General features: G+C 43.2%; 3 protein-coding genes across 3 annotated transcripts; 1 reads left to right on the top strand and 2 right to left on the bottom strand.

Moving 5' to 3' along the window:
* Positions 1-27,103: 27,103 nt before the first annotated feature.
* POU2AF1 (POU class 2 homeobox associating factor 1) lies at positions 27,104-49,131 on the top strand. The gene is made up of 5 exons (XM_030836584.2): positions 27,104-27,231; positions 44,543-44,673; positions 45,157-45,199; positions 45,284-45,549; positions 48,231-49,131. Exons 1-5 carry the CDS (start codon positions 27,216-27,218, stop codon positions 48,543-48,545), a joined length of 771 nt encoding a protein of 256 aa, XP_030692444.1. The 5' UTR covers positions 27,104-27,215; the 3' UTR covers positions 48,546-49,131.
* A 33,998-nt stretch (positions 49,132-83,129) lies between these two features.
* POU2AF3 (POU class 2 homeobox associating factor 3) lies at positions 83,130-94,888 on the bottom strand. The gene is made up of 8 exons (XM_060304355.2): positions 94,825-94,888; positions 93,183-93,328; positions 92,756-92,901; positions 91,674-92,032; positions 90,803-90,897; positions 86,815-86,869; positions 85,180-85,409; positions 83,130-83,788 (listed from the first exon to the last, which is right to left on the bottom strand). The coding sequence occupies exons 1-8, from the start codon at positions 94,886-94,888 to the stop codon at positions 83,417-83,419; spliced, it is 1,467 nt and encodes a 488-aa protein (XP_060160338.1). The 3' UTR covers positions 83,130-83,416.
* A 7,062-nt stretch (positions 94,889-101,950) lies between these two features.
* On the bottom strand, positions 101,951-137,828 carry POU2AF2 (POU class 2 homeobox associating factor 2). Its single transcript, XM_060304354.1, has 6 exons — positions 137,734-137,828; positions 132,579-132,682; positions 130,916-131,025; positions 106,372-106,414; positions 103,550-103,848; positions 101,951-102,352 (listed from the first exon to the last, which is right to left on the bottom strand). The coding sequence occupies exons 1-6, from the start codon at positions 137,826-137,828 to the stop codon at positions 101,951-101,953; spliced, it is 1,053 nt and encodes a 350-aa protein (XP_060160337.1).
* Between the last annotated feature and the right edge of the window lie 6,351 nt (positions 137,829-144,179).

Below are 144,179 nucleotides of genomic sequence, written 5' to 3'. Positions count from 1 at the left end.
ACCACCATGTAAAGATGAATGTGAGCATTTATAAAGTATGCCTTTATCCATCATCTCAGGTAATCCTCCCTGCTTCCCATACAGGACAACTCATTGGCACAGGGGAACTTGGGCAATTCCTGGCACTGAGATGAATCTGCCTCTTGGAGAAAGGTCTTGAGTCTGCTACAGATCCCAAACCTTGGGAAAGCTTGCCTGATGCTTGCAGAAAAATACTGAGGGTCATCTTTGTTCTTATAGGTAGGACAGGTAATCTCTGCAAACTCTCTGGGTTCCCATTGTTCTGGCATCTCAGTGTCCATCAGACAGGAGCTGACCCTGGCTGAGTGGAGGTTCCTCAAAAAATCAGAACTCAGATATTCACTGAGCACCTACACCATGCCCAGCACAGGCATGTATATATCCTGTATAAAGAAGCAGGATATGGTCTCCAATTACAAAGAGTTAGCAGTCTAGTAAGAGAGATCAAACAGATGAAACAATAGATTAATTAATAAACAAGGTAATACCATTAAGTAATAATGGGATAACATGAAATCGTTTGGTATTGAAAACAAGGCTGTGGGAGATGAATGGAACATGTTGCTAACTGTGTCCCATTCATCTCTTGGTCTTTTTCTCAAAGGTTTCTGTAGGGACACTGTATGCAGCATGGGTAACCTGTCCTCCCTTCCCAGGGAAGAAAAGAAAATTCCATGTAGAAGAACATTCTTTTCCCAGCAGCTCATGCCATATTCACCAAGATGTGTCTTTGCCTTTTCCTGTGTATTTTTCCATCAGAGATGGTAGAGAAGTTGATTTGAGGTCTGTTACCTCTGTAATAACTGTCATAGTGACATCAGCAGAGGGGACTTGATGTCAAAGGGTAAGTCAGAAATGGCCTTCCCTCTCCTCCTTTCAAGGTGTGCTCTTACTTCCCCAGGAAACTTGAAGCTCCTTCCTAACCCTGGAAATGTAGGGTGCTTAAGCCAGGGCACCATCTGAAAACTTTGGTGGGCTTCAGTCCTTTCTCTCCTAGCTGGGTGACATTGGGCAAGTTGTTTAATCTCTTTCAGCTTTAATTTTTCTCATCTGTACAAAGGATATATAAACGTGAATGTGCACATTGATTCAAGATGGTGGAGAAGAAGGACGTGTGCTCACTCCCTCTTGTGAGAACACTGGAATCACAACTAACTGCTGAACAATCATCAAAAGGAAGACACTGGAATTCACCAAAAAAGATGCCCCACATCGAAAGGCAAAGGGGAAGCTGCAGTGAGATGGTATGAGGGGTGCAATCACAATAAAATCAAATCTCATAACTGCTGGGCGGGTGACTCACAAACTGGAGAACAATTATACCACAGAAGTCCACCCACAGGAGTGAAGGTTGTGAGCCCCACGTCAGGTTTCCCAACCTGAGGGACCAGCAATGGGAGGAGGAATTCCCAGAGAATCAGACTTTGAAGGCTAGTGGGATTTGATTGCAGGACTTTGACAGGATTGGGGGAAACAGAGACTCTGCTCTTGGAGGACACACACAAAGTAGTGTGTGTATCGGGATGCAGGGGAAGGAGCGGTGACCCCATAGGAGACTGAACCAGACCTACCTGCTAGTGTTGGAGGGTCTCCTGCAGAGGTGGGGGGTGGCTGTGGCTCACTGCGGGGACAAGGATGCTGGCAGCAGAAGTTCTGGGAAGTACTCCATGGCATGAGACCTCTTGGAGTTGGCCATTAGCCCCACCAAAGAGCCTGTAGCCTCCAGTGCTGGGTTGCCTCAGGCCAAACCACCAACAGGGAGGGAACTCAGCCCCACCCATCAGCAGAAGCAGATTAAAGTTTTACTGAGCTCTGCTCACCAGAGCAACACCCAGCTCTACCCACCACCAGTCCCACCCATCAGGAAGCTTGCACAAGCCTCTTAGATAGCCTCATCCACCAGAGTGCAGACAGCAGAAGCAAGAAGAAGTATAGTCCTGCAGCATGTGGAACAAAAACCACATTCACAGAATGATGGACAAAATGAAAATGCAGAGGACTATGTACCAGGTGAAAGAACAAGATAAAATCTCAGAAAAACAAGTAAATGAAGTGGAGATAGGCAACATTCCAGAAAAAGAATTCAGAATAATAATAGTGAAGATGATCCAGGACCTTGAAAAAAGAATGTAGGCAAAGATCAAGAAGATGCAAGAAACGTATAAAAAAGACCTAGAAGAATTAAAGAAAAAACACCTAGAAGAATTAAAAAACAAAAATCCGGTGATGAACAATATAATAACTGAAAAGAAAAATACACTAGAAGGAATCAATAGCAGAATAACTGAGGCAGAAGAACGGATAAATGAACTGGAAGACAGAATGTTCAAATTCACTGCCATAGAACAGAATAAAGAAAAAAGAATGAAAAGAAATGAAGACAGCCTAAAAGACCTCTGGGACAACATTAAATGCACCAACATTTACATTATATGGGTCCCAGAAGGAGAAGAGAGAGAGAAAGGACCTGAGAGAATATTTGAAGAGGTTATAGTCAAAAACTTTCCTAACATGGGAAAGGATATAGCCACCCAAGTCCAGGAAATGCAGAGAGTCCCAGGCAGGATAAACCCAAGGAGAAACACACCGAGACATACAGTAATCAAATTGGCAAAAATTAAAGACAAAGAAAAATTATTAAAAACAACAAGGGAAAAACAACAAATAACATACAAGGGAACTCCTATAAGGTTAACAGCAGATTTCTCAGGAGACATTCTACAAGCCAGAAGGGAGTGGCATGATATATTTAAAGTGATGAAAGGGAAGAACCTACAACCAAGATTACTCTACACAGCAAGAATCTCATTCAGATTCGATGGAGAAATCAAAAGCTTTACAGACAAGCAAAAGCTAAGAAAATTCAGCACCACAAAACCAGCTCTACAATGAATGCTAAAGGAACTTTTCTAAGTGGGAAACACAAGAGAAGAAAAGGACCTATAAAAACAAACTCAAAACAATTAAGAAAATGGTAACAGAAATATACATATTGATAATTACCTGAAATTTGAATGGATTAAATGCTCTAACCAAAAGATACAGGCTCACTGAATGGATACAAAAACAAGACCCATATGTATGCTGTGTACAAGAGACCCACTTCAGACCTAGGACACATACAGACTGAAAGGGAGGGGATGGAAAAAGATATTCCATACAAATGAAAATCAAAAGAAAGCTGGAGTAGCCATACTCATATCAGACAAAATAGACTTTAAAATAAAGACTATTACAAGAGACAAGGAAGGACACTACATAATGATCAAGGGATCATTCCAGGAAGAAGATATAACAATTATAAATATATATGCACCCAACATAGGACCACGTCAATACGTAAGGCAACTGCTATCAGCTCTAAAAGAGGAAATCAACAGTAACACAATAATAGTGGGGGACTTTAACAACACACTTACATCAATAGACAGATCATCCAGACAGAAAATTAATAAGGAAACACAAGCTTTAAATGACAAAATAGATCAGATGGACTTAAATAGTATTTATAGGACATTCCATCTGAAAACAGCAGATTACACTTCCTTCTCAAGTGCACACAGAACATTCTGCAGGATAGATCACATCTTGGGTCACAAAGCAAGCCTTGATAAATTTAAGAAAATTGAAATTATATCAAGCATTTTTTTCTGACCACAATGCTATAAGATTAGAAATAAATTACAGGGACAAAACCTGTAAAAAACACAACCACATGGAGGCTAAATAATACATTACTAAATAGCCAAGAGATCACTGAAGAAATCAAAGAGGGAATCAAAAAATACCTAGAGACAAATGAAAATGAAAACACAACAATCCAAAACCTATGGGATGCAGCAAAAGCAGTTCTAAGAGGGAAGTCGATAGCAATAAAGTCCTACCTCAAGAAATAAATCTCAATTAACAATCTAACCTTACACCTAAAGGAACTAGAGAAAGAAGAACAAACAAAACCCAACTTTAGTAGAAGGAAAGAAATCATAAAGATCAGAGCATAAATAAATAAAATACAAACAAAGAAAACAACATCAAAGATCAATAAAACTAAAAGCTTGTTCTTTGAGAAGATAAACAAAACTGATAAACCTTTAACCAGACACATCAAGAAAAAGAGGGAGAGGACTCAAATCAATAAAATTAGAAATGAAAAAGGAGAAGTTACAAAAGATGTTGCAGAAATACAAAGTATCATAAGAGACTATTACAAGCAAGTCTATTCCAATAAAATGGACAACCTGGAAGAAGTGGACAAATTCTTAGAAAAGTATAACCTGCCGAGACTGAACCAGGAAGAAATAGAAAATATGAACAGACCAATCACAAGCACTGAAATTGAAACTGTGATTAAAAATCTTCCAACAAACAAAAGTCAAGGACCAGAAGGCTTCACAGGTGAATTGTATCAAACATTTAGAGAAGAGCTAACACCCATCCTTCTCAGACTCTTCCAAAAAATTGCAGAGGAAGGAACACTCCCAAACTCATTCTACGAGGCCACCATGACTCTGATACCAAAACCAGACAAAGATACTACAAAAAAAGAAAATTACAGATCAATATCACTGATGAAAATAGATGCAAAATCCTCAACATAATACTAGCAAACAAAATCCAATAACACATTAAAAGGGTCATACACCATGATTAAGTGAGATTTATCCCAGAGATGCAAGGATTCTTCAGTATATGCAAATCAATCAATGTGATACACCATATTAACAAATTGAAGACTAAAAACTGTATGATTATCTCAATGGATGCAGAAAAAGCTTTTGACAAAATTCAACACCGATTTATGATAAAAACTCTCCAGAATGTGGGCATAGAGGGAACATACCTCCACACGATAAAAGCCATATATGACAAACCCACAGCAAACGTCATTCTCAATGGTGAAAAAGTGAAAGCATTTCCCCTAAGATCAGGAACAAAACAAGGATGTCCACTCTCGCCACTGTTATTCAACACAGCATTGGAAGTCCTAGCTACAGCAATCAGAGAAGAAAAATAAATAAAAGGAATCCAAATTGGAAAAGAAGTAAAACTGTCACTGTTCACCAATTGACATGATACTATACATAGAAAATCCTACAGATGCTACCAGATAAATATTAGAACTAATCAATGAATTTGGTAAGGTTGCAGGATAAAAAATTAATGCACAGAAGTATCTTGCATTCCTATACAGTAAAATGAAAGATGAGAAAGAGAAATTAAGGAAATTATCCCATTTACCATCTCAACAAAAAGAATAAAATACCTAGGAATAAACCTACCTAAGGAGGCAAAAGACCTTTACTCAGAAAACTATAAAACACTGATGAAAGAAGTCAAATGTAACTTAAACAGATGGAGTGATATACCATGCTCTTGGATTGGAAGAATCAATGTTGTGAAAATGAGTATACTACCCAAAACAATTTAAAGGTTTAATGCAATCCCTATCAATTTTCACAGAATTAGAACAAGAAATTTTACAATTTGTATGGAAACACAAAAGACCCCAAATAGCCAAAGCAATCTTAAGAAAGAAAAACAGAGCTGGAGGAATCAGGCTCCCTGACTTCAGACTATACTACAAAGCTACAATAATCAAGACAATATGGTACTGGCACAAAAACAGAAATATAGATCAATGGAACAGGATAGAAAGCCCAGAGATAAACCCATGCACCTATGATCAACTAATCTATGACAATGGAGAAAAGACAGTCTCTTCAATAAGTGGTGCTGGGAAAACTGGACAGCTACATGTAAAAAATGAAATTAGAACTCTCTAACACCATACACAAAAATAAACTCAAAATAGATTAAAGACCTAAATGTAAGACTGGACACTATAAAACTCTTAGAGGAAAGCATAGGAAGAACACCCTTTGATATAAACCACAGCAAGATCTTTTTTGACCCACCTCCTAGAGTAATGGAAATAAAAACAAAAATAAACAAATGGGACCTAATGAAACTTAAAGATTTTGCACAGCAATGGAAACTATAAACAAGACCAAAAGACAACCCTCAGAATGGGAGAAAATATTTGCAAATGAATCAATGGACAAAGGAGTAATCTCCAAAATATATAAACAGCTCATGTAGCTCAATATTAAAAAAACAAACAACCCAATCCAAAAATGGGCAGAAGACCTAAATAGACATTTCACCAAAGAAGACATACAGATTGCCAAGATGCACATGAAAAGCTGCTCAACATCACTAATTATTAGAGAAATGCTAATCAAAACTACAATGAGGTATCACCTCACATGGGTTAGAATGGGCATCATCAGAAAATCTACAAACAACAAATGCTAGAGAGGGTGTGGTGAAAAGGGAACCCTCTTGCAATGTTGGTGGGAATGTAAATTGATACAGCCACTATGGAGAACAGTATGGAGGTTCCTTAAAAAACTAAAAATAGAATTAGCATATGACCCAGCAATCACATTACTGTGCATATACCCAGAGAAAACCATAATTCCAAAAGACACATGCACCCCAATATTCATTTTAGCACTATTTACAATTACCAGGTCATGGAAGCAATGTAAATGCCCATTGAGAGATAAATGGATAAAGAAGATATGGTACATATATACATACAATGGAGTATTACTCAGCCATAAAAAGGAATGAAATTCGGTCATTTGTAGAGACTGTCATACAGAGTGAAGTAAGTCAGAAAAAGAAAAACAAATATCGTCTATTAACGCATATATGTGGAACCTAGAAATATGGTGCAGATGAACTGGTTTGCAAGGCAGAAATAGAGACACACATGTAGAGAACAAACGTATGGACACCAAGATGGGAGAGCGGGGTGGGGGGTGATGGTGGTGGTGTGATGAACTGGGAGATTGGGACTGACATATATACACTAATATGTAGAAAATAGATAACTAATGAGAACCTGTTGTATAAAAAAATAAAATTAAAAAAAGTGAATGTGAGGACGAAGTGAAATAATTAATACAGAGTGCTTATTATAGTGAGTGGTACATTGCACGTTGTTCAAAAATGGTTTTTTTTTTTTTGTTAACACCTCTACTACCAATAAGCTCAATCACTATCACCACTGTCATCATCCCCACCGTCATTAGCCATATCATCACTATCTTCATCAACATCCTCTTCCTCACAATTACCGTCAATTCTATCATCATCATCATCATCAGCAGCAGCAGCATCCCCTTCATCATTTAGCCAGTACATTCCCATGTACCTTTTCTTAAGAACTTTTAAAAATGACTGGCTGGCTAATCTGATAAATATCAACCTCTCCTTGCATGACAATGGCTTAATTTGTCACCCCACTCAGATAATATCTTTATTCAAATTTTCAGAGACGAGGGAGGAGGGAGTGACTTGCTGAAAATGAATACTGGCAAATTTAGTCCCTGTGGTGGGAGAGAAAGGAAGTTAGTTTTGGTTGGACTTTTGGATGCTCCTCAAATCGCCTCGTTTGCAGCTAAGTCTGTCCCCGAGATAAATTCTTTCAAGGAGTTCTCTCTGTTTTCCCATGAATAACAGTGGAAACAATGCAGGTAAAGGAGACCTTAGCCCACTAAAATCATTTCCCTTTTCTCCATTAATTATAGAGTCCTGGTGAAGAGAAGACACTTCATTTCAATTTTAGTCCCTAATAGTGGGAGTGCCTGGAGGAGAACAACAAAAATGTTCGAGGTTGAGATTCTGAAGCAAAAAGAGCACAGAGTTAATTACCTTTGGCTTCCCAGGCAGATTTCTATGTACACAGTTGTGTTGCATGTTTGGAACCATGGCTATACTTTGAGAGTTCCTGAAGTAGAGGAATTACCTGTGCTGTATCCAGAGTTAAGAGCTCACATGAGTATGGGCGTAAATACCACTTAAGGACCCCACAAGAGAAGCTCTTCCCTGGAGAGATGTTTATCTGGTAATTCAGGAGGGTAAAGGGACTCATTCTGCAATTTTTGCTTGGGGGCTCTCATGTAAATTTCCATTCTGCAAAGAGCTGTTCAGTTCCGTTGAATTTCTTCACCAAGTTAACATGAATTGCAATGTGGAAATGAGTGCAGAGATATTTCCGATGTGGTATTTCTTTTCTTGCCTTTGGATAAAAACACAGTCAGACCTTTGTGTACAATGAGGATTCTGAAAAGCCATGGAAGGCAGAGTGGGAGAACCTCTAAGGCATCCCAGGGGAACACTGAGCACAAACACAGCACATGCCAACTTGCCTCAAGGCTGGGAGACAGAGGGTTTCTCTGCAGCAACCCCACTCTTCCTACACACTCAACTGAAAGGAACTGGAAGACATCCCCTTGGCAGGTACATGAGGTTTGATCCATTCATCCATTGAACAAATATATATTGAGTGTCAGCTCATGCCAAAGCTATTCCAAAACTGCTGAGGATACATCAGTGAGCAAAATAAGGCAAAAATCCCACCTGACATAAATTCACTTTTTCTCAAATTGGCTTAATATTGTTATAGTGCTCTCTTTGATTATATATATACACACACATATGTATATATTTTTTATATATGTATATTCTTAGATTTAACATATAAATCTTAGACTTCTCAGATTTATAAACAAATAACACATAAAAATATAAATAAAATAATTTAAAATATATCTTCTTAGATTGTATGTTCCAAGAATTCAGGAGTTGAGTTTATCTAATTATCTGTGTACAAAGCCCAGAATCACATCATTCATTCACTCTACACATTCTTTCTGAATGTCTACTCTGAGTTAGGTGATAGGGATACAGTGATGAACAAGACAGAACATCTCTTATACAGATTATAGTGTAACTTAGTGAATATGGAGACAAAGATAGTGATGCCATGGTTTTTTGACATTTCATTCAGGTTTAATGATGTACAAATTTAAAATCTTATGTTTAAAAAGATATGTCTTACATCCAAAGAGTAATGCCATATTCATTGTTAGTTGACACATTTTCAGCATTAATAACTTTGTCTATCCCTTGTAGTCTTTTTTTTAAGCTTTTTATTTTGAGATAATTTTAGCTTTACAGAAGAGTTGCTAAAATAAAGTACAGAGAATTCCTGGATACTCTTTACCCAGCTTCTCCTAATGTTAAGATCTTATATAACTATGGTACATTTATCAAAACTAAGAAATGAACATCGGTATAATACTGTTAACTAGATTATAGACTTTATTTGCATTTCACCAGTTTTTCCATTAATGTCTTTTTGTTCTGTACCTGGATCCAATCCAGGATATCCTGTGGCATTTAGTTGTCATGTTCCCTTAATCTCCTCTGAGCTGTAAAAATTTCTCAGGCTTACCTTGCTTTTATGACTTGGACAGTTTTGAAAAGCACCGTTCAGGCATTTTGTAGAATGTGCCTGAATTTGGGTTGCCTGATATTTCCTCATGATTAGACCAGAGTTATGGATTTTGGGGGAAGAACGTCACAGAGGGGTAGTGTATTTCTTGTGGCATCAGGGGTGCACGACTTATCACTGGTTGTGTTGACCTTGGTTACTTGGTTAAAGTGGTGTCTGCCAGGTTTCTCCACCGTAGTTACTCCCCTCCTTTATATACTCTGCATGTTAGAAGCTAGTTAGTTTGTACTCAAAGGGAGAGGTATTCAGTCTACCTCCTGGAGGAAGGCTTCCTTTCTTCTTGAGTTTTCCTCACTTACATGTCCTGTCTTTCAGATTAAAGGCTTTAGGGATCATAGTATTATTTCTCCTTTAAGTGATGTTAAAGTTCATAAACTGAACCTCTTTGCACAGGACCTTGTTTAGAAAGTCCTTCATCATTTTACACAATCTTTCAGGGAGAGAGAGTGAATGTTTTCATTGGAACTTCTGAAGTTCTTGTTATTTGTAAATTCACTCTAGTACTACAGATGAAATACTTTGTATTCAGTTTAATGCAATTTTAGCAATCACTTATTGTATTTTAGGGTAAGTGGCTCAATATGAGTTCAATTGTGGAATCATAGAACGTCGGGCCTGTGTGATATAAGAATGATTTAATTCAGCCTCCTCAAATTACAGATGAGGAAATTGAGGCCTTGCAAGGAGGCATGGCTTTTCTGTTTCTTTTTTTAAAATTGAAGTATAGTTGATTTACACTATTATATTAGTTTAGGTGTACAACATCGTGATTCAATATTTTTATAGATTATACTCCATTTAAACTTATTACAAAATAATGGCTATATTTTCCTGTGCTGTACAATATATCCTAATTGCTTATCTATTTAATACATAGTAGTTTGTGTCTCTTAATCCCCTACCCCTATCTCACCCCTCCCTCTTTCTTTCCCCCCTGGTAAACAGTAGTTCGTTCTCTATATCTTTGTCTGTTTCTGTTTGTTATATACATTTGTATGTTTTATTTTTTTAGATTCCACATATAAGTGATAACATAGAGTATTTGTCTTTCTCCGTTTACTTATTTCACTAAGCATAATACCCTCTAGGTCATCCACATTGTTGCAAATGGCATAATTTCATTCTTCTTTATGGCTGAGTAACAAAAACCACAATGAGATATCACCTCACACCCGTCAGAATGGCTATCATCAAAAATAACACAAATAACAGATGTTGGCGAAAATGTAGAGAAAAGGGAACCCTAGTACAGTGCTGATGGGAACATAAATTGCTGCAGTCACTAGGGAAAATAGTGTGGAAGTTCCTCACAAAACTAAAAATACAACTACCATATGACTCAGCAATTCCACTGTTGGGTATATATCGAAGAAAAAATACTAATTTGAAAAGGTACAAGCACCCTAATGTTAATGGCAGCACTATTTGCAATAGCCAACACATGGACGCAACCTAAGTGCTCATCAACAGATGAGTGGGTAAAGAAGATGTGGTGTATATATATACAGAGGCATGGCTTTTCTGAGGTTGTTCACCTGGTCAGAGGGAGCCTCGGCCTCCTGTTTCTCAGGGATCTTTTCCTGTAAACCCTCTGTCTGACCTCCTCAGCAACTGAGGGAATCTGTACCTTCTTCCCCTGACCCATTCCAGCTCTTTCCACAGTGCAAGGCCTTCCATTCTTTCGGCAAATCAGGAATGAGGCCTGCATTCAGGCCATCCTTAGCACAACACAGGATAGAGAGAAACACATTTTGCAAACACCCTCAGGCCCCACTCCCATACGGTGCACCTCTACCCCTCTGGGAGCACGGGGACTTCCTATCCTGCAGCCACTTTCTGGCACCTCCAGTCACACCAGCCTCAGTCCCAGGTTAGCCAGGCCCTGCCCCTGGCTGGAGATGCTGCAGTTTGAAAGTGGAAACTCTCTCTTAAATTTGGAGTTTCTTGTTAGAGACTGGTGTTGCAGGAGCAGTGAGAGTGGTTCCCTTAGAAGACTGAGCTGGCTTAAAGCCATGAAGGAACTAAGCTAATAGTTGAGGGGCAGTGAGAACACAAAGCTTGCATTTGGGAGAGGAAACTGGATAAAAGTTGTTCCCTTTCCCCCTATCAGTCACTCCAACTGGCGTTGAAAGGCAGTGAGATAAACATCTGAGTATGCTCAGCTAAAGAGAGCTGTCATTTCTCCTAATGAAAAAATAAAGCTGGGCTTCCCTGGAGGCACAGTTGTTGAGAGTCCGCCTACCGATGCAGGGGTCGTGGGTTCATGCCCCGGTACGGGAGGATCCCACATGCCGCGGAGCGGCTAGGCCCATGAGCCATGGCCGCTGAGCCTGTGCGTCCGGAGCCTGTACTCCGCAATGGGAGAGGCCACAGCAGTGAGAGGCCCACATACCGTAAAAAAAAAAAATAATAATAAAAAAAAATAAAGCTTAAAGTCCACTCCCCTCCCATGCAGGAGGGGAGCACCAATGATCAAATCCATAAGGCAGGGTTCTCCAGGGGCTCCCTGGACAAGGAAGGGCACAAGAGGTCAGGGGCAGGGCCGGCCCATGGCCCGAGACTAAGTGGTATCCAGGGTTTCAGTCAGAATATCTGACCAGCTGGGCTTTGCACGTTGCCATTTTGATGGTCTTGGCCACAGTCAGTGAGCCTGAGAAGCAAAGTCAAGTTAGTGAGAGTGTCCAAGGAGGTGGCTGCAACTGTCTGGTCTAGGGCTGCTGCAAAGGGCTTTCACAGGCTGGACGACCCCCTTGGTGAGGTGAGTAAAGATAGTTTTGGCTGCCTCGGTTTCCCTCCCCTGGGCGTGCCTTATCCACACGTGTCCCTCAGTCTAGGGTCTTCAGTACTCCCTTCCCTCCACTAAAATCTCTCAGGAACTCATTCATACTAACATGTAAATCACTGACTCCACTGCAGTGTGTTAGCCCTTTAAAGGGACGATTGCCTTTAAACAGGGATAAACACTTACTTGTGGTTTTTGGTCTGGGCTGTGCATCAGCATCACTGGTGGTTCATTGAGAAATGAGGAAGCCCGGGCTCCACTCGAACTCTGGAATATTACAAAGCTCCACAGGTGATTCTCATGCACAACCAGGCCTGGAAACAAGTCCTAGTTAAGTGAGAGGTTCTGTGTGTGGTCCCTGGACCAGCAGCATCAGCATTGCCTGGAACTTAGGAATATTGCTCTGTGGGCCTGAGCCTGGCCTCCTGAACTGGAATCTCTGGGCGTGGGGCCCAGCCATCTGTCCTTTATTAAATCTTCCAGGTGATTTCAACGCATGTTAAGTTTGAGAACCACTGATTTCAGCAAAAGAACCAAGGTCTAACTGGTAGACCTTGGATCAGGAGTAGGGGAAATGTGGATGGAGGCCAGGGGTGCCCTCTGAAACCACATTCCATAAATGGTGGGCTAGTCTGTGTACACATAAAGCCATCTGTGGTTACTAGTTGCTCAATCAACTGAAGCTGTTTGAGATTTGCCGACCATCAGCTGTGTTAGAACCTTTTCTTCCAGTAGGAAAGACAGCTTTATTTGAAGTGGCAACAACATGCTGGGTAGTAGTATTGATTGGTGGTGGTTATGTTGGTGGCCATGACTGGCTCCCTTCCTTCCTCTTGTGCTCCACAAGCCACAGACCACAAGTGAGTCTGGTGGACAGGGCAGAGGCAGAGGATAAGATTGTGGTAGGGGAAGTAAATGATTTGATTTGTTAAGCTAAAGTGGACTGAATTAGTGGCCATGGAACTCTTCTGCACAGTAATTATTTCTTTAATTGTAAACTATCTCAAAAACAGTGATCCTAAAGGGCTCACCTGAAGGATGTCTTCATGGCCTGAAGCATATATGGGAAAGATGTCCTGAACATTGTCCTGAACAATCTTACTCAACCAGCACTATTCTTGGTACTGGGCATACATGGAGGGACACGTTCCCTAGCCTCAGGGACTAGAAGGAAAAACAAACGGGTGGGAAGACCGCTAATGAAGAAGAGACACAGGAAGGATGCTGTGTGAGCAACTGGCAGTTTCTCTGGTCTTAGTTATGGGGCCCAGGTAAATTCTCTCTGGGTAAGTGATGCTTAATCAGAAAACTGAAGATTTACCAGGAATCGACCAGGTGAAGTCATGCAGGGGAGGGAAGGAAAGAGTGAGGAGAAGAACAATTTACAGACAGCGGAAGAGCTCATGTGAAGGCCTGGAGTCGAGAGAGGGCATAGTATGGAAGTTTTAAGAACTGCAAGCTGAATATGCAAATCCTAGAAAGCACAGCGGATGCGATAGAAGGTGAGGTTAGAAAGGCAGCAAGTCTGGATCACCCAGGGCCTAGGAAGTTAGGTGAAGGATTTGGACTAGGGCCTAAGGGCGATTGGAAGCCTCTGGGAGGTTTAAAGCAGTGGAAGAAGATGACAGATTTGCATGATAAATAAATCTCTTGGCTGCATTTTGGAAAGTGGATTGGAGGGGGGTAGAGAGGGTATTGGGAGACAGGAGACATGTATTATACAGACCAAACTTATGAATGTTTGCTTAGGAAAAATCAGAAATGAACTAAGAAATTATGAGATTAAAATTGTGTTTGCTCTTACATTCTTCTTTCAGCCTTTTTTTCTTTGGATGAAGCAGGTTTATGGCAACCATCTTCAAAGAGTGTGTAAGTATATAACATGTGGTGGACCTAGACAGTGCATGGGTAACACAACCAACATTAGTTAAGTACTAGTTGTTTTCAAATCACAGTATAAAACATGGTGCTGGACACCATGGGGGATTCCAGGAAGGCTTGGTCCTTGACTACAAGAAACCAACAAATGAGTTATGTAAATAAACAAAAGCACTTCAATGTCCATTGAAAATTCAGGCAGTATGTGATTAATTATCACAATTGAGGATGGAATCATAAGTAGTTTCATGGAAGATGTAGGTCTTGGGCAAGGCTTTGAGGATCCTGGGAAGTGAGTAGACGGACAAGCATGGAGAGGACGTTCGAGGTGGGGGAGTAGGATGGGCAGTGGGCCTTGCGGTTGGATCCACATTTGTGGCTTCAAGTTGTCATGGTTTTCAGGGAAAGTCAGCCAAACCTCAGACATGACAGCAAAGCACACTAGCTTTTGGCAAAGAAGAAGGGAGTGGTGAATGTTGCCATCTTAATTAGTGGCCATTTTTCTGCTGTACCTGTTGGAACTGCAGCAGAACAGGGGCCTGTGGGTAGACTTGCTGGAAAGGGATTTGGGGTTGACTTGGAGGAGGCCTGGCAAGGGTGGGTGAGGGGCCTAGGCTCTGCTGCAGAGGAGCGCAGTGGGCCTTCACTAGCTGACCTGTCAACCCAGAAGTCAGAGTGCTCTGGTTTTTCGAGCATTACCTAATACCAAGGCAGTTTAGAAGTTACATGTAACAGGAAGGCTCATTTCTGAAGCCCCACCCCTCACTCCCCCAGAAGCCCTAATGCTTTGCCCCTTAGCACTGAGGCAGTCTGCCTTGTGCAGGAAGCTCAACTGTTCTGAAGGGTAGATTGGGCTCTGTATTGCCCTCAAGTTTCAGGTGCAAAATGCCACTGGATGGCCACCTGCCATCATCCTGGGCAGGGCGTAGGGAGGTGGTGGAAGGGCAGAGGGATGGAAATGGGACCCTGTAACAGCAGAGTCAGGTCTGGACCAGGCTGGGAGAAGACAGGCGTGTCTCTGAGGTGCCTCCTGGGAGCCGTCTGTCATGGCCAGTGGGCCAGGATGAGAGGCTGAGCCAGGTGACGGGGGTGATGCAGGGAGTGTGTCTCAAAGTCTGTGAGGTGAGCTCGAAGGGGATGTTCTGAGGCAGAGCATTTCCAGCTGTGTGTGTTCTGTGCAGGTGCTTGTGGGGCTGTCTGGAGTGAGGGCCAGGGAAGCTGAAATGTGGGGAGACCCAGAGACAGCCTACGGACCCACCCTGTTTTCACTGGAGTTGGTCCTCCTTTATCTGTTTTATACTTTGGGGATCTGCTTAATAACTCATTTGGGGGGGGAAAAAAGGATTCTGATGACAGAAATCAGTTAAAAATCTTTGTCAATTAAATGACTTTCCCACAATACGCTGCTTTGGTTCCTGCTTGAAAGAATGTCCCCCAAATAAGAAAGTGCTTGTTGAGCACCCCGACTCTGTGGTGCACACCAGGGTGGCAGTGCTGAGCCCCAAGGCCGGCTCAGCGTGTCCAGAGTGTTGAGGCTCTGCTGGGGTCGTGGGGGCAGCAACCGGGAGGAAGAAGTAGAGAGCTGCCGGCAGGAAGAAGAACAACGGGCCAGTGTGAGTGTGCCCGAGGGTCCGCGGAGGTGACAGTCCACCAAGACTGTGGAGGCGTGTTTGTCCAGGCAGGAAGCCACAGGGGATCCTGAGCCAGCCTCCCTTGGCACGTCTCCTGACCTCAACTGCAGTGGAGCCCCGGGCACCTTGAGGATGGCGGGAGCTGTTGCTGGGAAGCCCGCCCCGGTCCACCTGGCAGGACCAACTCTTTCCTGATTTCGTGGTTGTGCTTGAGGGCTCCTTCCCGTCCCCACTCCAGGCAGGATTCTCCACTGCACTCAGGTTGCTCAGCCTTCTCCCTTAGTCACCTCATGGCCTCACCGTCCGGGGAACATGTACTGAGCCAGGTGGGGCACTAAGATCTAATGAAACAGCGGCCAAGGGGGAAGGGTCCGACGGGGACAGGGCACGGCGTAGGCTCTCCTTGACACATGTGGAATAGATGGTTCTATGAGCATGCTGGGGCTCTCCCACTGTGTGAAGACTCTTGGGCCAACGCAGGTCTAACCATATCTTGGTGGGTGGGAGTAACTGTATGACAAGACGACACCATTCCTGGCATCGATGACTCAGGGAGGAGGCCTGCCTCTCAGACCAGGTATCGGGTTGGGCACAAGTGTCTGTGAAGGAGTAGGAGTGGGCCCACGAGGAGATAAATAGTAAAAATGAAGGGGCAGTAGAGGTGGGACATGGATCTGGCATTAATCTGAACATCGTGTATGGAAAAGGCAGGGCCTGTGAGTCAACAGAAAGAGCTGGTCATTCACCACGGATGGTGTCTTACATGTATGTTTTCCATATAGCTAATCTAACCCTCATAGCAATGTTATAACATATGTACTCAGAGACGATAAGTAACCTGCCCAAAGTTGGTGGAGGCAGGATCAAACCTAGGTATTTGGCTTGTGAGTCTGGACTCTCCACCACCAAGTTATATATACACCATTGCACAGCCTGGAATGCCTATTCTCCCCAAAGCTCAGAGCCAAGCAATGAGGGGTGACAGAGCCAGGCCAGGCCCCCCCGCCTTTTTTTTTTGTTTAGAAAAGACAGCTACGTATTGTAGAGGGCAACTGGGTAAGGCAAGGCGTTCTCAAATGTGATCCCTGGACCAGCAGCTGCAGCATCACCCTTTGGAGCTTGGTAGAAATGCAAATTCTCTGACCCTATCTCGGACCTATCAAATCACAAACTCTGAGAATCATGATTTTGACACATGACAAAGTGTGAAAATCACTAACCCATCTCTGCCCTTGTCTATCTAAATGACAATGGACAGGTAATTTCTGATCCTGGTTTCCTCATCTTTAAAATGAATGGCTTACTCCAGATTCATTTACTGTTTATTAATCCAGCAAATACCTACCACGTGACAGATTCTGAGACTACAAAAACACTGTGCCTTCAGAATGGAAAAAAATGACAACCAGGTGGCTTGGGCTCATCTATGGTCACCACTCTAGGTTCAACCCTAGCTGATTCTTGCTGGAACAATTGTGAGAAACACTCTCTGTACCTGCCCTTTCTCCTAACTCCAATATATCTCAGCACTGTTGCCAAAACCACATTTAAAGGGAGCATAACTCTGACCCTATTTCTCCTCGGTTAAAAACCTCCAATAACTCCCTAACATCTATGCTTTCCAAGTGGATCACAATGAAGGACCAGGCTGCTTGTGATACTTGGAAATGTCAGAGGCCTCAGACACAACTCTGCTCAGGACACATAGGCCTGCAGAATGGTTAGGAGTAAGGACTCCTGGCCAGTGAAGGTCCTAGGTTCTACGGAACATGCGTCCCGTGGATGAAAGAAGGAAAGGGTAAGAATCTTATGCAACATTTGGCAAAACTTTGCTCTTTCTTGGGGATCACATGACATTTCCCCAGGTAAACCTGGTTAAATTTCCTGCCTGCATTTCAAAACCTACAAAATGTTCAGAGCAGAAGAAAATGGATTTGTTGGCTCAGTACTCTCACCAGCGTGTTTGGCCTGCTGTGGCAACTGGAGCTGTTGTGCTCATCAGTCGGCAGCCTGAATCAAGCCCCTGGGACTTAAGGACTGCAGTTAACCTCAATAGGCTGGGAACTTGCTCTTCAGGTTCAGGTGCAGCCGCTGCTGTCTACATGGTTTTCTCACCCTCTGAAAAAGAACGAAGAACTGGTGATCAATGAATCCGTGAGAGTTTAGTGAGCACATACTTTACAACTGGCATTGTGTCAATTTTTCTGGATAAAAAAGAAACCTGAGATGATTCCCCAAGGAACTCAACACTTCTTGCACCAGAAGAGACAGTCTTCCAAGGTTTCTGCAATCCACAGCTTGGTGGCATCTACACACCGGGCAATCTACGCTCTGGGACTGCTTAGCAATCTGTCTGGATGTTTGCTCTGAGTCTGTGCATCTTCCTGTGAAGGCCACCTCACTGGTACAAAATGGTCCCACTGTTTCAGAAAGACACGTGTTCTGAGTTGCATCTTTGGCTGTGCATGTAGGACTGGAAACCTTTGGAGAAAGAAGGAAGGCAAGGATGTTCAGGTTGTATTACACTGTTAGATTTTGGGCTTAGCATCCCCTGGTAAAATCCTTCTAGGCATCTGTGGCAGAGTGGGAAGCTCACCAGAGCACTGGCCCCGCTTCCTGCTTATCTGACTGAGCTTGGGCCTCCCTGAGCTCAGTTTCTACTTTGCCGCTGTGAGGGCAGTGGCTGGTGCTTAGTTGGTGTTTACGGAATTTGTTGAATGTAGAATATCTGGGTTTAATGCCATTGATGGTTTTATCTGTATCCCTTAGCTGAGTGTTTAGAAATGTTTTTCTAAATGTGCCCTGTGGAAATATAAGGCTGGAGGCCTCAAGACGTTTATTTGAAGAGATTCTTTCTGATCTACTGCTTTCCTTGTTCTGGTGAGAAGAAATTTGTGCTGTCTCTCTTCCACCTCCCCCCAACTCCCACGAAAGTGGAAGCTCTTTGAAGTCAGGGACCTTACTTTACTTGTTCACTGCTGTATCCTCAGTGCCAAATACAGACTGGATGATAGTAGGGTGACAGTCAACAAATATTTTCTGAATGAATAGATGGATGGACGAATAGATTGAGGGATGGAGGCATGAATCATTGGTTACGTGGGACTTAACTCTCTTGGGAGGTAGTGACATATGGTGATTAAGAGGTGTGGAATCAGATTGCCCAGGTTGGAACCCTGGCTCTTTTGATGAGTTGTATGTTTTAGCCAAGTTTCTTAACCTCATTCTATTTCTTCATCTGTAAAATGAGGCTAATACTTCAAAGCATTTCTATGAGGATTAAATGAAGTAGTATGTGCAAAGTATCTAGAACAGTTCCTGGCGTATAGAAAAGTCCAGAAATCTTGGCTATCATTGGCTTTGTGAACAGGAAGGTACATGTGGGGTTCCTGGAGCTGTTGGATCTCTGTCTTCTGCCCCACTGCCAACACTTTTTTTTCATGGTGTGACTTTGTGGAACACCCTAACTAACTAAAATTTGTTTTGTTTTGTTTTTTTAAAGTTCTCATGACATTCAGTTTATATTACTGTGATCCTGTTACATTTCTTGCCCTGTTTTTGTTTTTTGCTTTGTATTTTCTCCCATAGACAGCGGTAGAAATGCTGGGCTCAAGTCAAAAACTTCCTTATTCATTGTTAATAAAAGTAATAATAACAACAATAATGGCTACCTTTTATAGAGTTTGTGTGCTGGGCATTGTATACTTTTCTGGCTAAGTAATCTGATCCCTGACCTCGATCAGGGGTCATGGATACCCAGGTACCGACTGACTGTCGTATCTGACTTTGTCTCTGGGTTTGCTGAGGCCAAGCTTAGCTTCGTTCACTAGTTTCTCTCTGGTGTTAGTTTGACCACACATGCCTCACTTAGAGTTACTGCTTGATTGAATTAACTGCTTTGTCTTTGGAGGCAGATCTTTTTTTCCTTTGGACCCTTGAGATGGCTAAAATTCTGAGTTGCCTTTGTCTCTTTCTTGCCTTTTCTTTTCTTCCATTTCCATTTCTATTTCTATCTCCTTTTCATCTTCTCCATGTCTTCATTCATTCATTCAAGTTGCTCTCCTACCAAATTAGAGAAGTGGCAGTTCAAAAAAAGCAGCACAGCTGCCCGCCCCACAGCTCCACCTGTGACCAAAAGTAGCCCAGGAGCATGGCACACATGCAAATAGACTTGTCCTGATGTGCTGGAACCTTTTCCTTTCTGTAGTAAACTAAACCTTTGATTCACAAGGGAATGGACTTTAGCTTTATTGTAATTCCTATTTCGATAGTGTTTGGGCACAAATCATGAACTACACTTAGTGAAAATACTGAGTCACTGGAGGGCTTGGTGTTTCAGAAAGAGGAAGAGGAGGAGGTTCTTTGTTGCATTTTCAGAAGGAAGGGTGGTTGACAAGCATCATCTCAATCATTGGACAAACTCCCTTCACTTTACTCCTTTGAGCCTTTAGCTCAAGGGGAACAGGGTCCAAAAGCATCTCTGATGTCTGTTGTTTTGGAGGCTCTGGTCACTTGGGGGACATTTTAACGCTACACAGAGAAGCAGTGAGACTGGGCAGTCTGAGTCACGGGCATGCAGAGTGGGTGCCGGGTCACAGGGTCACCTGATCACTATTCCCTGTAGGGGGGGAACTACAGGAAAGGGATTGTCTCTGGGTGCAGAGCATTCATGGTGCCAAGCTCCCTCCTGTGTGTGGGAAATGATGGTTGTGTGCTTAAGTAGACAAGAGATCTTCCATGCTACACTTCAGCTGGAGCTTTTTGTTTTTCTTCTTAATTAGGACTTTCTAGGGGCATTCCAATGAATAAGAGTTGAAAGAAGAGAGACAGAAAAAGAAATCTTGAGAAGGAAGGATCAGCTTTTGACTGCCTAAGTTAGTGCTTCCTAAATCCCAAAGTAATGTCACCTGAATTTTTTTTTTTTTTCCCACAAAAACCAACCAACCAACCGAGTCATGGACCAACCACTCCAGACCTACTGAGTCAGGGTTTTAGAGGGTGGGGCCCGGAAATGTCTCTTATAATTATTCCGTGTAATTGGAACTACTTACTAGGAGCTCTTGTGGGACTTTCCATTATTAAAAAAAGCAGGTTTCTCACACCAGTGATAATTGCTTGAGCACAGGGCCTATGTCTTCCTCACCTCGATATCACTGACATCTAGCATAATTCCTAGCACAGAGTTAGTGCTCAGTAAGCCCTTGTAGAAGTATCATGGAAGATATTTCTTGAAGGTGGCCATCAACTGTGCAAGACTGGTGGGGGAAAGTATTGTTTGTGATGTGGAGGTGAAATTAATTAAACCTATCATTTGGCGTGTACTGCCAAGTATTGGAAGGACAACACGGTGGAAAGAATAACCTGGAGACTTTTTCTTTTGCGAGGGCTGTTTTCCAAAGCTCATGGTAACAAGGGCATCAAAGGTAATAACCACTAGGTTTTTATGACTATCTTCCAGGATTATTTATGACAGTCTTGGGACATAGATCATAGTTATACCAACCTGACCCTTGGTTTTCTCATCGGCAAAAAGGGGGCATGAACACTTGCCAGCTACCTGTGTTGGAGAGAGTTTGTCAGTATGACTAGAGGCCATCTGTCTAGCGTCAGAGGGCATTCAAGTATAGCCATAAAGAGTTGGGCATCCTGCAGCCTGCCATGGAGGCCAGGCTGTTACATACAATAAAGCACTAGCTTCTGAACATTGGCATCCATTCAAGTCACTCTGACATAGGTCTCTGCAATCTTTATTTGATCAGAATGAGAGTGATTTCCTTTTATAATTGTTCTTAGTCATAACATCTAATTGTTTAAAGCAATATAAAGCTGGAAATCTCAACCATTAAGGACATTCTTTGATAAGGACCTGCCAAGTAGCTGTTGGCCATATTTGTAGATGGTGCCTGGGGACTGGGGATGCTGAGATGTGGTGTGAATCCCACTACTTCTTTGGCAGGGGTTGTGGGAACTGCTCTTCTCTTGGAAAAGTACAAATTGGCGAAACTTGAAGGGGTCCCTAGTGTGCATGAATTTGAGAACAAAAACATGAAAGGGAATTCAATTATGTAGTCTCTTGATCAAAGTGAAACAATGAAAACTAGTGTACAGAGATGACTCTATACTAGGCTGTTACATTTAATTGTTGTAACTATTCTTCTTCTTATTTTGATTTGGAAGAGGAGGAAACTAAAGCTAGGAGAGTTCAAACAATTACCCAAGGCCACACTGCTAGCAGTGCAGCCATATTTCAAACCAAGCTCTCTTAAATAATCTCTCTGTGATGCCCAGATGCCTTGACCAGAGGCAAATTCTGTGGAAGAATGAAATGATATTCATTTGCAGGAGAAATGAGAAATGGATTTAGTTGACTCAGTGTATAAAGGAAACACAGGAGATTGAGTATAGGCAGCAATGGAACTTGATATTATACACAGGGATTACTCATATCACTTGGGGTCTCATTCTTGTTCTAGCTGAACTTAGTTAATTTATCCTTCATATATTAAAATTTTTGATCTCATAATATTTATCTAAAATAAACAGTGGTTCTTAACCTTGGAATTCTTGTAAACTCTATGGATTGTGTCCCAAGGAAAATATATACACATACGACCCTTCCTTTAAAATCACCCAGGTCCTTCCCTCCTGTTCCACCACACCTCTAATGTCAAGAAATCTTTCTCCAGATATGTAACTTTACAAATTGCTCTGACTTTCTGGGCCACAGACAATCTCTATAGTCTAGGGGCTGTTCAACCCGCAGGCATCAGATTTTCTATGCTCTAGTCTGTTCTGGGTTCTTTCTTTTCTTTTCTTTTTATTTTTTTTTGCGTACGCGGGCCTCTCACTGTTGTGGCCTCTCCCGTTGCGGAGCACAGGTTCCGGATGCACAGGCTCAGCGGCCATGGCTCACGGACCCAGCCACTCCACGGCATGTGGGTTCTTCCCGGACCGGGGCATGAACCCGTGTCCCCTGTATCGGCAGGTGGACTCTCAACCACTGCGCCACCAGGGAAGCCCCTGTTCTGGGTTCTTATGGATGTATTTTCTCTTTTTTTTTTTTCTCTAGCCTTAAGAAAATTCCTACAATAAACTTTATCCAGGTGTTTGACCACCTTTTACTCCTGTATTTTTTGTGTCATCCTCCTGGGTTGCCCTTTTTATCTGATTGCTTCCTCCAAGAGCAATTTTAATGTCAGGTCAGGTATGCTTAAGGATACTTTTGTTATGCTACAATATTTGAATGACAGTTTGGTTGGATTTAAAGATATAGGTTCAATGGTCTTTTCTTCTATACTTTAAAAATATTTTTCATTGTCTATTTGCATCCAGTTTTGCTATTGAAAATTGTACTATCAGTATGATTCTTGTTCCTCAGCTGTTAATATGATCTTCTTATCAGAAGATCACCAAGAATAAAGTTAAATGGCAGATTAGGAGAAGAAATTTGTATTGAGTAAAACTTATTATATCTAGAATTATACATATAAAATATATGAATAACTCCTGGTAATCAACAAGAAAAAGACAGCAACCCCAGTAGAGAAATTGGCAAAGAAATGAAAAAACATTTTAGAGAAGAGAAAATCCAGGAGGTTAGGAAGCGTATGAAGAGATGCCCAGATTTATTAGCATTACTAATGTAAAATAAAACCACAATGAAATATCACTACATCTATTAGTTTGGCAAAAATTAGAAAGCTGGATGATACCAAGTTTGGTGGTGAAATGGAAATACATAAAGCCTCATGGAACTGCTGGTGGGAGTCCTGGTTGTATTTAGTCAACGTAAATACATGCATATCCTTTGACCTAGTAATTCTACATCTGGGCGTATAATTCCAAGGAAATGTTCACATGCCTCTGTAAAAGGATGCATATCAGAATGTTGATGCATTGTTTGTGGAGGGAGAGGTTGGAAACAATCTTGTTAAGCATGATGCAGTGCTGCATTCCACTGAATACTTTCAAGCCATTAGGAGTGACAGATGGAATGTATACATAGCAATGGGGATGGATCTTACAACATAGTTCTGAGTTAAAAAGTAAGAAACAGTATGAGCTCTATAATACAGCACCACTTACGTGAATTAAAAATCTATGTGAGCAAAACAATACACATTGTGTAAGAACAGATACAAATGTCTACAGATAAAAGGATTGACATCAACCAGATGAAAATAGTTGCTTTGATTGGAATGGTGGGTATCTGGTGGAGGTGAAGGGAGTCAGAAAAAAGAATAAGCATGGTAGATAGGGAGGACAGTGAATTAATGAATAAATTAATGAACAAATGAATGAATGAACAAACAAACAAATAAATAAATAAATGAGTCCATCATGGACCAATGATGCTAAAGTGCCATGGATGAAGAGGATGATTAAAGCCCAAATTAAAAGGGAAAAATAACCTAATATAGACAAGGGCACATAATGAGCACTTAGTAAATATTTGTTGAATGAAGAAATGCAGTCTGTGGTGAATCATTTTTGCAAAGCTAAGAGTTCTTTACTGAATTATTTTAGGAGCTTTCATTTTGGCATATCAATTTTTAAAAATATGTGAACACACTGGTATTTCAAGACATCTGGTTGGCATTAACAGAATTTTTTTCTTCAACTTCTTGAGGTATTGCACAAACATGGACACCTTGTCCTCTTTCAAACTATGCCATGTAGTTTGACTTTTGATTCTGACTTATGGAAAATGTCTTCCCAGCAAATATTTGCCTTTTTGATCAAATCTTGGTTCCCAAATACCTGCCTATATGTGGTCATTGATATCTACTTCGATATCCACTTTCTTTGCTGGAGGCACTGAGTTGGAGTCTGCTTCCTGAGCTTTGAGGTTGTCAGCAGTGGCAGGGTTTAAAGCTGGCCATGACGGTGGATGTGCTGACGTTTTTTTCTCTGCCACTGTACAAGATTTGATTTCTTACAGCTCCTCCGGGTTTGTCCTCGTCCTCCCCTCGTTCCAGAGGATTTATCCCTGGGGATATAAACTTCTAATGATCTGCTTCAGGTTTTAATATTAGCGATCCTATATTTCTGCTAATAAACATAGTTCACATTTGGCTTTCACTGATTTCAACTTAACGAATATATATTTGTGTTAATTATTTAAAATTTCAGCTCTAGTCAGATGAACTTGTGTCTTACACCAAGCTTATCACCTAGTAGCCCTGTGATACTGGGCAAATTAAATTTCCTAAGCATCTGTTTGTTCTTCTGAACAATATGGGTAGAAGTTTTCTCATAGAGTTGTGGTGACGAGATAATGTAGTTAAGGCTCCACATGGAGCTTGGTACATAATAAGTTGTTATTATTACTTCATGGAAATCATTATGCTAGGCCTGTGAGGAGACACAAAGATGAATAAGAAAAAAGTTCTTAATTTCATGGAACTTGGAGAGAATAAGACAGATGCCCAGACTACAGAGCAATGTGAGAGAGGACCATTGAGGTCACATATCCTCCTAAGAAGCCTGTGAGACATTCAGAGAACTGCTTCTTCACTTTATAAACAAGGAAAGTGAGACTCAGAAGAGATTTGTGACTTGGTTAAGGGGACATAGCTAGTGAGTGCCAGAGCCTTGTTGGGAACCCATGTCTCCTCCGATGGAGCCAGGCCTGATGGATGTGTCCCTGTTTCTGTGGATACACTTCAGTGTGGCCCAAGGCCTTGTAGCACTGCTACCTGCCAGGCCACTGACTGGAGCCTCCATGTCCTAAAGCCCAGAGGCTTTGTGCTGAGGGCTCATAACTCAGCCAGGAGATAGACTTTGTTTTTTGAGTGAGTTTGGTTGGTTTATGTGGCTGGTTTATGTGGACAACATTTCTTCTCAAGACCTCCTTTCAAACAAACAACACATTAGAGACAGTAATTCATTAAATTCATCACTTCATTTGAATGAACTTTTATTGAGAGACAGATATGCTCCAGGTCCTTTGTTGGCACTGGGGAGACAAAGATGAAACCTCCTTGCAGAGCCTACAGCGGCATGCAACAATTTACTGCCACATAACAAACAGACAAAGTGCTCCAGGACCTGAGGAAAGAGGGACGGATATTTTCTGGATGAGGAGGTTTGGTGGGTCAGAACATTTTCCACTGGAAGGATCCTGAAAAATGAGGAGATGATGATTTTCGGGTGAGGAACTGGAGAACAGGAACCGAGACAGAGAGGACAGCAGTGTCAAAGGCAGGAGCTGCACGGGTGCAGAGTGGTGCTTAGAAGGCACTGGGGACCAGTGGCAGGGGTGGGCGCAAGTGGGCCACGAGCCTGGGAAGGTAGACAAGGATTAGATTGCCAGCGGTCTTCTGTGCCTCCAGCTCTGTGGCTGAAGGGACCAGGTGAATGCTTTTTAAGCTGGAGAATGGCATGATTCAATCTAGGTTGTGTGAGACGGCTCTCAGGCAGTGTGGAGGGCAGAGCAGCAAGGCCCCAGACCGGCCAGAGGGGGCCCAAGTCAGGTGGTCTTGACCCCAGACTGATGGGGTCATTAGGGCCTGAGCATGTGGACTTCAGGTACCCAGTGACAGAAGGCAACCAAACTGGGAAGAAGTCCATGGCCTAACACCCCAAACACTATCAGAGGGTGAACCCCATTTCTTTTCCGCCGAGTCACTTCATGTGGACAGGTGCTGCCGGCTAGGAGGGAGGCTCCTTCACATAACATCTGCAAGTTCTCTTTGAGTACCCAGCTCCAGTTAAAGAGCCTGGGAGTCTTCTTTCTGCGCTGAGGGAGCTGGCCTCTTTCTCCGTGGGCATGTGGACCATCAGAACCGGTGTTCCCCCTATTTAAGCATGATTAGGCCTGGCCATTTTGGTCGTAGCTGGGGGGCAAGGGGAAGCGCTAACCTGGTTCAAAATGGAATGCACAGAAAAGCAATATTAAAAGAACAAGGAGGTTGTTTAGTGAGGCTTGAAGAGTCTACAGGTGTTTCCTCCTGTGTTGAGAACCAGTGTCCCCTGGGAATTGCATTTCCCGTCGAGCAGGGCCCAGGGCGGACTGAGCGCTGCCGACACCCCGGTGGTGGAGAGTCCTGAATGGGTGCCACAGAAAACCCAGAGTTTTCCAGGGGGTCTTAGGGCCCATCGCAGCGCGGAGGAGGGCACGACTGAACACACACGCTCACGGAGTTCACACTCACGCACACTTGCCCACGCCCCGCGCACCCTGGCACCCCGTGGGGTTGCGTCCCGCGGCTCACGGCCTCCTGGGCCGGCTGGTTGTGCAGATCCAGCCGGCTGGCCGCGAGCATGGCGCATGGAGGGGTGGGCCGCCGGTGGACCCGTGAGCGCGCGCAGGGGGGTGACGGGCGCCCCGCTGGAGAAGAGGGGCGGCGGCGGCGCCCGGGGTGGGAGGATGTGATGACGCTGTGCCCCCGCCGCGGGAACTCAGGCCTTTAAAAGCCGAGGAAACAGCCTTGAGCAGGCGGTGGCTCCACTGGAGGCAAGCACACCCGGGTCTCACATTAAAGAAGCCAAACTGTCTACTTCAAAGAGAAAAGGCAACATCCTGTCGCAGGCCATGCTCTGGCAAAAACGTAAGTGGTTTGGCTGTGGCTGTCGGAGCCGAGTCAGCGAGGGAGGGCCTGGGCTTCGCCAGGCATCCGGGAGCCGGGGAGGTGCGGGGTGCGGGCGGGGGGGGGGACCGGCAGTGGGGTCCCGGTCCCCAGCCAGGGGAGCAGCAGGGGCGAGGTAGGCAAGATGGAGCGGGGTGGAGAAACCAACCTGTCAGAGGTGATGCTGATTTTCCAGGCTGGAGGGGAACGAACTAGTGTTCCAAGGTGAGACAGCTCATCCTGTCTCCGCTGCCTGCATGAATCACTGTGGTGAAGAAAGGGCAGCTGATGATTCACAAAACACAATTTAGGGGGGAAAGCGTGGAGCTCTTTACCAGAGTGTCTTTACTTTTATAAACAGCTACTCTACCCTGTGATTCAGTTCCGTGGGCCTGTTTCTCTCTGAGTTACTGAGCTTTCTGACAAAGGCACGATGTGTCTCTGTGACTGCATCGGGACGATGTGGAAACTTGGCTTGTCAAGCCTGTCCTCACCTGCTTTGCTGTCTTTCTCCTGTCATTCTTCTTCCCCTCTTGTGGCAAGGCTCGTGTGTCCCCGCGCAATGGGGCGCGGGTTTACCTCTAACCTTAATGTTTATCCCTGGAGTTGGATGGAACATCTGTGAACTTTATTTTCCATATGTGGGACTGAACAGAGACTCGTGTTATTAATAATTGAAATCACACAGAGATTATCAACAACATTCCTTTCTCAGAAAAACAAAGTCAACTCAATGGCCTCATGAGAGTTGAACCTTCCTGGGGCTCAGTTCTGTACTTCCTCAAGGAAGAAGCAGTACCAAAAAATTTCTCTGTCTTTTTAAAGGTGCTTAGGTCTTTAAAATGCCCTTTAATGAATTCAGGTACACCCTACCTCAAGCAAACTTAATATAAGAGAAACTAGATTTACAGAGAAAGATACATTAGGGAGTGTTTATTTATTTTACAAAAGATATTCTAATGGAGACCTTACAGTTCTGAAAATATACCATCATTGATTAAGTCATAACTTACAGTCACTTATCAGCAGTTCATTGTTTCCTTTATTTCTTGTGTAAATTCTTTGCAACTGAGCTTGTTAATGTGTAATGTGAAGGAATGATTTCAAAATTTCTCAGATTGTGAAGTCTCATCATTGTTCGATGTTGGCAAGATGCAGTTTTTTTCTTCAATGAAAGAAGTGAATTCTAATTTGCATTTGAGAGTTATGGAATCCTTCCAAGGTAACTAGGGATATTCTAGTATGGGTGGTGGCCACCGCTCCCAGGAGCAGGATAGAGCAAGACCCTCCCCTGTGGGGGCAAAGGCAGCCGGCCCTGTGGGAGTGCATTAATGGTGGTAGGTGGGCATTAATGTCCCTACTGGGAGCTGCTGAGTGTCCATATGCCCGGACCCCGACACTTAGAGCCCGATCTGTGGATTTTATGTAAGCCCCTGGAGGGACTTCTGCCTTTATTCCTACCTACGCAGAGAAAGTCACTTTCTTCTTTTTTTAATCCTCAGGTTTCTTATATGTAGAATGGGGTAAAAATGATACCCATTCCACAGAGATACCCTTAGTAAGATGAGATGCCACCGAGATGATGTTGATTGCTCTGGTTCTGCTTCAGTGCCTGAGATATGGGTTGCTTCCTTGCACTTATGAGCTGCCATATTTCCCCCTCTTTGTTACGCACTGCATTTTTTCTTCTTTAGCTCCACCTAAGAGATTAACAATTTTTTTTTAAAGGGGATGCTAGAGGCACGTTTCCTGCTCACTCCCTGGAGGTCAGTCAGGTGCAGCAAAACTCCATCCTCAGGGAGACCACGTTGTAAATTCATCAGTGGAAAAACTGGGGTGAACGATTCTACCTGTTCAGATGCACATAATCAAAATTCTTTTTAATTGCTCTTTGGCATCTTAAAGGAAATTAGGAAAGGCCCTGGGTACTGGGCCCATCCCCTTACCCTAAGTGAGGCCCTGTCTAAGGCACTGAGGGCACGTGGGTGACTAAACCCTGTGGGAAAACCAGTAAAAACAGGGCAGCATTGTCAGCCCACTTAGAATCACCTGATGGAAGGTCAGAATTTGAAATCAGGCACCAAGAGCGCTGAAAAGGCACTTTCTTTTTTCAGAAAACACCCTTGAGGCCTGAGCTGAAATGACTGTACTATGGGGTTCTGGAAAGGGTTAAGAAAACATTCACTTTGTAGATGTTGCCTCCTCCCTACCTGGCCCGTGACCCCTGTTTATGGACTAAATGTGAGCATGGGCTTTGGTTCAGATCAGCTCAGAACTGGGAGCACACAGAGGTAGAAATCTTCAAGTCACAACCATGAATTGGAGATTTGCTTGACCGGCCAGTTGGACAAAGAAGTCATGCTCCCTGCAGATCCACCCACTGCCACCACCCCTCCCCGCCCCGCTGCGGTTCTGCACTTGGTCCAGCAGGTGCCGCGTAGATGTGAAGAACTGACATCCACCCCAGCAAGAAGCCCTTGTTAAGGCCAACTAGTAACGGTGCCGTAGAAATAGCAGGCACGATGGAGTGAGACAGGCCTGGGTTTGAAAGTTGGCTCTGCAGCTTAATTATGTAACCTTTTCGCATTCTTACAAATCTGGAAAATGGGGGTTCTAATGCCTGCCTTACAAGGTTTTTGTCAGAACTAAAGTAGAGAATGGGGAAAGTGTCATCATGTCTCCTGAGAATTAATGACAGTGGTAAGAGAGCACCTTCCCTCCTGGGACACCTTTTGTGGGCCCATCTCGAGTGATTAGGGCTATGCCAAATCCTTTCTAATCATTTCCCACACTTTGATTAGCATAGTTAAAAAGGCACATCAAAATATTTTTGAACGACAGGACCTTACATACAGTTTTCCAAGGGTCTAAATCAGAGGTCTGCCAACTATGGCCTGAGTGCCAAATCAGTCCCACCGCCTGTTTTCATAAATAAAAATTGATTGGGACATGGCCGTGTCTATTCATTTACATATTGTCTAGGGCTGCTTCTGCTACAATGGAAGAGTTGAGTAGGTGCCACAGAGACCATATGGCCTGCAAACAATATTACTATCTGGCCCTTTACAGACAAGGTTTGCCAACCTCTGGTTTAAGATGATTTGGGTAGTACTTAGGATGTTTATTTCCCTAAGTCACTGGGTATCATGGACTTGCACAATGCCAGTACCAATGGGAGACAAAGCTTGCAGTCAACTGATTACATGATTTGCACGATGCCGAAATTTGACTTGGTTGACTTCTTCCTTAAAAGCAGTGGAACTGTGTATAATAAACTCAACACCACTTGTTAGAAAATGAATGAATTGAACAACTGCTTTTTATTGTTATTTATGTTAGAGAAAGATCTACATGAGAACAGAAGGCCTGCTTGACTGATTTTCTTTGAATTGACTTGTTTGTCTTGATGCCCCATAGACTTGGTCTTGGTGTTTCTTTGCTGTAGTGCTCAAGGAGGCATCTTAAGAACAGGAAATACTTATCAAATTATTATGGCATGAATGTTTACTCTCAGACAACTTGAATGGAGCAGAGATTCACCAAATAGATAAATTAAGGTCTCAAAATTCTCATTGACATAGAACTCTATACTTTCTCCAAGCTTCCACTAAATAGCCAACTTTTTGAGGACAGTTAAAAGTTCAGTTAAAGATAAGAAAAACTTGTACTATACATATAATTTTTGGAACTCTATCTCCTGCATAAATTCAGATGAACTTACAATAAGAAGTAATTTCGGTCTGTGGACTGCTTCTAATATTTCTAGTCTGTGTTATAACCTTTGTTTACTTAATATGCCTAATAAACACCTTTACTTCTTACTAAGTTTATCTATTGATGCAGTGGTTCTTGTTGATTAGGACAATTAGGATGCAAAAGATATTCACGAATTTACGTGCACAGGGGGAGGTGAAATAAGTGACACACATCTACTAAGCGCACAGATTAATCGGTAAAAGAGCTGATGAGTTTCAAGGTGGACACTTTACTTCTTCTCCCTATATTAACTAAATGAAAAACCAACCATGTCCCCCTCTACAGCCCAAAAGTTTATGAGTCAGAGGTTTTGAAAGCTCTCTTCTGATTCAAAGCTGCAAATCTGTTCTGTTGTGAGGAACAAAAAAGGACCAGGGCTGTCCACACTTATTAGCTAAATATCTGGACATTTAATTCACTTAGAAGTGCTGTAAATTTTTGCTTTTAAACTTTCTCATTACAAAGGAAAGATATTAGGTTTCTGTCCTTCTAACTTCTTTCTAAAGTGGCTCGTTTCCCACTAAATGAAGATGTCCACCAATTTCTCACTTTGAGCCAAAGAAACCAAGGTTGGCTAATTGGTTATGATGATCATTAACATATTTTTCAGCTTTATGAAATGCTCAGTAACATTGTGGCTTTCTCATTTTTGTAGAGAAACTGCTTGATAGAGTGGGGCTGCCTGGGATGGAGAGGCTTCCTCTGAAAGCCTCTTGTCCTGCTTGTGTGATGCTAAGACAAAACATTACTCTTGCAGGGAGGAAACATGGATTCTACTTTCCAGACTCTGGGTAATTAGATGTGGGGCCTCAGGCAAGCCACCTAACCACTGTGGGTCTCAAGTGCTCCAGCTGTAAAATGGGACTGTTTTCCTGGCTGAGGACAAGGAGCCTGGACTTGACTGAAATCCTTTTCCACCTCGAGTTGCTGAGTCTTCACGAGTGCTTATAAAAAATAAATACATATTTTCAAATGCATCCCAGGTGATTCTAATGGGCAGTAGAGCTGAGAACTGTTGACCTGGAGGCTGAAATTGATGGCTTATAATATACCTTTGGACATTGCACCACTATGAGCAGAACATGTTCAATCCTTTTCATAGGGATAAATTTCAGTTGAGTGCTTCCCTGGTGCCATGCAGTATACCAGATGTTCTGCTGGATCAGTGTGGATTGCATTTGGTGGTTATTGAAGAGACCAGAAAATACATGGATTTAAATAAATAAGACAGTGGTATAGTTTCTCTCACACAAAAAAGTCCATAGTAGTCTGCAGGGGCTGTATGGAGGCTCTAAGTGCCAACAGTGTCTCAGGCTACTTCTGTCTTTCTGGTCTGAGGTCCTTAGCATGTGGCCTTTGTCCTCAAGTTTGCTTCATAGTTGCACTGTAGCTCCAACCGTCACATCTGTGTTTTAGACAATGAAGAAGAAGAAAAGGGAAAGGCAAAAAAATCATGCTTCCCTATCATGGCATCTCCCCACCAACACACAACTTCTGCTGACATCGAATGGCCACTCCCATCTGCAAGGGAGAATAGTGTAATTGTTTAGCTGGGCACATTACCAACCTTCCAAAATGTCGGGGTTGACAGTAAGGAAGGAGAGGGCAGATGCTGTGTGTGGCAACCGCCAGTCTTTGCCACACTTTGAATGTATTATCTCATTTAATCCTCATAAAAATTCCATGAGGTAGATTCTGTTTTAAGCTCTATTTCATAGATGAGAAAACTGAAGCTTAAAGATGAGGTTAGTAACTCACCCTGAGTGCTGTCTTGCTAAGCTGTCCTGTCTCTCTACCATGGTGCCCGTCTCACTCACAGGGCTTAGGAGGATGCTCTTGGTAGAAGCACAGGCCTTCCATGTTAGATAAAGGACCAGTGACAAAATGAAGTGCACCAGCTGGCAGATGTCTGTTCATACTTTGGAAACATTTTTGATGCATGTGTTTCAGCTTACTTATTGAAGGAAATGAAGTTTTTGCTTTCCTGCTATACCTCCTTCACTGGGCTCTTTGCAGATACTTTAGCTGAAATGGAGGGTTCAAAGGGGAGGGAAGGACCTAGAATTGCCCCAAAATAACATAGCCTGCCTGTTTTCTTGGGAGCCCTGTGTGGCAGCCTGTGCTGGAAGCCAAGGCTTCTCGGCACTTCCTTCATTCTGAACTGCCTAGAGTTTGGAAGACTCAGGCTCTCCCTTCACGTGTGTGTGTGTGTGTGTGTGTGTGTGTGTGTGTGTGTGTGTGTGTGGAAAGCAAGGTAGAGGGGATTATTTTGAATTAGAGAGTGACAGCTCTGTTCTTTCTCTCCCTTCAGCGGTTTAAAGCTCAGCCTCTGGGGCAGGCAGATCTGAGTTTGAATCCTAGATTTATGCCTCAGTTGTTGTATGAAGCAGGCTTTGCCTCACTTTGCTGCCATTTCCTTGTATGTACAAGGGGGAATGCAGTTCTTCATAGGGTTGTGGTAAGTGTTTACTACTGTGCTTGGCATTAAGTCAACACTCAATAGCTATTAGTTACTATTATTATGTTCCTATTCTCACTCACTCTACCTCTGAGGACAAAGTTTATGCAGCTAAGCCTAGATTACAATTTGTATGGCCTCTGAGTTCTGCCTTTCTTGTGAAATAGCAGGATGCATATTTCCAGTCTTGTAACTCATGGTGGGGTTAGTGATCAGGGCTTACATGGATGGTTAAGCTGGCCATACTGTGACCAAACTTGGAACTTGGACCACAATTTCCTACCAGCCTCATAAGGTGGGATGGTGGATGGCTTGTATTGACTGGCAAACTTGTGTTTGTTTTTTAAATTCACAAGATAGGACTTGAGGTGTTGTAATCTAGCTTGAAGTATGCAAGAAATAGAACAAATGATACTGAAAACTGAAACAACAATGTGCTGCCTCCTTTTCTCAGTAATGGTTTCATTAGTATCACTTTCTGGGAAGAGCAGGTAGCCAAAGAATTACAAACCAGAGTCATACTCAGACCAGGTGTTGGGACCAAAAAGGATTTGACCACACTTAAGAAAGATGAATTACTTTTTAATTCTCTAGCAAGAATCATAAATTTAATTGGAAGAGGAGTACAAAGATTGCTATAACCTTCCAGGACTGAGAAATGCTGGGAAGACAGAAAAGAAAGGAAAAAGGGAGGCCAGAGAGTTGAAGATAGAAACAAGTTTTAATGCTGGATGAAAGCAGCACCGATTTAGGAAAGAAAAGGTATAGAAGGAAAATCAACCATCCATTTATCATCCCATGCAAGCATGCATCCATCCAATAATGGAATTATTTCCAGCTAGGGAAATCAACGAATGAAGTAAATCCCTTCAGCAGGAGGGAGAGGAAAATGGAATCAGAGAAGGTGTCATGGAGCATATATATGGCTTCAGATGTGGATCCTCAAGAATAAATGGTAATCAGCCTTCTTGCTTAGATTCTGGGGAAGGAAGAGCATCTTAGGATGTAAAATATTATCATTGGGAAGAAAATCCAACTCTATCTATCTCGGCTGGTGTCTAAAACATTTTTGTCACCACCCCCTTTATTCAAACCAAATCTACTGCAGACCTCTGATACAAAAGTAAAAATGGAGCACTTTTGGGAGGCTCTTGGAGCTCTGATTGCTCATTCACCCCCAGACTCCCCCGTTTCCTTCCCTTTCTTGGCAAAAAATTCCCTTTATAGGCACCTTTACTCTATTCCAGAGTTTTTGATTACAGCCTGACAATCCTGGCCTGGACCAGTCCTCTGCTCCTTAGCAAGAACTCTGATACCTGGTCACAGATCCTTGGTTTAAATACTTCCAGGGTAAGGACCTCACTCCTAGAGAAAAGTGAGTCACTGTGAAGCATGTTGTATTCGTTTCCATGAAGCTTTGAGACTGTGAAAGTCGTGTTTTCAGTCTACATAGGTATCTTGTGAATACGGAAGGAGGTACATTCCTCAAAGATTGACCTAGTGACGTCTTTCCCAGGCTTGCTGTTCTAACTTCTTCAGTGTCCTTCACAAGGGATTTCCCCCACATCATAAGGCCATTGTTTAGTAAACCCGAGACTTAACAAAAAAGCTCCTTTTGACTGGCAGTTACATCTCACATCATGAATCAATTATAGGGCTGCCTTCACTTATGTAGGCTGTACCCAGGCCACCATGAGCCTTGAGTCTTGGGCAGTTGGGTCTGACCCCAAATATATAGCTGATGCTGGGTCTGAAGAGTCCTTCCTCCAAGGAAGTGTTCCCTACCTGAGGGTCTCAGGAAAATTTTATTTATTTTATAAGAGTCTTTGGTCTTGGAAATCCTAAACTAGATATTGCTTAAATCAAGGAACAAACAACTGAATGTCCTCAGTTCCTAACCACAGGTTTTTCCTGTTCTAGATCATACTGGCAATTAGATTTAGGCTTTGTATCTCAGTCTAAAGAGGGTAGATGTATCTGCCTCCTCTGCTCCATCTCCTCATTCTGGTGCTGCCTTTCCATAGAATTTGGGTGGGAGCCCTGGGTTGGTTCACTACCTGATGTGGTCTTGTGCTCTCAGTGTAGGTCCCTTCTTCCCCCATTTTGATCCCTGTTGCTCTAGGTAAAGCTGAGGCAATACCCAATATGTCAGCCAGAAGCCTGTCTTGCTCTATAGCTGGTAAAACTTCCCTCTCTGACCACTGAAGAGCCCTCCCTCATCCACTGCCATGTTTGCATCCCGTATGTGATATGTGCTTCTAGGTTTCTAGTCCCTTGAAGATGTATCCATGACTATGGCCTCAGTCATGGCTGCGTCCCTGTCCTTTTGGAGATACATACAGGTTCCTTGAGGGGCTACATCTTACTCTGTCTGCCACTCAAAAATCTCCAAGGTACTCCTTCCTAGAGTTGTTCTTTAAAAAGTCAGATCTGCCACAAACCTAATCCTCTGGTGGCTTTGGAAGAAAACAGTCCTTCTGCTCAGCTCATGGTATCTTTACGACAGGTCAGTGCCAGGATTTTGATGTCTCCTCTCCAGGCTTGCTCTGTTTGCATGTGAGGTCTTTGACCAGTGTCTCTGCAGCATCATTGGCCTCCCTGTCTCCTAAACAGGGCCATCCTGCTGCTGGGGACATAGGCCCAAGCACCTGAGGGATGACTTCCAGGAATACAAGGAAGGCAGACAGGCTTTGCTGGAGGAAGAAGGCCCTGGGTATATTGAGGATAGAGACATTCAGTATCAGGATGCAGCAGGATGAGGGCAAGTTAGGGTCACTGTACCAAGGCTACTTCTCTGATGAGTGATAGACCACAGATTTTTGGCTGAGAACAAGGAGAAAAAGCCATCTCTTGAAAACCTATTACATGCTAGGTGTTTGGTTAATTTCATACAATCCTCATGATAACCCCATGAGATGGAGATCATTATTCTCATTTAACAAATGGAGAAACTGAGGCACACACAAGTTAAATTATTTGCCAAGGGTCACATAGTGATAAGCTCTGTAGTAGGCTTTCCAAACTAGATCTGCTTCGGTTCCAAACAATGCCACACCACTTTTCAATGCCAAGGATTTTAGGGTTGCATTAGATGCTTCTTCCCTTCCTAATTAAAATAAATGCACCATTAGAAGGAGGTGGTCTCTGACTTCACTGAGAGTAATTGTAGCCTGACTCAAAAGCCCCTGCAATTATGAATCTCAGAAAGTTAGATCTGAGACAGCCGAGAACTTCTGAAGCCACCTGCTTTCCATCTTGGAATCTGAATTCCTAGGACTCGTCTTCCCCTAGTGAGCTAATCAGCCAAGATAGGATAAGTGAAACGTCTTTGGGGTTTATCCAGGGTCCCTAGGCTGAGGAAGGGTCCTGAACATCTGGGGCTCCTTTGTTACATCTTGGGCAAGGCTTCCATTCATGGTGTGGGCTGAGCCTGACCCCAGAGCCATCTCCTTGCACTGGAGACAGAACAGTCGAGCCTCATGCACTCTTCTCTTTATACAGCCCCAGGAGGCTGGGGCCCCTGGCTGGCTGCTCATTCAAGCCCAACTGAATCAAGTGAGGCTTGGACTTGACATGCTACAGAAAGTCTTTCCCACCCAATTTACACTAGATTGTAGTTTACTTTTTTTAATGTAGGCCAACAAAGAAATCCCATATACACGTAAATTTAGGTTTTTATTAAAAACCTAATTAGGTTATTATTATTCAATCAAATAATAATTATTATTATAACAATGCAATTACGAGGCAGATGCAGCTCTGTCACCGTTTGTAATTCTAGGTTTGCTTGTGCAATTATTTGATTAAATCTATATTCCCTACTAGACTAGATAGTAAGCTCCATGATGGCAGGGGCATGGTTTCCTCCGCTCTGTTCACAGAATGCACTGCCAGTGGTCTCCTACTGTTGACCCCACCCTGGGACATGGTATCTGAGATGGGAGCTCTTTCTGCTCTGGTGACCCCAGTTTCTGTAAAAGGCGGGCAGATGCAGCTGGTTTCTCAGGTGGACCTATCCGCTGTCATTTCAGTCGAAAAATACCAAAAATAAAACTTTGCGGGGAATTGTGTGGGTCTCTCAGTTCTCGCCACTCCTCATGTGAGCAGACTGCTGGTAAGCTTCTCATGGACTTCTCTCTCCCTCCTCGGCTGGGAGACGCCCTCTCTTGCGGGAATTGGCAGTCAAGGGAGATTGGATCAGGGTGGTGCGAGCCCAGACCCCCAGCGTGGAGGGAAGAGGGTTAGAACTGAGCAGGGGACCATTCAGTGGCCCACCTCCAGTGTCCCCCAGAGAAATAAATGGGATTTGCCGGGGCAGAGAGGAGGCAGGATGTGAGGCAGAAGCGGACTGCACTTGGAATCAGAGGTCCTGGGTTTAGTTGATGACCCTGCTGTTTACAAGCACAGTCCTCGGGCAAATCACTTAAAATCTCTGAGCATCACTTTCCTCATCAGTGAAAAGGAGGGTAAGAAGAAGACCTCCCCTGCCTATTTCAGAAGTTGTGGTGAGTCTTCATGTAAAATCATTTGTGTCAAATTCTCTGTGAGCCACAGAACATCTTGCAAAGGTGAGTGTGGTGATTTCTGAGTTCCTGGGAGTTAAGATCATGACCAGGAATCACACAGACCTTTGGCAGCCATGCATTCAAAATACCTGCGTCTCCACAGAAAAGAGGTCTCACACTGACACTGTCTCTGGGAGTAGGGAGCAGTATCCAGAGCCTTCCGTGCTCCTCTTGTTCTGTGGGAGGGTTGGAGGGAGGATGGATGTGTGGTTTGAGGGGTGCTGAGGGCTCTGGGGGAGGGACGCCTTAGCAGCAGTGCCTGTGAGGGAAAAATCTGAAGGCTCTGCCACTAGAGGCCTTGTGGCTGAGTCTACCCAAGGTCATGGGGTGGGACATCCAAAACTTTTGGCCTGGCCAGGTCTGGGGAAGTCCTAAGTGACTGTGGCCCTCGTTGAGCTTTCCCAGCGACCTGCCTATGGTTGATCAGTGAATTCTGTTTGGGCTGATGGGGATATGCCTCTTAGAATGGGGACACAGGGAGGGGAATGCCTACTGTTCCCTTCCTTTCTGTGACCAGACCAGAGAACATGGGCTCAGCCGCCATCTTTGAGATCTCCTGATGGAGACATCCTACTCTACACATGAAGTTGTCAAGACTTACTCTTGATTGGCTGACCAGTAGCCTTCAAGCAACATCAAATCCTAATTCAGTTGAGGTTCCACTTTCCCATATCTTCTGTATACCTTTAAAGCCACCCTTTTTGTCCGTCTATCTTTTTCTCCTCTTCCCTGTTATGCAGATTGCTAGAATACGTGAGTGACACTTCAATATTTCCTGGCTGCAGGGTCCTCCTCTGTTCAAACATTAGTGAATAGAAAACCTAAATTTACATGTAGATGGGATTTCTTTGTTGGTCTACATTAAAAAAAAGGTAAACTACAATCTAGTGTAAATTGGGTGGGAAAGCCTTTCTGTAGCATGTCAAGTCCAATCTTTGGCCAAAGCCCAAGTTCTTTCTTCCTGTTTGGAAAAAAATCAGCCATTGTCCATGAATGCAAAGAACAAATTTTAAGACTTTGACTCAGACCTTCACCAAGAACACTTGCAGTAGTGTTTCAATTAAGGATATGAATAATCCTTCAGCTGAAAGGAGCTAAACTTTCCTGGGAGCCCTCTTCTGTCTTAGGTCAAGAACACAAGCAAGCTTGTTTACATTAAAGTGAAAAGTGTCAGCAACTTTTGTGACTTTGTTTTCAGTTAGAAGCTAGGACAAGTTTGTTAGCCCTAGGCTTGAATTCCTATTGTTCAATTATTTGTTTTTTGTTTTGCTGTAAGTAACAAGAATATTATTGTATTTCTCCTTAGTGGGTCTTTTTTATTTTTTAAAATACTACTGAAGGTTCAGCAGCAAAAGTGAATCATATGTACTGTGGTTATTTGGACTGATCCATAATGTGTTATGTGTCCTTCTGGGCTAGGAAAGCTTTGTCTTTCAAAATGGCCTCGTGTGGCTGCATCCTCAAGTTTCAACTAGACAGTTGTAAATGGGAAGCGCTTTCAACGAGCTAGACTGTCAGGATGGGTGGGCTGGGTTCCTCTTCCTGGTTCCCTGGTGATGGAAATGTAGGCTTAGCATGGATCCCACCTTAGATTCTAAACTTTAGAGCAGCAATCCTGCCTGGTGTCCAACTCACTGCCTGGGCCTGGTGGCTCATGGGAAATCTGTAACAGGACAATGGCTGGGAGAAGAGTATTCTTTCAAGAATATATTGGAGGCTGTTCTAGGTACCGCCTGCCTGAAGAGGGCTCTCTTAAAGCTGCCCTGAGGAGATGCCTGGGTGTTGGCTCCACTAGGACCTACCTGCTTAACCTAGCTTTCTCACTGTGGTGTGAACATGGTTTTCATGGGGTCATTAAATAAACAAGTGCTGGCAGTTTTGCATATTTCCTTGGTGATGTTAATTATACCTTATCAAAGGACCGAGGGCCATGTTTATTTAAATCTGTAGAATCCTATGTTCCCGAAGCTTGGTGCAAAGCAAGCGCGGGACCCACATGCAGCCAGAGTGCTGTCTCAGGTGACCCTTGGGCTTGAATCTGTCATGGTCTGTGCTTTCCAGTGGAACAGCAGCTGCAGGACTCTTATTTTTGTGATGTGAAGCATGTCCGGGTATGCGGCAGGGGGAACTGAAATAGCCTCTGCTGACTTTTTATACCTTCAGATTTTTTCGTTGCTCATTTTGGAAAAGGGAAGCCCTCACTGGGGCCAAATTCATAGGTTTTTCTGTAAATGAGTGTTGTTTTTTTCCCCAAACAACATTGGTGACAGACTTGCCGTGGGGGAAAGGTAATATGGCTGAACTTCTCAGACTGAAAAAGGAGATTCCCAATGAGGGTCAAGAGGCTTGTGTTTAGGTGGAAAGATTTTTCTCAGTGCTGGACACTTGGATGCCCACAGGGGACTTAAAGGGCCTTCGAACCACAGGATAAGTTGTGAGAAAGCTTCAGGTTTTGAAAGCGTGCTACATGGAGCTGCAATTCGACCGGTGCTATGAAAATCTCTGGTCAACTGTACTTTGGGAAATTGGACTTTCATCTTTCTCTGCTTGTGTATTACTATTTTGATCTCCTGTTTTATTTTCCTTGGCTCTTCTTTTATTTAGTATTATTATTTGAAGAAATTATTTTAATAATCTTAAATTTTTCTTTTACATATTTTAGTTTAGTTTTTTTTATTCAGGGATCCAGAAGACCCAAGGCAAAGCAATCATGACTGCGGACAAGCTTCTTTTCCTTTTCCAAATTTGAATTTGTGGGCTCATTTCTCATGCTAGCAGCAGTAGGGAGTCCAGCGTTTACTGTGGAATTAGAAATGTTTATCGCTGCTTCACAAAGGTTGGTGTGAAAGGCACCAACTGCGTTTTCACCTTGCAAGTACACTTGGCCGTTGCGGTCCTGTGGAAATTGTCTTGAGGCTTCAGATTTTGATATTTCATGGGCACTTTGCAAAGACACTATCAGAAGTGCCCTCACTCTTGCCTACTCACCTGGCAGCAGTCACAGGATTCCTTGGCAGCTGGCTGGGGACTCCTGGGTGGGCAGTCGGGAGGTCCTTGGGAGCTGTAGGAGTTTCATGACTGCAGTAGGAAGAGGTGGGGACTTTGAAACTGTTCTCCATATGGTGGTTGTGCCAGGGCACACCTGTTGACACTGTGGGTTCCAAGGGAGTCCAGACATCAGAGGGTGATGACCTCTGCTCACAGCACCTCCCCAAGCCCTCTTTGTTCATTGATTCAAAAACAACAGGAGGCAGGAAGCTCTCACTTGCCAAGAAGCTGGAAGTGCCCAGCTGTCCCCTTTGCAGCCAAGTGGTCCATGTGTCCACTTCCCAGGGGGCAGTGGGATTGGAAGTCCTCTGGGCCCTTCCCCAGAAGTGTACATGCAACTCAGAGGGGCATGAGCCATATACCTGTCTTTGATCTGGTCTGAGATGTGTGCATGTGTGATGGGGCCTTTCTTGTCCCCCAACTGAGTTAAGAGTGTGATCACCATGCTCAGACCCCCAAATAACCCTGTCCCTTGAGTTTCTCCCAAATGCACAAGGCCTCAGGCTGCACTTTATGCCTAAGAATAGCTGGAAACCCAACCGGAGACAAGTGTAGGTTGAGTGATACGGGTGTGAACAAAAGCTGGTGTAGTTGTGGGTGACCCTGAGAATGAGTGAACAGAGTGCAGGAGGGCAGGGGCCCTTGTTCTCTGCCATGTCAGGCCATACCTGGGGTCTCTGGTCACCCCTGGGCATCACCCATCATAAGGGGAAGTGGCAAATGAACTTGTGGAGGAGTGAAGCAGCCAGAAGGAAGGTTAGAGGGATTCAAAACATGTCGTTAAGAAATAGCTGAAGGAATGGAATGTTCGCTCAGACTCTACAGGGGACGTGGGGGTCTGTCTTCAGAGGCTGGGAAGGGATACTACTACTAATACTAATGATGATATTAGCTCACATCTTTTCAGTGCTTCCTCAGTGTAAGCTCTATTCTAAGCATTTACATGTAATTCTCAAATTATCCTACCGGGTATATACCACTATGATCCTCACTCTGTAGATGAGAAAGCTGTAAATGGATTATGAATTGTGAGTTTCATTAGAAGGTAATGCCAGGAAAAATGGTGCTTGTCACCATGAGGCAGGTCCAGTAGGAGGAAGAGCTTTCTGACATTTGCACTCTCCAGAGGAAGGTAAACATGGGTGGAGGAAGGGGAAGGAAAATAACGTGTGTTGAACATCGACCGCCTGCCGGACATGGCTTTGGGAGCTTCCCGTGTGTTATTTCAGTTAATCCTCACAAGAACCGTGTGAGACAGGAACTATTATCCCTATTTTACAGATGAGAAAACTGAGGCTTAGAGATGTAAAATAAATCAACTGAGACCTTTCCACCAGAAACTGACACCCCAGGTATCTTGAGCTCTTAAGTCCATTGTCACTGCTGTTTAAACAAAGATGATGGTGCACAGGTGGCCCCAGGGTGCAGGTACCTGTCTGGCTCTCTCTGCTGTACACTCCTGCTTCAGCCTGAATTTCACAAGTTGTAACTGTTTTAGTGCTTGCCTGTCCCACTAGACGGCAAGATGCGTGTGGGCAGTGGCCACATCTATCTTGCTTAGTGCTGTATACCTAGTGCCCATCGATATTTGAAAGAATGAATGAATACCAGTAGAGATCCCTTGTTATGACAGGGCAAGTTAGAAAGAGGATGTTTAATCTCCTCTTGGGATGTTAGAGGGAGATCAGGGATGCATTAGCAGTGGTCCTAATCCCAGCAGAGCTTCAGAATCACCTGAGGGATTTTTATAAATATAGATTCGTAAGTCCACATCAGACCCCTGGAATCAGACACTCCAGGAGCAGGGCCTGGGTATCTGTATTTTGCATCACTCCCTGGTTGCTCCTGCTACTTGGCCAGGTTAGGAGGCCCCCATAAATGCATCTGAGTCTGGGGTTCTCTGACTCTCACGTGTTTCTGGGGCTCTTGGACGACGCTTCTCTCTTCCCCCTGCTTCTCTGCCTGGGCTTCCAGGCCAGGCCATGTGTGTGCCTGGAGCATGGTTGGAGGTCTGGTGCTGGTCAGGCTTGGGGTCTTATCAGGTGGGTATTTACTGAGCAAAGTTTAGTTAGGGCAGCACTGTGGATCCGGCTTTAATAGATACCCAGGCTTCCGGGCTTTTGATTCAGAGCCCAGGTCCCTGGGCCCTTATCAGTGGATGATAATGGACTCCCATGTGAGTCGTAAGGCCCAGTGCTACTTGCCTTTCTTGGCTGACCCAGGCCTGCCCTCCAAGGGCCCAAGGCCTCCGGCTGTGGGCCGTCTGGGAGGCTAGATTGTCACTGCCCAGCCATGGCTGCTTTGGACTTCTTCTCCTGCCAGGGAGAGCCCTGTGTTCCAGCTCATGGTGCTTTGGTTTCCTGGCATTGATGGCAAAGGCAGAGGGAACCCTCTCTCAGAGGCAAGGCTGGATACTCTCTGGCCCCAGGGCACATGGATCACCATTGGGTATTTGTCCTGGGAGACACAGAGAACCTGGGAAGCATTCACTGCAGCCCATTCTAAAGTTCCAGGAGAGGTGAAGGGAAGGTGAGCGGCAGCACATTTTGAATAATCATCCAACCAATTAATCAACAAATAACTTACTGAGCTTATTATGGACATGCTACTTGGGATGATATAGAGAAATAAGGTATAGTATTTCACCTTGAGAAGTTTATAACCTAGCTAGGGGCATAAGAAATTTACCCCAAAAAGGATGACTAATTATTACATAGCAGACTACAAATTTATTGAATGCTTACTCTGTACCTGATTTTATACTTAGCATGTATTATGCTTCCCATTTGCTATGTCAGTGACTCCTTACGACACTCCTTTGATAAGAAACTGCAGGTTAAGAGGCACAGAGAGGTTTAGTAGCTCACCCAGGATCACACAGCTAGAAAGTGGCAGGGGCAGGTTTTGAGGCATCTGACTCAGAGTCCCTGCTCTTATGCCATCCTCTGCTGCCCCCTGTGATGAATACTAACCTGTCTGGAAGTGTTGAAGAGGTTGTAGGATGAAGCAAATTCTGTGGGCTCTGTGGTCAGCTAGGAGGCTTGCAGTAGTAGTCTTGGGTCAGGAAGAATCCAGAGGTCGAGAAAAGTGAGAGGGAATCCTCACCACGGGAAATTGCAAGTAGAGAAGAGGAGGGGAGACCTTCAAGGGGGGTGGAGAGGAGTCTAGGTGGACCTTCTGGCTGGAGTCAGGCTTTCCATAGTGGTTAGTGTACAAAGAAGTTGGGAAAATGGGTTGAGATCACCCGGTGGTGCTCGGGCCTTAATCCTCTGGGTGCAGGGGAGCCGTAGAAGTGTTGGGGCAGGAGGAGTGATAATACTGGGAGGAATACCCTAGGAAGTCTCGTGTGGTCCTGCACGTTCAGGCACAACTTTGGTGAGCAGGCAGACCCTCGAAGAGAGGGGGCACATTGGCGTGGGGCCTGTCTGAGAAGGGAGACCGAGTACCAGTGATGCTTTCTTCACAGCCACAGCTCCAGAGCAAGCCCCGGCCCCACCCCGGCCGTACCAGGGCGTGCGGGTGAAGGAGCCAGTGAAGGAGCTGCTGCGGAGGAAACGTGGCCACGCCAGCAGCGGGCCGCCGGTGGCACCGACCGCGGTGAGGGGGCCGCTGTGGCCAGAGTGTGTGTGTGTGTGTAGGGGGCTGGGGGTGGTCAGGTTGCGGTGTATGTCTTGCTCCATGGGCTACTCCTCGAGGGCACGGAGGCTGCACCTTGCCCTGGTGTGGCTGCCAGAGAATGGGCCCAGGTAGAAGTGCCTTGAAGTGGGATGAGGAATATGGGGCGGCTGGCTTGGTCCACTGAACAGCAAGTGTCTCACATGTCCTGGTGTGAGTTGAGGGCTCCCCCTGGGACGTTGATGAAGCCAGTTCCCTCAGTGCACAGCCTTCTTGCTAAACGGGAACGCCGATCCCTCGAAAGTATAGGTGGTGATGGTTGGGACATGAGGCTTAGTTCTAACAAGGGAGGTTCTTGCGCCCCACCCGATACCCTCCTGCCCTGGGGCCCTCTGGGCGGGCTCCCTGCAGAGGGCCAGCGGGAGATGGCTGAACCCTGATCCCGGTCTCCCTTCTCCCCTCTAGGTGGTGCTGCCCCATCAGCCCCTGGCGACCTACACCACAGTAGGTAAGAGCTCCCCACAGCCCTGGCCTCCTCCCGGACCCGCGTCTGGGAGACACCTGCAGCTCTGTAACTTCCTCCTTCCCACAGGTCCTTCCTGCCTTGACATGGAGGTCTCTGCTTCCACAGTGACGGAGGAGGGGGCCCTGTGTGCCGGCTGGCTCTCCCAGCCCGCCCCGGCCACCCTCCAGCCCCTGGCCCCATGGGCACCCTATACGGAGTATGTGTCCCATGAGGCTGTCAGCTGCCCCTACTCAGCTGACATGTATGTGCAGCCCGTGTGCCCCAGCTACACGGTTGTGGGACCCTCCTCGGTGCTGACCTACGCCTCCCAGCCGCTCATCACCAATGTCACGGTACGTCACACAAAGGCCTTTCTATACCCCCACATGCTGAGGGCACCCTTTTAGAACCAGGGCTGACTTCCAGACCCCTGACCTTCCTTGCTGTTGATTCCCAGGATAATCCCATCATCTAAGCCCACCCCATCCTCCAGGGAGGCCTACTTTCATTCCCAATGACTTCAAATATCTTTCATAGAAAAGGCTTATGGCCTCCTTTGCCATGCTTTGTGGTCCTCGGGGTTGGCACGTCCTCCTGCCTCTCTGTCCTAAGTCTCCCCTGCTGCCCCATAGGCAGTGAGTCTCGGTGATGAGTCTAAATTTTTATTGAATGGTGATACTTGTGTGGGGTCTCTTGCCAGAGCCAGCCTCTCCTTCCTACTCAGATTATTTAGGGGGTGATCGTTCACCCAATAATGGGATTTGCTAGAACATTTTTAGGCTGATCAACAGGTGACACAATTTTTCAGAAAACTGTACTTTTGATGGAGTCAGACCCACCTGCAGGGTAATTTTTTGAGTTCCACCTCTAGTGTCAGATTGCCTGGGTTCAAATCTCTGCCCCTTCACTCACTAGCTATGTGATCCTGAGCTTGGTGACTTAATGCTCTGAGTCTCAGTGTCCTCATCTGTAAAATGGGTTGATGTCAGGATCAATGACAGGATGCACGTAGAGGGCTTAGAACGCTTCCTGGGCTCAGCATAGCTCCTAGCATACAGAAAGCACCTGATAGATGCTAGTTATTATGATCGTTGCCCAGTTGGCCAACAACACTAACCAAGGGCCGTCTTCAAGTGCCAGATAGGAAAGGAGGTGCTTGCTCCCCCAGGAATGGAGGAAGGAAGAGAAACAGTTTTATGTGAATGATGCCTGTTTGACCAAAGGAATGGGAATTCTCCAAGTGTTCAGAGGAGAAAAGACCTGTGGTTACAGCTACATCCAGCTCCAGTCCAAGGAAAACTGCGGGAGGTAGAACAGGGGCCTCATGAGTCGCTGCAGAACCACCCTTGATGATGGAACTTGCTTTGGTTCCCCAAATCCTCTCTGTTTACCTCAAGGTCCGGTGTCACCCTGATGCTCCTGCCCCTCAAGCACCGTCCAGGCACAGGCTGCAGGAGCCCTCCCACTCCATGCCCACCTGGCTACTCAGCAAAACAGTTGTGGGGCCTGAATGATGGTGGATGGGAAGGCGTTAATTCAACACCTCTCCCAGGCAGCTCATTTCCATATCAGAGGCCTGGGGTGAGGGTGGGGAGTGGTAGACACAATGGTTTCCCAACCATTTCAGGACCGAGCATTCCTTTCATTATTTATCCTTTCATCAATCTCACCTCTTGCTTTGAAAGGTTCTGTGTAACAACCAAACTATATTTATTAAGAAGTAATTTATTTGTTTTGCCATTTTGTAAATTAACTCATCAAAGCTGGTTAGAGCTGCCAATGGTACTCCAGATCGGTGGGAGATAAGACCTGTTATGATGACAGTTTGATGTAATTCTATCCCTGAGCCAAGAAACCTGCAGTCGCAGTTGACTTGCGCAGGTTTATGACTCAAAACTGTAGGATATCTGTTTGGATTTTTGAAATACTAGAAATAACAAGGCTTTGCTGGGAGGCTGGAAGTCCTCTGAGACCCTTTCCAGCTCTATCATTCTATAGAAAAACATCCTAAAGCCTTGCTACTCAAACTGTAGTCCCTGGACTAGCTGCACTGGTGTCAGCTGGGATCCAATTAGACATGCAGTATTCAGGCCTGACCAGACCTCCTGTACCAGAATCTGCATTGCAACATGGTCCCAGGAGATTAAAATAAGCTCTTCCCTGAGTGACTCCAATAGTTTGCTCCCAAGACACAGTGGCAACTGGAGGAGCTATGACAGAGAAGGGAGTGTGGTAGGGGGAGGTTTTGGCCTCTCACACACACATCTTTCCATGCAAAGACCTTCCTCCCCCACCTGCTTCCTCAGCAGTGGAAGATAGTAAGAATCCAGACCCTGGCTTTGCAGACTTGAGCTGGGATTCGTAGGGTGGCTGCTGTGCAGGTGAAAGATGTTGTTTACAGAGGACCTGGGAGAACGGCCCTGACCTTTGGAGGTCCCTGGGTTGGCCACAGAGGGCCCAGCTAAGAGGCAGCAGAGGGTGAGGTAGTGGGAGGCTAGTGGAGCTGAGTCCAAGGGGTCCTTAAAATGCCAAAGCTGCTGTGTGGAGCCTGGACAGTCTCTGTGTCTGGGCACAGCAGTGGCCGCTTTGGGATATAGCTGCTATGCCGTGTGATGGGCTTGTTGTTTAACATGCTGTGTTTTCACTGATTTTAAGATGCACACCTCCCCCCTCCTCACACATATTTTAATATCTCTGAAATCGGGATGCATTTTATATTCAGTGAAATCTGGAAAAGTATCTCTAATTCACTCAGCTCTATGATGTCAGTCCTCTGTGTAATCTATTTACAGACGCTTCAGATGGGGAAGTAGCATGAGCAAGGACATATAGCTAGTGAGTGACAGGGTAAGGGATGCGGAAGTTTGTCTGGCTTCTCCCTTGGGGAAGACCTTGAGCAGGGAGAGACGGAGACCTCTGGAGTGAGACGGCAGGAAAGGGCTGAGGTGAGGGAAACAGAGATCCCCGTGGGGACCAGGGTGGGCAGTGGATATACCCCAGGGCTGCTAACCAACCAGTGTCTCCCCCATCACAGACGAGAAGTGCTGCCACACCCACAGTGGGACCCCAGCTGGAGGGCCCAGAGCACCAGGCACCTCTCACCTATTTCCCGTGGCCTCAGCCCCTGTCCACGCTGCCCACCTCCACCCTACAGTACCAGCCTCCAGCCCCAGCCCTGCCGGGGCCCCAGTTTGTCCAGCTCCCTATCTCTATCCCGGAGCCAGTCCTTCAGGACGTGGAAGACCCCAGGAGAGCCATCAGTTCCCTGACCATCGACAAGCTGCTTTTGGAGGAAGAGGATAGCGATACCTATGCGCTCAACCACACGCTTTCCGTGGAAGGCTTTTAGGGCTGGCTCCCACCCGAGCGTCCTGTCCCCTGAAACTGGGATTTGAAAACGAGCCTGGGATTGAGCCTCAGGTTCATATCTGTTTGGAGTTTCATAATTACAAACTACAGTTTCTACCCCAAACTAGAATTGTAAACCAGACTTCCTTCCTCCCTCCCTCCCTCCCTTCCTCCCTTCCTCCCTTCCTCTCTTTCTTACTCTCCCTTTCTTATTTCTTTTTCCATTTCTGTTTCCTTTGGGAGGGAATTATAGGGATTTTAAAGATAATATTTGATGCCAAGTGTTGCCTAATCTGTGGCCCAGGGTTTTCATTTCTGCCACGTTTCCTTCCTGGAGAAGGCCCCTCTCTCCAATGCCCACTGCTTCGTGGGAGCAGCAGCCTTGCTGAGCCGTCTTCAGGCAGTGATGCCCTGTGCTCTGTCATTTTGAGATGGATGGGGTGCCCTGTGAGAAGACCAGCCCTGCCAGCATCTCCAAGGGCAGAACCAATGACAGAGGCCTTGAGCTGTCAGTTCCCACAGTTGCTCCTTTGTTTGCTGTTCTCAGCTTTGGCCAGATTTACAGTCTTGACAGCAGGGTCTCAAGACCTGGGGCTCAGCGAGGTGGTGGGTGGAGGGTCGGGGTGGTGGTGGAAAGGGAACATCAGAGTGTGTAGGGGCCGGGTCAGAGGGACAAAGGAGGGTTGGGGGCATGGAGTGTGGATGTGGGGGGAGGGGCGAGCAGGAGGGCTGAGGAATGGTTTTCTTTAGATTACTTGGTTATTAAGAAGGGGAATAAATTTAAGAAAATATGGCTTTAATAGGTGGTTTTGCTGCTCTCCTTGAGGATGCTTGCAAGGAGAGCTGAGCTTTGGTCAACAGGATGATGGGATATGTCTGACTGTATCTTTCCATGTCCAGACCCTCTTTGGGGCTATGTGCAGGCCAAGACCCACTGAGGCCCAGGGATGACTGAGACCTGGTTGAGTGTGGCCACATGTGCTTCTTTAGTGTCTTAAGCCTCCATGGACCATGCTTATGTGAAGCCAAGACTGCCTCCCCAAGCACCATCCTTCCTGGGGGTTCTAGAGCCTCAGCCAGAAGGACCATTAGGTTTCATTTCAATTTTTATTTTTTTGCTGGAGAAACATCAGATCTGCAGGGGCCTGAGCACAGCTGTCACCAGGGGTGCACAGCTCCTGACAGAGGCCATGTCCTTCGGGAACTAGCACATCTGTCTGCTAAGGACACCATTGTCACTATTAGGTAGATGCATTAGTTGGAGGACTCCGCATAGAAGTAATGGACTTTTCTGGGAAGTGACCCTTTCTTTGATCTATATATATATATATATAGCCATTTTAAATAAAGACTTTGGAGAAAAATTGCCTTTTTTGGATTTTTCTGCTTTGGGTTTATTTTGACCCAAATTTCTGGTATCTGCCTAAAATCCCCAAACAGATATCTTGAATTGTTTTTATTTAGACAATTTTTAGATTTAAAAGGTTAAGATATCATTTTAGATAACAAATTTCTATCTTTGTTGGCAGTGATGTGAGTAGGAAAGGGAGGGGGGGTCTCAGGCCTATTTGATCAAAAGCCCTGGCTTCCTATAAAAAACACTATGCAAGAATTTTCCGCTTACTGTTTGAGGGTTTGAGAAGATGCAGAAGCAATCTCCATAAGGGAGTTTAAGCTGAAAAAACAAGCAAAGAAATAAAGTACTTGACATATTTGCTAAGATTTAAATGGTGTTTTCTTTCTTCTTATCTTGAGGTCATGGAAATCTTGGTTGCAGCCATCCATCTAGGTTTCTTCCTGGGTTTTTCTGTTAAGATGGAAACATTTTCAATAAAGATTTGCTCAGACTTTTCTGTGCTGAAGTGTTTTATTTCTTATCAGATTAATCCCCTTAGCTTGCCGTCCCATGTCAGGCAGTGCCATTCTAGGAAGGAGCTTATACTAGTCTTGTTGATTTTGCGATGTGACTGGCTGCCAGGGAAGATAAAACCAGCCCCACTGTGCTTGCAGCCCAGTTATCCCAAGCAGGACATGTGAGGCCAGGAGGCTTGGTCTCCAGGAGAGTAGGGATCTGAGGAGAGGAAGAAAATCTTTGTAACCGTATTACTCTTCCTGTTATTCATGGTACGTGAATACCTGCTCATGATGCTGGGGTTCCAGGGATAAATCAACCACTGGCATTTCCACAGCAGGTTCTTAGAGTGTACCAGTCAGAACCCAGGGCCGTGTACACGGTGCTGAGTGCTATGCGCAAAGGGAGCCATCTCTTAGGACCAGACATCACAATGAAATGGAAACTCAAGACGCCAGCAGCCTCCTCTAACACCAGTCCTTGGAATGAGTAACAGTTTGGAGGGATCTCCTTTTCCTGGCGATTTTCTGAGTTGCTGAGAACCTCTGAGCTCATTGCCTTCCCTGGTAATATTTACAGGGGTGATTTTTTTAACGATCCACTTTTTTCTGCTGTGTGTCTTATTTCTAGTTTAGGGGGACAAAAGTACATCCAGTCATTTACCTCAGTTTAGATTATCATCACCATTGTCTTTTTTGTTTATTCTCCATATAGATCATAATTCAGAAAAAAGATACGGAAAGAAAGGGATTTGAGGGTTTTTTTCCTCCAGCTTTACTAAGGTACAACTGTAGGGGAAGCTGTTTTTAAAATGCACTTTGCAGGGGCTTCCCTGGTGGCACAGTGGTTAAGAATCCACCTGCCAATGCAGGGGACACGGGTTCGAGCCCTGGTCCGGGAAGATCCCACATGCCACGGAGCAACTAAGCCCATGCGCCACAACTACTGAGCCTGTGCTCTGGAGCCCGTGAGCCACAACTACTGAAGCCTGTGAGCCTATAGCCCGTGCTCCGCAACAAGAGAAGCCACCGCAATGAGAAGCCATGCACCGCAAGCCCCCGCTCGCCACAACTAGAGAAAAGCCCACACGCGGCAACGGAAACCCAATGCAACCAAAAATAAAAATAAATAAAATAAATAAATTAAAAAAAATGCACTTTGCTGTCCTCACCTCCTTATGTGATAGAAGGGTGAACCACTTGCTGTACGATGTGAAGAGGGTGGCCAGCTTCTTATATATGTATATTTAGTAGTTTTTAAATTGTATCCCTGAACTATTCTATAAATATAACATCCAATATAAAACAGTCACAATAATAGAAATTTAAAAGATGAAGTAAGTATAAAATAGATATTTTAATAATTATTTTATTAATGGTATAAAAGTACTTTTGACCTCATTTACTATAAATAATATTTAGAGGGAGAAATGTTATTGAATATGTCTAATTGCTTTTAAAAATCTTTGTAATATGCCAGTTTGAAGATCTGGGTCTTAGTTCAATTGATTTCAGTTCTCTGCTTGAATAGATGTTATAGGTGAAAAAGATACCATACAAAGATATTTAAATCCAAATAAAATAGTATATAATTGGCTGTGCTAAGTAAATTACAAAACTCATTTCGAAATTCCTTCCATCAATTTTGCAAAGGCTTTATTTCAACATTTGGCTAGTAAATTTCATCTTAGTTTATGTCAGCTAGTCTTGCAAACTAGTTAAGGGGGTTGACTTTTTATTTTTTAACACAGTGAGTTAAAACCACGCAAATTCTTTATTTGGAAAATTTAAAATAAACTAAAAAATTCTGCTTCTACTTTTTAAAAAAGTGTAAAGATAAGGGGTTTTACAGGTGACGCATACCTACATTGTTGTTAGAAATAATATCACATCATGGTGGAATCATTCCTAAACATGCACTAGACTTCACTTTCTAAAGTTTTCCCCATTCATTTACTTTCTAAAAGTACTATTAAAATGTCATCTATACCTTGATGGGCTGGATTAAATGCAAATTGTGATTATTACTTAAAAAAAATCTGCAGGTAGCATATTTTGGACAGTCAACTTATCAACCAAAAAAGGTCAGAAAATTTAGTACTATTGCATTTTTTAAAAATTGCTAATAATTTATTTTTAAGTTTGACAGTTCTTTGGAGTTTTTTTGCCATGAGATAATCAGTAATTCTCTTTGTGGTGGAAGAATCTCATATCATTATAAAGATTACATCATTTAAAACTGTTGCACCTATAAAATTAATCACATTTTTAATTGCCCTATAAACTTCAAAGGTTGCCATATGATATGGAAATGAATAAGCTGAGCAAGGGCATCACCATCACCCCTGCTCTCGCGCATAACTTCCACTTGTCCCCGCAGACACTTTCAGAACCATGGATCACACATAACCAAGCGGGATGCTAGCATTAGTCCATGTTAGGTAACCAATTTGTCCTGGTTTGTCTGGGACCTTCCTGGATTTAGTCCTGTGTTCCAGGAAATCCTTTAGTCTGGAGCAAATTGGGACGCTTGATCACCTCAGTCCACATATTAGGTACAACTAGATATTAATTTCTTCTTTTCTCTGTTTTTTTCTTATAAATTAGTAGTGTTTTGGTCTGCACGCCAATGGTTTGTCTCATGTGATTACTAGGATACATGCGTCCCACTTCAGAGCTTGTAACTGAGATTTTTGCTGGCTAGAATTCTCAGTGAAAGCTCCCCTGGGGACCACAGGAGGGAAGCTGGCTCTGGCCTGAAGAACCTTGTCCTAATGGGTTCTAAGTCAATACTAGGTCTAGAAACACCAGCGATTCTACCAGGGAATGATCCTGGGGTTTCTCATTTGAGTGGTAATAGCATGAGATACACATTACATACTGTTTTAAAACTAAAATCAAGTTCTCACAAAAGGTTTTCTTTATGTAACCCGATCTTAAAGCAACACCTGTACGAATATGACAATGTCAACTCATTTGGAAAAATCTTAAGAGAAGGCACATTTTTCCTAAGGTCAAGGTGATGCCTTCTTCTACCCAATTCAATCAGGTGGGACACTTTAACAGCAGTCTCTGCCTAGCCTGCATATTAGAACTTCTTGGGGAATTTTTAAAAATCCCGTGTCCAGACCAAGACTTAGATCAACTAAAACAGAATTGCTGGGAGTGCGAACTGGGCATCAGGAATTTTAAAGCTCTCAGGTGATTCCAGTGTACAGCCCAAGCCCAGAACCACTGCTCATCTACCCTCCCCTGCCAGTGGTTTTGGGATAGCTGTCATATCTGAAAGCTGAAAAAGAGATCTCAGCGACTTGTGCATGACATGTAGAATTGACGCTGTTCTATTTAATTAGCGTTGTTTTCCTACCAAGCCAGGCAGGGGTATAGTACTGCACCATCTCTTCATTAGAGGGTGAAAGCCCAGTGGTCTTAGCAATCACTATAGGAGGGCTCTAAAGTGGATACATTCAGTTAAGAGATAGCAGCTAAAGTCATTTCATATGCCCATTATCTGATAGCACACGGATTTTCTTTTAATATGTTTAGTTCCCACGAGCAAATGTAAGAATGAAACATAAAGGAAAGAAGAGGATATTAGAATCTTCTCCCCTTGTCTCACCTGTGTGTTTTAAACTTCAGTAATGGATTGATATATTCAATATGGAGCTGCTTGGACCAGATGAAAAGATAACAGGGACAACAGCTATGGTAGAATCCCCCATATAAGCCTATGCTTGTGGTCAAGTCAAGGGCCTCCCTGGGCAGAAGGCTTTATGACCTTCAAACCAAAACTAAATCTTAAAGGATGAGCCATGATGGAATATAACTAAGGCTTGACCAATGTCCTTATTTGCTATCTTAGATTCTATGTATTTTAGTGGAGAAAGATCTTGATGTCTGGAGGGCCTGAGAGAACTGGAGGACTTGGGGCCCAGGAGTGTAAGGAAGGTTGTCACCAACTGCTGGTAAATGAGACTGGAGACCCTTGTTTTGTTTACCAGGTGCAACAGCATTTATGTGCTGGGTACTTGTTGTGGAATTCCAGGCCCTGACCACAGGAAGCTCAGAGTTAGTGGGGCAAGCGGAAAGTTGCAATAGAGTGAAATGAGTGGTAGATCTAAACACAGTTGATTTACCTGTCCCTCCTTTACCAATGAAAACGTTATTACCATCTCATTTAATCTTCACGAAAAGCAAATAAAGACTGTACAATTTTAATTCCCATTTATGGGAGGAAGACATAGATTTAAAGAGGCTAAGTAACATGTCCAAGTTCACACAGTCAGTAAACGGCCCTGCTGGTGTTCAAACCCACCATGTCCAATGCTCATTCTTTTAATCATTTTGTCATACAGCCAACAACATTGGCTCTGGCCTGAAGAGCCCTGTCATAATGGGTTCTAAGTCAGTACTAGGTCTAGGAACACCAGGGATTCTAACAGGCGATGATCCTAGGGTTTCTCATTTGAGGCAGAGAGTAGGGATGGAGACCAAATATATCTATTTCTTACTATAAATCACAGTATCGTAGTGACCAACTAATATGTCCAGACTTGGTGCTGGGACACTTTACAAATCAAGAATTTGTTGCCTTCTTGGTTCCTGGCATACTTAACACAAATCAGAATATTTAAAGGGCTGAAATAAAATGTATTAATATTTTGGTCAACTTCAACACAATATTCAGTTCTGTTAAAGTATTTGTTAGAGTCTCTTAATCTGTAGATTTGGCTAAAAATGACTTTCAGAGGAAGGATATGATTAATATGAAGTTTTTACAGAGATAATTCGAAATACGTATTTCACATGATTATGAAAAGGATTTTCTTTTGTTTTTCCCAAAGACTTAGATTTACATATTCACATTACCCCTTTTAAACGGAAATCTGCAAGCCATCTATTAAAAAGAAATAGCCTAATTCTTTCTGCACAAGCCAGTAAAGAGTCCAAGGGCTTTGGGGCTAAGATGCACTAAAAATGCCTCAGTGCCATGGCAGACCTGGATTTCTAGAGGTGTGCTTTCTTTTTTTATTATTATTATTTTTTTTTGGTGTGCTTTCTTTATGTCTAGGGAAGTAAGTCAGGATAAAGAGTTTTCAGAGTTGCAGCATTTGGCCCTGTTCACCCCTGGGAACAGTGACTCTGGTCTATGTACTCAAAAACAAGGAGGCAGACCGGAGATCCTCGTGATGCTGAAGGGGCTTTTGAGCAGACCTGTCTGCTCACCACAGTGACTCAGCACCAACTTACAGAGACTAGCTCAGACTGCTGTGCATTTGCTGCTGTGTTTCACTTCCAAGGGTTGATTAGGGGCACTTTTGACATGGAATAACTGTCTCTTTCACATATCAAAAGTCATTTTTACCTCATCTGAGGCAATGGAGCATAGTGGAAGGAAGAAGAGTTTGGAGCAGACAAAATTTGGTTTGAATGGCGATAATATACGTGATAATATAATTAAAGAGACCACTGTAATGTCTGACATTTCATAAGCCTTTCATAAATGTTAGTACCTCTTAAGTAGAAGGTTAGAAGGTCCTGCATCTGAAGATTTTAAAATTTAAAAACAGCTCACAGTTTTGATAGAAATACTTTATATAAACAAAATTTAGAGGTAAATCAGTTTTCATATAGCTGATGTTGAAATAGAATCTCCTGGCTGGGAAATAATTTGCCTTCCTGTTTACAGTTGTCATTTTCCACAAATTTTAGGTCTGAAATAAGAGTACTTTTTACATAAACAATGTAGTTCTCATAAGCTTTATCATATTAGTAATCACAGTTTTTAAAATTAGAATGTACACACAGACTTGCTGAAGTAGTAATGACTTGCTGTATATTCTTTTTCTGGGAAAGTTCAGTGCAATGAATGAGCTGGGTTTATGAGAAGTCTGGGTGTTGGATAACCCATGCATGGCGCAGATGGGCTGATGGGCTAGTATGCAGCACGGAAAGCACATCTTCCAGGGGCTGAATTCCTCAGGGTTATGTCCTGAGGTCACCAGGGAGAGTTTTGATCTTTCACATCAGTGTTACTTTTTTTCTACCCATCATCTTATTATGCAAATGTTCAAACATGCACAGAAATTTAAAGAATTGTACAGTGAACATCCATATACTCACTGCCCAAGATTCTACAGTTAACATTTTACCACAAATCTGTCTAACTCATTTACTCACCCTCTATTTCTCCTTTAATCTGTCTTGTATTAAGATAGATTTCAAAGTGAGTTGCTGATACCAGTACACTCACCCCTAGATACTTTACTATGCATACAAGAAACTGATAGTAGATTAGGGTTTTGTTTTTTTTTTAATTGTGAGGTCAAATTTGTGTATGGTGAAACAGATAAATCTTAAGGGTACCATTAAATTAGTTCACCTGTGTAACTCAAATCTCTATCAAGACACAGAACACTACCATCAACCCCAAAATTTCCTCATGACCCTTCTCAGTTAAGCTCCATTCCTACCTCCTTAAAGGCAACCACCAATTTTTCTTTTCACCATAGATTAATCAGTGTTGCCTCTTGTAGAATTAACACGAATGGAATGACAGAGTGTGCACTCTCTTGTGTAAATCTTCTTTTGCTCTGCATAATGTTTTTTATATTCATCCGTGTTGTGCACGTATAGGCAGTTTGTTCTTTTTCATTGCTGAGTAATATTCCATTGTAAGAATATCTACTGTAGTTTGTTTATCCGTTTTCCTATTGATTGACACCTGGGCTGTTTCCAGTTTTAGGTTATTATGGATACAGTTGCTAAGAACATTCTTGTACAAGTTGGTTTACTTTGTGTGTGTGTGTGTGTGTGTGTGTGTGTGTGTGTGTGTGTACATACATTTTTATTTCTCTTGGGTAAATACCTAAGAACAAAATTACTGGAGCATACAGTAGATATATGTTTAGTTTTATAAGAAAACTGTTAGATCTTTTTCCAGAGTAGTTATACCACTTTACACTCTCACCAGAAATGTATGAGAGTTCCTGTTACTTCACTGCCTTGCCAACATTTGGTCTATCTCATTTTGGTTTTAATTTGCATTTCTTTGATGACTAATGATGTTGGACAATTTGTTCTACATTTATTTATTGATCATTCATCTTCCTTTGTGATATGTCTGTTCAAATCTTTTGTCCATTTTTAATAGGTTAATCTGTCTTCCTTTTACTGAGTTATAGGAGTTCTTGATATACTGTGAATACAATTCCTTTGTTAGGTATATATTTTGTGAATATTTTCCTCCAGGCTGCAGCTTGCCTATCATTTTTCTAATAGTGTCTTTTGATGAGGATAAGCTTTTAAACTTGATGCAGTACAATTTATCATTCTTTTCTTTTATTGGTGTTTATTTCTGTGTCTTATCTAAGAAATCTTTCCCTCCCCAACCCCAAGTTGTGAAGATATTATCCTGTTTTCTCACAGAGGCTTGGTAGTTTTATGCTTTACATTGAAACCTAAGATCCGTTTGTGTCTGTGGTATGATATAGGAGTCAAGGTTCTTTTTTTTTCCTACATGAACATTCAGTTTATAGGAGACAAGGTTCTTTTTTTTTCCTACATGAACATTCAGTTTTCCTAATACCATTTGTTGAAAAGCATTTCCTTTCTCCATTGTATTTCTCTGATGTTTTTGTTGAAATTAAGTGACTATATAAGTGTGATTCTATTTCTCAACTTTATTTTCTGATCTTTTGATACTTTTTATCTATTCTTATACCACTACCACACTGTTTTAATTAATGTAGCTTTATAACAAAACTTGAAATCAAGTATGTAAGTCCTCCAATCTTGTTTTCCTTTTTTCAAGATTGCTTTGAATATTATAGGTCCTTTTCATTTCCATGTACATTTTAGAATCAGCTTATCAATTCCTACAAAAAACCAGGTGAGATTATGATTGGGTTGCATTAAATTTGTAGATCAACTTGTAGAAGATTGACATCTTAAAACATTGCATCTTCTAATCCATGAACATAGTACGTCTCTCCATGTATATAGACCTTTAAAGTTTTTCTCAGTAAGGTTTTGTAGTTTTCAATGTACAAGTCCTATGCGTTTTTAAAACTTATTATTAAGTATTTTACGTTTTTGATGTTATTATGAAATAAATTGTATTTTAAAATTTTATTTTCTAATTGCTACTAGTATAGACAGCACAATTAGTATTTGTGGATTGACCTTGTATCCTTCACCTGCTAAAGTTACTTATTGGCTCTAGTATCTATTTTTTGTAGATTCATAATGATGTCACATGTAAGCATTCATGTCTGAGCAGAGGTTTTACTTCTTTCTTTCCAATCTGCATTATTTCTTTTCCTTGTTTTATTGTATTGGTTAGAACCTTGGGTAAAATATTGAGTAGAAATGGTGAGAGACAATCTATTTGCCTTATTCCCAATCTTAGAGAGAAACAATTCAATATTTCACTATTATATATGACATTAGTTATAGGTCTTTCTTAAATGTAAAACCTTTATCATATTGAGGAAATACCCTTATATTCCTGATTGCAGAGTTAAAAAAATCACACTGGTGCTTAATTTGGATTTTTTTGATCCACTGAGGTATTCATGGAGATCTCTGAATATCAGAGGAGGGGCTGGGCTATGAACATCACTGTCACAACACACATTTGATGAGCATCAGCTATTCGTCTTCATTGTGTTGTATGTAGTAGAGTTTGGCCTGGAGGCAGAGGGCTGGATAAGGTGATCTCTGGTTGGCTGCCTGCCCTAAGATTCCATGACTCCTTCTTATGTAAGCCACAAGAGAAGCTGATGTCTCAAGCTGCCACTCACTAGGGAAACTGATCTTCCCTGAAGGAGCCCCTCCCTAATTCTCACCTGGCAGTCTAAGCCCCAGGTGGACAATTTATTGGACAATTTATTGGACAATTTATTATGGGGCTGGGCTGCTCCAGCTGGACCCAGGAGCTCAGCTATGCAAATACCAGTTATGAGTTTGTATTTGTGTTGACCTCACCTTTTGCTTTCAAACCTCCAATGCCCACCAGAAGGAATCTGTCTAGGGAGTTTGGACAGTAGTGTTTTTTTTTTCTTTTTTTTTGGCTTATTGTTTATTTGGTTTTTGCTCGGGATGAATTTTATATCTCATAGACATGAACTTGTGATTTTTAAAAATATACCTAGCTTTGTTACAGTGATTTTTCTTAAAAAAAATGTACTTTGCCTTTGTCATCTAGCCAACTTTAGTTCCATCACTTGCTCCTCCTAAAATAAGCTGTGGACCTTCCTACCTCTGTGTCCTTGACATGCCCTTTCTCTGCTTTTGATTCATCTCCAAGGTCCAGTTCAAATACTGCCTTCTCTGAGAAACCCTCACCATCTGGTCAGAATAAATGATTCTGAGCTCCCAAGGTCCACTGAAGAAATCCTTCCACCTCCTGTGAACCCCAAGGATCCTCTGAAGGAAACACTTTCCCCTTCAAGATGTGTGGGGAGGCAGGGATTGGGCTTCAAACCCACTGTAAGGACAAGACTGAGGGATGAGTTTTGTGCCTGTCACACCAGCCCTGGGTGGTCACCCTCTGCTCATCAGGTTGTCACGTCCTGGGAAACCTCCTTGCATTGATCAACGGTGTCTGTTTTTGCTCTATAGCTGGATGGAAAGGGTTAAGCAGTTAGGCAATTCCCCTGTGGCCTGGTAATTTCTGGAGAATCCTGGCACAAATAATTTGCATAAGGCGGACATCTCCTGGACGATGCAGTGCCCTGCAATCGCAATGCAAATGAACTGCAGCTGTATTAACCTCTGAGGCTTGGGGGACTGATTGGACCGTCCCTGGGAGCCTTTGCAGATCACCCTGCCCCATCTGGCCCCAGGGACTGCAAAGTAGAGACAGAACTTCCTTTGTCTGGGGTTGGAGTTATGCTGAAGGTGATTCTCCCCTCATTTCATCGCATCAGCAATAGGGCTCGGGAGACTGCCGGAGAGCTTCGCCTATGAGGTTATACAGACCTGGTTTCAAATCCTGGTAGTCATGTGACCAAGGGCAAGTTGCTTGGTAACCCTCTGCCCTCGTTTCTCCATCTATAAAATGGGTCCTCAAAGGATTGCCATGAGGATTAGATGAGATAATAATATAATATATGCAAAGTACTTAGCCTAGGGCCTGATGACTTGAGTGATTTGTGGCTGCAATGACGATAAGGAAGAAAACCTGCTCTCAGAGATTCCTCTCTGAAACCTGTAAGATCTGACATTCTCCCCTGAATAGAAGACCATCGGCAGTGTTCTAAAGACATGTGGCCCCCTCTCACTGAACTCTGAAGCTCCATCGGGGATGACCAGGGGTCCTTCCTGCATGGGGACACCCCCATCCGTTCAGATGATCTGCTGCCTATTGAGGGATGAAAGGGAGAAAGGGATGACACCGAATCAGATTTCCCACAAGAAGAGTCTTAGGACACCGTGCAAACAGAAAATTTAGTCCTGTGCCTTGCGCTCTGATCAGATTCACTTCTCTACCAGGACGAGCAGAACCTCCTGGATCACACCTGCCAGCAGGGCCCCGGCCCCAAGGAGTTACAAGAGCCTAAGCTCTCTGCCCTTATGAATATCTACCCCTCTGTAGGATCCCTGCCATCAGAAGCCCTCCTGGTGAGGAAGACTCTGCTGGTCTCTGTGAACAAGGAGACCTAGCACGTGGGCTCACCTCCTCATCTCCAAGGATTATCATTTTCTATTCTTGCCCCATTAATGGGGGTAAGGGGGTAGGACAGGAGTCTTCAGCAGGGACCTGGGAAGTCCCCAGGGAAGACCCAGTGAAGAGGCTGGGGTCCTGGTTGGCCTAGAAGAGTCTGAAGGGCCTGGTGGGACCAGGAGAACTAGTCACCCTGGGACTGAAGATCATCTTTGCCCCTTCCGAAATTCAATCCGGGCTGGTCTTTTCTTTAGGTCTGGGACTTTGGAACGCCCTCAGACCAGCAGACCCTGCTGACCCCGGGTTGGAGGGCCTGGATTTGGTTCCCACTCTTCACCCCTCCCCATCCCCGGTGCCCGCACCTGCAGGGTATCGCGGCGGTAAGTCCCACAGGTGATATTCCTGCTATTCGGGCCCCCAAACCCAGAGGGCTGAAGCAGACTTTCATTCTAGGATTTAACAATCCAGAAAACTTGCTTTGCCGAGGAGTGTGGGTTCGGATTTTGTGTATCCTGGAGCAGTTTCTTTGCCGAGATGGCTCAGGAAAGACTCTAGGGCACCTGCTGTGGGAGGCAAATTCCACCCTGCGCGCTCCTCGGGGACCGCGTTTCCACCGAATCAAGATAAAGCAGGTAGAACTATTGTCAATATTTAATCGGGTACATGGATTCGGCTCTGTAAAGGCAACACTCAGGACTTGTGTTTGCAGATGCTGGCCAAGCGCCAAGAAAGTATTAGTCCCTCCCACGTTTACAGGGCAAGATTACAGAATTTCTCCCAAAGTATGTCACAAGAATTCAGATGAATAACTGAGCTGCATAGCAACCCCAGACCCCTACCTCTTCAAAGCCACGCTGCGGTTCTGTGCTGGGCCGGGCTGGGAGGAACAGAACCTTGGCCTCCTAAGTGGGCTTTCCCAGGCCCCCTTATTGCCCCGACCTGCTCTGTTCACCTTCTCTGCTCAGACAGCGCTGAGAGCTGTCAACCGCGTGGTAGCCTCACAGGAAGGAAGAAATGCTGTCTTTGAGTTCTTATATTTGACCTTTCTCTTTCCAAATGACTTACTCTAGGAATTTGGTCTCCTTGGTGGCGAGCTCCTGTCCTCAGAGCGAACGGGCTCCGCCAAGTCGGGGCTAGGACCACAGATGCTCTGAGGCCGAGTCCTGGGTCCCGGCCCTACTTTTATAAACATCTTTTGATCTCAACAGACAAATGCCTCCACCCGTGCTTTCCACCCAACTCTCCTCTTGGATGTCACTTGCCCTCCCATTTCTTCTCCCTTGGGGTGCGTGTACCTGCGTGTGCCTGTGTGCGGGGTGGAGGAGGGGCATAAGCTCTTCCTGTTTCCCTGATAGAAATCCTGGAGTTGTGATGAGGTATTGTTACTTCCCAACAGATTTCTGCCCGCTCGAAGGCATAAATCACAGCTCCTCCAGATCTTTAGGAGCAATAAAAGCTGCCTGCAATGATTGATCACGATGTACGCACAGGGTTAAGAGCTTTATCCATTACCTCATTTAATCCTTCACTACACCTTCTGAGCTAAGTGTGATTATCAACTTCATTTTATAGCTGAGGCTAAAGAGACATAGAAAGGTTAAGTAACTTATTTAAGATCACAGAGCTACTGAGTGGTCAAGTCAGGATAGAAGCCCAGATCTGTCTGAGTCTACACTGCATCCTTTACCACCACATGCTATCATTTTTCTAATGTAAGTAATTAAAACAACTTTATATTAAATTTACTATAATTGCACAAGTAACACATGAATACATTATTCTTGTGAAAACTTAAAACTGCTCAGATAGAGCTGGAATCCCCTCTGATCAAATCCCCTATTTTTTGTTACTTTCCCTCACTCAGTGGGTAATTATTCTCAGTCTGGCTAATATAATTTCAGACCTTTTCCTATATATTTACATACATCTAAATATATGCATAGAAAACATCAGCATCACTAGCTGGGCATAAATACATGGAATCATGCTTATAAGCATCATTCTGAAACTGCTTTCCTTTCACAATAGGTCTTTATTCTCTTTCCATGTAAGCATAGCAGATTCGTTCATTCCTATCGCTACCCAAAATTTCATGTTATGTGTACATGCCATAGTTTTTTGTTTTGTTGGTCATTCCACAATTGGTGAACATTTGAGTTGTTATCCACTTTCCATTATCACAGTGTTTCAACCAAGATCCTTGAACATATCTCCTTGTATACTTTTGTAAGTATTTTTCTAGGACAGAGGGGTTACTGTGTGATAGAGTATGCAAATTTTAAATTTTAATAGATACCAGCAAATGATCCTCCAAAGTGGCTGCACCAATAAATAACTTTAACAATTGTTACACACATGTTGGGGGAAAGGTACTGTCTCTCCAGTGAGGACGGCATGAAAGAAAATGGGCTCAAACGGCAATAGGACACACACAGGCGGTAGGCAGCAAGTGACTGAGCTGTGGCTTCACAGCCTTCTAGTTGGGCAGCTGACAACCTCTCTGAACCTCAGTGTTCACATCTGTAAAATGGAGACAACAATCTCACTAACTCAGAGGGCTGTTGTGAGGATTAATTGAGATGACACATGAAAAACTCACAGTATATATAGCCCTGATGACAGTTATCATTAGCTCTAGGGGAGGTTCGGGACTGCCTTTCCTGGGAAATCTTTAAGGACAGCAAACCCACATCTGGGCTGGACCCAGGTGCTGTCCCCTGGAGGCAGAAAGTTGGATGACAGGGCATTGATGCTCAGCCAATTTAAAAGCAGAGCTATAAGCCACTAGCCATGACCTTGAGCTTGACAGGCCAGCCTAGGAGTGGTAGAAGACCATACAGCATGGACATTCACTGCTGTTTTATGAAAATTACAAGGCCATAAGAAATGCTCTTGATGTTTTTGCCCTTGAAATATCTTGACTTTTTACCCCCAACTGCTTTAACATTCTGTGTGGCAAATATTCAGGATTTCAGGCCCTCAGGGCAATGCTATAGTAGTAATGCTTTATTTGGTGGGTTTTATTTTCCTACCAGCATGGCATAGTCATCTTGACTCTGACCTTCACTTGGTATGAATAGCCCTGAGAAAGATGTGGAACCGCTTTAGGTCTCAAATCCTTTGTAAAAATTGGATGATAATAATATCTAAAAGTAAAGCTAATGTTTATGGAACACTTAAAATGTACCAGACATTGTGCTAACTAATCACTTTACATGTATTATTAGGTTATTACCTAATTTAAGGCTCACAATAAGTAGAGGTGGGTGGTGGTCCAGGAGGCAAATCTGGATTTAAACCCACTAGCAATAACTGACCCCAAGTGCCAGGCTAGGCCCAGCTCTCCTGGGGAGTGGTCTTCTCTTGGGTCTGGTAGATGAGACCAGTATTAGCAATTCTTGGCTTGAGAGGAAGCAAAGAGGGTCATGTGTTGCTGACCTGCTTCTCGGAAGCCTTCATGGTGATCTGATACTTGCATGGCAGATTGGGACTGAAACCAGAGCTCTTGAACCATCTTGAGCTTCTTAAACCGCCATCTCCCTTCTCCATCCTTCCCTATGCCCAACTCCATGTGCCAAAGGGAGGGTGCCAAAACCCAGTCCCTCTTTCTCCGGCTTCTAAACTGCTGAAACCCAAGGGGGAGATTCTATAGGGAGAGCAGCACCTTAGCATCTTGGCACCTTGGAACTCATCAGAGCTGATTTCCTGTCAGATAGGAATGCTGAGAACAGGGCAGTGAGAGAACGGGACACCACAGAGGTAAGATGTGGTGGTGGAGAAGTTTGGAGACTTGGCCTGGGAGGACAGGCCTAAGCATGGAGCAAAAGAGAGAAACACAGACAGAGAAGGAAGGGGCTTCTGAAGAAAATCTATATGCTTGTGACCATCCCTGTCTTGGTGACTCAGTTGTCTCCCCATCAACCCCGGGACTGTGAACTCCCTTCTCGGGATGTGACAACAGTCATACTGTCCTCACTGGGCAGCCTGGGAGCTCAGATGGGAGCTCTGCCTTCTCAGGTGCCTCTTGGAAACTCCCGTTCCCTGAGCAGGTAGGACATGGGGGAAGCCAGTCATAGGAACATGGGTCTGTCTGGGCATCAGAAGCTCTTTGCCTGTATGAAACTGGACATCCCAGGACCCTTCGACCATCACGCCTAGCAGCACCTGGCTCATCACCATCTTTAAATGAAACCTGTTTCTTGTGTGGTTGTGCCTGGGCCTGAGCTGCCCGCTCCAATTCAACAGGGACAGTGTTCTGGCCCAGGGTGTGGCTGACCAAGAACAGGATTGGGGACCCTAAGACTTGGGTTAAGTAGTTGGGTAACCCTGGGCAGGTCTCTTTGGCACCGAGCTTCAGTTTTCTTCTCAGCGGAGTGTGGGGCTGGCCGGCTCTGAGTGGGGAAACAGTCACCCCACAGCACACAAGGTTGAAGGCAGCTGAGTGTTTAAGCAAAAGAGGCTAGTCTCTTCCTTGGTGAAATTGACAAATACCAGCTCCACACGGAACTGACTTCTTCAGAGGTCCTAAAGCAAAGCTAGTGAGTCTGAGGGTCTCACACAGTGTGGGGAGCTTCTGAGCTTCCAGATCTCTGCTTTGCCAGGGGCACTCACTGTTCCTAGGGTGACCAACTGTCCCAGTTTTCCCAGGACTAAGGGAGACCCCAGAAAGCTGTGGGGGATGTTGACTGGTAAAATTGAGAAATTTGAGGCAAACTGGTCAAATTGGTCATCCTAGCTCTTCTCCGAGCTCTCTCCTGGAGGCCTAGGGCAAGGCCCTTCTGCCTCTTGGTCTTGGGCTGAGTCCAAACCCAGATGCCCTTGGCTCTGACCCACTAGAGTCTAGCAATGGACCTGGGCTGCTTGCTTTTCTTGCCCATGGGCTTGGTGTCTTTCTCTCCTCTGTGCCTTGTCAATCTCACTTCCCTCACCCACTAGAGTCAGACAGTCCTGGATTTCGACACTTGGGGAAGTTATTTGATCAGGTGTTCTCATCCGTACAGCATAAAATGGTACATATTGTGCTCTCATCAGGTGCCAAAGTGCTAAGAACTTTCCATATCTTAACTCATTATTCTTCACAGCAATCTCACGAGCATTACTGTTATCTGCATTATCAGGCATTATTATTATGATCTGTTTTAGTCAGAGTTCCCCCAGAGAAACAGAACCAATAGGATGTGCATCCATCCATCTATCTATCCAGCTATCTATCTATCATCTATCATCTATCTGGAGAGATTGGTTTTAAGGAGTTAGCTCACATGATTAAGGAGGCTGGGAAATCCAAAATCTGTTAGGGATGGGGAACAGCAGGCTGCAGACCAGGGAAGAACTGATGAGCATGGAAAATGAGGCATAGAGAGGTAAAGTAACTTGCCCAAGGGCACATAGCAGTAAGAAGGGGAGCCAAAATTTGAAACTGGGCAATCGTTTTTTCAGAGCCTAAGCCCCTAATTACCACGGTAAACAGGCTTTGTAATATGGGGCTATTACTATACCTATTACCTTGTTGAATTCTTGGGAGGATAAAAAGAGATACATTAATCATTAGAGAAATTCAAATCAAAACCACAAGAAGTATCACCTCACACCGGACAGAATGGCCATCAATCATCAAAAAATCTAGAAACAATAAATGCTGGAGAGGGTGTGGAGAAAAGGGAACCCTCCTACACTGTTGGTGGGAATGTAAATTGATACAGCCACTATGGAGAACAGTATGGAGATTCCTTAAAAAACTAAAAATAAAACTACCATATCACCCAGCAACTCCACTACTGGGCATATACCCTGAGAAAGCCATAATTCAAAAGGACACATGTACCTCAGTGTTCATTGCAGCACTACTTACAATAGCCAGGACATGGAAGCAACCTAACTGTCCATCGACAGATGAATGGATAAAGAAGACATGGCACATATGTACAATGGAATTACTGAGCCATAAAATGGAATGAAATTGAGTTATTTGTAGTGAGGTGGATGGACCTAGAGTCTGTCATACAGAGTGATGTAAGTCTGAAAGAGAAAAACAAATACCGTATGCTAATACATATATATGGAATAAAAAAAAGTGGTTCTGATGAACCTAGGGGCAGGACAGGAATAAAGACCCAGATGTAGAGAATAGCCTTGAGGACACGGGGTGGGGGAAGGGTAACCTGGGATGAAGTGAGAGAGTAGCATTGACATACATACACTACCAAATGTAAAATAGATAGCTAGTGGGAAGCAACCACATAGCATAGGGAGATCAGCTCGGTGCTTTGTGTCCACCTAGAGGGGTGGGATAGGGAGGGTGGGAGGGAGACGCAAGAGGGAGGGGATATGGGGATATATGTATATGTATAGCTGATTCACTTTGTTGTACAGCGGAAACTAACACAACATTGTAAAACAATTATACTCCAATAAAGATGTATAAAAAAAAACAAGAGAGATACTTTAGGTGCTTGGTGACTGGCAGTGAGGAGACACTCCATACTTGCTACTTCCCTTCTCCCAAATCTTTTCTGTTGTAAACAATGAGCCATGTGGCCACCGATAGTCTGGTTACTATTACTATTAGACTCAGATGGTTGGCACCCATGAGGAATGGATTTTTAGCCAGGAACGCATGTGCCTTATGCACGCTTATTATGTTGCATGGCTGGGGGCAGTGGGGGTGCTGGGCCAGTCACCTGCATTCCTCTGTGTGTCTCTAAGCCAGAGCAGGACCAAGCCAGGAGCCTGGCGAGAGATAACAGGGTCTGGGGCAGGCCTGTAAAGCCCAGGGCCCTGCAGCCAGCAGGGAGAGAGGGGCCAGGTGGCCTCAGGGGCCTTTGTGAGCCTGCCCTTTGTCCCAGGCCATGGCCTTGGCATGGGCCCAGCCCCCCGTCTCTGCTGCCAGATGCTAGGATGTGGAACCAGTCGGACGGTGATCCCTGAGGCCGCCTCACCTGACCCTCTGCCCCAGTTATCGGTCCATCTGACCTGAGATCCACGATGAAGCTATTGAACTGCTGGCTGTGGTATGTGCAGGTGACATTCACGCTCATGTCTATAAGCTGTTGTGCAGGACTCTGTCAGCTTTCGAGGAGACGCCACCAAAGGCAAAGAGGTGAGCTCTGGCGCCAGCAGGCCTGGGCTCAAATCCTGACTCCATTTACTAACTTTGTGACACTGATCAAGTCAATTTATCTCTCTAAGCCTCGGTTGACCTCTGAGCTGGTGGGTTCAGCTACAGGGACTCACACATGTCAAAGGGCTTGGCCCAGAATAGGCGCTCCATTCTCTTCTGTGCTTGGAATCACTCCTCATCTGCTTAAGACGTTGATCCCGAGGCCACCATCTCTGACCATCTGCTCTGTTTTCCTTGAGTCTAGAAGCATCAGGAAGGGCTCAAAGTATCCTTGACTAGTCCCATGCTTGGAGCCTAGGCTTACAGTGACTGACAAAGCCAGACCGGGCTCCTGACAGGGGGGCCGAACTTGGCTGAAACCCAGACGGTGGCAACAGTCTCGCTGCAGGGAAAGCGCCCCAAACTGCTGGGGTGGATTCTTGTGCATTTCAGTTATATCTCCTGGGAACAAGTCCTGGCTGGTTTTGATTGATTTTTTTGGCTTTCAAGTTATAGCATATGAATTTCTAAATTTCAAAGCCCTCTAGCCAATATGCAAATGGCTTTAATTTGAGGTGTGACAGGTGGAATTAACACTAGAAAGCCAGCACGTTTTTTGGCTCCTGCCATAAAGCTGATCACCGAAAAGCAAGATTATTCTTTCAATTTATAGAAATTGTTTGGGTCTCTTCCATCCCCTGATGCTTCTAGGCTGTGGTGTTGAAGAGGAAAACATTTAAGGAGAAAATTTTAAGAAGAAGGAATTTTTTCCCCTGCTTTTGGATATGACACCTCGCTCTCTGTGCGGGTTTAGCAGGAGTGTGTTGGGGGCTGTGTTTGGATGACAGTTGGGTCAATCTTGGATCATAGAGGACAGGACTTGTTTTGCTCCTTTTTTGTCAAGTTTTCCTTTTTCTTTAACTCCTTATGGACTTTTCTTTGTGGGACACTCTGGCCCTACAGAACAGTCCCTGTCTGAGTAATTGGGATTAAGATAATGGTTAAAAGCATGAGCTTTAGAGACGGACAGATGTGGATTCAAGTCCTGACTTTTTCCACTTCCTGTCCTTGTGACTATGGGAACTTCAATAACCACCCTAAGACTTGAGTACCTGTAAAATGGAAATCAAAACAGCACCTGCTTCATTTTGCCAGGGTGAAATACGTAATTATGTAAATCACACAGTACAGCACATGATACTTAAAAACTCCCTCACAGAATGTTTCATTCTTTGTTTACTGTATTATTAACAAACGAAGGAGCTCCAACCCATTAGCAGCTGATGGGTCATACTGTGGTTCCAGACCGTGCTGAGTGCTTCATTCTGAGACAAGAGAAAGATTAGCCTTGTTTCCTGGCTTTGAGGAGCTCCGGGAGAGACAGGACTTACACATGAATAGAAAATGATGAGCCAGTGAACGGCCAAGCCAGTGTCTAATAAAATGCTAAGCTGAATGAGACCGGTGATAAGAGGGATTGAGATTCAGGGAGGGAGGCTGCTATGAGAAGTGAGGAGGTGCCCAGCATTTACTGAGTACTCACTATGTACTGGCTTCACAGGACTGGACCCTCAGTCCTGACCATAGCCCCGGGAGATGGACATTTTCACACGTGTTTTACTCACCAGAGGGCACTGAGGCTCAGACACGTGAAATAACCTGTTCGAAGTCATTCAGGTAGAATTGGCTGGAGTCGGCACTGGAGTCTGGATGACGGAGGGTGGGCTTGAGCTGACCTGGAAAGAGGGGTGGGGTGTGGAGAGGCAGAGGTTGAAGGGGAGCTCTATTCCTTGGTTTGCTGCCTTTGGCCCTTGGAGCTGGGCCCTGCTAGGGAGACACTAGAAGTTCTGCCTGGGACCCACCGCTGGGCTTGCCACTCCCGACAGGCAGTGGGCATCAGTGCCAGCCAGTCCTGGCAGGTGGAGACCACATACAGCTCCTACCTTGCCACAGTCCAGCAGTGAAACCCGACCTGTGTCATGGCTCCACAAGGTGCCAGGCATTTGCCTTCTTATCAGGCTGGGCACATTCCATGGCCAAGTGGCCACCTGGGTTGCCTGTCAGGGTAGATCCACTTTGGGCTGTGTGTGCATTTGCATTGCTGCCTGTCCTGCGACTTTTGCATTTGTGAGAGTCTGGCCTGGCGATGCAGGAGCGAGTGCCGGGGTGCGCTGCCTTGGCTGCTGCCCTTTGTGGCAATGAGACATACTGCATACTGGGAGAAGCGTGGTTCTGGGGTAAGAGGACCTGGCTTTGAATCCTGCCCTCCTTTCTTGGCTGTATGATCTGGGGCAGGTCACCTAACCTCTCTAGGCCTCAGCTTCCTTTACCCAAAATGGAAATGGTAAAAAATTCCTACGCTCAGTTTCAGTTTGAATATCAAATATTATAAAGACCCTGACCTACCTTCCTAGGTGCTCCATCAAGTTAATAATCATTATTTTTAATGGTAATCACTGCTTCTGGAATATTGAGAGTTCTAAGCTTCAAAATCATGCTCAGAAGGGAGTGCGTGGGGATGAATACAAGCGTGTGGTGTGAGGCTGCCACAGTGTCTCGCTTGAGCAGACTCGGGGGAGCCCCAGCTTCCAGTGCTCAACTGTGTGAGGGAATTTGTGCTTGCAGAAATCCTGTGCTTCACCAGATGGCTCAGAAAGGCTGTGTGATTGTGATAAAACTTTGCCCCTACAAAGTCTCTGTTGGGCTGGAACTGGGTTTGAGGAGAGTTTAGCTCAAATGCATCACCCAGTAGGGAGCTATAGTGATCATAACGTGCAAATGCATGTATACGTTTCTCGTCCGTCATGTCTGGGGCTCAGCGGAGAAAGAACACAGTATGTGTCAGATGCACCTGGGTTTAAGCTGCAGCTTGGGTTTAAACTTCAGGTGATCTGCGGCAAGTTCTTCCACTTCTCTCAGCCCCCTCTCATGTCAGGAGGGCTGCATTCCTCTACACTTTCTTTCACTTGGCATTTACAAGAGCCTGTGAGGTTGGCGTTATGACGATTATTATTGAGCAAACAAGCTCGGATCACTTAAGTGACTTGCCCGAGGTCACTTGTGTAAGAAACCCAGAGTGAGAACAAGGTGTCACACAGGCTTGAGCCTCATGTGTTGAAAACTTCATCTAGATTCCCTGGGACCCTCTCGAAAAAGTTCTAGGCCAGTGGTCCAGTTTGAGACCTTGAGTTCTTCCTTTGGCTTCTTAATCACTGTGCTTTTCCAAACAAAATTCCTGTCCTCTGGTGATACCGACGGCATGTTTGCATAGTGTATCTCTGAGAACAATCTCAGGCCCCAAACCTGCCATTTTATGAGAAGTTGGCTAATTATAGGAGGCACCATCGGTCTGCAACATGGAGAAGATAGGGTAGATTGACTGTTTCAGGGGATTGTAAAAATTCCCTGGATGACTGTTGCTAAAAAAGCCCTAAAATAGACTACAAGGTGGTTCTACAAAGACATTTTTGGGGAGGGGAGGTCTGGCTTTATGGAGAGTCACTAAAGAATAGTCTAAATTGGCCTGGGGTTTTGATTTTGATCAATTCAGTCTGAAATCAACTTTATTCTCAGAAACCTGGTCGACCAGCCTACACCTCTAAAGTCTCAGTCAGGTGAACACAATGCAGAGTTGGTGAGAGGGTGAAGGTAGTTCTGGTAAAGTCGGGGTTCTTTTCTGAGTTTCAAAAAGTAGAATGACCCCTTAGAGGAGGCAGACCCGTGGATCAAACAAAAATTTTATTTTCCTCCAGCAAACGAACAATTCACAGTGGCTGGAGGAGGGGCTGTGGCTTTTGTGGATGCAACCTTAGCACTGTTTTCTCTACGAGAGCACATGGCAGCCGAGTGGCGAGCAGGGCGGAAGAGGAACCGAATGATGGATGGCACTCGGCCAGGAGGAGCAGATTTCTGCAAATCAGGCTGCGGGTGATTCTGAGACCTCTGCTTGATCTTAACCTGCCCAGCTCCCAGCTTGGAGAGTGAGAGACAATCCCCACTCCACATGGGGAGCTGAGGTTCAAAAAAGAGGGAGCTAATGGTTGCGTGAGTCAGGCCGAGAGCTGGAGATGCAGTGGTGTTTTATTTTTTAACATCTTTGTTGGAGTACAATTGCTTTACAACCATGTGTTAGTTTCTGCTCTATAACAAAGTGAATCAGCTATACATATACATATATCCCCATATCTCCTCCCTCTTGCGTCTCCTTCCCACCCTCCCTATCCCACCCCTCTAGGTGATCACAAAGCACGTAGCTGATCTCCCTGTGCTATGCGGCTGCTTCCCACTAGCTACCGGTTTTACATTTGGTAGTGTGTATATGAGATGTAGTGGTTTGATTGGCAGGTTTGGAGACTGGGGCTCAGGAGCTGGCTGACTTCTTAGCTTCAGCCCTCCAGCCTCTAGGTGAGTGTAATTCCCTGTCCTCCCCACTCCCTACTTCATAGGCTGTAAGTGAAGGGAATAGAGGACCAAGAGTATGCCTCAGTCTTCCTTGAAGCCAAGGTAACCCAGTTCTGCCTTTCCCAGTACCACAAGCTGGCGAACCCCTCAGTCTCTCTTTGAGTGTCTACCTCTTCTTCCTGGCTTATGCGGTGGGTCGTTCCCTTTTCTGGGAAGAGTCAGGAGGCATCCCACAGTGGATGTACTAGCACCCTCATGCTTGTTCTCTTTCTTCTTCTTTTTTTTTTTGTGGTACACAGGCCTCTCACTGTTGTGGGCTCTCCTGTTGTGGAGCACAGGCTCCGGACGTGCAGGCCCAGCAGCCATGGCTCATGGGCCCAGCCGCTCCGTGGCATGTGGTATCTTCCTGGACTGGGGCACGAACTCGTGTCCCCTGCATTGGCAGGTGGACTCTCAACCACTGCGCCACCAGGGAAGCCCTCTCTTTCTTCTTAATCAGCACTTGAGACATGCTAGGAATAGAGTCCTTGCTTTCTCCTTCTCTCCCTCTCCTCCCCTCACTCTCACTCTCTTGCTCTCTCCCTTCTTCTTTTAACCTTTTCTGTTCCTCTTCTTCTTTTCTCTCCCTCCCCAGCCTTTCTCCGTCCTTGTTTGGATGCATTGATTTGGTCCCTACCCCTGACAATGTTGCCTCCTTAACAAAAGCGTGGGCTCCCTGAGGCCAGGGACCACGGACTGAACTTGCACCCCGATCTGGCATGTGCAAGGACTGTCTCGAAACATTTGTCAGTGTGGTTCTCAGTGAGGCTGTGTCCTTCCTGGCCTGTGACTCCACTGCAGAGACCAAGGCAGGAGTGCCGCCTTCCTTCCCCAAGCCCTCCTGGGCTACTTTCCTGGGCTGTGGCTCTGTTGGGGCAGATTTAGTAGATGGTGGTGGCTTGTCTCTGCCCTGGATGGCATGTCCTGTCGTCAGCCCAGTGTCAGTCCTCAGCTGCTTGTCTCCACTGCACAGACTCTTTTTTAGCAGCAGAAAAGGTCTTGGACAGCAACTAGGAGAGTCTAAAGGTCCTTGTTCTCTGCATTTCTTTATTCCTCTGCTGGCAACAGGAATCCTTAGTGGCTGGAAAAACCAAAAAATATCTGAGCTGTAAGTGTCTGACCCAATCTGTCTGAAAAAATAACACAAAATAAGAAAATGAATTTGTTCAATTCTACTTGTAAGATATTACTGCAGACAAGCATATATCATTATCCAACTTTAAGGGTGAAATCTTGGATTTTCATGGCTAGAGACCGACCAAAATGCAGAGGTGCATGAGAGTTGGGGTCAGGAAGTCTCCGTGGAAGGTTTAATTGAAACCTTAAGGTAAATGGCTAACTGCCAGGCACCTGGTTAGCTGCTTCGTATACATTCTTGCTGAGTCTGCAAACAATCCTAGGAGGCAAGCAAGTGTTATTTTTATGCCTATTTTACTCACGAAAAAGCTGAAGCTTAGGAAGTTTTAAGTAGTTTAGACAAACTTATGTGCCTAGAGATTCAAACCTGGGGTGACTCTGGTTGGTGTTTATGTTCTTAGCTTCTATATTGTACTGCCTCCAAAAGGAAGTATAGTGTCAAGTTTGGAAAGCCCTCAGGTCCTGAAGTGAGGATATCCAGTCGATAATGAACTCTCAGATTAATAAGTCATCACAGGAGGATTATGCTGCTCGCCTCTGGTTTATATGTTTGGGCCCATTAGACTAGCCCTAAAATGTGTACTCTTTACTTCTGGACACCATTACTACAATTCGTGTAGCTGCCACCAGGTGAATAAGCATCTTGGTCCCTTGCTACTCAGAGTGTGGCTGAGCAAGGCACTGAAAATACCTATAGATGAGTTTATTAACTCCATAAACACATAGGTTCGGTCCCAGCCTACCAGCAGTGTCAGCCTCATCTGGCAGCCTGCTAGAAATGCAGGATCTCAGACGCACCCGACCTGCCCAAGCCCAGTCTCCACTCTAACGAGAGCCCCCAGTGACCCATGTGCACATGAAGAGAGTTGGGCTCACAGCCTTGGCCTATGGCTATGTTACCTAAGCAGTTGGATTTTTCTCAAGAGTAGAAGACAGAGCTAATTGATTCATAATTCAGTCCACCCATTTTTCTAAAGGAACACAACTTTTTATTATTTAAAAAATATGTAACCAATCATGATGTAACTGATAACCATGACTAGCTCATAAGAACTAACCATTTAAAAACATTTCTGTTGAACAGTGACGTTTACCTGAATCCAAATACCTGGGCACACCTCAAGTACTTCATTCACTGAACATCACCTGTTCTCATTCTAACACCTAGAGACTTGCTGGGTCACTCCACAGGATGAGATCCTTGAAAATCACTCAACGAAAGCATTTAGCCACCTGTGTGCACTTATTAGCGAAAAGAACAAAGATGGCCACCACTTATTAAGTACTTCTACTTGGGGTCAATACACGTTACTCCTATTTCTATCAGTTTTTTGGTGTGGTACTTCAATTTGCATCCCTTCTGATTTTTTTTTTTGGAGAGAATTTCATACAGTATTGTGAGTTTTTATCGACAGGGGCTATCTTAGTCACCTTTCCACCTGCAGAGTGCCTGGTGCAGTGTTTTATATAGGGTAGTTGCACAATAAATGTCTTTTGAATGTGGGACAGCCCAGAAACTCCAACCTTCTTAAAGGAGCCTTTTGATTTTTCTTTAGGACATTAAAAATAATAGTTCCATGGCATCATTTGAAACAGAGTTGTACTGGAGCAGTTTCTTTGCAGAGGCCATGATAACATCTGATCAAATTCTCTTAGCTCCTTTTCTGTTCTGTACCATGTTTTACCCCACAGCTTTCCATTTCAGCATTTTGTTGTTAATCAAAGATGCCCTCATTCTGCTGATGGATAGCGCTGACTTGTCCATGGATGAAGAGTGGGTCAGTAGTGTGAACCTCAGGAGAATTCTGTTCTAGAAGCACCTAAGGCCTTTCCTAGGGAAAGGAGGTCATAGGCTATGGGATTAGACAGATTTAGGTTTGAATTATGCTCCTTTAACTTATTGGCTTGGCATTTGACTCAACCTTTCTGAATTTTAGTTTTCTTACCTATAAAATGGGATAACAATACCTACCTTATTGGCTGGTTTTGGGGACCAAATGAGATAGTGGCAGGTAGGTGACCTAGCAGAAACAAAGTAACTGGGGATCTCTAACTGCAGGGGTGACCAGCTGAAATCAGCAAAACCATGATTTTCTCCTAAAGTGCAGAGAGAGCAGAAAAACCAGATAGTTAGGGAAGTCTTTTCCAAAGGAAGGAATGTGACTCTTCTCAGACCCCTGTAACACTGATGATGCTCTCACACTCTCCAAGACATGATGACCTCTTGTCTCAATGTCTTAGAGAATTTGGAAAGGTCTTGGATGCTCTGGCCATGCAATGTGACCCAACTTCCTGAGCTCTTTTTATTTTAATTGAAATGTAATTGACCTAGAACGCTGTTAGCCCCAGGTGCACAAATAGTGATTCTGTTTCTATACATTACAAATGATCACCACAATAAGTCTAGTTACCATCTGTCACCATACAAAGTTATTACAATGTTATTGACTATATTTCTCATGTTGTACATTGCATCACCTGGACTGTATGAGCTCCTTTTGATCAATGCAAAAAAACAAAACAAAACAAAATAGTACTCCATAAGTTGTTCCCAGGACAAAACCAATTTTGAAGAGTTTTTCTGAATGAGTATATTTTACTCCATTGATTTGTGTGCTTTGGTCACTAAATTGTAGCCCAGAGAGGTTAAGGCTCTTGTTCAATATCACAGAGGAACTAAGTGGTAGAACCAGGAATCAAACCCAGGACTGTCTGGCTCGAAAGGCTGTAAGTCTGGGCTGTATTGTTTTGTGCCTGGGGAGCTGGATTCCCACTCCCTTTGTCCTGCTGCAGGAAGGAGACAGACAGAAGCCAATGCTCCTTTCTTCCGTTGCAGGGGTGGGAAGGAACACAGAGGCTCAGGCTCCGCTTGGCTACCTAGATCAGGAGGCTCATTTCGTCCTCCCCAGGTAACCTCCTCCAGGTGATCAGCCAGGTCTGTAGCGGATGGGGTGGGGGCCCTCCTCCAACCATTCCCACCGCAGGGAGAGGAAGCCTTAGGAAAGGGCAGCCAAGCCCATCGTAGCTTTGATCCTTCCTGCAAAACATTGGGAACACAGAGAAAACTTCAGCCTTTTCATTTTCTTATTCACAAAGCTCGTTGAGTGAGTGCTTAAAACTCTTGAAGAAGAACTTGAAAGAAGCCGCAGGGAGACTGTCCTGCAATCTGAGTCTACCTCTGCTTGCTGAGCCTATGGCAGAGAACAAGTTGCTTGGACAAGCCTGGCCCCTCAGACCCAGCTCAAACTAGCTTCAGCTGGCGTGTGCCAAACAGGAGGGCGGAGAGCGGGGGACAGGAGCCCCAGGGTTCTCATCTGCCACACCCATCTCTGCAAGCCCTCAACCCACTGTGCTGCCCTGGGGCCAGACTCCAGTTAAAGTTTAGATGGATGTCCTGGCTGTGTTTTTCTGTCTCAGGTAAAGGGTGGCCCGTAGAGAGATTTACTCAGGCAGGGGAGGTGCTCAGGCTGGACTCATCTCACCTGCATGGGGCCACCTTCCGTGCCCTCCCCCGTCTGTGCCATGTTTGGTGGACAGAGCAGTTCCGTCAAACTGCGGAACATCTCTGTGTAGGAGCAGCTGCTACAGAAGGAGGAGACATTCCTTTGGCTTCCTCAGGCCAAAATGCACATACAATGGAGACACAGAGCCCCAGAGAGAGTAGGTGATCGCCTCCACCACCTGGCTCAATGCCTCAGTGGAGATGGGTAGACGGATCCCCAGAGAGAGCATGGCAGGAGGTCATCTGAACAAGGCTGACTATGTGTCCCAGCCACTGCCAGTCCCTTTGCAACATGAAGCAAGCAAAAGGAGCCACACAGAGAAAAGGTCGAAGGATATGAGAATGTCCACATGATGCCAGACCTGAGATCCCTTCAGGCCAGAACTCTCTGATAATAATCAAGGTGGGGGAGGTTTTCTGTTGGCCAGGGCCTATGCTTTTTTTTTTTTTGCGGTACGCGGGCCTCTCACTGTTGTGGCCTCTCCCGTTGCAGAGTACAGGCTCCGGACGCTCAGGCTCAGTAGCCATGGCTCACGGGCCCAGCCGCTCCGCGGCATGTAGGATCTTCCCGGACCGGGGCACGAACCCGTGTCCCTTGCATCGACAGGCGGACTCTCAACCACTGTGCCACCAGGGAAGCCCAGGGCCTATGCTTTTTATGAAACTTTAAAAAACGTCTTTCAATAACCTTATGAGGTTTGAAGGGCTACCAGAGGTTGGATTTTCTGTTTGTCCCTTAAGGGGACCTAAGCAATTAGTCATGTGTCCCTTCTACCTCTTGCTCCCCCTCTCTGTCAGCTCTTTCTCAGTAGCTCATTGTTGACCTGTAACAGCTTTAGGTGCAGTAAAGAACTTCCCTCCTGAAAGAGAGTCGTGTGCTTGGACGAGTCACCTTGCCCCTCTGGACTCAGTTTCCTCACTTGTGGAATGAGGGTTGGTTGGACAAAACCACTGGTTCTCAACCCTGACTCTGCATTAGGATCTTCTGGGGAAGTTCTTAAAACATATGAATGCTTATTTCATAGACACACACACACATCTATGACACATAAATGCATGCATGTGAAAAGGGTGAAAACTGCATAAGATCTGTAGTCTAGTTAACAGCATTGTACCAATGTCACCTTCCTGATTTTGCTATTGTACTGTAGTTATTTAAGATGTCAGGCACCAGTGAGGGCAGCTGTGTGAAGGGTACATAGGACTTTAAGTACTAATTTTGCAACCTCCTGTAATTTTAAAATATGGAGTTAAAAAAATCCTAATCCCCAAATTCTACCCCAGAGATTGTGATTCATTAGTCTGGGGCTTGGATGGCAATGTTTTTTTAAAACCTCCTTGGTGATTGTAATTCGCAGCCAGGGTTGAGGACTCCTGAAGTAGATGATGTCTGGGTCCCTTTCCAACCCTGAAATATTATCAGCCAAATTAATCTCAACCCCTTCCTGAAACTGTTTAAATGTTCAACTTGTAGGGGTAATGTTTTAAAGTTTATTACCCACTGTGTAAAGGCGTTCTTTTATTTGTCCTAAAGTTACCCCTTGTCTGTTAGCCTCTTTCATTTCCAAGAACTGTCATCCTCTAGCTGGATCTTGGAATTGCTGCTACTCATTGATGCCCTTTCCCTGTGATACTCTTGCCACCACTCACTGGCTGCAGGTCATTTCTTATTCACCCTGGGCCACAAGCCCCCGCATTAGATGCTGCCAACTCCGCACGGGTCTCAGCAGATAGGGGTGAATCGGGCAGGCTTCCCTTTAAAGTCTCTTCACTTTATTCTCTGGACTTCCACCCAAAGCCCTATGGGGAACCAGAATTTCCTGAGCCAGTGGGGGGTAACCAGTAAGAATTATAATGTGGGAAGGGGAGGATTCAGACATAATGCTGAATGGCACTGTGCTCACCGTCTGAAAGAAAACCACGTCAAACTTAAACCTCTCACGGGGAGCCCAATTAAGGATGTGCCCCTGTTCTTATGCGAGGTCCTCTGCCCTCTGACAAACTGTCTTTTCAGAGAACACTCCCTTCTTTTCACAACCACAGTGAAATTGTTACCCTACCCACCTTTAGGAAAAGTGTCACCTGCCCACAAATTGATCTCTTCTGGTCATCAGAGCAATCCTAGGACTTGAGTAGCCCCCAGCAGAGCTCTTCTCAAAATCTGGCTTATCCAACTATGAATTACATGGAGGGAGGGAAGTGGGCCTCGATAGGACAGCCCCGTGTGAGCTTTGACAGGTTTAGTCCTGACAGGTTAAAAGTGAATATCTCTTCTTTCCTGCTGATCACCCAGGTGGCAATGAATGAATGTCTCTCTCTCTCTCTCTCTGTCTGTCTCTGTCTGTCTGTCTGTCTGTCTGTCTCTCTCTCTCTCTCTCTCACACACACACACACACACACATTTTCCAGGACCCAACTGCATGTTATTTATCTATATTAAGCAAGAGAAACTGTTTTCTAAATGGATGCAGATTCCTGCCCTCAATGAGTTTGAAGCTTCATTACTGTGCAGAGCTGTGTCCACTCAGATTTGTTCATCTTCCAGCTCCTACGTCTTGCCCAGAGGCCTGTTGGAGCAGAAGAAATGGGTCTACTTTCCCTGCCTTTGAAAGCACGGAGCCACCTAGTCCCGAATCCCCCCTCTGTTGCCACACTAAAATCTAGTCACTCGGGCTTTGTGATACCCCCCACCCGGGACCAAATCTTGTTTCTTAGGCAGGGCATCCCCATCCCCTTAGCTGTGAGAGGAAGGGAGGCAGTGTGAGGGTTAATTTTCCTGAGCAGCCCTGCCACCATTGTGCAGGCATCACAGAGGGTTTGAGGATTTAGAAACGATTGTAAGTCTGTGTTTATTTTAGTCTATTATAGTCAGAGTTTTCATTGGCTTTGATTCGAACTCATTGTAGCCTTCATCTTTCTGGAATGAATAATGATTTTAAAAAACAATTTCTATCAAACTGTAGCACTGCACCACCTCCCTCCCTGTTCCTGCCCTGGCCCCATCATTCCAGTTATCCTTATCTGTGCCTTGCTTTCTGATGTCCACCTGCAGTCTTAGGCAAGCTGCCAAATGTCACCGCTCTGGCCCATTGCTTGAGGTAATAGTTTCCAAAGGTTTACTGCTTTCAACTTTGTCTCGTCTTATCTCTCTCAGGCTTCAAGTCTTGACCCCTAATGTAAATTTCCCAAGAATTTGAAAATCAGTCCACGCCCATCCTCCCCGTTTAAGATTTTTAAAATCACACCCTCTTTTAAACATTTGACTGGATTTTGAAGGCATGTAATCCGTCTTGCACACAGTAAGCACTTGATATTTTGTTCTATTGATCTCTCTAATGGTTCTGAATAACAAAACGATTCATTCATTTAAATTTCCATTTGTAATCTTATTAAATGCCTCTGAGGTGTGAGGAACTGGCTACAGATATACATGTACAGATGCATATATGACTTTTAAGGCAAAAGATCAAGTTCCAAATAGATTATGTCTCCAGGTCTAATGCATGAAAAGTACACTGAGACTATTGGAAGTTCTGACTGTGGCATCAGGTAACCTGAATCGGAGAACTGTGATCCCGATTTATAGGTTGTGTGACCTCAGGCAAGTCATTTCATCTCTCAAAGCAGCAGTTTTATCATTGAGAAAAATGAGAACCATAATAGTATCTATCGGGTGTGCTTGTTTGAAGATTAAACGAGATAACGCTCACGTCACTGGCCCATAGAAAGAGCTTAGTCCATGTAAGCTATTATTATTGTGCTTCTAGGTTCTACAAGGGAACAATCCAGACATTGAATACATCAGTGTTTTTCAAGTGTTTTTCAGAATCAACTTAGGTACATTAAAAATGCAGATGCCTGGGCCTCACCACTGGCTTACTGATCATGCTTTCTCACACTGAGGTGTAGGCACCTGTATTTTACCCAGCTTCCCAGGCATCTGTTGATGAGAAGCCTTCTAGGTTGTCCCACTGCTGCTGCGGGGCTCCTGAGCTGTTGTGTGAGCTGCAGTGGGTAAGAGACTGGGTGGGCTGTGACAGACTTTGTCATGTGCCAGGTGATCTGTTGCCCCAAATTTCTGCAAAGGTCTTAAAGACCATTTTAAGGTTGGAGATATTCGTCGTAATGCACAGTAGCGATATTAGCTCTTGTCTCACATTTTTAAATGAATCTTTTTCCATGCCAGATTTAGGGAAAACCTCAGGGGCATGTGAAGAAAAGAACAAGAAACAGGGAGGTAGGAAGCACTCTCTGTTTGTTAGAGCTGCAAGATCACCGATTCAGAAGGCAGAGGATAGAAGTGGGGAATAAAAAAAAAAGAATGGCATCCAGGAAAGAGAGATTTTGGTGCCAACCACTGGACATCTGTGGGTTCTCTGCTCTCTGTCCCTTTGGGACAGCTGCTGGGGGTGGGGTGCAGGGCATGCAAGGGCTTTGGGCTGTGTGAACAGACGTTTGTTGACAAGAGGCCAGTTTCAGTTTAGTTCGAAACTATTAAAAATTTAGTTTTATTGGTGTCTCAGAAAGGCAGTAATTGTTCTGTTCCCCTGGCATATCTATTCCATGAGGCAGGTTGTAACTCGTCTTGTTTGCCCAAGCCTTAGCAGAGTCCCCAGTGAGGGGACAATTTTACGGTGTCAATTTGAAAGCAAATCTGTCTCCTGATCAAAAGAAACCCACTGAGGTAGCAGTTTGTCACCTTCTTCCCCTCAGTCCCCAGAGTGGGGGACTCTAGCAGCTCTTGTGCTCGGCGTCTTTGTATCCTGTGGACAGCTCGACCCGTCTGGGGAGCTCTGACTATTGGTGGTCAGCTGGGAACACAGCTTTGTGTGTACAGGGGTTTAATGGAGGATGATTCCACAGGTTCCTGCACAGTCTTTCACAAATGGTGACAAACTTTTCACCAGTGGAGAGTAGGAAGCACCACTTGGTGTTTTTCAGACCCAAGTTCAGGCACTTATTGGCTGGGTGACATTGGGCAGGTGACAACTTCTCTGAGCCTCAGACTCCTCGTTTTGCTATCAATGTTGTTGCGAAGATTAAATGAGAGAATTAAATGTGTGAGAAAACCCTTAGACAATTCTGGCACACAGGAAGGGCTCAGTAAATGGTAGCTGTGGCCAGTACCAATGGTGCCAGTACTGCTGCCATTGTGCTGAACCTCAAGACGAGGAAAATGTCCCCCAGACCTCACAGCAGGGATGAAGTCCTGGGCCTTAATGCCCTCTGCAAACAGGATTTAACAGTATAGTCTAGCACAGATGGCTTAAGTAACTCCTCTTCAGCTTGAAAGACAGTTGGCCTTGTTCAAATAGATCAATCAGAGGAAGTTCAGTTGTAAACAACATGGTCAATCCTACAAATCAATCTGTAAACACGAGTGATGCCTATTTAAAGACTTAAAGCAAAAATTCAGAAATAGAAGGTAACAAAGAATTCTAACCTTTTTGGTACATCAACTGCATGGTAGCTCTCAAGAGAAAGATCAAGTATTTGCCCCGAAAGTTTACAAAAAAGGATTTTGGAAATGAAATATCTACAGGTTAACAGTGCTGTAGGTAAGATGTGTTTTTTGGTCATATTAACCTTCCACTGACTACTGATAGATATGAGAAACTAATGATTCATAAATGTCTTTCTCTGATGTTGCCCCAAGACGTACACTCTCATCTAACGGTGAGGCTGACTGTCCCTATCCAGCCATCATAGCTGTGTCTACCCTCTGTCTCCATAGGAGCCAAGGCACCTCATGATATTAAAATAATTTTCAATCCATGAACAAGTGAGATTAAATACTGAAGAGTAATTAGTGATTTCCAGAATTAGTTGATATTACTCAAATCAACTGGGGAATGAGTATTGGAAAATAAAAGCCAACTTTTAATAATACAAAATTATTTATTAGTTAAAAAATTATAATTTGTTCATTACACAGAAAGTAAAACGAATATTCCCTACAACAATTTTAACTGTAAGCGTACAAAGTAGGAGTGGCACTATGACTGGGTCTGAATTTCATATTAATGCCTCAACTAGTGTTAGAAAATCGAAAATGGTGACATGTAAACTGCACCTGTGATATTTTGTTAGCAGGTTGCATATTTTAAGTTGTCATCTAGAGGTGGTAAAAAAATAGATGTATGCATGCCATGTTCCAAACTAATGTGATTTCTATTAACTATAGCAGATGTCCCAGTTTGTTTCCCTCCTACAGAAATCACTGCTTGCTGCTGCTGAGGGAGTGAAGTTCACATAGTCTGTGCTGGGGTAAGAAAAACACTCTGAAGCTCTGAAGGTGTCCAAGTGTTCTGCCTCGCAGGACGCACAGCAGCAGACAGAGGCGGTGGCAGAGGAGAAGCAGTTGTACTGGGTGTGTGAGGGCAGGTGAGGGTAGGAGTAGTCTTCCGAGGGGTAGCCACAGTTTCTGGTGTCCAGAGAAGGGGGAGAGGTGTAATTCTCCGGAGTATATGAAGGCAGCTGAGCAGGAGAGTAACTGTCGTCTAAGGAACCAGAGAGAGTGGAGGAATCCGAAGGCCATCCTGGGGTCTAGAGAGATGAAAACCAAGGAACAAAAAGCTTGATAAATTAGACAGAATTAAAAGAACTGAATAGAGTAGATTTAGTAACTCAGAGGAAGAACATTAGGGGGAAAAAAAAAGAAAAGCATAACAAAACACCCAACCCAACCCAAGTCTGCAGAAGTAATTTTATTTGCTGGCTGGCGTGATTTCATGACACCGCATTCTATACTTACCTATTTCTTTCCCAACAATAAATTGCCTTGCTTCACTGGCTTTCTTTGTTATAAGCATACTTTAGAGCGTGCTTTGTTCTTAAACCACAAAATCCCATTGTGCTTCATCACCTGCGCATCAAATCCTGCTGTGTGCCACGATAGAAGCTGCAGGTGGCACCCTGGATGTTCTCCACACCCTTGACTGTGGAGAACAAGGTGAACATACACAGGTAGAACCGAGATCCTCAATGAGCCAGTGTCTGGGAGACTCCAAGACTCGAAACTACTGTTACAGGCGCTAAAGTCTTGACCCCTGCAGAGAAAGGTACTTTCTTCTTCCTCTTAAGCAGGTCCACAATTGTTACTGAGAAAGCCTAACTTGGAAGCTGGAAGAGAAGTGAATGACTGGGGCCCTGTGTGCATATCCTGTGGAGTTAATTTCTTATCCCTTTAAAATTTAGTCAGATACCTACACGGACTTTTGACAAACCAAAAGAAAAAAGTATTTACATTAAAAAACTACTTTCTAAGGTTTAAAAAAAACTATATGAGTATCTAAAAGACATCTTCAACAACTGGTATCTACCAATGGACACCTTATTTCCATTTTAAGTGGTAACACATTTTCAAACATTTGAGGTCCATGAAGAACAGACAATCCAAATGTTTTCAACTATTAGGACTTCATTTTTTTACCAACCATCTCAGACCCAAATGAGTTCTTGTGCCTGTACCAGACCAAAACAACCAGTTAGTAGAGCCAATTCAATGCCAGAATAAAACAAAAAAATCCCTTATCAGATGACAGTTTGTACTGTGTTGAAACAGCCTTAATTCTAATTTCTAGAACTCAAAAATCCAAGGGCCATTGTTTAAATCCGTAATTTCCAATGAGTAGATTTCTGAACTTTACAGTTTAAAGACATTAAACGAGTATTGCCGGGAAACCTCTTTTTATGGCCACACACCAAAAGTACTTGGGCGTAGCCGACTTGGGAAATCATAATTACGTGTGTATCCAAAGGATTTTGCCCTTCAGTGTGTGGCTATTTCTACCTCCATTGAGTTTTAAATGGTTCTTTGCTTGTTTCCTGGATGATTTTCTTGTTGATAGTGTTTTTATGATTTCTCACGAGATGATACAAACTCTCTGCCCCATAGTAAACAATAATAGGTTTTGTAAAGAACAGAGATAAATTACCAGGCTCTGGTTAAAGCAGAAAGGGGCAGGCTGGAAGCTGTCTGGGAAATAGTGTGGAGTACTTTGCATGGAACTGGGCGAAGGGTCCGGGTGTGTCTCTGTCTGAAGGTAGGAATCAAATATCTGGTCGAGGAAGCCTGGATTTTCTTCACAAGAAACACAACTGGAAAATTCTCGGGGTTGGAAATAATTGGGTGTGGAAGGAATTGGTTCAGGCTCAAAATACTGTCCTAGAAGAAAAAGGAAAAGGAGAGATTTTTGTTTAAAAATTGCACTTACAGATTTGAATGGAGTTCTGTTCTTTATTCTGAATACTTACTACCTCTAGGGGGAAAGGGGGCTTAAGAAGTTCGAGAAAAGTAAGCCGGCAGGCAATCTGGATTTTTTAGTTGCCTTAGAGAATTCAAGTCCACTGAAATGAATCTGGTTAATAATGTGGAAACTGGCTGTAAATGCGGCCTGGGCAAAAGAAAACGATGGTGATCCCATTTCTGTCCAACTGTCACAGTCAAGCTCAAACTTCCCCTGTCCACTCTCCTAGACTATAAAGCACCAACACCCCACCCCTATCTGCAGTCCAAGTGATCCTCATCTCTCAGAAGTAACTTGTAGTGTTGTTTGAGACTTTAAGAAAACTTCTGATGCCATGGGAAATAATTCTCTTGATCTAGGGTTAATTGCTTTCCAAAAGTTTTCACACTTACTCAGTAACTTAAATTTTGAGGAGTATTACAAATGGCAATGCATATTACAAATAGAGAAACCAGGAATGTCTACAGATTAGTATTGCTCATTTTATATTACAAAAAGCAAAATGTTTCCTTAGTGAACATGTTACACATGATCATGGAATTAATATGTTAAATAACAAACAAGAATAGTTCTGAAACCCCTCCCTTTTCCATTTCAGTATTAATAGGCCCCATTTCTGATTATTACCCTTAAATGCTCATAGAAGATAGGTTTAGAGTGTGTCCATCAGAGGAACGACAGAACACTGGAGTTTTTGAAGTCTCGAGGCTCCTTTAAGGTTAAGTGGCACATTCAGTGGGGAGCTCCCATAGCACTGGTTTCCTTATATATGACCTCCTTAAACTCTCAGCCGTTGAGTGGCATAGGTAGGAGTGTTTATGTAATAGAGTTATTCGTAATGGGCTGAGAAAACTTACACTTGTTTGAACTGCTTTCTGGGAAGAGAGAAAAGGAGGGGAGGGAATCCCCTGTTGGCTAGAAACTAAGCGAAACAAGAGCAAAGGCATTATTCTAGGACCTCGGGATGTTCTGTATTCCATCTAATAGTACACTAAAAAAGATAACAGGTTTCTGAAAACAGTTCTGATCTTTTAATCAGGTTTAGTTACTTGGAGACAAGGACCTGGAACTAATGTGAGGAACAAGCTCTTGGAGCAGAGTAGGTAGCAGGGAATAGACAGTTCAGAAATGAGGACAAAATGTTGCACTTGTTTCCTTGCTGGGCTTGTATTTGGAGTCACCATGCCTTTTTTCACCTTCTGATTGGTTGGATTCCAATTAAATGGCGGTGCCTATCCTAACCCCTGAATCAAGTACTGAAAGCCTTTCGAGATGGACTTTTGGAAGAGTTTTTGAGGGAATTGTAAGGCTGGCTTTACTGACCTGCAGAAGATGGTGGGACTGGGTCTGAAAGGTGGACACTGTTGCCTCCGGACAGCTGCCAAAGCAAGAAGATGACCACAAAGCAAAGTGAAATAAAAGTTCTTTAAAGGGAAATCTAAGACATTTTGACGTGAGCTGTGTTGCCTTCTGCTTAAGGTAAGCCAGATTCTTTCTTCTGAAAAAAACTCACTGTTGTGAAATACAACCAATGTTATATCTTCTTTGGATTCAACTTTCATTTTTGCTTGGGGATTATTTTCTAATATCTCCCACTTAAATTATACAGGTTGTTAATTTTGATAAAAATTAATTTAAATGATTTTTATATGACATAAATGAACAGTGCAAGAAAACACAGTAAATAGCCTTTCTATTAAACTATTTAATTTAAAATAAATAAGGATTAACATTTATTTAATCCCAACTGTCCGTAACTTAGTCAATCATTTTCCTCAAAAATTTCATATACTATCTGGCAGCTTAATCCTGGATAGCTAAAAATAGTCACATGTTCTTCCTAGCTATGAAATATTAAAATAGAGAATATTTTCTTAAAGTTGTAGTCAGTGAACTGGAGCCTATCTACATTCTAGTTAATGGCTGGGAAATATTTCACCTCTCGGTATGCTTTTTACTACTTTCTATAAAAGTTGCTTTTTTTCACTACGATAGTTAAATACCTGAAGTTTATGAGACTGTTCCTTTTAACTATTCAAAGTAAAGCAGCCTGTGTCTTCCAGTTAAATTGATAATTGTACTAACTGAGTAATTTAGGACTTCTTTTTTTTTTTAGATTTCAGGTGGTGGCTTTAAAGTTTAAAGGGACCAGCCTTGCTCTGAGAATCTGTGCTGGGAAGCAGAGCTCAGCATGCCTCTCTCCTGGTTTACAGGGTATACTCACTCCTGAACACTGAGCCGCTGGGAGCCTGCACAGTCAGCCGCTGCTGAAACAGGAGGTGGTGTTAATTTTGAAAACGATCCATGCTGTAATATCATGAACCAGGAAGTTGGAATCCCTCACCAGTTCTTTATGCAAATATTTGGCTGCAGCTTAAGCTCAAGCCCTTGCAAGGAGTGGGTTTTAAAAACTCGGCTTCAATGTAGAGCTCTGGTTAACCCCCTTCCCCCTCGAATGGTCTGTTTGTAGGCCTCCCCAGGTTATCTCCCTCAGGTATGTTTACAATACCCTACTTGATATTATCTTTCTAGTCATGGGTTCACTTTCTACTTTGCTGCAAGAATACAAAGTCTCCTCTCTCTTACATTTCAAACGGCACAAAAATCCACAATCTACAATTTATAAAAATACATCAAGGCTGTTTAAAAAAAATTAATGGTAAAAAAAAGGGTAAATTATGCCTTTTGATAAGTACTAACTCCAGTTTCTCTTTATCCTAAAGGTAAAAGAGTTGTGTGTGCATGCGTGTATGTGTGTAGGGCTGTTTGTAAATTGATCTGGCCGAAGTAAGTTTTTTAATCAAACTGACAAATCTGGCATACACATGTTTCTCCTGGCATTGAGACCCTAATGTTTGTCTCAATCTATAACTTCCATTCAGGATTGCCTTCTTAAAATTTCAAACTGTGGATTCTACTCTGACTTTATAGCAAATTACGATACATTTCTTCCTGCTTTATATATTTGATAAAGTTAACTCTTTCCTTGGCTTAGCGCTTCCCAGAGGTATCCTTAAAGCACTGAACAAATTGGAGATGATCTCTGTTAAACCAGAAGCAGGCATACACCATGCCCTGTTACCTGCCATCCCTGCCTACTGAGTATACCTCACAGCTCTCCTAGAATCCTAGATCCTTCTGATGGTGCCCAGTGAGAGATTTTACATTTGGCTATCATAACTAAATCAACTCTGTGTTACTCCTCCATGTCTGTGAGGATCTGGGTGGATAAAATCTTCCAGAAAGCAAAGTAGGGCTGGCTTTGCTCTGCATGTTCCTGAAAGGCACTGGCTCAGAAGTACTGCTTGATTATTTCTCAGGGAGGAATTCAGAAAATTCAGATAAGTCAGACTGCTCCAGGGAACAGATACTGGTCAGATACACAAGTGCAATGTTTCAGCCTTGCCTTCCTTCCAGCAGCTAGCTAACAGGGGAACAGTGGCCAAACCAACCTGTAAGAGGCCAAGAGTAATAAAATTGCCATGTACAAGTGGGCAACTGCAGTGCAGGTTGCAGCTGGAGCAGAATTCTACCAGGTACCAAAGCTCCTTAACAAAAGATTACATTTTGTTAGGAACGTCTTGATGATTTTTTTTTGGCACCAGCAGTATTTCGCAGTTCCCTTGCTCCTGGTTTTATTAATTTTATAATAATCTCTGAACTGAAGGGGTTGATGGTTGAGGCTATCAGACTCCTGCTCAGCACAGCTGGATCTGCAGAAAGATGAATTTTAAGAGCCATTGGGTGGGAAGTTTCTTTAAATATTAAGAACAAGAAGATCATAGTCCCACTTTTTGCTCTACCATTAGTGACTGTAAGGCTTTGACCTTTAGACGTAACAGAGGCATACAGATCCCCGATCTACTTACCTCCCCTGGTTGTCATAAGAATTAAAAGAAATAGTGAGCGTGCAAAAGTGCTTTAAAAGAACCACTGGGAAACCCTGTACAAATGGAAGGAAGTTTTATGGTGTTAGCTGAAATTCTACACGTGGAGGTACTGACTTTACATCCAGAAAATGTAAAATTTGTGCTGTACGTGCCATATCACAGCAAGCTCACACCAGAACTCTAAAACTCTGAGCAAAGGGTGTGAATGAACATTACTGAAGAGCTGGCTTTCAATCCCTGGTTGTACTTTTATTTTAGCTGCTTTTTGGAAATAATAATAATGATAGTTAACATGTATTGAGCACTTTCTAAGTGGAAAGCACTCTTCTAAGTGCTTATGTGCAGTGACTCATTTAATCTTCACAAAATCCCATTATCTCCAGTTTAAAGATGAGGAAACTGAGACTGAGTAACTTGCTCGAGGCTTCACGCCATGGAGGAGCTGAGGTCTGAACCCAGTCCATTGGTTCTAAAACTTGTGTTGATCACCCCTACCGCATCTGCCTCTTCCCGAAAAGGCCCAGTTTCATGAAGTCGGGCATTGCACACAAACAGCACTGGACACAAAAACTGTTGTGCGACAGATGCCAGTAAGCTGGAGACAGGACCAGTCTTACCACTGGCAATATGGGCTCTGTCCTTCATATCCGACATTCACACTCAAACCAACCCAAAGGCAACTGTGTGATCAAGGGCTCTCGGCAATGAATTGCCCTCTCTTGGAGGATAACCCCACCTAGTTTATTTGGTTCTGCTGCTGCCCTGAGCACTCTTGGTAGTACTTTCTGCTTTAGGATGTACATAAAATGGCAGGGTACCCTTATGACTGCCCAGATCAATCGCATGATAACTTGGAACTGCTCAAGGCTTCATTACATCTTAAGGAGGTTCTGTATTTCAAGCTGTCTCCTCTGAGACTACACGGCCCCTTTCGGCTGGGAAATTTCAGTGCCTGGTGATTTACAGATCAATGACCTCAGAGGCTGGGTTCCAGAAGAATGAGGTGGCGGGGAATGCTCCACGGAGATTCTCTCCTTGAAGGGCTCCCTAAAAGGAAGTTTCTGGGAGAGATTTTCTTTGCGTATGTGAGGGCACGTACACTGTCTTCCTACAAAATAACAACCTACTTACCTACTGGCTGCTTCTCTCCCTGTATTGGACCAACATGCTCTTATACTCAACTATGATCAGTGAGGGATGGGCTCCCCCAAATCTTGAGCTCCACAACATGCCCCAGCTGTTCTCTGTTGTTTTCTGTGGTGAACTGGGATGAAGGTGGGCACAGACGTTTTAAGAACAGCTATGGAAGGCCAGGCCTGGGGATGGTGACTGGGGCCTAGGGTGGCCTCCTACACCTTCCCAGACACAGGGCTGAATGAAGCTGAACACGAGTTGGGAAGAAGTGAAGGGTGTATGCTTACGGTTCCCCCCGAGGCTGCCTGGTGTGCCCTTCTCTGCTGCAGCAGCTCCTTCACTGTGATCTTCACCCGGACACCTTGATACACCTTAGGTTTTGCTGGGGAAAGGCAACCGAGTCAGTGGTCAAGTGTGAGGTTTGGGTGTCAGGCTGGGGTGTGGGGGGGTTCTTTATAAACTATGGCACCTGAGGCCAGATCTCTAGGTCTGGAGAATGCAAAGAGAACGCTAAAAGACAGATGGGAAAGAAACTCAAATTTCTCAAACTCGAAAGGATGAAGAGATACCGTGGGCAGGTTTCAGGGCCCCAGTGGAAACAGAACCTATGGAAATCTGTGGGGCTCCCTGCCCCAGGCTGAGCCCTATCCCTAGGCCAATAGCACAGGTTTTTCTGCTCAGGAATGTGGAGACCAGTCTAGGGGAGCTCACCCCTTGGCTAAGTTAGGGGAACCTAGGGTTCTGGTCTGGGAGAGGATGGAGACCTCCCCCAGACCAGAAGCTGAGGAGGGGCTGGGCGTCGCCGCAGCTGACATAGCCCACCCCACTCCCACGCCAGTGGAAGTTCTGAGTCCCTTCCTTCTCCGCCAGGGCAGACGTGGCTTCTGGGGAGCCTCTGACCTCTACGTGCCCTTGGCCTGGAAGCCAGCCCTGGGGCAAGCAGCCGGCAGGTGGGTTTGGCCAGCCTTGTCCTTGGATCGGTGAGGGACTCGCCAGACTGACCCCAGTAAAGGGACCAGGCCCGAGAACTCCCTCCCTCTCGTCTTTTTCTTCTGCCTTCCCTCCCTCACCCCCTTTCTCGCCTTTCCTGCTCTCCATCTTTTCCTCCTCCCTCCTTAGTCTCCGCTCCCGCTCGCTCCTCTTCCCGTCTCTCCCCACCCCCTCCCTTTCTGGGGCAGGCATTTCTCCGCGGCGCCCGAAGACTCCGAGTCGAGTCCGCGAAGCGCGAGCTGGGGAAGGCGTGCGGTGCGGCTGAGCGGCGCACTCGGCCCGGAGGCCGCCCTCCGGAAGGGGCCGCCTCTGGGGCTGGCGGGGCCGGGCCTGGGTGCCTGGCTCGCGGGAGAGGCCGAGCGCGCCCTAGGGGTCGTTGGGGAGGGCGTCCTGCGCGCCGGGAGCGGGGACAGCCGCAGCCCCGGGCGGGCCCCGCGGAGCCGCGGTGAGTAGGTCGGGCCGGGCGGGCGTTTGCGGGCGGGGGTGGCCGCGGGATCCCAGGAGCGACTCCGGCCCTGACGTCGACCCTGGAGTGAGCGCGGGAGAGCCGCGCGGGGAGGGGCGGGCCGCGCGATCAGCCGGGGCGCCCGGCGACAGGGCCGGGCCGCCAGCGCCTCGCCTGGTCACTGCGGAGACCGCAGCAGGACAGCTGGGAGCCCCCCGGGCCGGGTCCTGGGAGCTAGGGTTCTCCCCGGGAAAGGAGGTCGCGGTGTTCGTCGCCCAGACCCAAGGAATCCCGCGTCTGGCCCGCAGGGCCTGGGCGCCGCGCCCTGTCCGCGGTCCAGCGTCTCCCTGCGACTTCCTCGCCGCGTCCGCGTCCCCGCGGACAGCGGGTGCTGCCCGGGGTCCGCACAGGGACCGCCACGGCTCAGCTCTGCGCGGGCCGGCTCAACCGGCTTGAGTCCCACGCTCACCGTGAGCCTCTAGCTCCCGCCGCCGCTGCTGGGCGCACAAAGTCCGCGCCGGGAAGTCCAAGGGTCACAACTATGACCAAGTGAAAGGACCGGTGGTGGACCGGGGTACGCGGACGCCACAGCGGCCAACTGGACCTGTGGGCCTCTGCCCTCGGGACCAGGCGTGGAGTGGGAGCGGCCACAGCGTGGCCCGTGCCCTCTCCGGATCCCGGGCTCCTACTTGCATGCCCTGACTTTGTGCCTCTCTGTTCCATGCAGGAAAAGCCGTGGAAATACACCCGGATCAAAACGCCCCTTACCCTCGTGACCCTACCCCAGGACAAGAAGCCGAGTTACCCGACATCGTGGTCAGCAGAAGCTGGGTTGGTGGCTGGATGCTGCAGCTGCAGGGGCTCAGCGCCTAGGAGGGCTCCTGTGCAGGGGGAGAGGCAGAGATGCAACATTTTTAAAGTTTCACAAAGCATCCAGCTGCACCCAGGTTCCTGGAGCAGGAGACAAACAGAATTAATGTTTTATACCTTCGGGTATAGGTTTGAGTTTTTTCCCCCTCATGCCAAGTATTTAAAACCTCTAGAAACCCATGATTTGACAATCAATGATTGCGCGATACTTTCAATTTGAATATTCAAAGGCTTAACAAAATGGACTATCTTCTGCAGAAATCCTGCACACAGGCACCCCACAGAGAGTCCACAGAAACAGGGGGTGAGACCCCTTTGGGGCCTGGCCCTTGCTTTTATTGTATTTTGAGCATTTTGCCCACCTTCCCACAGACAGAGCCGGAGTCCTCAAAGATGCTCTGTATTTCTGCCTCAAAGGCAGCTCTGGGAGCCTTGAGTGACTTAGGGTGCCCTTCATGACCACCTGAGCCAGGCTGGCCGGGCTGACTGATTTCCATCTCTTCAGTCTCTGTTTTAAGAGAAAATCTCAGGTTTTGGGGAGTGAACATGGCAGCCAGTAGGTCTGGCCTGGCAAGGAGTCACTCTGGGCCCAGATTGCAGGCTGGAGGCCTGCAGAGGCCTCAGCTCTGCGCCTCATCTCCTTCTGGCCCCGCCTGGCCACGTGCTGGCTTCCCTCTCCTTTCTTCCGCTCTTTGTGCCCCAGACACTGGGGTTTCAGTACAGAATGCCTGCCTGTTAAGACCCTTTGCTCCTCCCCACAGAGCTGGGGATGCCTGTGGGGCTTCACCTTCTGGAGAGTTTCTGAGGCTGGTGTTTTTTTCACTATGAAGTTCCCTTTTTTCTCCTCTTTATCCCTCTAGAGCCATTCCTGCCTTTTTGCTGCAGGAGCGTGTGTTGAGAGAAATGATAAGCTTGGCTTCTGCTCATTCTAGCTGAAAGGTTATGGATTTGTGTCAGGCCTTCACACTTTGGGTGAGAGGTGGGAGGGATATGAAGTCAACTGCTTCATTGGTCCAGGCCTAAGCCCCTCACAAATGACCAGGGATTGTGCTGGGTTAAGTTCTCCAACCACTTGCTGTACCTCTTCTGTGTGATTTGGAAGCTGAGAAGACAGGAGTGGTCCAGAGAGGGAGTGGGTGCCAGGCCAAATCCTCTCCTGGCCCCCAAGAGAGGGCAGGGTGGGGCTACCTTCCCAGATAAGCCAAGACATTTCCATGTTGCCAGGACAGGCAATGGTTATAGGCCTCTGTTCTTTGTTCTCTGAATTCTCTGAAATGCAAAAGGTGGAGTTGAGCCCCTCAGGCCACCAGAAAAATACCCGAATGCCCTGGAATGTGTTGGATGCAGGAAGGAGCACACACAAATGGAAGAAAGGGGCTCTAAGAGTGACAAGACACCAGGGTCTGTGATGGATCAGAGTTGCTTGGCAACTGAAGTTGTGTCTCTGGGGGAGGGAATCAGGGCTGGGAACACTTGAGATGGCACCTGGCAGTAGGTGTGGTGTGTGTTTGTCCCCAGCCCAGCTGGAATCTGTCAGCTTCTGGAGCCTCTTTCTCCAAAGGCACTGAGCCTGTGTCCTGAGTTTCCCTGATGTACTCAGGACCAGACTCATGAGGAGGCGAAGGACACTGGGAGTTCAGAGAGCCCCTATTTCTTTCTCCCTGTCCTGCTATGTGTGGGCACGGCCCCCTTCTGAAGGAACAGTGAGCAAAGCAGCGTAGAATTAGGGACAGTCTCTTGTCCTCATAACTTCTTCCATAACTTCTTTTCTCTTTTGTCCTCCTTTTTGTTTTATACTTATTTTTTGGTTTGCTTTAAAAAAATCTTCCTCTATGGCCTTTGTGTTTATTTTTTTCTGAGTTTCTTTCTTTTTGTCTCTCTTCTTGTCATTGCTTTCTATTTCCTACCTACATTGCTGTTTTTCTCCCTGGCTCTCTGTGTGTGTCTGTTTTCCCATGTTCTGGGGTGCTGTCTCATTTTTTCAGGCTTAGTCTCCTTCCTAACCTCTCCTTTCAGTGGAAGTGGACAGGGATGACAGGAGGCCATTGAGCGCCCTTGGCAACGTCATCGAAATTGGTGCTGATGATTGGCTGACCTTTGGAGAAGGCAGGCAGGGCTGAGTGAGAGGTGAGCTCCTTGGAAGTCACGGGCTCTGTAGAGACAGCAAAGACCTCTTTGTCCCTTCCTCCAGAAGCCTCTGCCCAAAGAAGGACAGCAGTTCTGGGGGCTTCTGCGTTGGCCCCTGCTGCTGGGATGGATGTTCCAGTGCTGTTGCTAGCCAGCAACTTCAGAAAACTGGGTTTCCTTAGGCCTGAGCCCTGATTTGAGAAAGAAGCCCCCCAGTTTTTAGCTCAACAATAAGGAGTTTCGTTGCCACTGTTTCTATAATTGCAGAACCCCAGCACAGGTATTTAAGAGACACACGCCACACCTGCGGGGGTGAGGGAGGGTTCTTCTTAAATTGGGTCCTGTGAACCCTCCTTGTGGGGCTGTGTGTGTCACAAGGCCTGGAACAACCGGCTCAGCACTGAGGCCCCATGGAGTTGGATGTTCCTCATAGACTTTTTAGAGTTTTTCCTTATTGAGTGTTTATTGCATGTCAGGCACTGTATGGTATAGCCTCCCCATGTCACAGATGAGGAAACAGGCTCAGAGGGCTGAGCGGCATGACCAAGATTACTGAGCACACACATGGCAGGATTGGGAGTCAAACTTTGATAAATCAGATGCTAAACCCTTACTCTTAATTAACATTGTTGTCTTCCTGATCTTTTATAGCAGAGGCTTTCAAACTTTTCGGACTTCAAACCACACTAGGAAATTCATTTTACATGTTCACGTACTATATCTATAACAATATTTATATATTTACAAAACAAACTTTTCATGGAACAATGTACACCTATGCATAAGAGATATCCTGAAAATTTCTATTCCATCTTTTCCATCTCATTCTATTCATGAAAACATCTATGTTGATTCGGAGTCGCTAATATAATTTAATGACCCACCAGTGCGTTGTGACTGACATTGGAAAATATTGCCTGTGAGACATGCAAACCCACTTGTCAGAGCTGTGCTCGTGGACAGTGTGTCCTGTCTGCTCTACTGTCGGGGTGTGTGGGGAGGCTGGGGCAGTGCAGATACTGACTGGAGAGTGGTCTGTAAACACTGGGGTCACCGGAACCCCGAGAAGAGGCTGACTGGAGGGGAGGGGAAGTTGCTAATTAGGCTTATGACAGTTTGTGCGTCTCAGACTGGAAACTCTTCTTTCTTGCTGGGGTCATGGTCACCTTCAAGGTGTCTGCCCTGAGGTCCTGATCATCTCTTTCGGGTTTTTAATAAAAGACTGAAAAAAATGTTGTGGGTTTTAACAGGCTCACTTGCTTCAAAATATAACATAGGATCCAGATGTTTGGATGTTGGAAGGGATCTTTGAGGGACTGAGACAGACTTGGAGTGTTTTTCCAACATCCCTGCCGGTCGTTGTCCGGCCCAGGCTCCCTCTGCCACTTGGCTGAGCTGCCAGCCCACAGAGGAAGTGGGAGCTCACCGTGTGTCAGGCCGCCTGTTCCACTATTGGACTGTTTTAAATATAATTGGCTGAGACAAAATCCAATGCGGTGTATTAGCTGAGCACCATCTATGTACCAGGCCTGGTGCCAAGCACCAGAAATACAGACTGATAGTCATGCTTTCTGTCATCAACTGCTTGGTGAGTAACATGGAATACCTGTTGTCCCATGTCCACACCACTGCTCCTTCATTACAGGTCTGTTTAGCTCATTCATTTGTTCATTCATTCATTCATTCATTCAACAAGCATATACTGATGATCTGCTCTGACCAGGCAGAGGACTAAGCCTGAAGAAGGTATCATGTCCCCTTCCACCCCCACTGCAAACCTTCTCTTTTTAAGGTTCACCATCTGTAATTTCTCTAGTTCTTCATATGTTATAGTATTTCAAATCTCTGAGCCACGGATCTCAGAAACCCTTTAGTTGGTCCTTGGCCTTCTTAAAGTCCTGTAGCACCAGCATAATGGGAATAGAATACATTTTTTTAAAAGTTTTAAACCGAATATTTTAACTGAAATTTTTTGGCAGGCTTTTGTATGCAAATGACACTGCAGAACATTATATTTAGGAGACGTTATTAAATTAGACACACATGACACATGAATATGAAAAGACTTTCAGTAGAAGAAAAAGAGGGAGTTTATTCCCTCCAAATTTGACTGTGGCTCTAAATTCTCTTCATTAATGCAAAGTTCTTTTGTCATTCTGACTGTGGGACACTGTTACCAAACCTTGTGGGAAATATCAAGTTCCAAAAACATGGAGGAAACAAGTATTTACTGGGTCCAATGTGAATGTTTGGTCCATATGAAAATGACCAGGAAGACTATTAGATGAAGGTTATTTAATGATTTCTGGTAAGTCAGTCTCCTCCCATAAAATATATCCAAAGTTTTTACATTAAGAGACTTCCATGGGGAATGAGCATTTGATAGTTTATCATTTAAATTAGGAAGATACCATCAGATTCTGCTTGAAAAGTTCATCTTTTACTTAAGACATTTTTTTAACATCTTTATTGGAGTATAATTGCTTTACAATGGTGTGTTAGTTTCTGCTTTATAACAAAATGAATCAGTTATACATATACATATGTCCCTGTATCTCTTCCCTCTTGCATCTCCCTCCCTCCCACCCTCCCAAGACATTTTTATTATGCAACATTTGAGACATACAAAAACATAAAGATTACTGTGATAAAAGCCTGTGAATATATTATCAGTGTTAAGAAATAAGTGATATTTCATTTATGATTAAATTAATTTATTAAGCCCTAAACTTTTAGATTATCCACTCAAGATATTTGGTTAAGAGAGAAGGTTAGCAGGGATGGCTATCAATTTTCCCAATTTGAAAAGCTAATTCTTAGGTACTATTTGATTTGTCCACATTTTCTTCCTTTTGGAACTTGTAAATTTTTTTTTTTCACTCTCTTTTCCTTTTGGCTTGTAATATACTGACAATGACATTACATATTGCAAACCCACACATTTATCAGAGATTATGATTAGAGGACACTTTTATAGCAAAGATCAAATATAACATGGTGTCATCATTTACAAATAATTATAGAAGATTTTCTTATTATTTATTTAACCTGATCTTTAGGGATTCTAATTCCTGATCTATTTATCATATGTGTTTTTATCACACCAGAGATAATACCAAACACTGAATAACTTTTATTTATAAGAATTCTTAGCAATATTTATAGTCTACATAGATACGAAATGAATAAACATTTTTCTATGCTACTTCAAAGGTTCAGTAATTTTCCTTCTTAAAGACATTTAAAAATATGAAATCAGTCGTCTTAAATGTATTACCACTACAACTCAATAGCCAGTACTGTCATGATTTGCAAAGAGTATGACTAAGTTAAATCCTAAGCATGGTGAGGACTTTCTTATACATCAGAATTGTCACCCGTAGTGTTGAGGTCTAAGTTGTTACTCATCTTTGTGGTATAATTTTCCCTCAACTTAACAGAGATTTACTGAGCACCTACAACTTGCTGGACACTAAGCCAGGTGCTGAGGACACAGAACTGTCCTTCCCTTGATGAGTTTAGTTAGAGAATCCTCTTTAGCCAGAGTGTGCGATTTTGCACTTAACCTCTCGAGAGTCAGTAGTTATCAAATATGGTGTGTAAGATGAACAGTGTAATATTGTTTTGAACAGTGAGGATACCTTAGACAGAACCTCATGATCGAACATAAAGAAAGAGTATAATTTTGATGTGTGGTTGGTAGAATGACTGTAACGTAATGTGACTTAAACCTTGGACGTCAATTGTTGTTTCAGTTCTTTAAATATACCTGATGTTTTATTTCTTGTGAATGTATTATTTAGATTTACATATTAAAAATGGATCACAGAGGTACTAGTAATTCCTTTATATACGTTTATATTTACGTGTATGTAGATATATATGTATGTATGTAAATATATATTTTACTATTGGGATTAGTAATTCTTTTCCCTTTGTGGAATTTTCTGTACAGTGCTCTAGTACTGAAGTCTTCCCCTTGCCATCATATTGTATTATTAACTGAGCTGTAGCAAGTCATAACGCTGATTTAAAAGCAATTATTAAGTAAATGAGGTAAAGCTGTGGTTTTCTTCTCTCTTTCTTTGGGGTTTGTATAACATTGTAAGAGAAGTACAAACAGTTTCAACTACATACTATAGTATCTGTTTTTAGCGATGTATGGGGGGATTGCCTATATTTTAGCTTTTACATGGGAAAATTTTGCTTTCCACTTTTTTTGGACATTATCCTCTAGGGAGATTTCTTAGCTTGAATTTGACATCACCATCTCTGCTTACTTTAAATCTTAAGGGACCTGAAAGAAATGGTGTTTTGAACCTGAACACTTAAATTTTCTCTGGCTTCCCCAGGAAAGCTGTGAGTCTGGGAAGAGCAGGTTTGAGAAGGAGAGGGAGAGGAGAACATGTATAATCTTTATGTTGGCATTCTGCATTATTACATAAAGGTGCAGTTAGTCCCTGGCATGTGGTAGGAAATAGAGAGTACTTGAATGGGAAATGGGACAGGGAAATATAATTCATTTTCCTAGCATAAGTTTATATCTTGGTTTCACTTTTTACAAAGTATTGTAAATTCCCAGAACAATAAAACAGAACCAAATTAAAATATATGCAATATAGCAACACTATCAAGCTAAATAGAATTCTTAAAAGTCATTTACCATTTGGAAATTATTAGCACCATTCCCCACTCCACTTGATCCTTTAGACTAGAGAACTGAAACGGATACTAGACAGAGTATGGGCCTGTGTGTGTCTCCTTTTTTATAAATTAAATTTGCCAAACACTATGAAAGGGCTTGGATGCTCTGAGAAGAATGTAGACACCACTGGTCACTGAGCTCTACTTATCTGAGAGCCAGTGAATCCTCAGGTTGTGAGAAGAGGAACATAATAGGTGAATAGACAATAGCAAACTAAGAGAAATAAGCATGCCTAACGTTTAGTGTTATAATTAAACCAAAGTTAAAGTTATAGGAATACATATTTATGACTTACACATAAACTTATGATTATTGTGTTATATGCTACTTAGTAACAAATGGTAAGCAGTAGATGACTGTAATTATTATAAAATTTATACAACCAATCTAGAAAAGTGACTTTGAGATCCTTCCTTGTGAAGACCCTGCATCTACAGGGAGGGCCAGATCTCTTCCTTCTGATGTGGGGCCTGCCGTCCAGGTATGAGTGAGGCTGGATGACAGATGGCTCTACCGAAGATGCTGGCAACCAGGACTAAGGTCTCCAGTCTCAGCAGACTTGAGAAGGGCAGCTCTCTCCCATGGTAGAAGCTGTCCCCTTCCACTGAAGAGCAAATATTGAGCAAAGTAAAGATCAGGTTGTGAAAAGGAGTGGTGGGAGGGAAGGAGTAGGCAGGGGACCCGGGAGAGTGCAGCCCAACAGCTATGGACCACGAATGCTCCTTTGTTTGTTTCTCCAGGGATGCTGTCCCAGGAGGGGGATGAAGGTTGTGAGGTAAAAGAAGGCTCCTATTCAAGTATTTCTTTGAGAACTCCACAAATTATGTGTGTGTTTGCTCAACCAGAATATATACCCTTGAAGGCCTAGACAAGGAGGAATATCAATTATTCACTTCTAAATGTGAATTAATATCTGTACTTTCTAGACTCCTACCTAGACCATGGAACCCTGTCACAGAGGATGCGATGGAGACTGTATTGAGGGGCTTTGGACCCCCAGGAGATGGAGGGAAAAAGCACTGCATCAGGAGAGACCCGATGGGTCAGAAAAATGTGGTGAAGAGAATAAAGAAAGGAAGGTGGTAGGAAGACAAGAAGAAGATTGTGGGTGTGACCTGTGAGCCTTGACTCACACTTTACAAAGTTAAAGTGTGTGCAAGGTGTTTATGATGGGCTTGGCCTGCAGAGAGGCACACTGCTTGGTGGGGATTACTATGGGAATTTAATTGCCAAAGAAGTCCACACCAGTCAGACTTACATGAGATAGACTGATGCTTCAAATGTCAGTTTCTTCATTTATACATAGTAAGAGCTATATATTTCTGACCGGTGAGCCATCAACAAGGTCTTTCTTCAAAGGTCATGTTGTCAAAGGACCTGACAACATGTCCTTCTCCAAAGACCCTTTGCTTCTTGGTGTTCTGTAGTCTTGTTTCTTGCCGACAGCCCGGGACTGCTCTCTGTGTTTTCCTTACAATGCATGCATTCTTATTTGATCGTAGAATGTCCATTTTGCTAATGCATTCTGATAACTGTCAGTTTATTCCATCAGAGAGACAATGTCTAGCTTAATTAAGGCTATCATTGATCAAAGAAAGTCTTTGGTCTGTGTTGTTTTTTGGATTAGCCTGATTTTTGGACATCCTGGGCTTTAGTGCAGAGTCAAAACCATGTTATTTATGAAGCCATAGTGTCCTGACCTCATTTTAATGACAATAAAGCATTTACATGTGGTGTCACATTTGTTACCTGCAAGTTATTGTTATTTGCAAGTCACCGTAAGGGGATAAATGCATATAATGCTTCACACTTTATAAAGTCACATGATATAAAATGAGTTTTGTTTTATGCACCCTAATCTATATTATATCCTATGCATTCTCTTTTATTGAAGAACACACATAGTTCATAATTAAGAAAAACTGGAGGGAAATCGGTATGTTTTATGATCTGCATGAAGTTTTTAATGTAATTTAAGAAAAAAAACTATCAGTGCTAAAAATGATACTTCAAAGATAACAAAACATTCAGAACATAATGGGTTACTAAATTCCCCCAGAGACCCCTGTGTCAGGCTGTCTAAGTAGAATATGGTCCCTGACACACTGAATTCACGTTGTGGTGTGTTTCAGTGGGGTTATAGGGGGAGGATCACAAGTGAATGCCATCATCATCTATTAACAAAGGGTGGCACCATGGCTTATCCTGAAAATCCGGTTCTGAAGGAGCCGCCACACCACGACAGTCTGCGAATACAGACACTGACTTAAAGAAAAGCACAGAAGTCCTCTGGCATCCTCAGTAAGCTCGGCGGCACTCATATGCCCCCCATGCCAGGCTTCCATCTTCTTTGGTCCACGGAGAAGGGTCCTGGAGGACAGAGGTGTCTGCCCCCTCGTCCGGGGAGAAGGGCCCCACCTTGGGTAGTGGGTCATTGGACATTGTCATGAAAGAGGTGAAGGGGTAGGGGGATGGGGTTGGGTACCCCTGCATGTGGTACAGATCCTCCAGTGTGTGCAGAGAGTAGGACTGAACCCCCGCTAGGGGGGCCGCCCAACCGGAGCTCCTGTGCTGGGCAGTGCTCCCCGACTCTAGCTGGGAGAGGCAGCCTGTGCTGGGCGCCAAGCTCTGCAGGGCATCGGCCGGCATGGGGTCTGGTTGGCCGAGGCCTTCGGGCACCATCTGCTCCCATGAGTCCCTCTGAGGACGATGGAAAGATCACTGGGGTTAGTCATTAGGTGATGGTCTGACGTGGGCAGATTTCCTTCCCAACATAGGGTGCTGCTGGCCCATGTCTTCCAAAGCAGACTAGGTGTCCTCCCTCTGCTGTCCAAAGCCTCCCTATCAGGCAGCTCTCCCCTCTGGTGTTTGACATCAGCAGTGGGAGTTTTAGTTCCTTTCTTACTCTAGAATTAGATTGTGTGTGTGTGTGTGTGTGTGTGTGTGTGTGTGTGTGTGTGTAGAGAGAGAGAGTCCTTTCCCCAGAAAACATTAAATGTGAAGATAATAAAATGAACATTTTGACAGCATTTCATCATTTACTCCTGGAAGGAGTAGACCCTAAGCTACACAGTGGGCTTCTGAGAGGGCTAGGAAGGCTACCTGCCCTCAGTGAGCAAGGGGGTAGAGCCTCATAGGCTTGGAGCTGGAAAGATTTGGCTTCAGTTCATGGCTGGGCCACTTACTACCTTCCTGATTCTGAGTATTTCACTTTGTGCATCTGTAAGATAGGGCTTTAATAACTATACCCTGAGTTGTTGCAAGTATTAAATGAACAAGTGCACATAAAAGTTCCTGGCTGTAGTAGATACTCAATAATGTTAATTCCTACTCTCCCACAGCCTGTTTTGTCTAAAATCCCATCTCCAGAGATTCACGACTTTGTGGTTGAGGGCTTTACAGTATAAGAAATTTACTAGTATTCATTCATCTTTATGAACTCATCTCTGGAAGGACTGCGAGAGAACAAGGTTCTAGAGGGTAGAAATGTCGTGGGAGAGGGGAGGCAGGGAGGGGGAGGGCGAGAGGAGTCCTGATGCGCCTGCCCTGGCTGACAGCCTCGCTGTCTGCGAGGTAACTTCAGTGCTCTTTCCTTATGCACGGGAGGAATAACGAGGAAACATCTGGCACAATCGGTAGAGTATTAAAATGGATATATATCCTGTTTTATCAGTCGTCCCCGCCCAAATCCCTAGATAGAGCTTCCTGCCGCGTGGCTGGCACGGATCTTTGAGGAGGGTTCCATGGGCGTGGATCCTGGCATCTCCCGGGGCGGCGCAGAGCAGCCTCCCGGGGGTCTCCGGGGCCAGCAGACCTGGTTGCTAAGCACATAGGCTGGCCAGGGCCGCGGGAGCCCCGACGTTAGTGACCCCCTAAACTAAGCCTCTGCATACTCACCAGCACGAAGTGTGCAGGCTCGCTGGGGAAGGGCAGCGGCAGGAGCTGTGGCAGGGGTGAGGCGCTGATTAGGGAGTCGCTGTTGGGGGTCAGGGCCGTGGGGCGGTGGTCCCCGTAGAGCTCCGGGAAGTAGGAGTCCAGGTGGGCCGGGTGGCCCTGCCCTGCCGAGGACTCGCAGGCAATGTCCTTCGCCACAGTTCGGGTGCAAGCATCGTTTGCGAACTGTTTACTGTTGTGGAAGTCCGAGTCGGTTAGGAGGGATCTCCTGACACCATAGTAACCTGACATCACCGGTGAGCCTGTTGCCAAGGGGAAAACAAACGGGCAAAAGTTGTTTCCTTGGAGGAAGTCAAGGCATCTCTGTTGCAACCAGGTCTCTCCACGTGTGAAATGGTATTTCCAACGCAGGCCTGACGCCAAGGCCAACATTTAAATAGATAAATGTCTTGAAAGGCATTAAATATAGCGGCATTACCTCTTTTAACTGGTCCAGCCCAAATAATTCATACATTTAAAGTTCGCTCTGCCTTTGGGGATAAGTTCACTTTAGATGGAGCCGTAACTGTTCAGTGTCTCTCACTTCTTGTGCACCTTCAATGTGCCAGGTGCTGTGCTAGGCGCTGTGCTTATTCTGTCCCTTTGGGCTTAAGGAGATAGAATAAGAAGCCCTTGGCATTTACATTTCATCTAATGAAGTATCTTTTTCACAGCTTCTGAGCTCTGTCCCCATAGATACAGGACCGTTTGCAAGAGGCTGCTTCTGGGACATGTTATGTGAGACTCAGCATCTCTAGATAAGGTGAGACAATAACCCCGCCCCAAATCAGAGGCAGGCAGTACTCTTCTTCTAATTTTTTTGTACGCTGGCCGTGACTTGCACCTATTAGGCACCAGAAACGGCTGCTTGCTTTGCTTCTGTGAAGCAAAGTTAGAGGACCACAAAAAATTTTCTCTGGCTTTGATGAGTCTGGTGTTATTTGCTGCCCTCTTGTGGCCACGTTGAGTCTCTCACTCAGCTCACCTGGGCACTGCAAGCGAGAGAAGGGAATGCGTGGCACAGAAAGCTCCCCTTGGTGGAAACCTGGAGAGGCTGAAACTGAGAAGAATCTCATTTAAGGTAAGGCCAGTGAAATAGTCCCAGAGGAGAAGAGATGTGTTTGCTAAAGACTTTCTGATCTCGTAGCTCAGTTGTAGCAGGAAACCCTTCATCACTTAGAACGTGGTCAGGAGCATAGACTCAAGGGCTGTAAAACTGATTTTTTTTTTTTCCAGCTGGTGGTGGGTGTGATCCAATTAGCTAAGACCTACTCCCTCAGGTTACAAAGAGGCTGAGCTGGGAGGATGATGCGGGTGCTTGTCTTTGTCACCTTTCCCAAACACAGTGGACCGCTTCTGAGCTTTGTCCCTGCCCACCCTGCCCACTCTTCCACAGGGAGAGAAGACAGACTCATCAAGACCTTCCTTCTTATTACACTGACTCAGTCATACATGACTCTCCAGACACAGCACTTTGGCCCCTGCCACCTGATGTGGCACTTCGTGTCATGCTCGATACTCTCTCTCCTGAGTTACAGCCCTCTTTCCAATCCATCTGCAAGCTCCATGGGGGCAGAGCTTAGGTCCCACACATTTTCTGTAAACCCAGTCATATAATACTGTGTTCAACAATTACATGTGAATTTATTCATTCATTCAGAGGAAATCAAAATTCCCTGTAGAAACTTAAAGCACAATTCCACTCACTCCACTTTCATCTTAAATTCTATAGCCCCAAACTTCTAATCTGCTCATGAATTTGAAAGCTGCAGTTAGAGGTTTCATCGTAAGCATAATTCTCCGAAAAAACATCTGTGCAAGTGAAAATTAATACCAATAAATAAGGTTTCGTTTCATGCCAGGAATTTATATCCACAGTAGTGGTTAAGGCTGAGAACAGAATGAAGAATAAGTAAACAAGGCTTCCAGGATCTCATGTCTGTATTTCCAATTTCCAAATAAAAAAATACAGAGAAAAAAACCCTTTGCTTTTTAAGCATGTATTTTTCTCCCTAAAAAGAGGAAGAATAATTCTAGATGATAACAGAGGCTGCAGAAATTTTCTTCTGTAGAATGGAGCAGATACAACCAGATTCCAGGGACAATAAATATGATTGGGAAACACAGCATAGAGACATTCAGATATGTGGGATCGTCTCCTGCTCTTACCCCTTTCCCTTTTCCAGCTCTGAAGATTACCAAAATTAGTGAGAAACCGTATGCCCTTCTGAGTTTGGGATCTGGAAGGAACATGTGTGTGTGTGTGTGTGTGTGTGTGTGTGTGTGTGTGTGTGTGTATGTGTCTACGTGTGTATACACACACATATGAGAGTGCCCCAAATTATTATTAAGAATTCTCCTATTCCATCCCAACAGGAGTACTTAATGAGACATATGTATTAAAATGAATGTAAGATGCTTAACTAAGTGCCTGGCATATAGAAAGCACCAATAAATAATTGTTATTCCACCTGCCCTCAGGTCTTTCTCTTTCTGTTCTGAAGCATGTGCATAATCTATCAGACCACAGTGCCAGAATCTTAAACATTTTAAAACTGTATCAAGGGCTTAATTGATATTGCTTTTGCCCAATAAACTTATGCTGGACGGAATGCGTTCCAAATTCAGGAATGAGGTCTGCTTTCCCTGATATTACATTTTAAAAATAAATGTTTTAAAGCTTCAAAATTTTGCAAGTGCTGTAAGGCAGCTATGAAAGAATGGAAGCCTAAATGCCTGATTTTGCTCAAAAGAGAAGGAATTGCCCCTTGAACTGCAATACTCACCTGGCATCGGGCCAAACGGAGGCTGAGTAGAGCTGACACTGCCCTGGAAGACAGAGGGGGCACAAGTGTTTTCTTCTTTAGTTGCAAGTTTGAACTTAAAAAAAGTTTAGGAATACGTTCTACAAGCTTTATTTTCTGCTACTAAGAAACATTTTAGGAGAGGTTAGCTTAGGGGAGGGTCAAATGAGAGTTAAGAACACAATACCAGAAAACAAACAAGGGACAGAGAGAAACCAACGTTTTAGATTCTGATAAACTTGCCAAAAAGCACAGTTTAGATGAAATAATTTATCTTTTTTTTTTTTTTTACTGTTTGTGTTAATATCCTTCATCAAATAGATATCAAAGATTTATATAAATACATGCACACACGAATATGTTTGTATTTGGTTTTAACATTGAATGGCCACTTTTTAAGCTGTCTGCCTCCATGTTGAATGGAAGTTTCACTAAGGGTAGAGACCTTGACTGTGACTTGTTCTCAGTGTCTGGAACAGAGTGTGATCCACCATAGACACAATAAAAATATGTGGAATAAAAATAGGCGTCAAAGATCCTGCAGGTTAGTGAGCATAGGAGGCTGAGGGATATTGTCGGTTGAACTATGTCCCCTGAAAAGATATATTGAAGTCCTAATTACCAGAACCTGTGAATGTGAACTTATTTGGAGATAGAAGGTTTGAAGATGAAACTAGTTAAATTAAAATGAGTTCGTCCTGGAGGATTGTGGGCCCTAAATCCAATATGATTGTTGTCCTTATAAGAAGAGGAGAGAGACACACAGAGACACACACACAGAGGGGAGAAGGCAGTCTGAAGAAAGAGGCAGAAATCTGAGAGCTACAACTTCAAGCTAAGGAACACTAAGGTTTGCCAGTAACCACAAGAAGCTAGGAAGAGGCAAAGAAATATGCTCTCCTAAAGCCTTCTGAGGGAGCCTGGCCCTCCGACAACTTGATTTTGGACTTCTAGTCTCCAGATTTGTGAGACGGTACATTTTTATTGTTTTAAGGCACCCCATTTGTGGTAATTTGTTACTGTAGCCCTAGGACACTAATACAGGGAGTGACTGATGATGAAACAGATAATTCAGTGTAGTGTGAGAAGTGGCATTGTAGAAGTAAGGTGGGCTGAGGTGGACACCTAAGCCAGTATTAGGGATGGGATGGGGGACATATCCTGGAGGGGGTGATGCTTAAGCTGAGTGCTGAAGGAAGAGTATCCAGGTGTGTAGAGTCTTAAGATATACAAATGCAAGCTCTGGCTCCAAGATACCCAGGAACAATGTTGCTGTTGTAAAAGGTGAGTCCTCAACATCTAGTTCTTCGGATTTGAACACTTAGTCTTGACCCTAATGATCCTACAGACTCTCAAGAGTTGCAAGAGAGTTTACAGAGAGTCTCATTCAACTACCACTCAAGGCTGACATACTCTCCATGTTATCAGCCCTGGGTGCATTTAGCCTACAGTGGTGGAGAACATAGCACCCTCTGAGAAAGCCTATTTCTTCTTTGGGGCCCTCCAGCTGTGATAAAGTAGGCTGAAAAGAGTCATGTTCTTAATTCTAATCTTGGTCCATACACAATAAGGTAAACCCTTCTTCCATACATAGCTCTTCAAATATCTGAAGATAACCCATCATTTCTCAACTGTCTTAATCAGTCTGAGCTGCTAGAACAAATACCATAGACGTGGTGGCTTAAACAACAAACATTTCTCCCAGTTCTGGAGGCTGGAAGTTTGAGATCAGGGTGCAAGTAAGGTCGGGTTCTCTGGGGGCCCTCATCCTGGCTTGCAGTTGGTTGTCTTCTCACTGTGTCTTCATGTGGAAATCATCTTTTCCACGTGTCTCTTCTTATAAGGGCACCAATCCCATTCATGAGGGCAAAGCCCTCATGACCTAACTACCTCCCCAAAGGCCCCATCTCCAAATACCATCGCGCTGGGGATCAGGGCTTTTTTTTTTTTTTTTTTTAGATTCCATATATATGTCTTAGCATACAGTATTTGTTTTTCTCTTTCTGACTTACTTCACTCTGTATGACAGCCTCTAGGTCCATCCATCTCACTGCAAATAACTCAATTTTGTTCCTTTTTCTGGCTGAGTAATATTCCATTGTATGTATGTGCCACATCTTCTTTATCCATTCATCTGTTGATGGACACTTAGGCTGCTTCCAGTGATGAGGGCTTTAACACATGAATTATGGGGGTGGGGTGCAAACATTCCATCCATAACCCCAAACTGGAATTGTATCTTCTTCAGGCAAAATGTCCTCCAACCGTTCAGAAGTAGCACAGTATTTGAGAGTGAAGACTCTGGAACCAGAGTGTGTGTTTGAATCCCAGCTCTGCCTCTTGTTAGCTGTGTGATCTTGGGCACATGAAGATTAAATGTGATTTTATATGTCAAGCACTTAGAATAGTTCCTGGCTTAGAGTAAGGAGGATGTAAGTATTAGCTATTATCACTCAGATGCATTTTTATGTCTCTTCAAATCTATGATATATTCCTCTAAACATGTTTTCCTATTTAATAAGTTAACACTTTGTTTTTTTGTTTAATTTATTGACATATAGTTGATTTACAATGTTGTGTAAGTTTGTACTGTACAACAAAGTGATTCATTTATGCATATATGTTTTTTATATTGTCTTCCATTATGGTTTATCACAGGATATTAAATATAGTTCCCTGTGCTATACAGTAGGACCTTGCTGTTTATCCATTCTATATATAATAGTTTGCCTCTGCTAATCTCAAACTCCCTAATAAGTTAACAACGGCAAATGGCAGAAGGAAACTCGTGGGCATGCAGGGTCAGAGATGGTTGTAGGTCAGGGTACTGTGATTCTTATATGGGAAGGAAAGGAGTTACTGATTAACTATAGAAGCACTTGTGTTTGGGCACATTTTCCCATGTTGCCAGGGCCCATGTTATCCAGTGTTTCCCTCTGATTTCCAGCTCTGTCCATCTGGGTCTTTCCTCCGAGGCCTGTGCCAGGGCCCATTCCCTGTGGCTTCTGCCTCAGCCTCCTTCACTGGGTAAGCAGGGTGTGGCAGGGTGGTAACTGTCCTGGGTGCTGCCTGGGGAGATGTCCTGTTGCTCTCCTGCATCTTTTCCTCCCTACCTGCTCCCTTAAACTGCTCTGGCCAAGGCTGGGGCCAGGAGGAAGGCTTCTGTGAGATGCAGTGCATATGCCCAACCTGATGGACAGAAGTATCGGCACCTGTCAGCCATGCACTGGTTCATCAGCTGCTGTGGCTCTGCCCTGGCCTCTGCCTGAGGCATGACAGAACTCAGTCTGTGCCAACACAGCCCCTGCAGCATCTACCACCATCAATGCCACCATCTACCACCACCAATGCCACCAACAGTCTTCTTATACCCCTTCTTCGTCTTCTGCCCAGTTTTAATTATTACTGTGGAATTGCCAGCACTGTACCTCCCACTCCAACCCAATTTTAATACCTGAAGACTCTACAAAGCTTTCATAATTACTAGCCTAGTTGATTTTATTTATTATTTGATGAAAAGAAGCCTCTTGTGTTTGTTTCTCCTGCATACTTTTGCCCTTTACCTGCTGTGGAAAGTAAACACTCTATTTCCATTCTTTATGGTTAGTCATAAAATTTTACCTGCATATTTAACAAAGATGACAAGCAGTATCTTTTTAAAATAATTTATTTATTTTATTTTATTTATTTTTGGCTGCATTGGGTCTTCCTTCCTGTGTGCAGGCTTCCTCTAGTTGCGGAGAGCAGGGGCTACTCTTCACTGCAGTGCACGAGCTTCTCATTGCGGTGGCTTCTTTTGTTGCGGAGCACGGGCTCTAGGCGTGCAGGCTTCAGTAGTTGCAGCACGTGGGCTCAGTAGTTGTGGCTTGCGGGCTCTGGAGTGCAGGCTCAGTAGTTGTGGCACACGGGCTTAGTTGCTCACGGTATGTGGGATCTTCCCAGATCAAACCCATGTCCCACTCATTGGCAGGTGGATTCTTAACCACTGCACCACCAGGGAAGTCCCTACAAACAGTATCTTAAACCTCCCACTGACAGACAAGATCCTTAGGACATTAACTCTTATTGCTCCTCTCCTAATTTACACGAGTATGTATTTTCTTGTATTTTAGCTTGTTTCTTTTTATTAAACCTCCACAAATTAGACTTCATAATTATTTTTATCATTTTATCAAGTAAATCTGTATTAGATTTACTTACATGTTCATCATTTTCTTTGCTTATCTGTCCTCCAAAATTTTTTTCTAGATTCAAGTTTCCTTCTTCTGAAATAACCCTTTAGAAAATTCCTTCCCTGTAGGTGGTGTTAGTGGTAAACTGTTTCAGTTTTTTATTTATCTGAAAATATAATTTCTTTTTCCCTGTACTTAAAAGATACTATTTTGGGGTTCATAATTATAACTTTACAGTTATCCTTTTGTCAGCACTTTAAAGATAGCACTCCATTGTCTTGTGGCTTCCATGACTGCTGTTGAGAAGTTTGCTATTAACCTTAAACTTATTCTTTGTAACAATCTTTCTTTCTTTTCTGACTACCTTTTTAATATACTCCCTTTGTCTTTATGGTTTTTCAAGTCCATCTTATTTTACCTTGGGGTAGATTTTTAAAATGTATTCTGCTTGTATAGGGTGTGCTTCATGTGGCTGGGGGTACATGTCTTTCAGAAAAGTTTCAACTATCCTCTACTTAAATATTGCCTTGCCTGTATTATCTGTATTCTCTCCTTCTGGGTCTTCGATGTATGTTAAATCTTTTACTTTTATCCCCTATATATTCTTAACTTTTTGTTACTTCCTCTATATCCATGATTCTATGTTCTATATTTTGGGATAGATGGGTATAGATTTCTTCAGCTCTACATCCAGTTCACTAATTCCTTCTTCAACTGTAGCTAATTTACTGTTTAACACAAACATTGAAATTTTTTGGTATCAATGATTAGATATTTTTTCATTTCTAGAAGTTCCATTGATTTTTAAAAAATTTTGCTTGGTCTTTTGTTGAGTGTTCATTATGTATTATGTTATTATTTATTTTGTATTTGGTAGTTCTAATATCTGAAAGTCCTGAGAATTTAACTTTATTGTTTATGCTGACTGTCATTCTTAGTGACTTGTTTCCTTATGCATTTGGTGATCTTTGATTGAAACTCATATCTGGTTGACCTTAATCTGTGAAAATCTGGGTTCCTAACTTGAGTTGTGCTTCTCCAGAAGAGTTATGCTTATATTTCTTTGGAGGTAGCTCCCTTCCAGGTTCCCTGTCCCAGGTTCAGCTCCCCAATCTTGGCAAAAATAGCTCAAGAACCAGTCTTCATGTATCAGGCTAATTTGAACACCCTTCCTTAGGAGAATCTGCCCTTTTGGTGTGATCAACTTCTCTTCATTCTGTGTCCTTACTTCTGCTCAAACATTTTCCCCACCTTCCATGCTAACCTTCAACCCAACCCCCCCTGCCCCAAACCCCCTAGCTTTGGTGATTTCCCTTACTTCCAGCCAGCCCAACAAATTAGCAAAATTTGTTTTATGCAGGATTCTATTTTGTTTTGGGTACAAATCTCCCCAACTCCAGACTGTTGACTATCTGAAACAGAGTCAAATCCCTAAGTATTAAAACTAGAAGTAGATACTGTCCTGTTTTAACCACAGCAGCTTTTATTTTTAACTTTTTATTTTTCTATGACTGCCAACATTTTCCAGCAGAGATTTAGATTATAAATAAAATTCATAAGCACGCACTTGTAGTAATTTCATAAGCACACCATTAGGCACATGACCAAATGTGTTATATCTACTAACATTTAATTATCACAACCACCCCAGAAGATAAGTAATGCTATTTTCATCTTGATGAGTAAATTGAAACAGAGAAAATAACTCGGGTTCCCCTGTAGGTAGGGTTGTTGTTAGTGGTGGTGGGTGGGATCAAACAAGGAACTTTCTGATTCCAGAGCCTATTTCTTAACTACCACAGCATACTGCCTTCCAAGAGCTTTCATAACTTGAAAATAAAAATCAGAAAACTTCATAGTTTAAAATATTAGTATAAAGGAGACTTAGGGACATTCAGAGAGATCATATAATTACATAAAAGCTCACAAAGAACTAGTGAGATTTGTATTTCCCTGTGTGTAAATACTATCCTGGGGGGGCTTCCATGGTGGCACAGTGGTTAAGAATGCCTGCCAATGCGGGGGATACGGGTTCGGTCCCTGGTCCGGGAAGATCCCACATGCTGCGGAGCAACTAAGTCCATGTGCCACAACTACTGAGCCTGTGCTCTAGAGCCCGCGAGGCACAACTACTGAAGACCACGCCCCTAGAGCCTGTGCTCCGCAACAAGAGAAGCCACTGCAATGAGAAGCCCGTGCACCGCAATGAAGAGTAGCCCCCGCTCACCGCAACTAGAGAAAGCTCACGCACAGGAGCAAAGACCCAACACAGCCAAAAATAAATAAATTAAAAAAAAAAAAACTACCCTGCATATATATATGCGTGTGTGTTTGTGTGTGTGTGTGTATATATATATATATATATATATATATATATATACACACACACACTCTTTAGTCCTTCAGTGGATATTCTATTTTTGGGGAGGGAAGTCAGCTTTATTAAGGTATAATTTACCTGTAATAAAATTCAGAAATTTTAAGCAAAAAATTTGATAAATTTTGACCACTTTAACAAACTCTTATGACCCACCACCATGATATAAAACATTTCCATTTAATTATTTATAGTTGTAATTAGTGCTGTGCTCTCTATGGTGGCCTGGGAAATATTTAGATGGATAAGTAATATAAAAAGCAATGATAACACATAACTTCACAGAACATAGACGAGCTCTAAAGGGCTTATGTTGGGACTGGGAAGGATTTCACTGGATAGATTTTAGAGCTGGCGTCCCAGATTTATAGGTTGAGAAAGAACAGCTTAAAACATGAGCCTTCGGCATGCACACTAGTTATCATTGCTCATGTGAAGGGAAAACACATTCCTTTTCACCTTGTTCAAGATATCGTATTTGGGACTTCCCTGGTGGTGCAGTGGTTGGGAGTCCGCCTGCCAATGCAGGGGACAAGGGTTCGAGCCCTGGTCTGGGAGGATTTCACATTCCACAGAGCGACTGAGCTCATGCGCCACAACTACTGACGCCCGCGCGCCTGGAGCCCGTGCTCCACAACAAAGAGAAGCCACCGCAACGAGAGGCCTGCGCACCGCAGCAAAGAGTAGCCCCGGCTCGCCACAAATAGAGGAAGCCCATGCACAGCAACGAAGACCCAACTCAGCCAAAAATAAATAAATAAATTTATTAAAAAGAAACAAAGATATTATATTCACGCAGTTGCATCTCACCATACTATTTCTCAACAAGTAGTATTGAAATTAATATCGAAAAGCCCATAAATTTTGACCAAGCGAGATGGTATATAATTTTTATTTTGCATACTGCAAACAACAGGATCCTGCAATGCCAAGTAGCCAAATTTAGAGGTTTACATTTGAATGAAATTTGCCAGTCTGCAACTTCCTGTAGCTAACACAGCAGCCTCACAGCTGCCCCCAAATCCCCTCCATGAAAATGAGTTAATTTGAACCAACAGGTCACCATGGTAGTAAAGTGATAAGATTAGGAGTTCAGTACATTTATTGTCATTTTTATGACCCTATAATATTTTTAGATGCCAACCTAGTTGAAGGACTATTTTGAAATGTACTAAGGAAAAGAGCTCCAGGTAGCATAAGCTTTTTCACACTGCTGTATATTTAAAAAATTCTGATTATATAGTTTGAAAGTGTCTCTTTAAAATTAAATATATTGCTATTAATGCTTAAATAAAAATCATAGCCACTTGTGAATAGCTGTGATCCTTCTTCAAGGAATTCACAGTATATTTAGTTTTTCATTGTCATCATATCTATGGCTGGGAGAGAGGTGGAACTGATGAAATACTGAACATTTTAAAACCATCTTTTAATATCTGTTTTGAGACCCACCATAAGTCATATGATTTTCCTCCAACTTTGAAATGAATGTAAAGTTAATGCCAGATATAATGCTGTTAGCTTTTAAATGGACACCTGTGTTAGGATGGAATACCTTCTTCCTCCAGAAGAAAATGGGCATAGAGAATTAGATGCCTTAGTTAATGTGACAAGTATGTAGTAGAACTGGGGCATTCTGATTGGTGTGAAATTTTATACAGTGACTAAACTATACCATACCTGTTCTAATAAATCTTACTAGTTTTGCAAAGTTTGAAAGAGGTTTTTATTTATGGACCCATTATCTGAGTTACTGATACATAGTAATTTAATCATAAATAAGAAAAAACACTTCATAATGAATAGGAACTACAGTTTTAAGCATCTACCATGTTCCAGGTGCTTTATATGATGTTATCTTATTATAAAGTAGATATTACCATCTCAAGTTTACAAAAGAGGAAACCAAGCATCAGAGCAGTTAAGTAATGTGTCCCAAATTATCTATTTAATAAATTACAGAACTAGGATTTAAACTCAAACTCTCTGACTCTCAAATTTATTCTCCTTTAACCAGTAGGTTCTGTGCACTAGCCCTTCCACCAAACCAAAGATATTTACCGGGCATCTCTGATAATCTAGGCACAATGCTGAATGTTTCAGGTGTTAGAAAAAATGCAACAAGGGCTTAGATTAGTATCTACTTAGGGACACAAGCCATTTGTGGTGGATTAAATATGGCCAGAATTACTTTGCAGCTCTTCCCATTGACAAGTTAGTCTATCTCTATACCCCTTGAATCTGGGATGGTTTTGTGACTAATAGAATGTGGCAGAAGTGATGTTGTGTGAGTTTCAGAGTCTAAACTTCAAGAGGATTTGCTGCTTTCACCTTTGCTTGCTTGAAATTCTGCCTTACAATTTTCTCTTAAAAAGTCATTCTAGGACTTCCCTTGTAGGACAGTGGTTAAGAATCCGCCTGCCAATGCAGGGGACTCGGGTTCGATCCCTGGTCAGGGAAGATCCCACATGCTGTGGAGCAACTAAACCCATGTGCCACAACTACTGAGCCTGCGCTCTAGAGCTCGCAAGACACAACTACTGAAGCCCACGTGCTCTAGGGTCCATGTGCCGCAACTACTGAGCCCGTGTGCTGCAACTACTCAAACCCGTGTGCCTAGAGCCCGTGCTCCACAACAAGAGAAGCCACCGCAATAAGCCCGCACACTGCAAGGAAGAGTAATCCCCGCTCGCTGCAAACAGAGAAAGCCTGAGCGCAGCGACGAAGACCCAAAACAGCCAAAAAATAAATTTAAAAACAATTAAAAAAACCCCCAATGTATTAAGAAAAAAAAAAGTCAGTCTAGCTTCCTGGAGGATGAGTGAGTGTGTGGAAGCAAATCCAGGCACTCTGCTGACAGTTAGCACCAACTGCCAGACATGGAAAGAGACATCCTGGACTTTCTGACAAGGCTGGACCTCCAGTTGAATGCAACTGCATGAGTGCACAGAAGTACACAGCCAACCCACAGTATTGTGAGAAATAATATATCATTATTATAAATGACTAAGGTTCAGTGGGCTCTTATGCAGCAATAAGTAACTGATAGAGACATACCCAGGAAAAAGTAACTCATGGTACAGAACAGTATGTACCTAGTGTCCAGGTGCATGGTCCATGCTCTACATACTCTGGAAGTGAGAAAAGGGGCAAATCAATGTGCTAAGGATTTGAATTTGGCACTGAAAGATGAGAGGATGCAGAGGAGAAAGGAAGCTCCCAGGTGCAAGGAATTTTGTGAACCAAGCACAGATATGGAAAAACATGGCTCTTCTTCAAGGAATAACAAGCAAGTTGGTTTGCCCAGAGCAGAAGTTTCACTTAATTGATTAAATAAAACTATGTTGTGGGGACTTCCCTATCGGTCCAGTGGTTAAGACTTCGCCTTCCAATGCAGGGGGTGCAGGTTCGATCCCTGGTTGGGGAGCTGAGATCCCACATGTCTCGGGGCCAAAAACCAAAACGTAAAACAGAAGCAGTATTGTAACAAATTCAATTCAAATTAAAAATGGTCCACATCAAAAAATCTTAAAAAAATATATTGTGTGCCTACTATGTATCAGGATTGTGGTAATTCCCAGAAATACAAAGAGGAATAAGGCATGGATTCTAAAGGAGCTCACAGTTTCAAAAAGAAGAGAGTTGCACAAATATATATGTAATTGGTGCAGTAATAAAAACAAGGGTTGGGAGGACTAGCATTTTATGAATACCTGTTTCATACCACATTCTGTATCAGGCACTTTACATATGTGTTTCATCACTTTTAGTAACAACTAACATTTGTGTGCTTTATATGCTCTGCAGTATGCTAAAGATTCACACGCATTATCTCATTAAAGCCTTGTCATTAACCAATGAAATAGACTGTAGTAAGTTATTATCTCTAGATTACAGATTGGCAACTACTAGACAGTATAAGGACTTGTCAAGGTCACAAAGCTAGTGAGTGGTATAGGCTGGATTCTACTAGATCTACTCTAACCATGATTTAGTGCAGGTAGGGGGAGGAGGTTGGGGTTAGGATGAGGGTAGGGGTGGAGGTGAGTTGCTATCTTGAGGGATGACTGAAGGTATCATACTGTAGGTGATATATGAATCCCTTTTTGAAGGATGAAAAGAAATCAGTAAGCAGATAGGATAAGGGGCATTGTTGTTGGGGAGGAAAGCAAAGGCTCAAATGTGTGGACAGCATGTCAGAGACAAGGAAATGTGTGCAGGAAGTGTGCAGACAGGGAAACTGGGGAGAAGCTGGAGGAGGGGGCAGGAGTCAGGTTATAAAAAGCTTTTTTGAGCCAGGCTGAGGAGCTTGGACTTTGTCCAGTAGCAGGCAGTGGTCCTTTAGGTGGTTCTTAGCAGTGTAGATGTGCTGAAAGTGGCATTCTAGGAAATTTAATCTGGGGCTGAAAATGATAGGTCAGAAATTGTTGGTGGGGTGAGTATATGGGCTATTGCAGCTGAACAGATCCAGTGATACAGGTCTGAGGAGCTCTCAGTAAGGCGGGGTTTCAGGAGGCCAGCAGGGGACATTTATATCCACCTCTATTTGGCTTTGTGTTAGAGCCTGGCGAGAACTGATACTCTCCCTGTGGGTGCTAAGGGCTGCTGGCCACCTGTCCCAGTTGTACCAATTCCCAGGGCTCTTTCTCTCTTTTCTTCTTTATCCCCATCCTCCCCACTGATACCCGTGTGTAAAGAGGGGCCTGGCATGTCTCCCTCATACTGCCCTGTTTACAGAGGAAAAACTCTACATCCTTAAGTGATTTAATAGGGCATTGTGTAGGTCCAATCCTAAAGCCTATAAGAATTTGTGAGGAAGGAATATTGAAACATATATCCTTAAAAACATTTACCTTGCATCTATAAAGCCTAGATTATAGGGGATTTATCTCACAAAGAAAGAGTTGTATTTGTGCACCTTGTTTGCAATGTCACCACTTCAGGTGACAGCAGGGACTATGTAATTGACATAGATGGAGACATGAAAGGATGAAGTGCTTTACTTAGTGCCTTCAAATGTATAGAAGTGAAATGAAGACTAAAAAAGGTCTGTTTAAATTCTCTCTTGGGGGACAGGAATAATGAGAACATTATTTTATGCATTTTTGTAATAGTACATGTAAATATCTAAGATTTTATGTTCATTAACTTGGTGCGACAGCTTAATTTCTTTCTAATAAAATATCATAGAGAAATTCTGGAAGACAGCACATAAAACTCAGTATGGTGACCCTGGGAAGTAGAACGAGGGGATTGGTAGGCAGGGAAGGTCAGTAGACTTCTATTTTTTATTTTATATTATTTTATTATATTTGAAATTTTATCATGTGTTACTTTTGTAATTGAAACAACCAGTTAATAAAAATTTAAAAAATAGAATTTAAGTCATATCTTTATTGTAAATCTCAAATAAAAAAAACAACAACTGTGGTTCCAAGTGTCTTGCATTTCTGGTATATGAACTATTTTATGCCCTTTGGAAAGTAACACTGTTTACAGAATTCCAGATTTCTGACAGTTTCTTGAAATTTTACTGTTAAAACTCTCCTGCTTGGCACAAAATTATGTCCAGGCTGCCTTTTGTGGGAAAGTGGTTTCTGTTGCTTGAGTTACAAAATGAAACACTTTTTTTTAATTTAACCCCTGGGTCTTGGTGTGCCTTTGGAATGCTATTTGTATTTATGTAGCTAAGTTAGAACAACAGGAGCTACTGGGATGCACATTAATAAATGGTCCTGTACACTTTGGCCAGAGCAGAATCTGCAGAACTTCAACTCTGCCAGATGGACCTGCCATGGCTGTTTCACTGCAAAATCTGATTATTTTTGCAAGCTGTGTGAAAGGATTCACCACCAGGAAATGTTTTAGATTTCACGATATTAAAAAAAACCCTACAGAATCAATAAGACAGCTGAAAAAATAAGGTGCTTGCAGAAGGTTTGCCTTTATTATTATTATTATTTTTAAATTTCTGCAATTGCGAAGGAGCAGGTGGTTGGGTGGGGAACATGGACAGCCCTGGAAATGCAGTTCAGTTCTCCAAACAGGCGGGACCGTGGACTAATTAAAGTCAGACAATGGGCCATTTTGAAAGCTTTAGATAAAACATTCATTCAAATGAATGCCAGGGATATAATATGTACTTATGTATTAAAACATTGGCATTTGGAGTTTACAAGGCATTGCCAGCTCAGAAAATGCTTTTTTTCTTTTAAAATTCTTTCTGGGCTCAGGAAGGGGGTTAGTTGGCAACGTTAGCAAGCAATACGCAAGGCACTGTGTTATGAGAGTGAGTGAAAGGTTTGGGGGGACACTCCCAGGGTAGACACTGATTCCATTTATCAATAACTGTGCAAACATTACAGATGAATGGATCCTTCTGCTGGCAATTCAGAAAAAAGTAGCAAGGGCAAGCGAGATGTACTCATTAAGGAAAAATTATAGTCTTCCTAAGAATTTGATAAACACAAAGAGCATGCGTACTTCTAAAATATAAAAAAATATATATATAAGAAAACTAAAACATTAGCAAAGCAGAAAGATACACTTTGGGCCATCTGATGACCATTTGCTGTGCCCAGGCAAACACGAAATTCTTACTAAAGCCAGAACACATTGTAGGAAGGGCTCTTTTATGAAAGTGGAGGAGATGAAAAATAACTTTTATGGTAAACTTTTAGAAATAATAGAAGAGCATGAGGATTTCTTGTAATAGCAGTAGTACAGATAATTTTCACTTCTGTGCCTTCAGAGCTTGCGGATGCCTCTGACGATGGAGTCAACAGAACATACATGTGCTCTGTTTTTACGCTTGGCAAGTACAGTGAGGGCTGCAAAGGCTGTGATTTCTTCTTTGAACTTATATATGGCCAACTGCCTAAATTTAAAGCATGGATAAGCAGTGTGTGGGCTTATTTACGTTCTGCCTCTTTCTTTCTTTGAGGTTTTTCATTGTTATTTAGCACCACAATTAGAATATCAAAGAGAAGTAGCACAGTATAAAATTGTCCAAGTTTTAGGAGGCTTTGGGGGTTATATCTTGATTAAAATTAGATTTTGATGTTAGTAAAAGCTTCCATCTGTCTTTAGCATGGAATTCTATAAACTGCCCAGGAAATGAGACTATTGGTGATCCTTCTCTCTCCATCTTTTTCCGTTTGTTCATAAGAGGGTAAGAGCAGAAGGAAATTGCCCTCCCCTTTCCTTAGTGGTTATTATATTTATTCAGAGTATGCATATGATTCTTTAGTGTGTGCAACTGTGAGAGAGTGCTGGACATCACGTAGGCTGCGAGAGCACCTAAGAGGTGTATCAGCAGAGTCAACTGAGCTGGTAAGCTCTGCATTTCCCTGGTCTCGGGGATCTTTTCCAGCCTTCAGAAGGGAGCTGAGATGGTCTCCTCCTCCTCGAGTGGGAGAAGTGACATATTACATCCTGCCCCAGGAGCAAGCCATGTGATACCAGCCTCTCAGGTCAACTCGGCAACTTTCAGAAAAGAAATCACACCTCAGCAACAGGCAGAGCAGGGCTATAAGATTCAGGCAAGAAGAAGAGGTCAGAGTATAATGGGTTGGCCGAGGCAGACCCTAGAGAGCTCAAGCAGAGCAGCAGAGAGGTTTCTGCGAGGTCGGTGTGGTGTGCTTGGACTCTGGCTCCGGAAATGGTTTCCTCTTTTACAGGGAGGGCTAGATGCCATCCAAAGCGCAGGAGAACAGGGGTTCCCGAGTGGTGGGGAATGGCAGAGAGAAACTACACTCTGGAAGCAGGTTCTGGGACAGAGCTAGAGATAGGTTCTAGAAGGAAATTGAGAACTTCTGTGTCCAGTTTCTTCTAAGATGTCCGGGTATCAGAGGAGAGGAAGGTCCTGGCTCTGGTTTGGGCTGGGTGTGGCATCATCTGAGCAGTCTACGGAATTGCTGCAGAGACGGACAGGGATGAGGACATATGGTTGAGAGGGAATGAAAGCATGATGGGGCCAACAGAATGTATGGAGTGTGAAGGGTGAGCTCAGCACTGAGCAGAGAACCTGAAGCAAAGTGGTTATTCCTAAGATAGCCCTTCCTTGGGCCAGAAATGTAAACTTAAGAAGGCAATACTACTTTAAGTAAAATAAAGACCTGGGTCCAAATCTAAGCTCCACTGATTCCTACATGATTCTTAATTTTGTCATCTGAAAAATAGGTATGAGTGTCACCCTCTTAGGGCTATTGTGTTCCTTGTTGATAAGTGAAATTTACTTTCAAATGGATAAATGAAAATATTTGTAAAGTTTCTGTTTCAGAGCCTAGCAGTAAATGATAGCTATTATCATTAAGAATTCTTATTTACCCCAGAGAAAATTGAGGTGATGGAAGGGAACTCAGGCTCAGAAGTCACCGCAACTGTCCTACCCATGCCAATCTTTGACCAGATATCAGTGTAGAATATTTGCACTCCACATAATTGTTCTTGTGCTTTATGTGGTTTTTCTGTTGCCTATTTCCCTTGCAAACTCAATTTGCAAACTCTTGTCAAACTAGAAGAAATATGATTTATCTTTTTCAGAATAAATAAGGGATACAGCTTAGCTTTGGTTAGACCCCTCAGGTCGGGGGTAGGGTCGAACATGTTTTGGGGTCGGGAAAATCTAGCAAAGCAGAAAGATAAGCAGCTGTACCCAGTGGGTATAAGGGAGACACATCAAAAACACAGTGAGTACTGGTCCCCTCCCACCCATATCATTCATAGAATTATATGATCCTTTGTAATTGAGGAAATGTAGGCTTAAAAAAGTAACTCATTAGGTCAGTAAATTGAGAGCAAATCCTGATCAAAATGTTAAGACTTTTATTTCCTTCTTCCTGCCGTTTGAAGTTGGTGTTTTCATAAAACAGTCATCCACGATGGGTAAGTATAATACGTGGTTTGTTATCCAAGACTGGTTACATATTTGGAGATTCAGAACTGCAGGATGGGAGCAGTTGAATCTATCTTAATGAAATGTACCAAGTTGGAGCTTCATCTCTAGCCATCTCAACCCGCAGAATGGAGGAGGGTGGTATTGCTGAGTCAGAATAAAAACAAAGTTGCTAACTGTCGCTTCCACTATTTTGTTGTTTCATTGGCTCATAGTGAATCAATTTTTCGAACCTACAAAAGTTACCCAGTGGCCTTTCTCTGGGTCGATTTATTTATACTCTATTAGAATTTGTAGTAATGGATTCAAAGTATCTAATTCCCAAGGCTGCTGTTCGGAGCTCACCACCAACTGTGGGTGTCTGCCTTTGCGCAGCACACTTGCACGATAAGTAACATTTATCAAATGCTACCACACTCCAGGTACTAGCAAAGCCATACAAGCTGCCATTTGCTGAGCACTTACAATGTGCCATGTACCAGCCGTATCGGGGGCGGGGGCTTTTTATACCTTATCTAATTTAATTTTCATGACACATCTGTGGTGGGTATCACTCTCTCCATTTACATAGGATGAAACAGAAGTCCAGAGAACTTCGATCACCTTGATGCAATAGCGTCAGATCCTCACTCTGTCAGACTCCAAAACACAAGCTCTTAACCGTTCTACCCCACTGCTGTTTCTCCTGGGCTGGAGGCTCCAAAAGGAAAAAAAATGGGAATAGCAAGAAATTAGCTAGTTGGGGGAGAGATTTAATAAAACAAGCAATTATCGTGCAGCGTAAGAAGTATTTTAGCAGATAAATATGCCGGAGGCTCTGGGCATGGAGGGGAGTGTCTGGGAGACCTCAGCAGGCAAGACTAAAACTAACTTTTGAGAGGTCATGTCCCAGGCCAGGCCTCCTGACTTCCTCTTCACTTCTCTACCCTATGCACCAAGTGGGTCTACGCACTGCACATCACAGAGTCTCTCCTCTCCCTCTGGACCATCACCCAGGCCTCGTGTTCTGTTTGGACTCTACCCCTCCTCACTGCTCATCTGAGTTACCATCTTCCTTCCAAACTTAGCTCAAGGCTCACCCTCCTCCAAGAAGTCTTCTTCCATCTACCCTGTCCACGCCCTGCTCTCCCCCTTTTCAACCTCCATCTTGTTCACTGAGGGTCACTATTATGCATTTGGCACTTGGAAACCAAAGCCATTTTTAATCACTTATTTCATGTATAATTCTTTTTTTTTTTTTTTTTTACATCTTTACTGGAGTATAATTGCTTTACAATGGTGTGTTAGTTTCTGCTTTATAACAAAGTGAATCAGTTATACGTATACATATGTTCCCATATCTCTTCCCTCTTGCGTCTCCCTCCCTCCCACCCTCCCTATCCCACCCCTCTAGGTGGTCACAAATCACTGAGCTGATCTCCCTGTGCTATGCAGCTGCTTCCCACTAGCTATCAATTTTACATTTGGTAGTGTATATATGTCCATGCCACTCTCTCTCTTTGTCACAGCGTACCCTTCCCCCTCCCCATATCCTCAAGTCCATTCTCTAGTAGGTCTGTGTCTTTATTCCTGTCTTACCCCTAGGTTCTTCATGACATTTTTTTTTCTTAAATTCCATATATATGTGCTAGCATACAGTATTTATCTTTCTCTTTCTGACTTACTTCACTCTGTATGACAGACTCTAGGTCTATCCACCTCACTACAAATAGCTCAGTTTCGTTTCTTTTTATGGCTGACTAATATTCCATTATATATATGTGCCACATCTTCTTTATCCATTCATCCGATGACGGACACTTAGGTTGTTTCCATCTCCGGGCTATTGGAAATAGAGCTGCAGTGAACATTTTGGTACATGACTATTTTTGAATTATGGTTTTCTCAGGGTATATGCCCAGTAGTGGGATTGCTGGGTCATATGGTAGTTCTATTTGTAGTTTTTTAAGGAACCTCCATACTGTGCTCCATAGTGGCTGTACCAATTCACGTTCCCACCAGCAGTGCAAGAGTGTTCCCTTTTCTCCACATCCTCTCCAGCATTTATTGTTTCTAGATTTTTTGATGATGGCCATTCTGACTGGTGTGAGATGATATCTCATTGTAGTTTTGATTTGCCTTTCTCTAATGATTAATGATGTTGAGCATTCTTTCATGTGTTTGTTGGCAGTCTGTATATCTTCTTTGGAGAAATGTCTATTTAGGTCTTCTGCCCATTTTTGGATTGGATTGTTTGTTTTTTTGTTATTGAGCTGCATGAGCTGCTTATAAATTTTGGAGATTAATCTTTTGTCGGTTGCTTCATTTGCAAATATTTTCTCCCATTCTGAGGGCTGTCTTTTGGTCTTGTTTATGGTTTCCTTTGCTGTGCAAAATCTTTGAAGTTTCATTAGATCCCATTTGTTTATTTTTGTTTTTATTTCCATTTCTCTAGGAGGTGGGTCAAAAAGGATCTTGCTGTGATCTATGTCATAGAGTGTTCTGCCTATGTTTTCCTCTAAGAGTTTGATAGTGTCTGGCCTTACGTTTAGGTCTTTAATCCTCATGTATAATTCTTTCTCCCACAGCTGGACTGTACATTTCTTCAGCTCAGTGAATTTCTTACATCACTTGAATTCTAACGTTCCTTCACTGCAGTATTTAATAGCACTAGTATTGATTGAACACATACCATGTGCAAAGCTCTTGACATATTAAACCTAACCTTGCAAGGCACGTATTATTATCTTCCTCTGACACCAAGATTAAAGTACCTTTACAGTTATCATACAGTTGACAAATGGCAGAGCTGGGTAGTACATTCAGGTCATCTTGATCCAGAGCCCATACTCTTCATCATGCTATGCTGCCTGTGCCTTAGATGAGAAAATTCTGTGAAACTAAGTGCTGAAGATTCCCAGATGACAGAGTGATCTGAAACTTCAGCTCAAGGATGCTGCAGCTTGAATATGAGCTAGTTCTCAGAGATTCAGATCTACTTTAAACCATAAGCAGTGAGATGTGAACATTTGAAGTATGAATAATAAAGAAGATAAGGGGATGGGATAAACTTTTTAAAGTTTGAGTATTAAAATTGAATACTGAAATGAGAGGAATCAAACTCTACTTTTATTGACAAGGACACTGAGGCCCAGAGAGGAGAAAGGAATTGCCAGAGACCACTGACAACCAGAAGGAGGGGGTTCAAACAGACTGAGGAGGCAGCAATTTCCTTTGGTGCAGAAGAGGAGTCTCAGATGTGTTTTCCAAAGTCTCAGGGAAATTAAAGAAACTTTGAGATGCTGTAATATACAGTTTCCAATTGTCTACTTTCATTTTTTAATACTTCACGAGAACTCCAAATGCAAATCACAGATATGGACATCATGTTTACACTCGGTGATAACTGAAATGCACATGTCATTGGTGCCACAAAACAGCAGCTGGATATGGAACAAAACAAATCTCTAACTAGCAGTCCTGATGGAAAGACAGACAGTTGTTACAGATGGAGCTGGACAATGTGCATCTGTTCTACAGTTAGAGTTCACTGACCTCCCAAGGAAGATCAAACACTTTCATATAATTTATGCCATAAATGCACTATATGGCTTCCATTCACCTTCAGTTCTTCCAGTTTTTTTCTATCAGTATGTACTATTGTCACGCTTCTTTCTGTGCTTACAATGTTTTACTTCCAAAAATAATTAGGAAAGATTAACCAAGACACCTAGCTGACAGTATGGCTTTAAGGTTAGTATAAAAAGAATCATGCCAAGTGGAAATAGTTAGATTTTGGTCTGTGTATGTATATTATGTATAATTCAAGGTTGATATGATGCAAATATATTTCCCACTTGGGATATTGCTCCTCAACATTTCCCTCAGATCCCTCCCTCGGATCTTCTAAGAACAACCAGAAATCGTCACTTGTTTTTCCTCATATTTATGTAGGATATTAACTTAAAATCACTTTCATATCTATTTCCTTATTGTTCCTCACTCTAGCATTTTGATGAATGAGCAGAGCAGAATAGCTATGAGGGTGTCCATAAACCAGTAAAATGGATTAAATATCAGACCCTGATTGCTAAGCCTATTCTTAATTCCCCCTATATTGCACTGAACTCCCCCATTCCACTACTCAATTTTAACTCCAAATTTGGGTTACTGAGCTCCATTTCCTACTTAGAAAGTTTAGAATTTTTTCCCTCATGCAGCTGTTTTATAGTCAATGATTTTAAATGAATCTTTATGATATCTTGGGAAAAATTTGATTAGAAAGTTCAATAGCTTGCAAATTGTTCATTGAATTTCAAAACAAAATGAAAAATTGTGGCCATTAGGCTTACTGCCTCTTCTTCTTTTTAATTTTAGTATACATAACTGAGAGCTCACCGAATTTTGTGATATTATTTAAAATTTTCAATGATCGGTTTTTATGGAATGTCATAGAAATAGTGTAATTGAAAACAATGCAACATAAACTTACATCAAAAGTCTAAATACATATCTTTTGGTACCAGATGTTGGTGAGTGGCTCATATTTTTAATGATCTGGTCAATAGTATAGTAAAGAATAACCCAGAAAAATTTGAAAAAGAAAGAGGAAACGATTATTTAAAAAGATATCCATGATAATAGCTGTGGAACCACAGGATTATGGCTAAAATGCACACAGTGGTTTTAAGTCCAGTATTTGGTGAAAGTTTCTTTTTTTCTTTTTCTTTTTTTTTTTTTGCGGTATGTGGGCCTCTCACTGTTGTGGCCTCTCCCGTTGCGGAGCACAGGCTCTGGACGCGCAGGCTCAACGGCCATGGCTCACGGGCCTAGCCGCTCTATGGCATGTGGGATCTTCCTGGACCGGGGTACGAACCCGTGTCCCCTACATCGGCAGGCGGACTCTCAACCACTGTGCCACCAGGGAAGCCCTGAAAGTTTCTTTTGATGCAAAGGATTTTTTTCCCCTTTGATTCCTACTGCAAAAATGTGAAAAACACTTCATGGTATAGAAAACAGATGTTCATGAGAGAAGTTGAGTCAACATAACCCATGTAAACTTATTCAAGTGCTGTCATAAAGAACAGAGCAGCAATTTGGGCATCAGATAGACACTTTCTAGAGAGTACTTATCTGGGGGATGTAGTTTTCATAATATCTGTGTACTAGTTTCCTAGGGCTGCTGGAAAAAACTACCACCACCTGGGTGGCTTAGAAAGACCAAAATTTATTCTTTCTCTCTCTAGGGACCTCGAGGGGAGAGTCCACTCTGCCTCTTCCAGCTTTGGTGGCTGCCTACCTGCCTGCCTTCCTTGATATGTGATATCTGCCTCCCTGGTCACATGACCTCTTCCTCTTTTGCGTGTCTCTCAAAACTCCCTCTTATAAATGTGGCACATATATACAATGGTATATTACTCAGCCATAAAAAAGAATTTAAATTGAGTTATTTGTAGTGAGGTGGATGGACCTAGAGTGTCATACAGAGTTAAGTGAGTCAGAAAGAGAAAACAAATACTGTATGCTAACACATACATACACTACCAAATGTATAATAGATTGCTAGTGGGAAGCAGCTGATAGCACAGGGAGATCAGCTTGATGCTTTGTGTCCACCTAGAGGGGTGGGATAGGGAGGGTGGGAGGGAGATGCAAGAGGGAGGGGATATGGGGATATATGTATACATATAGCTGATTCACTTTGTTATAAAGCAGAAACTAACATACCATTGTAAAGCAATTATACTCCAATAAGGATGTTAAAAAAACCCCACAAAAACAAAAAAAACCCACAATTCTTCCACATTAAAAAAAACAAGAGTACATGGGATTGCATTTAGGGATCACCTCTTCCAGGGTAAGTGGAAGATCCACCCAAGATCCTTAACTTAATCACATATTTTGCCATTTAAGTCGACATTCACATGTTTCAGGTATTTGATGTAGGATCTTTGGGGGTCCAGTTTTTGGCTTAGGATAATATCTATGGTAAAACAGTGTGGTAGGGCCTCCAATCTCCTCAAGTTATCCTTTGACTGGTTATTACCCATGTTATCAGTAGCAAATTTTGAACACGTCTAAGGATGGCTTTCCTATCTAAACTTACCTAAGATATCAGACTCATTGTCACCTAGTGAACTGGTATGAAAAGGGTAGGGAGTGTCAGTATTCCTCATGCCATTCGAGCCCTGTAAGTGCTGCCAGTAATGTGATTCTACATGACTCCTGCTCATTGAGTTGTGTTTGACACAGGGACAGAAAAAGTCCTTGAGAGTCAGTGATTAATTAATATGATGTCTTTCTTGGGATTTTCTAGAATAGTGGTTGAGATGAAAGAAATAGACAGTAAAATCAATTCATGGAGATACCTAAAGTCCAAATAGCCATGTAATGGGACTATATGCATTTAATTACCCAAATTTAAAAGGTCTTTGAAATGAGGACGAGAGTAAGATACCAGCAGTGAGACACTGAGTAATATGTGAGAACAGGAAGTTAGGGCTGAGTTCATACTGCCTGTGTACCTGATGCCTGAGAAGAACAACCATAGTTAGAGCTGGTTTGCACCTTTCCAGTCCTTTCTATATGATGATATTTTCTTATGCCTTCATTTCCTTTGTTTGCATGTGCTGTGGTCTGAATGTTTGTGTCCTTCACAAATTGATGTTGAAATCCTAAGGCCCCATGTGATTGTATTAGGAGGTGGGGCCTTTGGGAGGCAATTGGGTCATGAGGATGGAACCCTCGTGAATGGGATTAGTGCCTTTATAAAAGGGCCCTAGAGAGCTCTCTATGCCCTCCCATCATGTGAGGATACAATGAGAATTCTGCAACCCAGAAAAGGGCCTTCACGAGAACCTTACCATGTTGGCAACCTGAACTTGGTCACCAATCCTCCAGAACTGTGAGAAATAAATGTATGCTGTTTATAAACTCCGCTGTCTGTGGTATTTTGTGATGACAGCTCAAACAGATGAAGACAGCATGAATCAGAAATGATTCTACTCCAGTCCACATTGATCTTTCCCTTTAGAAGGCATATGGAATTGGCAGTCAGAAGACCTGCCACTTGCTAACTGCAACTTGCAAACAATCCCTTCCCTTCTTTTGTTCTCAACTTTTTCATCTGTAAGATGGAGAATGATGTCAACGTCAATCTCATAGGAGTAGTGTGTCTATTGAATGAGATAACACACAGGAAGTGCACTTTAAACTGTGCTTATGCAAATAGTATTCCAATCTTCATAACACGTGGCTATGCTGCCTGGTCCTTTGTCTTCAGCATTCAGTGTAGTGCTTGGTTATATGGTCTTTTATTTTTTAAATGTATAAGTGTTTTCCTTTCCGCCATTGTTGTTTAATGGCACAGACCATGTATCACATGTTTCCTGTACCCACTTTTGTATAACATTTGCAGTGTCACTGGGCCAGTAGCAATAGCTCAGCAACTTCTAATCTGGGTAGAGATAAGAACCTTGGTTATGTGTGGGGTTTTGACAGTTGCACTTTGCTGTGTGGTAAATTTCTTATATTATGATGTGCAAAGAAATCACCCAAGGAGCTTGTTAAGAATGACCATTCCCTGGCCCCAGACCAATAACTCTATGTTAATAGACATGGAACAGGGACCAGGAATTTGCATTTTAAAATTAAATCAAATAATATGACTTATTGTTAATTATGTTTATAGTGTTATATCTTTTAAAAAGTAAAAGCATCAAAAAATAGAGAAAACACACTCTTCGATAGTCGCAGAGCTTAAGTAAGAAATCATGTTAGGTAATTTTTTAATAAAAAATATATTTCCATCCACCATTTGGATAGGTGCCTCTTTGTCTTGTTATGCAATTCCATCTGGCACAGTGCCCTATTACTGTATGTGTGTATGGATGACGCTGCCGAGGAGGGAATTATAGCCTCACATGGGGCAGATAGACTATCTGTTCCTTGACTATGAAGTTATCTTCATTGCGCCTCTTATCTTCCCAACTGACAGTATGCCTGGAACTTTTGCAAGTTTCACAATTCTAGCCATAATAGTGGCCAAGCAATCCACGTTACATCCATGCCGCTATGGTTCACTTAGAGTAGACTGAATTCTCTGTCTCTTTCTTTTTTCCTCTCTTTCTCTCAAGAGACTAGATTTGTATGGATGTTTTTAACTCACATTCCAGATGATTCTGAAGAAGCATGAGGAGAAACATGGCACTAGGAACAGACAAGGAGCCAATTATTCAGATTTCTCTTTATCAACTAAGCTCCATTTGAACTAGAAGAGAGGAGGTGGTTTAAAAGAAAGGAAAGCCAAAAAATGTGCAAATAAAGGATGTTCTTAGATGGGAGGAAATTGAATCTGGAGTTGGTTCATTTGAAACAAGTCCCAGAAGTTTGACTTTGGAGCAGTGTTGAATATGGTGCTGACGTTCTGGGCAGAACACACTGGAAGAAGCAGTTCCCACTGTGTACCAGCCCCTGTGCTCAGTGCTGTATGTGGTTGCCTCCTTTATTCCTGGTCATCTGCTCTCGTGTCCTGCCCCCAGCAATGCAGGTGAGTAATTATATACACAACTCGATAACCAACTGCTATTTCCATTCAAGAATCATTATTGGAGATTTGGGTGTAACTACTTAAACATTTTAGGTATAGAGCAGAGCTATTTATAAAGACAAGGATGTCAGATAGAGATTTTAGACTTAAGACAACTCCTACTAAGATGTTTAAATCTGATTTTGCACGTTATATAGAAGACGTTTAGAAGTTGTCTCTATCAGATTTAGAATAACATGTATATGAAGGTCAGCATTATTCCCACCAACTGAGCCTTTGGTAGTTCATGACTGGCAGAAATGAAAAAGTCAGGACTCATCATCATTTCATATCCACTAGCTGAAGTAGCCAGCAAATAAGTTCACAGAGCTCTTGGAATCCTTGCTTATAGATTAATTATATAGTGTGTGCCAGTTAAAGGGGGCCTTTGCTGTGGAGAATATCAGACTCAAGAGGTGAGAGATTGGTGAGAAGATAAATGGAGAGGGGAGATAATTAACCTTAATAGGACTTAAATACCCAAAGACTTCAGAATGGATTCAACTGAGACTTACATTAAATCTTGAGTTACTTGTATGCTTGGATCGTTTTTCTGCCAGTAGATCTTTGACTGTGTGCTTCACTCTCACGCCTTGATACACTCGTTTGCTGTAGTCTCCTGGGACTTAAGCAAATGGAATAGTAACAATCAAATGTGGATACTATAAGTAGGTTAACCTGTCCAGGGTTAATACTGTGATGCTATTTTCTCATTAGAATGATAGACTTGAATTTGAAGTGGCTTCAACACAGGTCATTTAGTCCTATCTCCTGATCCTTGACAGAAACTGATCCAAGCTAAGTGAAAGAAACACTATTCCATCTTTTACGTATTAGCCACTGACTTGGGAAAATCACAGTTTCTCAGCCCTGTTTCCTTCATCTGTAAAATGGGTTTAATAATCTCTCTGAAACTGACTGCAGAGTTACATAAGATATGCATATGAAAATGTTGTGAAAAGTACCAAGTTAAATACAAAATTCCTGTACAAAATGAAGGAGAGAAAAAAACTAGGTTCCAAGACAATATATTATTCAATTCAAATAAAGCCACATGCAAACTGATTTCAGCAAAACAAAGTTATTTGACTGATCCTTTGGGTCTTATTTTGACAGGATTTGGCCTATATATCTTTTAATTAAAGAGGCTTAAGTATCTCTTTCAAATCAGCCTCAAATTTAAAGCTAAATGATCTTAATGTTTGTTCCAAAGGAATCTAAGTGCTGCTCTTAGAATTGTGTGTGATGCCTTATATTTTGGGAAAAGCCTGAGGCTACATTTATTCATCGATAATTTATTGAGTATTCTTTATGTGTCAGGCATTGTGTCAGAGCTGGTAATACAAAAGAACATGCCATCTAGTGGGAGGAGAGAAATACTTAAAAATAATTATAATGCAAATGTGCAAAGTACAACAAAAAGTATGCCTGAATAGAATACTCAGAAAAACACAGAACGTGTCAATTTCTCTTGAGGGTGGGGAAGGAGTTAGGGAAGGCAATGTGATAGCAGAGGTAAGCAGTGTGTATGATGGTAAATGAGTAAGAACATTCCAGGTATAGAGGGCAGCATGGGCAAAGTCCTGGAGGTAAGAACAGAAGGAGGGAGAAACTGAGCCTGGGGAAGGGAAATGATCAGGGCGCAGTCATGAAGTTTCTTGTAGGCGAAGGAGTTTGGATTTCATCCTGTGTGCAGTGAGCCATTGGAGGCTTCCAAGCATGGTAGTAGTGTGGTTAGATTTGCATTTTAGACAGACATTTCTAGCAGCTGTATGAAGGTGGATTTAGATTTAAGAATCACAAAGCCACAGGGAGAACAGTCAGGAAGATTCTAGGATAATTCAGGCAAGAGATAGTGGGGTCTGAGTTGTGGTTGATAGGAGGGCAAGGAGAGGACAGATCTGGAAATTATTTAGACGTAGGAGGGAAAGGAGCAGGAAGATTCAAGGCTGATTCTCAAGCTTCCACCATGGGATTGGTCTGGGTATATAAGTTTCAGAGACATCATAATGTTGATAGTAAGGAAACCAGGAACGAGAATGAACTCTCTTGGAATGTTTGAAAGGTAGAGTCATAACAATGGCATTGAGGGAAAACTTATGCATCTGGCATATTAGGATAAATAGACCAGGCTACTCTCAACGGCTGAGATCAATATCCTGGGAACTCCTACAATACTGATTCCTGACACGCTGGTTGGGAAGCTCTGGACTAGATGGTTAAAGATGGAAGCCTGGGGAACATCCACATTTGAAGGCTTGTCTGAGGAGAAGGAGAGAACCCTAATGAAGAAGAAGTGGTTGGAGAAGAACCAGAATAAAACAGGAGAATGAGGTAGAATTCAAGGGAAGGGATTTCAAGAAAGAAGGAAAAAGAGTGAGATACCACAGAATTGTTCAGGAAGATAAGGACAGCAAAACATCCATTGCTTTCAATTCAGTGGTTGGTGTTGTCTTAGCAAGAGTAATTTTGGAAGCATTACCTAGAAGCCAGGTGATAACGTCAAGGGCAGAGGTGGAGAAAGGGAGGGAGACTATTTCTTCTTGAAGTTTGAATGAGGAAGGGAAGCAAGAGACTGAATGATCATTGGAGACAATTACAGGGACAAGGAGAGGTTTGCTTATGTTTTTACATCTATTTAATGAATTCGTGGATAGGAGATATTTGAGGATATTTGAACAGGAAGAGGGAGGGACTGAAGATTTAGGGAAGAGGGAGAAAATGATGAAAGGAGATCTTGAAGAGCTAGAGAGAAATTGGGGTCAAGGACACAAGTTGGCTCTCAAACTTTTGAGCCCAGAATAAAGAAGGGCAGGGGAGGGGTGGTGGCCCAGTCGTATGGTCAGTGACTAAGACATCTCTAGTGCTCGTTCCAGCAGCCTGGAGTAGGAGAGTGACACAGGCACTAAATGTCAGAACAAGGCAGGAGTCAAGGCCAGACAGAAAAGTCCAAGTAAGAATACACACCAGTGATCCTCAGAGTGTGAATCTTGGGCCAGGAACAATAGCATCAGCTAGGAATGTGTTAAAAATGCAGATTTTCAGGTGCTGCTCCAGATGTACTGAATCAGAAACTTTAGGGGTGGGCCCAGCAATTGTGTTTTAACAAGCCCTTTAGGTGATTCTGATGTTCTCTGTAGTTTGAGAACCAAAGATATGCATAAGAGTAGGGACTTTATAAGGCTCCTGTGGAAGAGGGGGACAACTCTAACCTAGGCATTCCTAGCTGGCTGATTGATGGTGGATGTGGACTTAGGTCTGAGAGGAGATTGGAGTGGACGTTGAAGAGGTCCAGTTGCCCAGTCCCAAAGGTTGATCCTTTGTGTGTTTGCAGACAGTCTTGGTTTCACTTTTCCGAAGGGCTTTTTAGTTGGTGGTTTCAATCTGAATTATCCATTTATGCTTTATATGTATGCCAAAAAGCCTAGAGGAAATATACCTATTCTAAATAAGTTTAACAAATAAGCACATGGTGACTAATGGATAAAGTTCATGAGATGGCAAATAAGCAGATCAAAACTTCTGAAGTTTTGCCATAAAACAATCAGTCTTATGTACCAGTTGGCACCGACTCTAGTGCAAAATGTGGGGCTATATGCCACAGTGGATGCAAAATAAGTTTAGAACATATAACAGATGTCCTTAAAGACATCTTCTTTTAGTGAGAGAAATAAGACATGCACATGTGAGGGATTAAGGGAGGGGGAAGAGTATACTTTATTGATGAAAATTTTGTGGGAAGGGATGGGATTTAGTCTGGATTCAGATAGATGTGGATAGGTTAGGAGGAGGGAGAAAGGCCTTGTAGACATTAGGCATGGCATGAGCAAAAGCAGAGGTCGGAAAGAGCAAGGCATGTGTAGGAAGGGAAAGGAATGAGGGTAACTGGAGTTAATGGATTTAAATGCCATCAATATATAGATGAAGTTCAGATGGATATCCCTAGACCAGACCTGTCCTGGACTTTAGATGTGGATGTCCATCTTCACTTTGATGTCTAGTAGACATTTCAAACTCCACATGTCCAAATCTGAACTCTGTCCTTCCCTTTATATTTGCTTTTCTGAAACCTTCCTATTAGTTGTTGGCAACTCCATCCTTCTGTTTGCCCAGTCCCAAAGCTATAAAGTCATTCTTAGTTCCTCTCTTTTCTCTCATACTTCACAACCCATCCTTTAGGAGTTCCTGATGGTGCCACCCATAAAATAGAGCCAGAATCTGCTGACTTTTCTCCACCTCCACTGCTGATACCCAGGTAAAATCAACTGTCATCTCTCATGTAGATACTGCAGTAGCCTTCCAACTGATCTCTTTGCTTCCACTCTTCCCCCATCCCCAGTGTATCTCAACACAGCAGCCAAAGTGATTCTTTCAAAAAGGAAGTCCAATTGCCTCACTCCTCTTCTCAAAACCATACAGTGGCTCCCCATTTAACTCAGGGTAAAAGCCAAGGTCCTTACAATGGTCCTACATAACCTTGTTCCATGACACCTCTGATCTCATCTCATAACACTCTATTGTACTCCAGCCAGTTTCTGAAATGCATCAACCACACCACTTCTACCTTAGGACTTTGCATTGGCTGTCCACTCTATCTGGAATATTCTTCCTCCAGTTATCCACATGACTAAATGCCCTTGTCTCCTTCAAAATTTGGCTCAAAAGTCATTTTCTCAATGAGAACATATTTAAAGTTACACCTTCCCATAAAACACCTCTATTCCCCTTTATCCTATTTTACTTTTTATTTCTACGTAGTACTTGTCTGTTATAATGTCCTATATAATTTCCTTATTTATTAAGTTTATTGTTTATTGTCTGTTTCTTCCTTGCTAGAATGTAAGTTCCATGAGGGTAGGAATCTTTGCTTGTTTTTACTCACTGAAACATCTTAAGTGCCAATGCCTATAACAGCGTCTGGCACTTAGTAGGCCTTCAGTAAATATTTGCTGAAAGTATCCTTTTTTTTTTTAGTTGAGAATAATGGAAATGTTGAAGGTGTTGAAAACCAGGTGGTAAAAATTTATACTTTATGTTGTAGGTGATGGAAACCACTAATCTTTTTTCCTATTTTTGGGAATTCTGAAAGTTCCTTAACCTACCCTATCCTCCTTTTTTAAAGAGGAGTGATATTTAGAGTTTAAAAATGTTGCTAGTATTCCTACTTCCAAATGTATTTCCCCTTGTGCACTGTGTCTATTTAAAGAGTCCACACCTGCATAAGTGAGGAGATGCTTAAGAGGTTTTATTCAAATACCCTAGATACAAACTTGCATTCAGATCAGTTGTTGAGAAAACAAAGACGTGTGTTTCTGGAGAGAAAGCACAAGCAAATTTATTAATAAGAATCATTTATCCTTTCGAATTTGGGAAAAAAATTCATGCTGTTGTATCGTGACTGTGTACACGCAGCAAACTGTCCCAGTCATGCCCTTTCCACATTCCTGTTCACTTTGAAGAAGGATTTGGCCCACAGTAGATTTAATGATGCTGTTGCTTTAATGTTGTTTCTGAAAATTACATCTTTTCTCCATCAAATCAAACTCATACATTCTGAAATTGGCTATTTAAAATGTAGGCGATTCCTCAACTGTTTTTAGTTATGAAATATCAAATATATTTATGACATTTGAAGCACCTTATTTTACTACTTTTGATGACAGTTTCTGTAATACATTTTCTTGCTTTTAAATTCTTTAGAGTGTTTGAGCAGGTGCTTGTTACATAAGGTAAGGGAATAAAGAGACAGTTCGAAACAAACAAAAAAAAAAGAGTAAAACAAAAACAATCCCATAACTTTAGAAAACAATTCATATTTTGAGTTACATCATTAGACAATGGTAAAATTAAGATAATAGATGATGTCTCTCTGAATTGTGGTCCCTCATGGTATGAAATACAGGCACACTCTCACTTAAGAAAGAGCAGAATAAACATCCTGGATTATTGGTGAACAGCATCTACGTTTGTTCCATTTCTCTGCCGGTCAGGGAAGTGCCAAGAATGAGGTCCTGGACAGGCCAGTGGCAATACAGTGCTTTGGCCCACCGTCTGGCTCAGGTGACAGCCTTGAGACTGTAGGTACCCCTCTCCTTACCCCACCAACCCAGCTCAGCCTGTCTTGCTGAGGCTGAGAACCCTCTCCCCAAGAGGAGGCAGATCCCTACGTAGGAATATAGTGCTTGATCTATACCCACTAGATGCTCAGCATTTGTGGTTCCACTTTTGATCTGGGAAGATGATATTACTAGTTTTATTATGCAAAGCCTCTGGAAGAATACAAGGAAAGACAAGGAAATACAAGGAAAGTTCAGAAATTAATCTTGAAATATTCAATATATTAATTAATATATACTACTTAGGAAATTTCACACTGGAAATAAAGACTGAAACTTTTAAAGAAGTGGGGCTAAATTAGTTAACATGTGAGGATTTTCTAGCAGTTTAGTTTGCCCATACCATAGGCATCCACAAGTCACTCCCAATAGCCACCCCCCTCTTCCACTTTTTAAGCCTCAGAGCTGGATCCAAACACTTAGCACTTCTGTCATAACCAGTTCCATACTGCAGAAGATAGATGCACTTATGGCTCTTTTTATCTTTGAGGAGCTGTGGTGTTTTAAAAAATATTAATTTTTCTTTCAAGCTACTTTACAAAGTGTTTAAAGAATATTTCTTCTATCATCACTTATTACCATTTAAATGCAAACTTTTTAATCTAAAATTTGTTCCTGAAAGGGGTTTACTCTATGTTGACACTAACATTTGTATTCTCAGAGTGAACACACTGAGAAAGATCTATATATAGTTTGAATTCATGAAATAACAGCCCTTCCTTACCATGTGTATGTGGAAAGCCCTTCATCCTTAATCTTAAAAGCAAGATGCATGAATAAAAGATATTTCAAGTTCTATATAAATGTGGATTCTTCTCCTGCACTTTCTTTATAATTGAGGGCTTACTGGAAGTTGTTACTTTTAACATAAAATTTGGCTACACTGGAAAAGAATGCTTTAATATCCAAGTTCTCATTTTATAAAAATAATGTTCAATAGAATTGATCTTTCAGAAACCATACCTCCATGAACTTGAAACAGCAAAATAAACCCAACAATTAATAATTAAATGCAACAGAATTATGAAAATGTTACCAAGAGTTCAAAGTTGTTGGTCTCTGGTCTGTGTTTTTATACTTTTACGGTATATGTTCTAGCTGGACTTAGGCATATTTCTTCTTGTCCTTTGCTTTATGTTATGCATTTGTGACGTTAAAAATAAACATTAGGATTATTAAAGTTTTAAAAAAGTTTTAAATCATTGATATTGACTCACCACGTTCCATTCTGGATGGTTCTGGTGAATTTCCTTCTTAATGGCAATGTAGGATTTCTGGTGAATGGTGTATTTTGCTTGATGGCTTCCGCCATCTTGAAGCTCCTCGGCAGGCGGACCTTTCCAGGAGAACACACAATGCGCCTCAGGCTGGTGCAACCTCACACCAGCCTCTGCCACCGCAGGCTCACCCTGCATTGGTACCCCTGCCTCCCCCCGGCCTGAGTGAGCCAGAGCCCCCAAATCAGCTGCTCCTTTAACCCCGTCCTGTCTGAGCGAAGACCAGATGCCCTCAGGTGACTTACAGGCAGAGGCGGGGCCAAATCCAAAGCTGAACCCCGGGAGCTGTGCAAACAAAGAAGAGCAAGGGAAATCCCTCCCAGCAGCCTCAGGAGCAGCGGATTAAATCTCCACAATCAACTTGATGTACCCTGCATCTGTGGAATACATGAATAGACAACGAATCCTCCCAAATTGAGGTGGTGGACTTTGGGAGCAATGATTTTTTTTTTCCTTTTTCTCTTTTTTGTGAGTGTGTATGTGTATACTTCTGTGTGTGATTTTTTCTGTATAGCTTTGCTTCTACCAGCTGTCCCAGGGTTCTCTCTGTCCGTTTCTTTGTTATTTAGGTTTTTTTTTTTTTAGTATACTTTTTAGCACTTGTTATCATTGGTGGATTTGTTTTTTGATTTGGTTGCTCTCTTCTTTCTTTCTTTCACTTTTTTTATTTGTTACATTTTAATTTTTTTAATTTTTAATAATGATTTTTTATTTTAATAACTTTTTATTTTATTTTATTTTTTCTTTATTTCTTTCTTTTTTTCTCCAGTTTATTCTGAGCAGTGTGGATGACAGGGGCTTAGTGCTCTGGCCGGGCATCAGGCCTGTGCCTCTGAGGTGGGAGAGCCAAGTTCAGGACATTGGACAACCAGAGACTTCCCAGCTCCACATAATATCAAACAGCAAAAACTCCCAGAGATGTCCATCTCAATGCCAGCACCCAGCTCCCCTCAACGACCAGCAAGCTACAGAGCTGGACACCCTATGCCAAACAACTAGCAAGACAGGAACACAAACCCATCCATTATCACAGAGGCTGCCTAAAACCATAATAAGGTCACAGACACCCCAAAGCACACCACTAGACGTGGTCCTGCCCACCAAAAAGACACGATCAAGCCTCATCCACCAGAACACAGGCACTAGTCCCCTCCACCAGGAAGCCTACACAACCCACTGAACCAACCTTAGCCACTGGGGGCAGACACCAAAAACAACTGGAACTATGAACCTGCAGCCTGTGAAAAGCAGACCCCAAACACAGTAAGTTAAGCAAAATGAGATGACAGAAAAACACAGCAGATGAAGGAACAAAGCAAAAACCCACCAGACCAAACAAATGAAGAGGAAATAGGCAGTCTACCTGAAAAAGAATTTAGAATAATGATAGTAAAGATGATCCAAAATCTTGGAAATAGAATGGAGAAAATACAATAAACGTTTAACAAGGACCTAGAAGAACTAAAGAGCAAACAAACAATGATGAACAACACAATAAATGAAATTAAAAATTCTCTACAAGGAATCAAGAGCAGAATAACTGAGGCAGAAGAATGGGTAAGTGACCTGGAAGATAAAATAATGGAAATAACTACTGCAGAGCAGAGTAAAGAAAAAAGAATGAAAAGAATTTAGGACAGTGTCAGAGACGTCTGGGACAACATTAAATGCACCAACATTCGAATTATAGGGGTCCCAAAAGAAGAAGAGGAAAAGAAAGAAACTGAGAAAATATTTGAAGAGATTATAGTTGAAAACTTCCCTAATATGGGAAAGGAAATAGTTAATCAAGTCCAGGAAGCACAGAGAGTCCCATACAAGGTAAATCCAAGGAGAAACACGCCAAGACACATATTAATCAAAATATCAAAAATTAAATACAAAAAAAATGATATTAAAAGCATCAAGGGAAAAACAACAAATAACATACCAGTGATTTCCCATAAGGTTAAGAGCTGAACTTTCAGCAGAAACTCTGCAAGCCAGAAGAGAGTGGCAGGACATATTTAAAGTGATGAAAGGGAAAAACCTACAACCAAGATTACTCTACCCATCAAGGATCTCATTCAGATTTGATGGAGAAATTAAAATCTTTACAGACAAGGAAAAGCTAAGAGAATTCAGCACCACCAAACCAGCTTTACAACAAATGCTAAACGAACTTCTCTAGGCAGGAAACACAAGAGAAAGAAAAGAACTACAATAACAAACCCAAAACAATTAAGAAAATGGGAATAGGAACATACATATCGATAACTACCTTAAATGTAAATGGATTAAATGCTCCAACCAAAAGACATAGACAGACTGAGGGATACAAAAACAAGACCTGTATATATGCTGTCTACAACAGACCCACTTCAGACCTAGGGACACATACAGACTGAAAGTGAGGAGATGTAAAAGATATTCCATGCAGATGCAAATCAAAAGAAAGCTGGAGTAGCAGTTCTCACATCAGACAAAATAGACTTTAAAATAAAGACTATTACAAGAGACAAATAAGGACACTACATAATGATCAAGGGATCGATCCAATAAGAAGATATAACAATTGTAAATATTTGTGCACACAATATAGGAGCACATCAATACATAAGGCAAGTGCTAACAGCTATAAAAGGGGAAATCGACAGTAGCACAATCATAGTAGGGGACTTTTAACACCCGCTTTCACCAATGGACAGATCATCCAAAATAAAAATAAATAAGAAAACACAAGCTTTAAATGATACATTAAACAAGATGGACTTAATTGATATTTACAGGACATTCCATCCAAAAACAATAGAATATACTTTCTTCTCAACTGCTCATGGAACATTCCCAGAGATAAACCCATGCTCATATGGTCACCTTATTTTTGGTAAAGGAGGCAAGAATATACAATGGAGAAAAGACAGCCCCTTCAATAAGTGGTGCTGAGAAACCTGGACAGCCACATGTAAAAGAATGACGTCAGAACACTCCTTAACACCATACACAAAAATAAACTCCAAATGGATTAAAGACCTAAATGTAAGGCCAGACACTATAAAACTCTTAGAGGAAAATATAGGCAGAACACTCTATGACATACATCACAGCAAGATCCTTTTTGACCCACCTCCTAGAGAAATGGAAATAAAAACGAAAATAAACAAATGGGACCTCATGAAACTTAAGAGCTTTTGCACAGCAAAGGAAACCATGAACAAGATGAAAAGACCACCCTCATAATGGGAGAAAATATTTGCTAATGAAGCAACTGACTAAGGATTAATTTTCAAAATTTACAAGCAGCTCTTGCAGCTCAATATCAAAAAAAACAAACAATCCAATCCAAAAATGGGCAGAAGACCTAAGTAGACATTTCTCCAAAGAAGATATACAGACTGCCAACAAACACATGAAAGAATGCTCGACATCATTAATCATTAGAGAAATGCAAATCAAAACTACAATGGTATCATCTCACACCAGTCAGAATGGCCACCGTCAAAAAATCTACAAACAGTAAATGCTGGAGAGGGTGTGGAGAAAAGGGAACCCTCTTGCTGGTAGGGTTCCTACTTGTTGGTAGGAATGTAAATTGATACAGCCACTATGGAGATCAGTTTGCAGGTTCCTTAAAAAACTAAAAATAGAACTACCATATGACCAAGCAATCCCACTACTGGGCATATACCCTGAGAAAACCATAATTCAAAATGAGTCACGTGGGCTTCCCTGGTGGCGCAGTGGTTGAGAGTCTGCCTGCCGATGCAGGGGACACGGGTTCGTGCCCTGGTCCGGGAAGAACCCACATGCCGTGGAGCGGCTAGGCCCATGAGCCATGGCCGCTGAGCCTGCGCGTCCGGAGCCTGTGCTCCACAATGGGAGAGGTCACAACAGTGAGAGGCCTGCATACTGCAAAAAAAAAAAATGAGTCATGTACCACAATGTTCATTGCAGCTCTATTTACGATAGCCAGGACATGGAAGCAACCTAAGTGTCCATTGACAGATGAATCGATAAGGAAGATGTGGCAATATATACAATGGAATATTACTTGTCCATAGAAAGAAATGAAATTGAGTTATTCATAGTGCGGTGGATGGACCTAGAGTCTGTCACGCAGAGTGAAGTAAGTCAGAAAGAGAAAAACACATACCGCATGTTAACACGTATACATGGAATTTAAGGGGGAAAAAATGGTCGTGAAGAACCTAGGGGCAGGACAGGAATAAAGACTCAGACCTACTAGAGAATGGACTTGAGGACACGGGGAGGGGGAAGGGTAAGCTGGGACAAAGTGAGAGTGGCATATACATATATACACTACCAAATGTAAAACCCATAGCTAGTGGGAAGCAGCCGCATAGCACAGGGAGATCAGCTCGGTGCTTTGTGACCACCTAGAGGGGTGGGATAGGGAGGGTGGGAGGGAGGGAGACACAAGAGGAAAGGGATATGAGGATATATGTATAGCTGATTCACTTTGTTATGAAGCAGAAACTAACACACCATTGTGAAGCAACTATACTCCAATAAAGATGTTAAAAAAAAAATCTTACTAACAGCAAAAAAAAAAAAAAATGGGGCATAAAGTCAATATTTTGTAATATACGTAAATGGAATATAACCTTTAAAAATTGTATATATAAAAAAAGAATCTGCCTGCTAATGTGGGGGACTGTGGTTCGATCCCTGGCCCAGGAAGATCCCACGTGCCGTGGAGCAACTAAGCCCGTGCGCCACAACTACTGAAGCCCATGCGCCTAGAGCCTGTGCTCCGCAACAAGAGAAGCCACTGCAATAAGAAGCCCGTGCACCGCAACGAAGAGTAACCCCTACTTGAAGCAACTAGAGAAAGCTCACACACAGCATCGAAGACCCAACACAACCAAAAATAAATAAATAATTTAAAAGACTGGGAGCACACCATTGTAAAGCAATTATACTCCAATAAAGATGTTAAAAAAAAAAAAAGACTGGGAGAAAAACCAAAATTAGGTTAAGCAGCAATAGTGGGTTAAGATAAATGATGGAAATATCAGAAAGTACCTCAAATTTGGTTTCTTTAAATTATGGTCTAAAGGAGTTCACACTGATAGTGCATCAAAAAAGACAATTTTTTAAAAAAAATCAGAAAGTTTGTTTTAAAATATAGCTATCTGGGCCTCTACTTCAAAAGATTCTGAATTAGAATTGGCTGGGGGCTGGGCAAAGTTATTTTTAACAAGCTCCACTGGTGATTCTGATGTACTGCCAGGTTTAGGAACCTCTGCTATAGATCATATATTGATGTTTATATATAATAAAAAGTATATCCTATTGTAGTAAAGTGACATTCATTTTGATTTTTATCCCTAAATAAAAAACCTTTCTGAATTCTATCTTTATCTGAAAGATAGTCTAGCTTTTAAAAATCGTGTACTCATAATTACAGTATTAACAGCATAGTACCTATATTTCCTACTGGGAAATATGGCTTTTTCATACGTACTATTTTTTAAAACCTAACTCTATATTAAAAGGATAGAAAATGCCACTGCTATTCATAAAGCAAATAATGGATTCCTTGTTTCCATAATAAACGTTCAAGAGAGTTTGTTCCCAATGGAAACTCATTGTTGCTGACTAAAAATCCTCTTGGGGAGGAAAAAAGTACCTTCATATATAATCTACATTGAGGATGCAAATTGTAGAGAAACTGACACAAAAGTATTTGCATTTAATCAAATCTAAAGCAAGTCATTTCAGAAGCATCACTACCATGTACAGAAGCCGTTCCCATCAGCATCAGACCTTTCCAGGAGACCACACAATGCGCGTGTGGATTTCAGACAAATGGAATCCAGATGACAGTGGTTGTGTTCTGTTCAAAGTGTGTTCTGGAGATCCTCATAGGTCCCAGAAAATGGTTCAGGAGATCTGCGTAGTTCAAACTGATTTCATAGTAAAAGTAATACGTTATTTGCCATTTACTCTTTCATTTTCTCATGAATGTCCAGAGGAGTTTTCTAGAGGCTACATGACCTGTGATATCGTAGCAGATTGAATGGAGAAGCAGATATGAGAATCTGGCTGTTTCTTTTTTTTTTTTTTTTAACATCTTTATTGGAGTATAATTGCTTTACAATGGCATGTTAGTTTCAGCTTCACAACAAAATGAATCAGTTATATATATACGTATATTCCCATATCTCTTCCCGCTTGCGTCTCCCTCCCTCCCACCCTCCCTATCCCACCCCTTCAGGCGGTCACAAAGCACCGAGCTGATCTCCCTGTGCTATGCGGCTGCTTCCCACTAGCTATCTACCTTACGTTTGGTAGTGTATATATGTCCATGCCTCTTTATCGCTTTGTCACCGTTTACCCTACCCCTCCCCATAGTCTCAAGTCCATTCTCTAGTAGGTCTGTG

This window comes from Globicephala melas, chromosome 8 (assembly GCF_963455315.2).
Source record: "Globicephala melas chromosome 8, mGloMel1.2, whole genome shotgun sequence".
NCBI classification, from domain to species: domain Eukaryota; kingdom Metazoa; phylum Chordata; class Mammalia; order Artiodactyla; family Delphinidae; genus Globicephala; species Globicephala melas.
This window is presented reverse-complemented; position numbering and strand designations above follow the sequence as displayed.

What these genes read in the sequence shown, in the direction of transcription:
- POU2AF1 (XM_030836584.2), top strand. An exon ending in CGCCGGTGGCACCGACCGCG is followed by an intron (nt 44,674 to 45,156) that starts GTGAGGGGGCCG and finishes TCTCCCCTCTAG; the next exon opens with GTGGTGCTGCCCCATCAGCC. An exon ending in CGCTCATCACCAATGTCACG is followed by an intron (nt 45,550 to 48,230) that starts GTACGTCACACA and finishes CCCCCATCACAG; the next exon opens with ACGAGAAGTGCTGCCACACC.
- POU2AF3 (XM_060304355.2), bottom strand. Translation starts at nt 94,888, where the DNA reads ATGACGTTGCCAAGGGCGCTCAATGGCCTCCTGTCATCCCTGTCCACT. An exon ending in CACTTCCACTGAAAGGAGAG is followed by an intron (nt 93,329 to 94,824) that starts GTTAGGAAGGAG and finishes CTCTTAAAACAG; the next exon opens with AGACTGAAGAGATGGAAATC. An exon ending in TCTGCTGACCACGATGTCGG is followed by an intron (nt 92,033 to 92,755) that starts GTAACTCGGCTT and finishes CGCTCACTCCAG; the next exon opens with GGTCGACGTCAGGGCCGGAG.
- POU2AF2 (XM_060304354.1), bottom strand. Translation starts at nt 137,828, where the DNA reads ATGGCGGAAGCCATCAAGCAAAATACACCATTCACCAGAAATCCTACA. An exon ending in AACCAGCGTGTCAGGAATCA is followed by an intron (nt 131,026 to 132,578) that starts GTATTGTAGGAG and finishes CATTTGCTTAAG; the next exon opens with TCCCAGGAGACTACAGCAAA. An exon ending in TCCGTTTGGCCCGATGCCAG is followed by an intron (nt 103,849 to 106,371) that starts GTGAGTATTGCA and finishes CCTTGGCAACAG; the next exon opens with GCTCACCGGTGATGTCAGGT.